Source organism: Silene latifolia, chromosome X, assembly GCF_048544455.1.
Source record: "Silene latifolia isolate original U9 population chromosome X, ASM4854445v1, whole genome shotgun sequence".
Classification (NCBI taxonomy): domain Eukaryota; kingdom Viridiplantae; phylum Streptophyta; class Magnoliopsida; order Caryophyllales; family Caryophyllaceae; genus Silene; species Silene latifolia.
This window is the reverse complement of record NC_133537.1, coordinates 41,749,765-41,893,943: the sequence shown is the minus strand read 5'-3', so window position 1 is coordinate 41,893,943 and position 144,179 is coordinate 41,749,765. Positions and strand designations below refer to the sequence as shown.

General features: G+C 38.6%; 3 protein-coding genes and 2 non-coding genes across 5 annotated transcripts; 4 read left to right on the top strand and 1 right to left on the bottom strand.

The window, feature by feature from the left end:
* The first annotated feature begins 38,137 nt into the window (after window positions 1-38,137).
* Window positions 38,138-45,998, top strand: LOC141623260 (uncharacterized). Its single transcript, XM_074439348.1, has 7 exons — window positions 38,138-38,448; window positions 39,307-39,392; window positions 39,635-39,781; window positions 39,874-39,982; window positions 40,627-40,750; window positions 41,497-41,824; window positions 45,621-45,998. The coding sequence occupies exons 1-7, from the start codon at window positions 38,325-38,327 to the stop codon at window positions 45,726-45,728; spliced, it is 1,026 nt and encodes a 341-aa protein (XP_074295449.1). The 5' UTR covers window positions 38,138-38,324; the 3' UTR covers window positions 45,729-45,998.
* A 1,242-nt stretch (window positions 45,999-47,240) lies between these two features.
* LOC141623261 (short-chain dehydrogenase RED1-like) lies at window positions 47,241-68,476 on the top strand. Its single transcript, XM_074439349.1, has 3 exons — window positions 47,241-47,807; window positions 48,744-48,903; window positions 67,920-68,476. The coding sequence occupies exons 1-3, from the start codon at window positions 47,459-47,461 to the stop codon at window positions 68,257-68,259; spliced, it is 849 nt and encodes a 282-aa protein (XP_074295450.1). The 5' UTR covers window positions 47,241-47,458; the 3' UTR covers window positions 68,260-68,476.
* Window positions 68,477-90,043: 21,567 nt separating this feature from the next.
* On the bottom strand, window positions 90,044-91,270 carry LOC141621361 (transcription factor bHLH126-like). The gene is made up of 3 exons (XM_074437927.1): window positions 91,165-91,270; window positions 90,596-90,955; window positions 90,044-90,236 (listed from the first exon to the last, which is right to left on the bottom strand). Exons 1-3 carry the CDS (start codon window positions 91,216-91,218, stop codon window positions 90,159-90,161), a joined length of 492 nt encoding a protein of 163 aa, XP_074294028.1. The 5' UTR covers window positions 91,219-91,270; the 3' UTR covers window positions 90,044-90,158.
* Window positions 91,271-110,422: 19,152 nt separating this feature from the next.
* On the top strand, window positions 110,423-110,529 carry LOC141624904 (small nucleolar RNA R71). The gene has a single exon (XR_012534706.1). It is a non-coding gene; the product is annotated as a small nucleolar RNA R71 (small nucleolar RNA).
* Window positions 110,530-133,118: 22,589 nt separating this feature from the next.
* LOC141625939 (small nucleolar RNA R71) lies at window positions 133,119-133,225 on the top strand. Its single transcript, XR_012535680.1, has one exon. It is a non-coding gene; the product is annotated as a small nucleolar RNA R71 (small nucleolar RNA).
* Window positions 133,226-144,179: the final 10,954 nt, after the last annotated feature.

Here is a 144,179-nt window from a genome sequence, read left to right as displayed (position 1 = left end):
CACCACTAAAACCCGATCCCGATGAGTAAGCCCTCGCCTGGTTATGGTTACCCCTCTTGTAGCTAGACTGACCACCTCCCTCACTCTCAACCTTTCTCTTTTCAGGACCTCTCTCCTTATTCTCTTTAGCCATCTCGACCAACCTCTCAGCTCTCCCTGCTCGCTCATAAACTTCCTTAACATCTGTAAGAACCCCAACTGTTAACTTCCCCATTATCTGGTAAGTCAAGCCCTTCTCAAACCCCAGTGCCAAGTTCTCCTGATTCAGCCCCACGTCCTCTGCATACCTCGATTTCTCATTAAACCTGTGGTAGTACTCAGCCACAGTCATATCCGGAGTCATCTTGAAAGCATCAAACTCCCCCCTCAACTTACTACGAACATGTTCAGGTACAAACTCCCGGCGCATAGCTCTCTTAAACTCACTCCATGGTATTGCTGACTTCCCCTGCTACAGATACATATCTAGGGCACTCTACCTTACCTTGTCCCCACCACTCTCCCACAGCATCTCTCAAGTAGAACGCAGCTTGTTCGACTTTGAAGTCCTCGGGACAATGAACCACATTCAAGATGTTCTCCATCTCCCTATGCCAATTGTCGAGCAAAATTAGTGCACCAGTACCCATATACTCTTTTGGGTTGAAGCGGGCTATCGTAGTGCTGATCTTGGAAAAGTCTACCCCGGCATCTTTGTCTTTCCCAAATCTCTTTAGGGCCTTGGTAAGCGCATCTTGATGCTCAAGCATCTTGGCAACCTCATCGACACTCATCTCTTGCGCCCTAGCGTACATAGCAGATCTCTTTGGCGGCATATCTTTGAGCTATAAGAGGAGAGACAAACGTAAGCACATATCCTACGGCTCGAAGCATGTACGACCTGTACATCACATACTTGATCGAGTAACTACACCCACTCGATCGAGTAGAGGTCACTCGATCGAGTTGCCCACTTACTCGATCGAGTACCTCAACTCCAGAACCTGATCAGAACGTACAACAAAACGTACTCGATCAAGTCACTAACGTACTCGATCGAGTATCCCCCACTCGATCGAGTACTCCTCTTACTCGTTTGAGTTCCCCAAAACAGTAGCTACTGCCCAACGTTGTCATATACCCACTCGATTGAGCTCAGCCCACTCGATCGAGTCCACCTTACTCGATCGAGTATCCCCCACTCGATCGAGTCATGCCGACTTCTCTAGCTACTCGCATGCTTTAACTTAATAACTTTTTGCAACAAAAATATATATACTTATACATCAAAGGCAACATCCTATTCACATGTTACTATTAAGCCACATTATAAATCATGCATCATGCAACATTATCATCCACAACATATTATCATATGATCTACTTCACCCTTTTCTACCACATCCTCCACTCCTCCACAATCATTCATCCAACATTTCCATACAACATATCATCCAACATATGCAATAGAATATTAGTAAACAAATAGCGATTCCATGACACCCCATAGTGACCGGTTCAAAGTTGTAGGGCAAGTTCGCGACTTTAGGACGTCTTCCAAGTCTTTGCGCTAGCTCCTAACAACTCCTACCCGGGTTCATTTTAATTTGACTCCCTAGTATCATTAGGTTCATTAGTTACAGGTTCCAAAATCGTCGCTCTGATACCACTTTATAACACCCCCATACACCAAGGTGCTTTACCAAGACCATCTAATGCATGGAAGTGCTACCATCTCGATTACCCGAGTCAATGTATATCAAATTGACCATAAAAGAACACACTTTAGATAAATAAGTTTAAGCGATTACATAACAAAACCAAAATTGTCTAACGAAATACAAATATTCCAAAACCAAAACCAACTAAATGAAATATAAAGTTCAACGACACAGCGGAAGACTCTGATACGTGGTGACTCGATCCCAGCTATCTCTTGCGCAATCCATCTCATACCTGCTCAATAATTGCTCACCATCCCCGAATGGATCACCATAGTTTTTAAAATAATTAAACGGGGTCAGTTACTGATTACACAATATAAGATAAGCAATATCAACAATACATATAATCACCCAACTCCGTCACATCACCAATCACCTGACTAGCCTGAAGGTCTAGTCCTGCCAGATTACGGTTGCAATCAGTAATCCTCATAGCCAGTGGGGGACCGCAACCGTTCCCACCAAAGCCCCGCTCATCAATACCGAGCGAAAACCCAAGTTTCTTAATGTGCACATCCCCTTTGTGGCGGGTTCCACAAAGGGCGAATCAAGGGCGCGAAGCCACTCCCACAAGTGACTCCACTCAGCTGAGAACGTACCTCGCAAACCACAGACAATCACAACCAACCAACTATACAACAACAATCACCAATTACCAATTCTAATACGATAAAGATCAACAACAGTAAACAACCAACAACAATCAACCAAACATCTAATACAATGTAACCAATAACTGAGTAGGGAAACCCTACCTGGAAAAGCAATCACCAAGATCATCACAATCAGCTAATCAGAAACGTTTCTCTACAAAATCACCTCCTATCAATCACACAATCGTACAGTTACCATCTAACAATCACAATACTCCCAAAACCCCCAAAATACCCAATTAGGGTTTCAACTAAAATCAATGAAACGCTATAAAAATCATACTAGAAGCTTACCCACAACGTGACGGTCTCAACGGCGTAAAGAACTTAGAAATCAGACGACTCTAGCCCTTAGGATTTGATAGCAATGAGAGAAGGGAATGCTACATAACTTTTCTCTTGTGTAAAATATTTAGAATGAGTGAAAAAGTAAAAAGAACTGGTAAAAAATAACTTTATATAACATTCTCACGTTGCTATCAAAACCCATCGAATAACCCATATAAACCGACTTACTCGATCGAGTAACTCACTTACTCGATCGAGTGCCCCCTACTCGATCGAGTGACACCTACTCGATCGAGTACCCATCAGACAGTACACTGTTTCGTAACCAAAACTCACTTACTCGACAGAGTAAGTCTTACTCGATAGAGTACCCAACAGTACAGAAAACCGTAGTATTACAATTCTTCCTTTTTTGAAATCTTACCACAACATGGATCATTTCACAACATGTGTCAACCATTTTACATTTTATCCTAAAATCTTTTATTTATAGTTGAAAAAACAATTGGTCTCCATTTTCCTTCCCCTTCATTAAATTTTTGTATCAGAACAAAGTTTTAAGGAAGCGTCTTGATAAAACCCGTGCATTGCACGGGTCACAAAACTAGTTATTGACTCAAAAGTGGTCATTATTTTTGTTCGTGGCACCTACGAAGTTGTACAAATTTGTGTATCTATATATATTTATAAAAGAGGTTTTTTTTCGAGCGATTCTAAGCTGTCCTTATCATCAAAAATCAATTTAGGAAAATTTTATAAAAAATAATTTTTGATGTAAAGAATAAAGTGGATAATCTTTTAGTTATTATAATAAACTCCTAGTATATAGTATATATTTCCTAATTTATATTCAAGTCATATTTCTATTTTTTACATGAAAACTTTTTGCATTTCATTTGACAAAAAAACATTATTTAAAAATTATGAAAATCATATAATTAGATTCGTGGTAAAAAAAATGTTATCATTAGAGTATAAATTTCATATAATTTACACATGTTAAAAATTGTGTATTTCATAGTATGCTATATGTCTAACATTGAAAAATAATGTTGGTGAAGTAAATATACTATGTATAAATAATAGAATTGTCCCACATCGAAAGATTAGCATAAAATGGGGCGATCCTATGATTATAAATAAGAGGCATCCTTGGAACTTAGGTATCAACCCAAAATCTTTTGAGTCTCTTAAATATTGTCTTAGAGAGCTTTTAAGAGTTTGTATCGTTATCTCCAAAATATGATATATATTTTCTATATTATATTTAAGTGAAGCTTATAATTTTTATATAAAAACCTATATCATTTGACAAAAAAACATTGTAAAAAAAAGTATGAAAATTATATAATTAGATTCGTGGTAAAAAAAAATGTTATCATTAGAGTATTGGTTTCATATCATTTCAACATATTTTAATTATGATAAAAAAAATAGAAAAAAAAAAACGTACGAATATTTATAGATAGTATAGTATTTGCTTATTATTAAACCGGGTTGGATGTCAAAGTTGGCTCGAAAATTATGATGTATTTCTAAGTATATTATTCATTCCACATTGAAAAATAATTGCGGTGTTATGAATATACTACATACAAATACTTGAATTGTCCCACATAAGAAAATTATCATAAGGTGGGGTGATCTCATGATTATAAATAGGATTCATCCTTGAAATTTATTTATCAACCCAAAATATTTTGATTCTTTCAAGTATTGTCTTAGAGAGCTCTTATATATTTTAAGTCTCTCAAGCTTAGATAGCTCTTATAAGAGTTTGTATTAATAGCACGCCTCAATTACAACAATAACATACAAATATTAATCACGTAAATAATTATAAAGGCGATTACTTATTAGTGATATTATAATATGATTATTTTAAGACAATCGATAGTATAAATAACTTCATTTATGTCAAAATCACAACTTAAAATAGAATGGTGCTAAATATACGTAAATTGGTTATTAATTTGTCATAAAAAATGATAATCTCTACACTAAGATAGAAAATTTATAAAATATAATAAAATCAGGTGTTATATAAAAAGATCGTGAATACACAAACAAATCAATAATTAGCTTTTTACTTTGATAAATAGTAAAACTAAATCTTTTTAACTTTCAAATATAGGTAATCATTATGCCTCATAACTTTTGAGTAAGACTAAAACACAACGTTATTTTTAACCATTTATCGAAATCGCACCAGAAAAAAAAAAGCATTTTACATTTATTTATACATTTTATTGATTCCTCCATTTCATATTAAAATTCGTGTTAGGAAAAAAAAAATATAGGTATCAACCCAAAATATTTTGGGTTGATACCTATCTTAGCCATTAGATCATAATAAAATTAATAGCCAAGATTAAATCTGAAAAAGAAAAGGTCTATATAAAACCCTAAGAGCCCTAATTCTATTCATTTTACTACCTTCCACTTCTCTCTCTTCCTCCCTTTCTTTCTCCGTCCATCTCTCTCTACCTCCCACAACCACCACCGCTCTGCCGCGTCACCCCTGCCACGCCCATCTTGCCACCTCTGCTCCTGCCTCGCCGCCTCCATGTTAACACTGCCGCCACCATCAACCTTCCCTCGCCGCCACCAACAACTCACCTCCTTTCTTCTTGAAAGATCATAGATTCATATTAGACTCTCTAATAAAATAAATTTATCTCATAAATTGTTATTTAGGTGATCTATGTAACATGCATGCTAATATGAAAGCATAAAAATAAAGTATAAGGAAAACAATTTCCTTACATTGTATTTGTGGTAAAAAGGGCACAAACTAGTTCTCCTTACTAGTTTGTTCTTGAGCTAAAATGATATGGATGATCCTCCTTGAAAAACCTTCAACTAGAAAGTCTCCTTCAAGTTGCACCCAAGAACTAACCCAAAAATATTAATAAGTATAGAACTAGAACTTATTAATATTGTACCCTTGATTATTATTAGAAATATTACTAACTAATCTTAGTAATATTATTTTGTATACTAACAACTTAGTAGAGATGATTATTATTTTAGAGAGATGGAGGAGAATAGTTCACATGCAAAATGGTAGTGTAAAGAAGTGAGGTAGTGTAAAAATGTGAACAAATGATGGAGTATATGGGGCAAAAGTGGCGGGTGGGTGGAGTGCTCAAGTGGACAATTTTTGTCTTATAATTTTATCTTACATCACATGCAAAATCTAGTATAAGATATATATTATGGTAGTATACAAAATAAGGTAAAATGATTATGTGAGTAATCATCCACTACACTTATTTTACACGGTCCACTTGACCATATACGGGTCCATGTTGGTTTTTATATTTGTCACACAAATCCGTGTAATTTTCATTTTAAACATCGTATCATGTTTAAATACTTCCATAATCAATTCGTCCAATTCACTCCGTAAATATACGTGTACCACTACACATATTATTTACGTACAAATATTAATCACATTAATCAATTAATACAATTTTAGTAAATTAACAGTTAATTAACTAAAGCCCGTTTCCCAAAACTTATTATTTAATTATCGCATAATTAAATAATAACTGCCGCTCCTCGAGTTCGCAACTCGAAATCTCTCTAAAAATAATCGACTAACCTCTTAGTCTATAAATCAAGGGACTAAACAAATTGTATCTCATACAATTAATTAGTTATCAATTGGGATTCGTTCCTTTAGGTGTGACCGAAAGGGGTCAGTTGATCACCGCCGTCTCACGACAATAACGTCAAACTCTAGTCATCCAACCGTTATCGATTTACGTTAATCAACTGACGAGGATCAAATAATTAAATATCTGATGATATTCCATTAATGAGATTTATTATGTTAACGCACTATTGTGGAGGACACTAACTCCAACAATCTCCCACTTGTCCGACGCAAGGCGTGCGCTACCAATTCTCTTGTTCGTTTTAATCTCCCACTCAATGCAAGGTGTCTTCCAGGTCGCACTTACACATGAACACATCGTGAGTGGTTTTCTCGATCGGCAGTGTGACTACCTGACCGGAAAAATCTCTCACAGATTACTTCCGAGCGTGGCCACGCATTTGTAGTCATTAACTCCTCGAGTGGCCTTGAGATATAGTTACCCAACGTGGGTGGACAATTCCTGTATGCCCTATCTATCCTATTGCACAATCTGACTCACCATGACCTAGTAAATGCCCTTTTGGCCTCCTTTCACGGCACGACCTAGGACAAAAACCAAAGTCACTCAAAACGCACCGCTCATATAATAGTCTCCAGTCAAAAGAATCGACTCATTAGAACATCTTAGAGATCCCCGCCACGACCAGGCGTCTATAATAGAACTTAAGGACTCTCTAAATGGTCACTGTCCGGCAAAGTGTCACACACTCTGCCTATGTAATCGAACAGTCATCACATATGACCTTATGGTGTTGAACAATCATCAATCGACTTACAATGTAGTCACTCCGAGACGTCACCTCATTAAGTGACTAGGGACAAAATACAATGTTCATCTTATTCACTTGAATAGTGTTCAACATTGTCTCCACAACTTATTCAGATAAACAAGGTATTAAAATTTAGTCACACTAAATAAAAATTCATAAAAGAATGAATACGAAAACAATGAATGTGATTATCATATATATAATAAAAGATACACTGTCCAATTATTACATATCCATAATCTAAAGAAAATCTGGTACTCGTCTCAATCCCATAGCGACGACATGACCATCATGATTAGCCTTTGATAAAGGCTTGGTTAAAGGATCAGCAATATTGTCATCTGTCCTAACCTTACAAATGTCAATTTCCTTCCTTTCCACATAATCTCTAATTACATGGTATTTCCTTTCAATGTGTCTAGATTTGTTACTAGACTTAGGCTCTTTGGCTTGAAAAATAGCTCCACTGTTATCACAATATAGAGTGATAGGATCTTTGGCGGAATGGACTACTCCTAGCCCCTCCATGAATTGCCTAATCCAAACAGCTTCCTTCGCAGCCTCAGACGCTGCAAGGTACTCAACCTCTGTTGTAGAATCCGCAGTAACATTTTGCTTGAAGCTCTTCCAGCAAAAAGCTCCTCCATTTAGCATAAACACATAGCCGGATTGGGATTTCATGTCATCCCGATCGGTTTGGAAACTTGCGTCCGTGTAACCTCTTACACACAACTCAGTTTCTCCTCCAAACACTAAGAACGAATCTTTAGTCCTTCTCAAGTACTTAAGGATGTTCTTTACAGCTATCCAGTGACTCTCACCAGGCTTGGCTTGATACCGACTTGTCATGCTCAAGGCATACGCAACATCGGGGCGAGTGCAAATCATAGCATACATGATAGACCCAACATCGGAAACATAAGGGACGGTCTTCATGTGTTCAATTTCCTTAGGGGTAGAGGGAGATTGTGACTTGCTCAAAGTAATCCCTTGGCCCATAGGCAAAAATCCTCCCTTGGAGTCTTTCATATTGAACCGGTCAAGAACTTTGTCAATATAAGCTTCTTTACTCAATGCTAGTATCCTTTTGGACCTATCCCTAAAGATCCGGATACCTAAGATTCGTTGTGCCTCTCCCAAGTCCTTCATTTGGAAGTGTTTCCCTAGCCACTCCTTAACGGAAGTGAGCGATGGAATGTCATTCCCAATGAGCAATATGTCATCCACATATAGGACAAGGAATGCAACCTTACTCCCACTAAACTTCATGTATAAACACGGTTCTTCCACACTTCTAGTGAAACCGTATTGTTTAATAACATGATCAAAGCGATGATTCCAACTCCTAGATGCTTGCTTAAGACCATAAATGGACTTCTTGAGCTTACACACCTTCTTAGGGTTAGATGTATCCATAAAACCTTCGGGTTGTATCATGTACACCTCTTCTTCTAGAATCCCATTCAAGAAGGCGGTTTTGACATCCATTTGCCAAATCTCATAATCATGAAATGCGGCAACTGCTAAGATTATCCTAATGGACCTAAGCATAGCGACTGGAGCGAAGGTTTCGTCATAGTGTAAACCATGAACTTGGGTGAAACCTTTGGCCACCAATCTAGCTTTATAAACATCCACATGTTTATCCACGCCGAGTTTAATTTTATATATCCATTTACACTGAAGAGGTCGCACTCCCTCAGGTAAATCCACCAAGTCCCATACTTGGTTCTCGTACATGGAATCCATTTCGGACAGCATGGCTTCTAGCCAAAGCGAGGAGTCGGGACTAGACATGGCCGATGTGTAGGTAGTGGGTTCATCACTTTCAAAAAATAACAAAACATCATCCTCTTCGATGTTACCAAGGTAACGGTCAGGTGGATTAGAAATCCTACTTGACTTTCTAGGAACAATTACCGTTTCAGAGGAAGAGGGAATGCTTTCCTCCACGTTCTCCTCTACCTCATTCTCGGTTTGTGACTCTCGAACTTCTTCAAGTTCAAATTTTCTCCCACTCTGTCTCCTAGAAATAAACTCCTTTTCTAGAAAGACAGCATCACGAGCCACAAACACTTTGTTCTCGTTTTTATTGTAGAAGTAATAGCCACGTGTTTCCCTTGTATATCCTACAAAAAGACATTTGTCAGACCTGGGTGCAAGCTTATTGTCAGACTTGATCTTAACGCACGCTTCGCAACCCCAAATACGCATGAATGACAAATGAGGGACTTTCCCTGTCCATATCTCATATGGAGTCTTATCGGCCGCTTTAGTCGGGCTTCGATTTAGTGAAAATACTGCAGACAAGAGGGCAAAACCCCAAAATGAACTAGGAAGCTCAGTTAGACTCATCATGGACCGAACCATATCATGTAAAGTTCGGTTTCTCCTTTCGGCCACACCATTTAATTGCGGTGTGCCAGGAGGAGTCCATTGTGATACTATACCACAATCTTTTAGGTGTGAATCAAATTCAATATTTAGATACTCACCACCACGGTCGGACCGTAGAGTCTTTATCTTTTTATCCAATTGGTTCTCTACTTCTTTTTAAAACTCTTCGAACTTGTCAAAGGCTTCACTCTTGTTCTTCATTAAGTAGACATACCCATATGTACTTACGTCATTAGTAAAAGTAATGAAGTAGTGAAAACCTCCTCTAGCGGCGATGGTTAATGGTCCACACACATCCGTGTGTATGAGAGCCAAAACCTCACTAGCTCATGTCCCCTTTCCCGCAAAAGGTGCACGAGTCATCTTGCCAAGAAGGCAAGACTCGCATGTACCATAAGATTCGAAACCAAATGGTTTGAGCATTTTTGATGAAGCAAGTCTCTTAATGCGTCTTTCGTTTATGTGGCCTAAACGACAATGTCAAAGGTAGGATTCGTTTGGATCACCCTTTTTGAGCTTTTTCGTTTCCATATGATAAACGTCATTAACATCATTTAAAACATAAATGCCTCCAATTGAAATGGCATTGCCATAAACCACATCATTAAAAGAAAAAGTACAACACTTGTCCTTAATCATAAAACAAATGCCTTCCGCGTCTAACGCGGAAATGGAGATGATGTTCTTAGTTAAAGTTGGTACAAAATAACACTTATTTAAATACAACTCTAAACCACTAGCTAAAGTGAGCACATAGGTCCCTACGGCAACGGCGGCTACTCTAGCTCCATTGCCCATGCGGAGATCCACATCACCTTTTGCTAGTGCTTGCACGTCCCTTATACCCTGCAAATGGTTACAAAGGTGAGAGCCACATCCGGTATCAAGTACCCAAGTGGAAGTACAAGCATAATTAACGTCTATCACATAGAGAGAGGAAATCAAACCAATAGGCGTCACACGCCCTTCCTTGAGATCCTCCAAGTATTTGGGACAACTCCTCCTATAATGCCCCTTCCCATTACAATGGAAACATTCGGCCTAGGAGAGCTTGACACTTTTTGCCTTGGGATTGCCATTCTCAACGGCCTTCCCCTTTCCCTTGTCATTTTTCTTTGACGATTTCTTGAATTGGGACTTTTCTTTCCCTTTTCCTTTCTTGACTCCAAGAGACATGTTCTTTAACTTCATGGTTAAAACATCTCTCTTTTCACTCCCACTAGCCTCCATATCCCTCTCCGCTTGGGAGAGGAATGCATGAATTTCATGGTAAATCTTATCCATGTCATTCATGTTGTAGTTTACCCTAAAGTGGGCAAACTTGGTGGGGAGTGAGTGAAGGATTCGATCCACCACAAGAGTTTTAGGAATCTTACACCCTAGACGCTCTAGGATGTCAACATATTCGACCATTTTAAGTACATGGGGACCAACCTTTTGGCCCCTCTCAAGCTTAGCTTCAAAGAAGCGTGCCGCCGCATCGTATTGACGGACTTTTGGTGTTTGTGAAAACATAGTGATCATACGAGTGAATATCTCGTAAGTATTTAAAGAAATGCATGATAGCTTGAGCTTTGGCGATATTGACCATATCAACACATTCTTGATATCATTCAACATCCTCACATAATCATCATAGGAGGTCCGCACCGTCGATGAAGCTCTTGCACCGGGCTCGATTGGAGGAGCATCGGTCAAGTAAGTGAGCACATTGTCGGACAACGCGGCACTTTTGATGTTGGATTCCCATTCAAGAAAGTTACTACCGTCATCTTTTAAAATACATTTGTCCATTACGGACCTTAGCCATGAATCTTTGCCTAGTGAAGTAGTCGATGGAGTTGATGAAGTTGTCATTGCGAATTAAAAATGCTACAACAAAAAGGGAAAATTAACATTCATTGTTTTAAAAATTACTTGTAAAAACATGTTTAGCAAGTTTTAGCATTTATATAATGACCTCCCACTAAATTATATAAATGATTCCAAGACCCAAATATTAAACAAAAATGAGCATCGCTTGGGCGAAACATCCCATAATTGCGTAAATTCGGTAAGTCACGTTGACTAATTCTACCTCTAGAACTCTTGGTCGACGAATTTCCTCAAATTCATCTACTAGCCCCGGAACACAAGACCGTCTTATATCCCGTTGAGTCCAACCAATTTTGGCGTGTGATAACCGCTTACCACCCTACTTACCCAAGGTAAAAAGAGAACACCCCGCTTGGGCGAGCGTGGCTCTAATGAACAAGAGATTCATAGGTGTTAATAATTGGTAAGGCTAATCTCAATTTTAGTTATGTGAGAGATCTTGTCAATTTAGTCATAAATTCCTTATAAGTGAATTAATTCGGTGAATGTAAATGACGTGAATTGACAACCGCGAAAATAAAATGCATGTGAATGGCGATTTTGGCATGCGCGAAAATAAAACAAGCAAACATGTAAGCATATGAATAAATCCTAGTATGGCCACCTAGTTAATAAAAACTAGTCTATTACATTTCGGAAACCAACTCCTTGGTCTCTTGCCTCTTCATTCCATAAGTGGCTCTTCCTTGTGGGATTTGGAACACCTTCCAAAAATAGACTCCGTCTCGTTGTAATCCATCTTTTGGAAACGCCGGTAAAAATAACTATTACAAATGAATTACATAGCTATTCCTATTATACATTAATTAATAAAATAAATAAAACTATTAATTAATTACAAACCGACGATACGAGATCGTATTTAATTACAAACAAATCGATATTCCCATTCATTTCGGGTAATAACGATTAAAATTAACTAGGCCATACTAGGTACAAAAAGATAAATACTTTAAATAAATGACAATCATTCATTAAACTTAAATAAATATGCTTAAAATACTGTAAATATGAGGCCAAAATCGCCCTATCTATCAATCGTTGGTATCCATCTCGGTTTTTGTGGATTTAATCGATTTTTAGCATGTAAAAATCAATAATTAACTCTTAAATCTCATTTAAGTCCAAACTAATTGTCCAAACTTTTTTGAACCTCAAAATTAGTCCTCACTAATTTTATGATAAATAATTAGTTTGATTTGGTGATATTTTGCTAATTTAATCGGTAAAATCATAATATTTAAGTAAAAATCCAAAATAATTGAAAAATTACCCAAAAAATTGAAACAAAAATTTTTAGTATTCTGGAACACTCCCAAGAACACTAAAAAGTCAGAAAAATGCCCAAAAAATTCCGGATAAATTTTGTGAAGAAAAAGATCGATATTTATCGGTTTTTAACCACAAAAACCAATAAACATCAAAACAAAGTGAAAATACACATGCAAAATCACTTTTGACATTTAAATAATATTATTAAATGTACACAAATTTATCAAGAGCAGAATCAAAAATTTCAAAATTATGATTAATTAATTTGACTTTTATCGACTTTTTACTCAAAAAATCAATAAACATGCAAAAATCCGAACCAACCTTAAACTTTTTGCATACAAACAGTAGAAAACATGCATGAACTACCATAAAAAATCCATGCACCGAATCAACATTTAACAAATTTTAGTCAATTCTTCACTAAAATGCGACATTTTGACTCGGTTTTCTACCAAAAATCATTAAAAATAGCAAAATAACTTCAAAAATCACCAAAAAATTCCAAAAACCTTTTGAGATCAGTAGGTATGCATGTCCCAAAAATTTCGTGCTAAAACCTCTTCTAACACAATTTTTGAGTTTTTACTAATTATCTCATAATTCATTAAAATGCTTAAAATCAACATGCAAATTACAAGCCTAAGCTCTGATACCACTTGAAAGATCATAGATCCATATTAGACTCTCTAATAAAATAAATTTATCTCATAAATTGTTATTTAGGTGATCTATGTAACATGCATGCTAATATGAAAGCATAAAAATAAAGTATAAGGAAAACAATTTCCTTACATTGTATTTGTGGTAAAAAGGGCACAAACTAGTTCTCCTTACTAGTTTGTTCTTGAGATAAAACCTCTTCTAACACAATTTTTGAGTTTTTACTAATTATCTCATAATTCATTAAAATGCTTAAAATCAACATGCAAATTACAAGCCTAAGCTCTGATACCACTTGAAAGATCATAGATCCATATTAGACTCTCTAATAAAATAAATTTATCGCATAAATTGTTATTTAGGTGATCTATGTAACATGCATGCTAATATGAAAGTATAAAAATAAAGTATAAGGAAAACAATTTCCTTACATTGTATTTGTGGTAAAAAGGGCACAAACTAGTTCTCCTTACTAGTTTGTTCTTGAGCTAAAATGATATGGATGATCCTCCTTGAAACTAGAAAGTCTCCTTCAAGTTGCACCCAAGAACTAACCCAAAAATATTAATAAGTATAGAACTAGAACTTATTAATATTGTACCCTTGATTATTATTAGAAATATTACTAACTAATCTTAGTAATATTATTTTGTATACTAACAACTTAGTAGAGATGATTATTATTTTAGAGAGATGGAGGAGAATAGTTCACATGCAAAATGGTAGTGTAAAGAAGTGAGGTAGTGTAAAAATGTGAACAAATGATGGAGTATATGGGGCAAAAGTGGCGGGTGGGTGGAGTGCTCAAGTGGACAATTTTTGTCTTATAATTTTATCTTACATCACATGCAAAATCTAGTATAAGATATATATTATGGTAGTATACAAAATAAGGTAAAATGATTATGAGAGTAATCATCCACTACACTTATTTTACACGGTCCACTTGACCATATACGGGTCCATGTTGGTTTTTATATTTGTCGCACAAATCCGTGTAATTTTCATTTTAAACATCGTATCATGTTTAAATAATTCCATAATTAATTCGTCCAATTCACTCCGTAAATATACGTGTACCACTACACATATTATTTACGTACTAATATTAATCACATTAATCAATTAGTACAATTTTTGTAAATTAACAGTTAATTAACTAAAGCCCGTTTCCCAAAACTTATTATTTAATTATCGCATAATTAAATAATAACTGCTGCTCCTCGAGTTCGCAACTCGAAATCTCTCTAAAAATAATCGACTAACCTTTTAGTCTATAAATCAAGAGACTAAACAAATTGTATCTCATACAATTAATTAGTTATCAATTGGGGTTCGTTCCTTTAGGTGTGACCGAAAGGGGTCAGTTGATCACCGCCGTCTCACGACAATAACGTCAAACTCTGATCAACCAACCGTTATCGATTTACGTTAATCAACTGACGAGGATCAAATAATTAAATATCTGATGATATTCCATTAATGAGATTTATTATGTTAACGCACTATTGTGGAGGACACTAACTCCAACACTTCTTTCCCTCACCTTCGGCCACCACCTCCTAAAAACCACGAACCGCCACCCTCTCTCCCTTCTCTTTTTTTTTCCAGATCTGAGTGGTGGTGAGTTTTTTTTTTTTTTTTTTCGGCGGTGGTGGTTGTGTTACAGCGTGGTGGTGAGTTACATTTTTTTTTTCGGTTGTGATGGTGGTTACGACGGGTAGTGAAGGGAGATCGAGGGTCAAAGGTTTTTTTGGTTAGACTTTAGGGTTTAGGGTGGTGGTTGACGGTCGTGGGGGCGGGGTTGTTCTTGGTTTTGGTGTCGTAGGGGAGGTGGCGGGTCTGTTTTTAATTTTTTTTTAATTTTATGGTTAGTGGTGGTGGTTGTTGTTGTGGTTGTCGTCGACCTCTCCTTCTCCTCAGCTGCCCCTCCTTCCCCTTTCTCTTTTTTTTTCCTGTTTTTTCCAGATCTAGTGGGTGCGTGGTGATTATCGGTTCGATGACGGTGGATTGATTAAAGTTACACATATCGTCTATTAAAGTGACATAGTTGGAAGACTTACAGTTTCGCCTTCAAGTGACATCGTTAAAGACTTACCGTTTTGCTTTAAAATTATACTAATAGATTAAAGTTACACTCATGTACCATTAAAGTTTTACTCTTGGACCATTAAAGTTACAATCGTGTATTAGAGAATTACATAAATTGTAGTCACGAATAATTACCTTTAAAAACATAAAGTTTCGCTCCTTATCATTAAAGCTTCATTCCTTTAACATTTACAGTTTTATTGGTAAACTAGTGAAATTTTAATTTTTTTATTAAAGTTGACCTAATAAAATTAAAGTTACACTTCTAAGCATTAAAGTTACAGTCGTAAACTATTAAAGTTTTACTCCTAAATCAGCCAAATTAAATAAATTTTAGTAACAATTATATTAATAGATAAATAATTTTTTTTATTATAAATGGACTAAAAAGATTAAAGTTTTAATTTTTAGTATTAAAGTTTCACTCGTAAATCATTAACGTTACATTTATAAATCAGTAAAATTAAATAAATTCAAATTTTTATATTAGAAATTGTTTAAAAAAAATTAAAGTTTAAATTTTTAGCATTAAAATTTCACTCGTAAAACACTAAAGTTACACTCAAAAATCAATTTTATATATTTAAAATAAAATTTTATAACCTAAATTTAAATTTTTAATTATAAAATGACTTTAAATATTAAAGTTATTATTGTAAAGAATTAAAGTTACATTCATAAATTAAAGTTTCATTTTTAAAACATTAAAGTTTTCACCTTAAAATTTTTAAATCTCAACCATCAATCTTAGAAGATCAATGGCTAGGATTAGGACTTAGTGGACTCACCATTTTAGGTAGATTCATTTGAACTTCACTATATATATATAGGGTCGGGATCCAGTGAGAACCACTAGTATAATGAGAACTGTGAGAACCTCTCACAACCATCAGATCTGAAGGAAATAAAAGAAAATAAAGGGGCGAGATTAACTAAACTAACTCCGACGCCCTCAAAATCTCCAATTCCCCGTCGTTTACAATTTTCATTCCAGTCTTCTTCTTTTTTTCTCCTTAATTGAAATACACAGCACAATTTTTTATCCTCTGATCGATGATCAATCATCAATCTCGCGCGTCCTCGTTGCTAGTAATCTTACTTTCTCTCACTTCGATCGCATTCGAGACTATATGAATTCATCCTCGTTTTGCCTCCTTCATCAATGGACGATATGGATTCGAGGAGGTAAAGACCCGAAATTGATTTTTATTTTTGTGAAATTAGGGTTTATATTTTTATGTATTTTCGAATTTTCAATTCATCAATTAAATTAATTGAGTTAGTTGAAATTAGGGTGTATATTCATCAATTTAATCTGTATTTTTGTTTCATTGAAGATAATTAGGGTTTATATTCATCAGTTTAGATGATGATAATTCGATGTAGTCACTTATTGTTATTGATTCTGGTGTTATGACTGAATCATTTTAATGTTTAATGGAAACATCTCAATCGAAGTACAATTGGGGAAAAAAGACCTTAGCCTGTCATTCATTGGGAGGTGGGGCAGGTTTTGGGATGGGAACACTCATGATATCGAAGATAAGGGAGGAGTACCCGGGCAGGATGATGCTGACTTTCTCTGTTTCCGTTACTGAAAGTGTCTGATACTGTTGTTGAGTCGTATAATGCAGCCTTGCCTGTGCATCAGCTTGTGGAAAATGCTGATGAGGGTATGGTTCTTGATAATGAAGCCTCGTACAACATTTGCTTTAGGACATTCAAGCTTACAATTCCTAGCTGTAAGTCTTATCTTCCTATTTAATCTCAATTATTTTGGTTTTATGTGTATTTGGAGTTATGTATTCAGAGTATTTAGGTAATAATTTATGTTTGCTTTGGTTATAACAAGTCAATTTTCTTTTAAGTTAACAGTTTCTAATTTTGTTTCATTAATCTTTTGGATCATTCGTGTTATTAATAGCAAATAGCAAATGCCAAATGTTTTTCTCCATTACATTGGAGTATCCAATTTATTAATAGCAAATGGCAAATGCCAAAAAAATTAGCATTGATAAGTCTATTATTGCACCCCAAACCTTGCCATTATTAAGAAAGCTTGGAGCAAGGATTTTTTTTCGGTGTCCATAATATTATACACTATAAGGAAATCTTTGTCAGGCGGTCTCCACCTTTGAGTGGCTGGCTGGGTTGCTATTAACATTGAAAAGGAAACAGTCCAAGTCGATAATTCAGTGGCTAAACCTACTCCTTTGTCTCCATACACAGCGTAAGCAGATTTATCTGTAGTTAGCATGAAATCAAACCCAGTCTGAGTTCCTTGATGATTCCGTCAAATATGACACTAAACGTTGTTATGCTTCAGCTACGATGATTTGAAGCCACCTACATCACCAACACCAATCTAGCCTCCTCTTGGTCGATTAAGGAAATTAGTTCTACTGATAAACAGTCTGATACACCAGATATTCCTACTCCTACCAGAGTTCCTGAAACCGAGGTGTTACCTCACACCACTGAGTTGAATGAAGTTATATCACAGAAACCGCAGCCTCTCTCCCCTTATACCGCGTAAGTTATTTCCACCCTATTTTATGTGGCTTACATATGTCCAACAACTCTGATGACGTCTGTTTTCCTTTTATCTTTGTATAGCTATGAAGATCTGAAGCCTCCGAGTTGAAAGACTGTTGTTTTTCTCATCTTGTCAACTCATTTGAAATTCTTTGGAATAACTTATGTTGCTGTTATTTACATTTTATTTATTTTTGAAAGTCAATTAGCTCAAATGGGAGAGCATTGTGCAATGCACAAGATGTGGGTTCAACTCCCATATTGGCTATGAAATATAAAATCTTTCTTTTACTCTAAGAATGAAAAAAAGTGTAATTGATAATCTCAGTTAATTCAAGTATGGCATGTATGGTATTAGTTTTGGTATATATGCTAGTCTTTGAAATGCTTGTGTTGAATTTCAGATAAATGAAAAACTATTACACGGGCTCATTGCCGTTGTTGCTGCTCGCTTAAGACCGATCGAGGTCTGCGCGCCATTGCCCAAATGTGATTATAGCCTCCTAAATAATTGTATTATATTGCTTGCATCATAACACGTTCCTATCATTGGATTTGCGATCTAATAGGCTATATGGGACTCGAACCCATACCTTTGTGCAAAATCTGCACATTGCTCTACCATTGAGCTAATAACCTTTAAAATACGCTAAACAAGTATGAGTATGTAATAACGGGCGTATTATATGATTATGGCCCCCTAAATAACTGACATAAGTACACTGAAATGTTTCTCACATATTAGTAAAATATGTAATAAATACACTAAAATGCCTTAAAAGGCCGGTAAATACATTAAATTTCCTTCAGAGTCATTTCATTTATTTCATGCACATATAACCTTATTTCATGCACATAGAACCTTATTTCATGTATATAGAATTAAAATTAATGTCGTCAACCAAAATTAATTAGTATCATAATATAACCAACAGATGCAACTGAAGAAATTTTTAATGCACATAGAACCTTATTTCATGCACATAGAATTAAATTTAATATCCATAACCAATAGTAATTAGTATCATAATATAACCAACTAATACAACTAAAGAACTTTTTAATGCACGTAGAACCTTATTTCATGCACATAGAATTAAAATTAATGTCTTTAACCAACAGTAATTAGTATCATAATATAACCAACTAATACATCTGAAGAACTTTTTAATGCACATAGAACCTTATTTCATGCACATCGAACCTTATTTCATGCACATAGAATTAAAATTAGGACGCTTTCCCTTATTGTCATTCGAAAATACCCTAGAGGGCAAGAGTGAACACTTTTTTAGGGGAAAAGGGTTGGGGTAGGATTATCCAACTCCGAGGTACCATTTTCCGGAAGAGTCATTCAAAAGGGGATTAAAGAGAAAAAAAAGACGAAACGGCGCACATTTTTACATATTTCATGCATTTACAAAGTTGTTTAATGCACATATATCGCTTTTTCATGCATTTAGAAGGCTACTTCATGCACAGGTAGGGCCATTTGCACCCGAAACTCTTACATTATTACTCCATTGCACCCTAAACTCTTACATTATTACTCGGTAAGGAATCAAAAACAAAAATACAAGTAGTCGTCATTCAAACAGGTATCAAATACAAAAAAACAAAAAGACAAAATGATGCATGTACAAGGTTGTTTAATGCACATATAACGCTTTTCATGCATTTATAAGGCTATTCTATGCAATGATAAGGCTATTTAAGCCTAAATCCTTGTTGATCTTTAGAGTAAAAGTTTCATAACTTTATATCTAATATCTCTTCTTAGTAAACAAGATTTAAGGAACATAGCATGAAAACATTTATGTCCAGTCTGAATAAACTCGGCTTTAGTAAGTCATAAATTGTTAGATTCCAAAAAGTAAAAGCGAGTCCGTATTAAATTCTCACCTTGAAATGAAAGCAAGCCCCAAAGTCATGAGGCGCAACAAAAAAGTGATCAACTCCTTGAGTCCTATTCCAATAAGGCCGATTTGTTGAAATATATTGAATGACACTTCTCATGATACGTGCAGACTTAGCAAGCAAAGGAAGGCCTCTAGGGTTCAAATCACCGGTAGTATACACAGGAGTATAAAACCAATCTGCTTCTTCGGGATCCAGGATTCGAACACAGTTAGTTTCGAGTATTTGGTGCATCATTATCTCTGCTGCAAACATGCGTGTCAGACATCTTTCATCTTTTTCTATCATCTTTTTGTTGTACTTGCTCGGAAGGTCATACACATATACCCTGAGTTTTCTTACTAGGTCGTCTTCTAACTCGTCGCAATCATCACCTAAAGCGAAATCAAGAAGACTTGTAAGGAAGATTAATTTTCGAGTTATAATAATATATATTTGTGTTAAACCTGACACGGCATGACAGTATGACACTCGAAAATATGTGAATGTAATCGCGACAAATATGTCTTACACATGATATACATGAAAACTAGAAATTCGAGAATTGAGAGTACATAATAGAAATTCAATATCTTCAGCATCAAAACTCATGAAAAATCTAAAATTTGCAAAACCGCGATAATCTAGTCCAACTACTGAACTAGCCTAATGAGAATTCTGTATATCCTAATTCCTAAGATGAAACAACATCATAATTAGACTTCGAATCTCGCTGCTACAAGGTATAAAGACCTTCATTTGAGAGTCCAAATGCTTAATTAGCTGCTCCATAGTCCATACTCACAATTTGATCAATTAACTTCATCAAACAATAATTCACATCAATAGGTTCAAACATTAATCAATTTTCCCTAACAATGTTCTATCTACTCCGTTCGACCTCCGTCCCAATAACTTTGAATTAATTTTATTAAAATGCTTTTTTAGGATTCAAAATAGGAAATCAAAATTAGCAAAGAAACACAATTATAACCTAAATTGAATACATTAATAGATAATCAGCGAAAAATGCAAGAAAATTGAAAGCAAACGACATTTGAAAGCAGAAACCAAGAGAATGCGCAACAAATCTGGAATGAAACCCAAATCAATTTATTTGAAGCATAAAAATCGTAAAATTTGAGGAATAAGAAAGAAATAAAGGAAATTTAGAAATTACCTAAATTTAAGGAATAAAGCAAGAGAACCGTAAATCAAACCAGAGCAAACGAAGAAGGATGCAACAGAGAGAACGCCGGTTGATCATTGTAGAAGAAGTCCCAGTAATGGCGGTTGAGAGTACAACTCGAGATGAATGTTAAAGTGTGATGAATACGGAAGTGAGGAGAACGAAGTGAGAGAGAAAGAGGAGCGAGAAAGCAAACTTGTAAAATGACGGTGTTTTAGAGTTTGTGGGTTAGCCAGGAGAATGAGCGAATTAAACTCAGTCGTCAATATTTACTTAGATCTAATGGTTGTGAATGGTTCTCATAGTTCTCATTATGTCATTGATTCTCATTATATATATATATATATATATATATATATATATATATATATATATAGAGGCAAGATCCGGTGAGTTTGCCACTTTTTGTGAGTTTCCCCCGCATATATAAGCAAATGAGTTGACAAAACCCAATTATCAAAAATTTAGCCGTCATAATCTGCCGCTTTCTCTCTCTCTTTCTCCCCTTTCTCTCTCTCTTGATAAACACTCTGTTTCATCAAAAAATCAAGCGAATTTTTTCATCGAGTTCTTCAAATTTTGATCAACAAATTTGATCAAGAAAATTCATCGATTCTTCAAATTTGATCAACAATTCGTTCATTATTTTGATTCTTTCAATTAAAACTATCAATTTGTTCATCAATTTTTGAAATTTGATCCACAATTCTCCGAAAACCTAATTCTTCAAATTCGATCAAGGTATTGATATTTCTTCCCTATTTCGATTTAATAATCGAATAATTTCATAATTGAATCAAATAACAAATTACGCCTTAATTTACGTGTTTTTCTAATAAAATTTAGCTTCAACGATCTTTGAATTCGACGATCAAACGCTTACTATGATTGATAATAATGCTTTGATAATCAAACAACGATGAATTCGGTATAAATTTGTGACATAATGTTGATATAAAAATCGTTGTTATTACGTTGATAAGTTTTTTGTTCAAATTACGATTGCATGTAAGTTGTTTTCATATTGTTTTCATAACTTGATAATTGCATGTAAAGTTTAATAGTAATTGCATGTAGGTTTTCATTCATGATATCATTCAATATCTAGTATTTGAATAATTGGATTACAATAATACAATAACTGCCTTACAGTATTAAAATAACTTTGTTATTACATTAAAATAACTTTGTTATTACATTAAAATAACTGTGTGTGCATTGTGGTGGACTAGGCTACCAATTTCACTAAAACCCTTCCCCCCTCTGATAGAATAATTGCATTTGTATAATACAATAATTGCATTATAACGTTAAAATAATTAACATTGCCTGATTGTGTTTTTCATAATAAATACTATTTTATAGGATCTGACAAAAAAATCCTTACAATAACTATTCTTTAATAATGAAATAACTTTAATACTACATTAAAATAACTGTGTGTGCGTTGTGGTGGACTAGGCTACCAATTTCACTAAAACCCTCCCCTCTCGATAGAATAATTGCATTTGTATAATACAATAAGCGCATTATAACGTTAAAATAATTTTCAGAATGATTGTTTTTCCTAATAAATACTACTTTATAGGAACTGACAAAAAAATCCTTACAATAACTACTCTTTAATAATGAAATAACTTTGATATTACATTAAAATAATTGTGTGTGCATTGTGGTGGACTAGGCTACCAATTTCACTAAAACCCTTCCCCCTCGATAGAATAATTGCATTTGTATAATACAATAACTGCATTATAACGTTAAAATAATTCTTTGTTGCCTGATTGTGTTTTTCATAATAAATACTATTTTATAGGATCTGACAAAAAAATCCTTACAATAACTAATCTTTAATAATGAAATAACTTTGATATTACATTAAAATAACCGTGTGTGCATTGTGGTGGACTAGGCTACCAATTTCACTAAAACCCTCCCCTCTCGATAGAATAATTGCATTTGTATAATACAATAATCGCATTATAACGTTAAAATAATTCTTTATGTGAGAGATTATTTTTTTCATAATAAATACTACTTTATAGGATCTGACCAAAAAATCCTTACAATAACTACTCTTTAATAATGAAATAACTTTAATACTACATTAAAATAACTGTGTGTGTATTGTAGTGGACTAGGCTACCAATTTCATTAAAACACTCCCTCTCTCTCGATAGAATAATTGTATTTGTATAATACAATAACTGAAATATAACGTTAAAATAACTGCTGCTGCAGAGGTTGTATTGTTTTGTTTTGTATAGAATCTAAGATATTGAAATTAATAATACCATAACAGTTCTCCTGTTTTAATGTTTCCAGGCATTGAAATTAATACTACCAATGCAACAACTTTTTCTACACCTCTTGTTAAATCAAACAGGAGAAAATACTATCCATAATCTGGGATTGAGATATACTCCGGTGGCGGTGAGGAGTGGAATAGGATGGTAGAAAATGGTTTCAAACACTCTGGGGTTAATGTTTGTAAAGTCGAGGAGGCAATAGAGTTTTACAATTTATATCTTTGTGGCTTGTGGTTTCATACCAAGAAGTACACACAAACAAGATTCCGTGATGGTTTGATAGACAAAAAATCAATGGTCCAGCAATGGACATGGATTCAAAGAGGATCGCAAAAACTCAAACTGTTGTTGAATTTGAAAACACGAAGAGAAAAAAAAAGAGGAAAAGATCTCAGTAGAGCCAAAGAAAACAAAAATAACAAGATTTGGTTGCAAGGCAAAAATACGGTTTTGTCTTTGTATTCAATGACCTTAAGGAGCTAATAGGGTATGCTATTGATACGTTTTATGAAGGTCATAATCACAAGCTCTGCTCACTCAAAGAACGGGAATTCCAGAAAAACGTAAGAACACTTAACCTTTACATGAAGCAGACAATTATTAACAATTGTAAACTCAACATCGGGGCTACCAGGACTTTTAGAATTACTCGGAACAATCAAATGGGTATGCAAACATTGGTGCATCTCTCAATGATTTCAAGAACTTCAAAAGAAATATTAAATGTTATATAGGTGAGAATGATGCTGACATGATTCTCGATTATTTAAAGGCGCTTTCTCAATCGCAAGATGGCTTTTACTATGCTTACCAAGTTGATGAGGATAATTGTTTGGCTAAACTCTTTTGGGCAGATGCACAAGCAAGAATGAATTATTCCTTGTTTGGGGACACCATCACCTTTGATCCTACTTACGGTACTAACAAGTACCGCATGGCCTTCACCCCATTCACTGGTGTTGACAACCACAAAAAATCGGTGACTTTTCTTGCTTTGCACTTGTCGATCATGAGAACGATGGGTCATTCATTTGGGTGTTTAAGAAGTTCCTTGATTGTATGGGCAACAAGGAACCTCGATGCATTCTTACGATCAAGATCCGGCAATTAAACTCGGGTGCGTTACGTATTCAAGCAAGCAAGACATCGCTACTGCATGTGGCATATAATGAAAAAACTTACCGATAAAGTTGAGTCACAGATTTGTAAGGAGACTGACTTTGTTGAGCGGATATGCGGAGTTGTTTGGGATACTGACTTGGAACCCATTGAGTTTGAAGAAAAATGGACTCAAGTGATTAATGACTTTGAGTTGAATGATAATACTTGGTTGACATACATGTATGGCAAAAGGCACAAATGGATACCTGCTTACTTTAGGGATTTGCCTTTAGGCTGCCTTTTGAAGACTACACAAAGATCAGAGAGTCAAAACAGTTATTTCAAAAGATTTGAGAGCATAGACGGCACACTTGTAGAATTTTGGTTGCGTTTTTTCGAGTGCAATGGAACAACAACGCTATAATCACAGATTTCTTGATCTGCAAGTGACATGACACATTGCCACAGGTTTCTTCTAAGACAATGATTGAAAAACATGCCTCTAAAATCTACATACATACTGTTTTCTATGAGTTCCAAGAGCAAGTGCAAATGGCTCCCTGTTCGTGTGCCGTTGTTGGATTTTCTGAGCAAGGAAACATGCACATTATAAATGTTGAAGATGCCTACAGGAAGCATAGAGTATTTCAGGTTATTCAATTTTATAAACATAACAGTCTTTTTACTTTAACATACAATAACTGTGATAAAAGAATACAATAACCGTCTTTTACCATTACAATAATCATGTGAAAACTATACAATAATCACAATTATGCTTTACAATAATTGATATAGAGTTTATTTGCAATTGTTCTGATTTTTTTCCATAAATATATTAATTTGATAATGCTTTACAGTAATTGATAATGCTTTACACTTGCCAATTTGTTACAATAATCAAGGATATGCTTTAAAATAATTGGGGAAGAGCTTTACAATAATCAGATACATGAGAGCTTTAAAATAATCAGAGGAGGTATGCTTTACAATAATTGGGCAAACGCTTTACAATAATCAGCTACATGAAGGGCCGATAGAATAATTGCATTTGATCATTTGAATAATCTGTCTAGAGATATTACAATAACACTTAAAGGCATTACAAAAACACTAACTTGTTCGATCAATCAATGACAAATACATCAAATTTGTTCAAACAATCAATAACACTATCTAAACATTAGATTAAAATAATCGAGTATGCTTTACAATAATTGGCAAGTACATGTTGAACATAAAAAAAAAAAGGACTTCTACCTTGGTGTTAATTGCTAGTCTGCATAAAATAATTCATGTTGAACTATATAATAACTATGACTGCCTTTTAAAATAACTACACCGTGTGCATGCGGTTGCTCACAATAACGAATCAAAGGAAACAACATGTACGTGCAAGATGTTTGAGAGGAAAGGAATCCTTTGTAAACACATTATATGGATTATATCAGAAAAGGATCGCAAAGCATACCGGAGCAAGTACACATCGAAAGTAGATGGACGAAGAAATCATATAGAAAGCCTTTGTATGGACTGGATGGAAAGTTATTGCAAGACTACGATCCCACTGATTTGAGAAAATTGGAATTATCAAGGGTATGGTCCGAGTTTTATGCAACAATAAGTGTTCTTAACTCGATGCCTGATAATCGAATCAAGGAGCTAAGTTTGATGCTTTTACAATTCCGAGAGAAAATAAATCCAACCAAAGAGAGATTGACAAAGGATCAAGAACTGAAATGCTCTTAGGTTGTTCAAAAAAATCAAATATTCTACCGTTCTTCCACCCAAGATTGCAAAAAACAAAGGAAGCGGCATGAGAATGAAATCAAACAAGGATAAGGCAATTGAGAAGGCGAGCAAACCGAAGAGGTTATGTAATAACTGCAAACAAATGGGACACCATGACAAGAGAAACTGTCCAAATCCGTTTGTTGAGCATGCTTTGGAGGAAGAAGATGAAGAGGAAAATGAAATGGAGGATGAAGATGAAGAAGAAGAATGAAAAATGAAAAATGCATTACGCTTTAAAATAATCAAGATTACGTTTTAAAATAATCCATATTATGCTTTACAAATAACCGCAAGATTGCAAAATAATTGTGTTAGACTTTTTTACAAATAATCAGGGTATACTTTACAATAAGTGTGTTAGACTTTTACAATAATCAAAGTTATGCTTTACATTAATTGATGTTGAATTTTTTTGCAATTGTTCTGATTTTGTTCATTTAATAATACCTTGCGCTATTACAATAATCATGTGAAAACTATACAATAATCACAATTATGCTTTATAATAATTGATCTTGAGTTTATTCGCAATCGTTCGATTTTTTCCATAACTATATTAATTTGATAATGCTTTACTGTAATTGATAATGCTTTGCACTTGCCAATTTGTTACAATAATCAAGGATATGCTTTAAAATAATTGGGAAAGAGCTTTACAATAATCAGATACATGAGAGCTTTAAAATAATCAGAGGTATGCTTTAAAATAATTGGGCAAACGCTTTACAATAATCAGCTACATGAAGGCTGATAGAATAATTGCATTTGATCATTTGAATAACTGTCAGAGATATTACAATAACGACTTAAAGGCATTACAAAAACACTAACTTGTTCAGTCAATCAATGACAGCTACATCAAATTTGTTCAAACAATCAATAACAGCTATCTAAACATTAGATTATCGAACAAATCCATCTAGAATTGTTTGCTAAATCCATCTATAATCAATCAATTGTTCTTTTATTTGTTTCACGAGAAGGACCCGATGAACGGTTGTTGTTTTAACCCTTTTCTTCCCCGATCTTCCAATTTTAAAACTTCTTTCTTTACTTCCGATATACTCCGCTTTGAAAGTTCCCACTTGTTCCAAAAGAGATGCTCTTGACTCGTTGACATCTGACATCAACAAAATAGCAACCATCTCAAGCCATATAGGAATCCTCTCACATTTCTTGTTAACCGCATACAATCCTTGCTCGTGCTTCCCTTCATATGTGAGCATGTGAAACATTGTGTAAAATCCCGATTCCTTATCACCCTTGATAGTCGCTTTCCATTCAAAATCAACATTCACGAATGTAAATGTGTTAATGACAACTCCTTCTTTTCTTTGTTTTCCTTGTCTCCAAAAAGTCGAAAAACAATTAACCTACGCATGTACAAAAAAAAAAGAAAGAATTAGAAAGCACGACTATACAATAACAAGATTAAAACAATACAATAACTTTGTTACTGACAATACAATAATTCATTTGAAAATAGCATTTGTATATGATCGGGAGTTAGAAAAACGTCTTTGCAATCTTTGCAAGTCTGTAGAAATCGGATTTTTCCCAATCTTTATGCGACGTATGGTCCAGCACATCAACCGTCTTGTTCATAAAGTTCACACAAACACAAAAGTAGTACTTCTCTAAAGACAACGGGATGAAGACAAGGTCCACATCGATCTCAGAGTTTACAACATTTTCACCTAAAAAATGGGACCAAGACTGCACAACCTTGTCTTTCTGGCTGTCAGTTACATCATCACTATCCGCTGCTTGCTCTAGCATCTCTTCAAAGATTTCCTATAAATACCATAAAACTGTTAATAAAATTGAAGATAAATGATTAAACATTCTACAGTAACTGAACAATGAAAAACAGATCATACCATATGTTGTGTCCCAAGGAACATCATCACTGGCGCTTCTTTCTCCTTAACCTCCATGAAATTCAAGACAACTGACCAGGCAGCTATTACGCGCAACTCAGTGTAATCTTCGGGCTTCGTAGAAAGAATATCAGACCTATCCAAGATAGCATTGCCCGAGAAAATGCAAGTTCACCGCAAAGGAGTTAAAAAAAAAGCTTAGTAAATTTTAAAAACAATATTTAAAAATAACTACCAAGAATAATAAACGAGTTTTTCATAAAACAATAACTATGTTAATGTAATACAATAATCGATTATTGTACTACATTAACATAGTTATTGTTTTATGAAAACTCAGTTATTGTAATTGTAAAAAAACATAGAATAATTGAACTTGTAGAATACAATTATTAGAATAATCACACAAACTTGTTTCTCATTGAGTTTGGAGAAAAATGAACATACTCATCTGCAAGATTGTAATCATCCAAGAAACAATAATCAACAACTTGTTTCTTCTTGCTTGGCATAGCGCGTGTATATCTGCTGTTAGCCCTCATAACTTTTGAAACAACAAGAAGATTTGTATCTGCCTTGCCACAGTTTATTGAGCAGCCAAGACCATCAGAGTTCGGTCTACTACCTCGGCCTGATCTAATCATCCCAGCGCTCATAGGTGTACCAGGCATACTCTTTTTCCTAGGCCCCGGAGTACCTACACCATCATCAGGTTCCTCTGCCATAACCCTAAGAGCTTCCAAAGCATCAGCTTGACCCTTGCCGCTTCCAACTCGGCTAGCCTACGCTTCTCAAGCAAAACAGTGACAAAGGTGCCTTTGTCTTTGTAAAATCATCAACCAAATCCAACAATTTTTTCCTAATTTTGTTGATATTGGCTAAAACCAAGATGGCGACTATCTCACTCTATATATGATCCTTTTCAATGCGTCATGCAACTCGATTTGAACAACTTCCCAAAGATAAAACATCATATGAATCATGACAAAAACACCACAATCCAAATTCTAGGACCCTTCCGATTTCCACCCAAAAGCCACATTTACAAATTTGAAATTGCGGACCTCACTTTGCCTCTCTTTCAAAACCTTTCTCGACAAGATAACTACCAAATATTTCAACCTGGTTACATTTTTAAATCAAAAATCATCACTAAAGAACAAGAAAAATAACTAAAAGAAGTAGATGAAAACAAAAACTTATAATAAGGTACATACAATAGAGTTGGTAGCCAACACCCAGATACTATCTTCAAAATCATCATATACACGATTGTCAAGATAGTCCACGAGTCTTCCCCACAAAGTTAACAACAACACGTAAAAAATGATCTCCAAAATGAACAGGAATAAAAACCTGGCATGATAAAAACAGACGTACATAAACCTTTGCTTGTTCTCAACAATAAAATAATCAACAAAGAAAAAGAAAGAACAGAAAGAATTGGAAAAATTACCAAATCGGCACCAATGTCAAGAGAACCTTCATGTTTCTCAATGACAGTGTCCCAAACATTAGAAATTTCCTTTACGTATAAATCTTTCTCATCATCAGCAACTTTGATAAGCTTAAACAAAGAAGCCTATGAAAAATATTACCACACGATAAGAGAAAATGAAATATCACAATGAAAAAACTTGGTTAATCAATACAATAACTACTATTCTGCTTTACAATAACTATCACAACAATAACAGCTTTCATAATACAATAAATGAGTTTTCATAATACAATAACATTGTTATTGTAATACAATAATCGATTATTGTATTACAATAACAATGTTATTGTATTATGAAAACTCGATTATTGTAACTTGTAAAAAAGAGAATAATTGAACTTGTATAATACAATAATCAAATACAGTATTAGAATAATCACAGAAACAATAAACAAAATTGAAGAATAGGAAAATTGAAGAATAGGAAAAAGCTGTTTTTAGTGAATAAAATAACAACTAATATACTTTACAATAATCAAGTAACTACAATAGAATAATCATCATAACCATTGTAAATTTCTCAAAACAAAATATATAAAAAAATTTCACATACCGAATGACTTGTACAAAAAAAACTTCTTGTGGGGATAACCCTTTCCCAACCTTGACCAAAGATGTCATTAAGTAAGAATGACCAACAATCAATCACGTTCGATGTGATCATAGTCTTAGCAGACAATGAAATAATGTCATCTCGAGTTAACATGTGATGAAATGAAAACACAACCAAATCCTCCCTGCCACATGAAAACAAATTATATAGTAGATATATTAGCAAAAAAAGAAAAAAAAAGAGAGGGAACAAAAAAACATATAATGCTTACCCAATTCGTAGGGTCATGATCGTGCGAGAAAACAAATCAATCAAGTCTCTTCCTCCGCATTAAAATAGGAGCAAAAAGCTCCTTGTACTTGCACAAAAAAACAAAAACTACAATCGCATCGAGGATTGGGTGATTCACAATCTAAATCACACCCTATACCACAAATCCCAAAAACGTATGCTCGGGCATAACGTCCGAATGCAGCAGTAAGCACTTATAACAGAATTATCTTGGATTCTATCCCCAACAACACCCTCGTTGACAACTTTGTTAACAACGTCATCCACACTACTCAAGTCCACAACTTCATTCTCAACATCAATATTATCAATGCCGTCATCAGTTGGCACCTCCTCATTCGGTTTCTCAACCGCTACATCAAGGACCTTATTTTTACCTTTCTCCCGAGAATAAACCACCTTATATTTTTCGGGATCAAACGCAAAACCCCCATTCCTTTCATCTTTTCCCTTTTCATGCTCCCCCTTTTCATGCTTCCCCTTTTCATGCTCCTTACAAAAACTTTCATACAACGGCAGTTTACTTCCCTTTGTTTCATTTCCTCTGCTTTTTCACAAATAAAATTGAAATATTTAGTGAACAAAGAATCATCGTCACTAATGAAAGCAGAGTCGAAGAAATCTGAAGTGGTCATCGAAGAATCTTCAACTGTTGAAGAACCACACTCCTTCCCCATCGCTTCCTTCCGTTGCGTGTACAAATGGAGAAATATCTCAACATCCCTCTTCATCATCAAAAGATGTGCTTGGGAAACCTAAGAAAAGAAAAAAAAATGAATAATTATCTTGAGTCTTTACAATAATTATAATAACTCTTTACAATAATTATACTAAGTCTTTACAATAATTGTCCTAAGTCTTTACAATAATTGTCCTAAGTCTTTACAATAATTGTCCTAAGTCTTTACAATAATTGTACTAAGTCTTTACAATAATTGTCCTAAGTCTTTACAATAATTATAATAAGTCTTTACAATAATTATACTAAGTCTTTACAATAATTGTCCTAAGTCTTTACAATAATTGCCCTAAGTCTTTACAATAATTGTCCTAAGTCTTTACAATAATTTACAATAATTGGAAAAATAACTGCTACAAAACTTTAAAATAACTACACTACACCTTTACAAAGAACTACACAAAAAATGATTGAAAGAATGATTGGAACTTACATTAGCGGCCTTTGCTCGAATAACATCATCGATATCAAAACAACAAAGGCGATTCCGGATACTTTTTCCCGTGTTCGGGTTTATCAACGACCACACACCTCGCGTGCTTTTGCTTCTCTTAAGCGTTTGCAGACAGGATACACACCATTGACATATTCCCCATTACCTAGCGAACCCGGACTTGAGCTCAAAATACACCTACTAACAAAATACTTCTCATCCCAGTGCTTGATAAGAGGAGTCTCAGAAGACATTGTTTTTTCCTTAAAAGACAAACGATGGAAGTATGCCACCATAACAACAAGTATGCAACCACGCAAAGTAGAGAACCCGTTCTACACAATCGCTCAACACTGCGACTAATTTATCAAACACATACCCACACCAATCCAAATGGTGGATACGTGAAACATCTTGCACCGCTTTAAGAATTGTAAAGTCAATTCCATAATTTGAAGGGGGAGCAAGGACAATGGACATAGCATAAAGCACAAACACCTCAAAATTCATCTCCCCATCATCCCCCAAATCGGTAATTGCAGATAAACAAAGAGGATAGTAACATAATTTGTCCCTTCTACGTTAAACTTCTTCCTAACTCGGCTTTCAACGTTTCTTGTGAAGACAATACACTATGTCCAGTGTAAACAACCTCAACCTTATCACCACCATTTGGCAATCCAAAAACATCACACACATCATCTTTTGACAGAAGAAATTTGACATCTCTTGCTTTAAAAATATGAGCAGTAGCATTAAAGTGTTTTACAAACAATGGTATAACACCCAATGGTATCTTGGTCACTTTAAAATCAAGCAAACCACCAAATCCGATCTCAATGACAAATTTTTTGATTTGGACCAAGTTGTTTTACCGTTAACCAAACCATTAGGACGACTCACTTTAATGTTTGAAGCAATCGAAAATGGAAAATCAAGCAAAAATTAAAAAGAGTAACACATCAAATAAAGAGAAACTCATAACAAGGGGGCAAGACACATATACTCACATGTTCAATTTTGAAGTTCCGGGAACCTTCGAGCTTCTTTTTGGAAAATTTACTTTTGAGCGTTTCAAATCATCTTTATTACCATCTTCGTGCTCCTGCTACGTTTAGGACCCATTTGTTTGTATCACCGAGCAAAGAATACAAAATTATCGAATAAACACAAAAATATGACAACAACTAATACAATAACTGAATTTTAATAATACAATAATCAAAGATACAAAATAATACAATAACTGGACTTGACTAAAATGATAACTAAATAATACTACGTATAGAATAACTAAATTACTATATTACAATAACTATCACAATACATTACAATAACAACATCAATATATTACAATAACAAACTTTTCATATCAAGATAACTGGACTTGACTAAAAGCTGACTTTTAAACACTAACCAAAGATCAATATCTAAAATAATACTCATTACAATAACAAATTTTCTAAATTACAATAACTAGCACAAATACATTACAATAACAACATCAATATATTACAATAACACAAATAATTCCAAACAAACACACATTATATTCATTAGAATGTACAGGAATTCAAGACAAAAAAAAGTAAAACCTGAAGAAAAGATACAAAAAATGAAAAAATGAATTACGAAACCCTAAATTATGCGGAAAAATTGAAAAAATTAATTTAACAACAAAAACAAAACAAAATTAAACTATATACTAAACAAAATGAAGAATAAACACAGAAAACAAAAGAAAATCAAGTAGAAAACAAGAAGAGGAACCGAAAATCGAGTAGAAAATCAGCGGAAATTGAGCACAATAATCAAGTTCAATTGAGTTCATTGACTACCTGTTGAGAGAAACCGAAAATGGAGTAGAAGGACGAACAAATTGAGCACAAAAACTGAAGTTCAATTGACGAGAACCGATGAACCGACGAACGAAATTATGAGAGAGAACACCGGAAAAAAACGACGAGGATTTGCGAAAATCGAACGAAAATATGAGAGAGAAAGAGAGAGAAAGATAGAGAAATAGTGAAACTGAATGAAAAAAGTGGGAAAAAAGAAGTTCAAGTGTCAAAAATTTACTTTATATATGAGATGTAAGATTAAATCTCAAACCACATATCTTATGTTAGATGAATGGTCCAGTTTAGAGGGTAACTCACCAAAAGTACCCTAACTCATTTGATCCTATTTCTATATATATATATATATATATATATATATATATATATATATATATATATATATATATATATATAGAGATTGAATCATGTGAGGCACCCTTCTTAGGGTGAGGCGGCCGACCTATCTCTACCATCCGATCAAAAACAAATGAATGCACAAGATTATGCCACATGTCCCCAACCAACACCCCATTTAACAGACCTTGAAATCGTGTTACTCTATCATTTACTCACTTCACTTTCTCTCTCTTCAACCCATCTTCACTCGTTCTTCAACTCGTTCTTTATCTCGTCTTCATCTTCACTCAAATACTCGTCTTCATCTTCACACTTCGCTCGCCATCTTCTCATTCAGCTTATTACCGCCATTATCATCGAGCTTCGTTCACCATTATCATCCAAAATTAGGTTATTTCTATCAATTAATTTTTCTTTCGATTTACACCGATTCAATTTAATTTAATACATTTTCGATCAACTATTATTATTGAATTGTTAATGGAGAATATTCAATATTATTATCTTGGTAATCTGGTATTACATTAATCCTTGTTGAAATTTTGGATAAATTAATTTTGATGTGAAATGTAGCTGTGGTGTGCTGCTATGTGTTTCGGATTTGTTCGTTTTGAGTATACTGTTTGCTTGAAATTCATGTCAGTTTCATTCTAATTTCGATCATCCTAATTGTTTGCAATCTGACTTTGAATCCTCACTCTGCAACTGTAGCCCTAGAAATCTTCAATAGTTTGGTGGTTGGCCAGTTTGAATACCATAGTGTTAACCGATTTTATTGGGCGATTGATGGTGTTATCATGTTTATGTCAACTGTTTTTGGTAAAAAAAAAGTTTGGAGTTTTACCCCTTATAGTGCTACGCCTTTTTGTAATCAAAGGTAAACAAATGATTGAGACAGAGTAAGTACTTGGTAAATAGTGTTACGCCTTTTTTTCCGGTCATTTGTTTACTTTTCTTTTTTACTTTTGTAAAACAAATGATTGGACGGAGGGAGTACTTGGTAACTAGTGTGATAATGTACTCGTTCTATTCCGATCATTTGTTTACTTTTTAAGGCAATCAAATAATTGGAATGAGGCAGTAGTATTTATTGAGTGATACCTGTAGATTTAGGATTGTTGAATTTTGTTGTCCAGGGTTGAAGGATCAACCTAGGGAATTTGAGAATTTCGAATTTCTTAGTTAAAATTTTCGGAATTTTTGGAGGTTTACTTAATGGCATTACCCGTTCTCCCTCGCTGGAATTTTTCGCCCCCCTTAAAGGAGAATCCTGGCTCCGCCACTGTCTTAAATCATGGTTTCGCCACTGGCTATAGTGACCAGAAAAACTTGATGATTATAATGAAGAAAATCGATTAGGCTTACTGACAAATGTAGAAATTGTAAGAGGAGAATAAGACGGAGTTCTGATGTTTCATTCATGATCCTTTCGTTACCATGATGTTCCCGTTATATGGTGCACTAATGTTTCTCGTGGAGTAATCTATTGACGTAGCTACTAATTCAGTTATATGTATAGGAGCTCAGAAATTAGCTTATTAGCAACGGTAGTGTTTATTGTTTAATTTTTTTGTCTATATATAGTTTATAATGAATCTGCCTTACGCTTGCAGATGATTCTTCCTATTGCGGTGGAAGATGTTAAACGAGAAGTGAAGATATCTTTGAAAGCCCTAATCGGCCATGAGAATGTAGTCCAGTTCTATAACGCATTTGAGGATGACAATTATGTGTACATAGTTATGGAGTAAGCTCTCTAAACTTTAAACTGTTCCCCAAATCGAATAGAGCACATAACCAATACTAGTTGGTACATGAGAGAGTTCGATTGATCTGTTTTCAGCTCCCATTATCTTTGGTCCCTTGAATTTTGATGGTTTACGTATTCTAGTTCAAAGATAAGCATACAATTTTGGTGTTATATTAACTTATTTTTCCTTTGACTAAATATCGGATAATTACTACTTGCTACCAGGTTGTGTGAAGGTGGAGAATTGCTTGATCGGATTACGGCTAAGTAAGAAATTATTCGATTTATAATCTTGTTCAAAGTTTGTTATGGGGTTTATTGCGTATATGGTCGACTAACATAATTTCCTGCACGTCAATCGAAAGGACAAAGATATACGAGAGAAAGATGCGGCGGTGGTTGTACGTCGGATGCTAAAAGTTGCTTGTGAGTGTCATTTACATGGGCTGGTTCATCGTGATATGAAGCCTGAGGTAGATAACTACTTAAGACCTACGAAATTCAAAATTCCGATTGAAAAAGCTTACAATGACCGACTATTTCCGTGTATTTCTTATTTGCGAGAACTTTACTTCAAATCACCTAAAGAGGACTCACCTTTGAAGGCCACCGACTTTGGACTATCAGACTTCATAAAACCTTGTACGTACCCTAATAAATACTCAATCGTTGAATGTGTAAACTTCTTTACGTGCCATCGCCATAGTTTTTAGATGATGATTAGTCGCTTCTTTGATCTTTGACCAATATCGCGTACAACTTGAAGTTCAATTAATCTTATAATCATTTTCTTCTTGTGTGTATCAAGTGATTGACAAGAGGGCAATTTTGATGTGATATGGTATATCTTAAAGGCTATTAGCTCAAATGGGAGAGCAATGTGCAAATCTTGCACAAAGGTATGAGTTCGAATCTCATATAGCCTAGTTAATTTAAGAATCTAGTGTATTAAACTTAAATACATTAACATTGAGGATGAGTTAGCGAAATCCGTACTCAGATGTGCAAAAAAACGTGATTTTAACCACTTATGATGACCAAGTTTCACAAAACAAGCTCTACGATTCACTGAACAAGCTCTGAGATTCACAAAACAAAGTCTCAGATTCACCTAATAAAGAAAAGAGCAAAATAGATGATTTTAACCACTTATGATGATCAAGTTTCACAAAACAAGCCTTAAGATTCATTGAATAAGGTATGAGATTCACAAAATAAGGCTTGAGATTCACCAAATAAGGAAAAGAGCAAGAAACGTGATTTTAACCACTTATGATGACCAAGTTTCACAAAACAAGCTCTAAGATTCATCAACAAGGTCCGAGATTCACAAAACAAAGTCCGAGATTCACCTAATAAAGAAAAGAGCAAAATAGGTGATTTTAACCACTTATGATGATCAAGTTTCACAAAACAAACCTTAAGATTCACTGAATAAAGTATGAGATTCACAAAATAAGGTCTGAGATTCACCAAATAAGGAAAAGAGCAAAAAACGTGATTTTAACCACTTATGATGACCATGTTTCACAAAATAAGCTCTAAGATTCACCGAACAAGGTCTGAGATTCACAAAACAAAGTCTGAGATTCACCTAATAAAGAAAAGGGCAAAATAGGTGATTTTTAACCACTTATGATGATCAAGTTTCACAAAACAAGTCTTGAGATTCACTGACTAAGGTATGAGATTCACAAAATAAGGAAAAGAGGAAAAAACGTGATTTTAACCACTTATGATGACCAAGTTTCACAAAACAAGTTAAGATTCATCAACAAGTTCCGAGATTCACAAAACAAAGTCTGAGATTCACTTAATAAAGAAAAGAGCGAAATAGGTGATTTTAACCAATTATGATGATCAAGTTTCACAAAACAAGCCTTAAAGATTCACTGAATAAGGTATGAGATTCAAAAAAAAAAAAAAAAAAAAAAAAAAAAAAAAATTCGGAAAAAAAATTTTTCGGAAAAAAAAAATTCGAAAAAAAAAAATTTGAAAAAAAAAAATTCGAAAAAAAAAATTGAAAAAAAAGATTCGAAAAAAAAAATTTGAAAAAAAAAAATTTCGAAAAAAAAAATTCGTGATATGGTATTGTATAGTGCGTGATATTGTTTTATGGACTCATGGACTCAAATATATAGGTGGACTCACCGGATCTTGCCTCACCATAATGAGGAATTTGGTGAGACCGGCCGCCTCGCCATAATGAGGTGCCTCACCGGATCCGGCCTCTATATATATATATATATATATATATATATATGGTTAATATATAAAGTATAAAGAGTCGAATTGGGGTGATCCTATATTCCTATGATTATAAATATGAGTCATCTTTGAACTTACGTGTCAGCAACCTAAAATCTATTGAGTCTCTTAAGTATTATCTTAGAGATCTCTTATTAGAGTTTCTATTATTAACTCTACAATAGCGAAAATATTATATATAAACAAATAATTATATGTAAAAATTAAAGGCTTATAATATTTTTTTCCATTATAATCAAGTTAATGGGCTTTCAACCTAGTATGGAGTATTTTGTACGATAGGACGATTTGACATAGGAATGAATGCGTACGGAGTATTATAATTTTGGAAAAGCGTCGCGAATAACAAGTCTCTTAATATCAACCCTCTACATTTCGATCAACACCTTCAACCACCTGCAAGTGAGTGAAAAATGATCTAGTAGTTGCAGATTAATACCAATTAATTCAATCAAGATCATCAATTTGTAAATACAATTCATATACGTAGTAGTAGTAATTTATTTCAATGGCGGACGATGGTGATTCAACGCCTCTTGTTCCGCCATCTCCGATCATCAAACCTAATTCCATCGACATTGAATCCGGTACTTCTGATCAGATTCAATGTCGTATTTGTCTCGAATCCGACGGTATCTCTCAATCTTTCTTTCTTTTTCGAATCCCCCAATTTTCTTAAACTGCATCTCTAGGGTTTCTGGCAATGCTTGCATTTTACTTATATTTTATTCTTTCGTTGTGGATTATGACGGACTAAAGCAAAATAACTCGCTAAATAACTCGCATTTCCTTTTTCATTGATTGGGAAGAGCAGTCGTTTGACATAATAATCGGTGGAATTTTAATTCTGGGCTATCTTGAAACAATTCTTGTATTGTGATAACAAAGGGTGTTAGTTGTTGTACATCGGACCCCCTCACCCGCTGTTAGTTGGCACAAGTTATAGAATAAAACCGATTTACAGTGTCAGATGATCCTTTTACTGGTTAAACAGTCATTTATTATTATCAAGAAATGAGGGCTTTTATATATTAAAATGTCCTCTCACACTCTAAGACGGTCTAAGACATTGATTAGTTGGAGCTTTTGAGGCACTAGGGTAATATTGTGGTTGTTATAGATATGGATTTTCTGAGACCTGGGTGATCTCTCAACTGTAGAGAAAGTATGGTTTAGAAATGAGTTGTTAAGGATGTGATCAGCTATTGAGCTCTTGTGTGATGTTTTAGTCTCATTATAGTCTATGTTACTTAGACTCGGTTCAAAGAGTCCGGGTGCGTATCCAAGTGTCGGAGTCCACTATTTTATGAAAAATTATCAAGTTTTTGGTCTATAATGGAATGTCGGGGTGTCATACCAATGTTCAAATGTTGAGTGTCGGACACTGGTACGCGAGCTCATATAAAGTGTCAAGTAACAGATTATAGTTCATTTGATATAAAAGCCGTAGATTTGTTTTTCATGGAACTGAAAGATGATACTTTTTTCAGGCCGAGACTTCATTGCGCCATGTAGATGCAAAGGTACATCAAAATATGTCCACAGAGAATGTTTAGACCATTGGCGCTCTGTAAAGGTATGCGCCTTATTAGGATATTGTTTGTGATCTCATAACTGCATTAAGCTTCTTAGTAGACTCGTTTTGGGATTTTCCGTGCATTTCTTTCATCTTTTCTTTCCAAGGATGAATATGTAACTTCATCTTTTAGGTTCATCCATCTCTTTTTAAAGTACACCCTGTGTTGAACGGCTGGTGGCATTCTTCCTCTTTTATAATTCTAAAAAACATGTCTTTATCCATTTGTGTGATCTTTGCAGGAAGGTTTTGCATTTTCTCATTGCACGACTTGCAAGGCTCCATATTACTTGAGGGTTCATGCCCTTGCTGATAGAAAATGGCGGACCTTGAAATTTCGGTTTTTCGTGACAAGGGATATCTTGTTTATATTTGTAGCTGTACAGCTGGTACGTAGCTTTTGTACAACCATATCTCTCTCAATTATGTATCTTTTCAGGATTCTTATAATCTTATTTGTTATATTGCTTTCTTTACCTAGGTAATTGCGTCACTGGCATATCTGGTGTATATGATTGATGGCTTTCAAGAGTTTTGGCTACAACATTATTGGGGTTTCGATAATCATCTCAGTTTTTACTACATATGCGGTAAACTCCCTATGGTCTGTAGTAAAAATTCAATTATTGGCTATTTGGTTGGAATTTATGTTAATTGCTTAGGGCCTTAGGGATGTGGTTTAAGTACACCATAGCAGTCTTTAGAGAGGAATCCGACTACATCTGTTTCGTAGTGAGATAGTGGAAGTAATTGTAGACACATTCCTACTGGAGATACTTTATTATTTTATCATGCAGTCATTACAGGGACAGTTGCTTGTTAAAGTTAAACAAGATCTCCAATTTTTTAAATGAGTTTGTCTGAAACAAAATATGAGTTTGTTTTACTCTAAGAGTGCATTTGATCAGTTCTCCTTCTTGGTTTTAGAAAAACACCACTTTATGTCTTTGGCAACTCTTATTGAAAACATCACCTATATGCTTTTAAAGGATAGTGAGTTCCTCCCCCTTTTTTTGGCCTAGGCTAAGCATGCTCTCTGATCTTAGATTTCTTGTTAGTTGTTACTTGCCCTTTAAATTGAGGACAGCGCCACAGGTTCTTTCAATATTTTTCTGACAAATTTAAAAAAAAAACATCTATTTTCTTTGTAGTGGACTGCCTATGTTTTGAATTTTCGGTTCATGAAAGATTTGTAGAATCACCTACTTATGCTGTTCTTCTTGGTGGATTTCAGGTGCCTCTCTGTTTTTCGCTTTGCTCGGGCTATCTGGTTGCCTTATAACTTGTTTTGACAGAAGGTTGCGGAATAATCTGGCACAACCTTGTAATGAACTTTGTCTATGTTGCTGCCACCCGGGGTATTAACCTAACGTTCTTGCATGTTTTTGTTTTCTACCTTCCCAGCTGGTTGATTAACTGAGTTCTGATGTTAGATAAGTTTGTGAACATCACCTAGTGTTTCAAAGGCTCCTACATATGGAGGCGTAAGAGGTTGGATTTACACAACGTTACCCATGTGTTAAAAACTTATGTGGCGGTTTCCTGGTAACCTAGGTAGCACCAAAACGGACACGGACACGGACACGGACATGTGATACGGCACCCCGTGAAATTTAGGACACGGGACATGCTATTTAAATTTAATAAAATATATATTTTATGGTTATAAATAACGTATAATTTTATTTTTGTAGTATTTGATATTAAATTTAAATAAGTGAAGGTAAAATTGGACCTTGACTATAACTAATTCTCATTTCCCACCCAAACCCATCTTCTAATCAATCTCTTTTGACATTTATTCCTCATCTAAATTATAACATGTTTAGGCGTGTCCGACAAGTGTTGGGTGTCCGACACGGCGTCGGACACGGCACGGCTAGTTAGGAGGAGTGTCCGTGCTACCTAGCTGGTAACCCATTAAAAAATATTAAAGAATCGAGAATCGCATTGATTGACCACGACGTCACAATTTAAGGTGTATTCAGAGTAAAGTTTAATGAGAATATTTTGCGGTATTCTATCATAAATGATTACGAGTCCTGTTTATACCGACTTTCTCCGTTAAGGTGCTTTCTGGTAATATTTTGTTATGTTCATGTAGAACGTGCGCAGACAGCCATTTTCCAGGCACCTTCTGTTTATGGGGTGATTGCGGTGCATGCTGTGGAAGTGGTGTCAGTACAGGCGGCGAATGCGGGGGCTGCGTGGGAGGATCCTGTGAAGGTTGTGCCAGTACAGCTGGTGAATGTGGGAGCTGTGTGGGAGGTGCTGGGGAAGCTGGTCTACCTTTATTGTTTATAATGGCTTTAATTGTAATAGGTTTATTTGCAGTCATTGGCATATTCTACAGTGTACTTGTGGCTACTATGGTTGGCCAACGGATTTGGCAACGGCACTACCACATTCTTGCAAAACGAATGCTGACGAAGGTAAGATATATTTATTCCTTTCTTTCTCAATATAGAGATGTTCGCTGACCACTGCTCCCTTAGTTAAGCCATTGAAACAGCTTATTGGCTAATTACTATTTACTATTTAGTTGATGAATATACGAATTAACATTAGCCATGTTGATGTCAATGTTTTATTTTTACGTTTTAACAAAATTGCCCTAGTGCAGAAGTTATTTGAAACTGCTGTTTCCTATGGGCGAAGGAGTACTTTGTAAAGCGTCTCACTCGGTTTTCCAAGAGATACAGTGATAGACTAAGTGGTTGGAGAATTGAATGTTTTCTTTAGTTTTTGGGATAGGACTGTAAATAGGAGTGAGACCCTTTTCGATTACTAAAATATTACACAGTATTAGTTGGAGTTTGGTAGGGTAGTAGGTTACGTTTTGGTACTTGGAATGTTGGCTCATTGACAGGGAGATTAGCTGAGGTAGGGGAGGTTATGAAAAGGAGGAGAGTGCATATAATGTGTCTACAAGAGACAAAGTGGGTCGGAGATAAAGCAAGGGTGATAGCGCCTTGGGGTTATAAGCTTTGGTACACGGGTAAAGACAAAAGTCGTAATGGAGTGGGTATTGTCATTGATAAAGATTACATTGATGATGTGGTAGAAGTATCGAGAAAGAGTGATAGGATTATGAGCATTAAGCTTGTAATCGGGGATGAGGTGGTGACGGTTATAAGTGCTTACGCACCTCAAGTAGGTTTGGATGCTTCTTTTCGACGAGCCTTCTGGGAAGATTTGGAAGAGGTTGTAGAACGAGTCCCTATTGGAGAGAAATTGATCATTGGTGGTGACCTCAATGGGCATGTGGGTACTAGTCGAGTTGGCTTTGAGAACATTCATGGGGGTTTTGGGTTCGGGGAGAGAAATGAAGCAGGAAGTGACATATTGGATTTTGCTTTGGCATATGACTTGGGTGTAATGAACACTTGGTTCGAGAAAAGACATTCTCATTTGGTGACTTATAGAAGTGGAGGTAATGCTAGTCAGATTGACTTTCTTTTGGTAAGGAATGTGTGGAGGAAAGAGTACACCGATTGCAAGGTCATACCCAGGGAAAGTGCCGCAACACAACATAGACTAGTGGTTCTTGATTTTCGGGGTAAGAGAGACTTCAGGAAGAGAAAGATAATCGGTGAGGCACGGATCAAGTGGTGGAAGCTACAAGGGGGAAACCAACAAGCGTTTTTGGATAAGGTTGGAAGGAGCGATATTTGGTCGGATTGCGAGGAGAAAAATATTGATGCAACGTGGGATAAATTGGAGCATGATGTAAAGGATTTGGCGAAGGAGGTGTTAGGGGAATCTAAAGGGAATAGACCATCAAGTAAGGACACATCTTGGTGGAATGATGTGGTGAGACAAGCGATAAAGACTAAACGTGAATGCTATAAGGTTCTGGGGAAATGCATGAGTGATGAGAACTTTGAAAAGTACAAGGAGGCTAGACGAGCCGCTAAAAAGGCCGTACGGGATGCGAGGGCAAAAGTTAACCAAGAAGTGTATGCCAGGTTGGACACGAGAGAAGGAGAGAAGGATATCTATAAACTGGCTCGCATAAGAGACCGAAAGACGAGAGATATTGGGAGAGTTAGGTGTGTGAAAGATATGGACGACAAGGTTCTCGTTCAGGATAACGAAATAAAGGCTAGATGGAGTTCTTACTTTGATAATTTATTCAATGGACATCAGGAACAAGGTTTTGGGGATGTAGAGGTAACACCAAGCATGGTGAATCGGGAATTTGTGCGTAGAATACAAAAGAGTGAAGTTAGAAAGGCGTTAAGGAAGATGGGGTCAAAGAAAGCAGAGGTCCCTAGATGCAGAGGAAGACCGAGACAGACATGGTTGAGAGTGATAGAGCACGATATGAGAGTTCTGGGGCTTGAGGAGAGTATGGTGACGGAGAGGGCACAATGGAGGGAAAGGATACATGTGGATTTTTAGTATTTGATGTTTTTTTTTGACAGATTTAATGTTTTTTATTTAATTTAAAAAATAAATTATGTATTTTTCTCTCCTTTATTACACTTTTTTACCAACCACTTTCTTATAGATTTTTCCTGGTTCATTCCGGAGCCTTAACTCTATTTCGGTTTTTAAAAATCGTTTTAATCTTTTCTCTCGATTTAAATTTTAAGTTTTTATAAAAGAAAGACGGAATTCGATTTTAAAACCCCTGAGTTTACCTTCACTTTCAATTACATTTTCGTTCTTCCTTTTTGTTTTTCATCTTCCCTTTTTTTTATTCGCATTTTGAGGCGTACGTTCACCCGTGGACGGTTCGAAAGGATGATTCATGTCAGCCGACCCCAAATCATTTTGGGATTAAGGCTCTGATGTTGTTGTTGTTGTTGTATTATTTGGAGTTTGGTGGATGATTTTGAGAATTTCATTATTATGGAAGCTGTTTTAATTTGTCATTGGCGTTTTGTTATAATGTCTACCTGGTAATTTAAGTTCCGAGTTCGGTTACTCCCAGGGTCTGAAGGGGACACTTAGTTGGTTCAATAGTTGATAACAGCGTCGGTGCTCTCTGATTCATTGTTGGTCTTTAGGGCTGGTGGATGAAGTGGATTGTGGTTTCCTGAGTTTGAGGAGATGATGGGCATTATTGCCGTGTTACCCTCCCAAACTATCACTGGGAATTAGTGGTTTTTCATGCCGAGGCAAAAATCAGAAATGGTGGCAAATGTATTTTCGCTCATGAAGGATGTGATCTTCTTGATTTTCTGTTAGCCGGTTACTGATTCTTTAATACTGGTAGAATACTGCTGTTTAGCTTGCCGTTGTCTTTGCCAATGAATTGTGGTGTGGCATACATTAGGTTGGTTGATACTCTTGACATTCACCACTGGGTTTAAACTCAAGGAGCTCTCTTTTTTCTGGACTTTACTTGCCATTCTTTGGTAGGACATCGCCATCCGGTGTTTATATCCATGGGAGGTCGTGTCAGGGTTCTATGAGTTAATGCCACTGTTCTTGGTCCCCATTTATGGTTTGTTTCTTTATTTGAAGAATGACTAGTGATGCAAATGACTGCACTTCTTTTAGTTTTGAAGTAGCAATTGTCAATGCAGTTCTCATCAGCTCACTTTTCACTGCAGGAGTGTCTGGAAACAGCCGCTTTGTGTTTCTAAAAAGGGGTAAATCTGAGGACATCTAAGCCCCCTTAGGCCTTATCCTGCCATTTGCAGGTTGTTGCAATGTCTAGTGACGGAGAGGTTTGTGAAGAAAGAAAGATATGTGGAAGTAGTTGGCGATAACAATCCCTAGAAAAGTGGGATTGTTGTGTATTTATGTGCTTCTTTTGTGGTTGTATAGTGTTGAATCCAATAGAAATATTTGGCTTTGGAATGTGATGGAGTAGAGCGTAATCAGTAATCCCCTTGGGGCACCGCTGGTGCAGTTTGCGCATGAGGCATAACAAGCGATGCACAATGCTACACAAATTTCATAATTTTACTGGTTTCCTTTTCCTATTAATTTCATCTTTCAAGTTGGCCCTTATTAAAATCCAAAAAGATACTCTGGTGCAATATTTTTTATTATGTTAAAATTGAAAATACAAATTTGCCTGTAAAAAAATGATGTGTCTTGTGTACACGAGGCTTGCGCCTTCATTTCGTGTTTGACACCTTGTTTAGTAGGGTTGTCATCGCATTAATTCTCCTTGTGCCTTTTAACACCTATTCCGATTACCGAGTTTATATTCACATTTCACAATTACTCTAGCACTAATCTTGAATTTATGGCTAATTTATTTTCCAGGAATATGTGGTCGAGGACGTCGATGATCAGATGAATGGATCTGATTGGGCCCCACCGCCTCTCCCAGCAGAACATATCCAGCAGCTTAATGCTCTAGGCCTCCTGTAGACCTTACCCGGAGTTTCGTCAGGTACGATAGTATGAGGCTATGAATGACTAATATTTGGCGAGCAAGTTGTAGAGTGTGTCTTTGATTCTGTGGCTTCAAGTGACTCAAGCTGACCAATATGGAAGAAGAGATTGGTGTCTGCGTTTCGTTTTCATTTTGATAAATATTGTACAGGTCGTCTCCTAATTCAATGCTATTGCAGACATGTTCAACTAAGCTGTGGACTCATGATTTTACGCCATGAAAAATCATTACATTTGTTGTTAACCAATAACCATTCAACCCCCTCCCTTTTCATTAAACCAGCTCTACCACCCCCTAACTAAATATAAAGATATAAAGTGTGGCTTGACTCCGCCTGAGCTCGCTCATGGTGATCTCGTGCATGAGCTTTGTTTGGCCATTGCCCAAGCCCAAGCTTAGAAAGGTTCGGCTTTGTTTTGGCTCATTCTTTATTTTTGTTTTTTTTTTTATTTTAATTTTTTTCTAAACCTATATTATTTTACTTAAATGTGTGATATATTTATTTTTAATTTAATTAGAATTGATAAGATGAAAAATAATCGACTTCAAGTGTCGAGTTTTATGTTGATTCAAACTTCATGACAATTTTTTAGCTGGTTCCAAGAACTTAAGACACTCAATCTCAAATAACTTAGATTACACGCCACGTAAATGCAACATTATTGGAGAAGACTAATCAGACTTTTTGAGACCGTCATATTCGTTTAATATTAAAATGTGTCATATCACTCTGCTTGGTTAATGAGATACATAAAATTTTAACTAGTCTCTAAGCATTATAGGCCCTGTTTGATAAATAGCATTTTGGCTGAAATTAGTAAATTCTGACCTAAATAATATGTTAAGCAATCATATTCTAATAACATATTGGTCGAAATCTATCGTTTTTGAATATGCTGCTATTAACAGCATATTGCAATAGCATATTCAATCTATACATGAAAATGGTATAATTGCTGATAATCTGCTAATTATCAAAGACCTTTTCTTAAATCTGCTTAATTAATGTACTAATCAAATCTGCCAACCGTATTCTACTAAAGTTATCCGCTGTTATAAATCAGCTTCTGCTATTTGCCAAACAAGGCCTATATGTTTGTTTTTCCTATTTTATTTGGTCCGTTTTAAATTTAAGATAAATATATACGTCTTAAACAAAAATGCGCGGGAAAAGAAATTGCTCTCTCCCTCGGTAGATGGTGGTAGACTCGTAGGTAGTCAAATACCAACAAATTGGATCATTCATGAGCATAATGGCGCTGTATTTGTCAGATAACAGATAAGGAGAGAACATTTTTTTTTTTTTTTAAAGACAGCCTAACAATTATTATGAAAAATTAAAGTTGGTTGGTGTGAGTGATAAGGGTTCTCATTTCTTAAACAAGTGGTCGTTGATTTGATTTCCGACTCTTGCAAAAGTTGGGAGGCGTCTACCCATTAAACCGTCTTCAATACCCCGAAAGAGATTTGTCGGTATAATACTCTTAGTCAACAAAAAAAAAAAAAAATTATTATTGTGAAAAGAAAAGAACGTAATATCAACACCTCAATTCAAGCAGATCTCATTAACGAATACTTTTATCCTTAAACATGCCAAAAAGTTTAAACGCCTCAAAACTCTAGTTTCTATCGAAACTCATATTCAATCTTCTCCCTTCGTCAACAACAATTTACCAAACCCAAAAAAAAAAAAAAACAAATATTAATGGAAGGTTATGGAAGTGATAAGATGTCACCAGTAGTTGTAATAACAGGTTGTTCAAAGGGAGGTATAGGCAACGCGCTGGCACGCGCTTTTGCTGCGGAGAAATGCCGGGTAGTTGCGACTAGTAGAAAACTCGATACCATGAGTGACTTGGAGGGTGTTCCCATGTTGTTTGTTGAAGAAGTAGACGTGAAAAGTGATGAGAGTGTTAACCGTGTGTTGTCTAACGTTGTTGAGCGTTTTGGAAGGATTGATGTTCTTGTTAATAATGCTGGTGTTCAGTGTGTGGGCCCACTTGCTGAGATCCCTCTTTCTGCTTTGCAATCCACTTTTGATACGAATGTTTATGGTAACTACTTGTATTCTTCTTTCTTATCAACTCTGTGATTTTTGATTTGCTTTTTTGTCGAATGAGCCATTAGGGCAGTGCAATACTCGGAATATATATATGTGTGTGTGTGTGAATTTGAACCTGTGAATTAATGTACAGAGTATGTCGGTAACTTGGTTAATTACTAGAGGATCTTCAGTCTGAATTCGTACTGATTGAACTATCATAGTTGCATTTCCAGTAGTAGCTACAGTCTTTATTTATGATCTTGGAATATTGATCAAGAAGGCAAGAACAATATGACAGTATGACTTACTAAACTGTTTGTTCTTCTTAAATTGTGAAATAGCAATGATTAGATAGCCGGATAAAAAACTTGTGACTCATCCGTTAACAGTCCCTGTTTTTTCTTTTTTTTTGATTAGAAGGTTTAAGGCAGGCCCCCCTTAGCTCCGCCACTTTTGTACAAATGTCACATTTGCTGCTGGCACATTATGAAATATGTCCTACACATTTATTCACTGCCAATGAAACTTAACTACTACAGTACCTTTTATTCTAATTTGTGCGTATCCAAAGACTCGTAATAATTTGGCTTTGAAATATGATGGACTAAACCAAAAATGCACACTAAACTGTGTCACTAAATGTCTGCGGCTCTGCGCTTTTTGTATGGTGAAGTAATAGTCGCTCTATGCTTTTATCACTAAACCAAAAATGCACACCAAAGTTGGCTGATGTGAGTGGTAAGGACTCTCATTTCTTAAACAAGTGGTCAGGGGTTCGATTCCTGATTTTTGCGAATGAAAAAGTCAAACTTGGGAGGGGTCAACCCATTAAATTGCCTTCAGTATCAAAAAACAGACTCGAGCATTTATTATTATTAGTAGTAGTAGCACTAGTACTAGTTGTTGTTGTGACCCCTGTCCGGGATTCACTCGTCCTCTTATACAGGAACCATGCGATTGATACAAGCTGTAGTACCACATATGGCATCTAGGAGGAAGGGCAAGATTGTAAATATTGGGAGTGTTAGTGTTTTGGCTCCAGGACCGTGGGCAGGAGCTTACGTATCTTCCAAAGCGGCAATACATGCTCTTACTGATACGCTGAGGTTTGCGTCATCTTGTCATTTATGTGCCTAATTATTGAAGTAAAGATACATCTAGGCCTGTCATGTCAGTTCGATGCTTATATGACTGAATTTTTCGATAGTCTATGACAGTTCGATGCTTATATGACTGAATTTTTCGATAGTCTGCTAAGTAATTGGAAAAGATTGATACTCTCACTAAAGTCTTACTCCTACTTCATCAGTTACCTACATTTGACTTTTTTCTAGAGTCAAATGCGGCTAATTGAGTGAAATGAAGGATTAGTTTTCCCTTTTCAGTAGAATTGATTACATATGTAATTTTTTATACTAAATATTTATCAAGGGTGGTGTAGGAATACTTTGGACCCCTTTATTTCAATGCGCTTTGTTGTACGAATGACGTGTACAACCAATAGACGGAACTGCTGATAGAGGGTAAGGTTTCTTCTAGCGAATCCATAGCTTTAAAAACACCTTGAACAAGCACAAATTATCCATCATCTTCTCAGAAGAATCTTAGTCTATATACTTGGGACTTGGGATTCCTTCCTGAAGAGTTTAGGATTCCAAGTACCTAAGAGGGGGAGGGGGTTGAATTAGGTACTATTTAAAAAAATTTCAACTTAATCTTTATTGTTTTAAAGTAAGTTAATTAACAAGTGGATATATCAAATAAATCGAGTAATTAGAAGTGTATCACGTTGTTGAAGAAGATTGCTGAAATGAAAAACAACGGTTGTTTTGACTGTTGCTTGTTTGTCTTAGCAAATGAGGTAAAGGCTACAGACCAAAAGTAACAGTATTCAGGACCGTTGTTAAAGGAAAACGCAAATGAAATACGAGTAAAATAAATGCAGTGGAATAAAAGTAACGAGAGATCAACACAATGTTTTTGAATTGGTTCGGCCAACGCTCTAAGGGCCTACGTCCAATCTTCCTTTTATTGATTCGTTAAGTGATCTACTCCGACTACGTAAAACCCTTACAATAAAAAGGACCAACAACCTACTCCGGTTGCGACAAGAGTTCAAAGACTATTCCGTCTAAGAACTCGACACTCTAACTTAGAATGTTTACAAGATCAAATTTCCTCAAACTGATTCAAGAAGAATTGATAAGGACAACTTATTGATCAAACGATTCTAGGTAAGAGAACATGATACTTAAAGCAACGGTAGTGAAGACTGTTGTCACTTGAAGACTTACAAAGATTTTGCAAATAAAATAAATGCCTCGAGTTCTTTAAAAAACAATTTTGCAAAACACTTTGAAATTCTCAGAAAAAGTTTTGAGAAATGAATGAGAGGAGTGCTCCGTTTATAGGGAAGCAAACTAGGGTTTTGAAGGTCAAACCATTTGGTAGAGAACAAATATTTTGACCTTTCCAAGTTTGCATAAAAGGGAGCATTCTTCCAAAGGTGAAAGAAGAAAAGAGGCTTTGTTATTATCTTAAAATGTCTTTGTAAATCAGTCACAAAGCAAAGTTGACAACCAAGTGAGGACATTTTAGAAAAACAATTTTGGAAAGAAACAAGTTCTTTCCAAAAGTTATGATAAAATGAATTGCCAATTTGAGAAAAAACCTTTTGAAAGATACCATCGGGATATTCTTTTCTTAATAAAAAAACCTTTCATAAAATTCAAATATCAGAAATGAACATTTCAAAAATAGAAGTTTTCATTTGAAGGTTTGAGTATTTTTGAAACCAAAGACTTTCTTCAAGTGACACGAACTAGAGCAACAGTCTTGCTTACTGTTGCCTTGATAAGCAGACCGTTGTTGAACAACAGTTTACTGTTGCCTCAGTAAGTAGACCGTTGCTTATAAATGTTGCTTAGTACCATACTCTCTTACCCTTACATAAGTGACTATTACAACACAAATCTTGGGCAGCTTCATCAACACTTCTTGACCTTAAGCATTTGATAAATTCTTGATTAGGAGGTTGGACTTAATCCTGAAATGGAACACTTTTTGACACAATTAAAATGGCCATGTCTTCATCAATAATTAGGTTCTAACAAATTCCCCCTTTGATGATGACAAGCCCCATAAAATGAAATGTTCCTAATGAGTCCCCCCCTCAAATGGTTAGTCCAAGATATATCATGAAGGTAGGAGAAAGAGCAAGGTAAACATATGAGTTTAAACAAATCAGAGGGCAATTACTAGCATACTTAAGTCACCACTAATCAAGAGACTAATTAAGGAGCAAGTAATAAGAACATGAATTTTCCCTTTTCCCCCTCTTGACATCATCAAATAGATAAAGTACTATCCCCGGACACAGAATAAAACATGCATGATACGTTACGAAAAAGACAACCAAATTTGCAACAAAATAACAAGGTCAACTTAAACGAGGTTTAAACAAGGTTCAAACGAAGTTCATCAAGACTAAACAAAGTTTAATTAATACACCACCATGTTAATAGGAAGGAAGGGCGGGGGTGAAAACACAAAAGGGAGGGAGGTAGTTTTGATTAGGGAAAGGGAGTTCACTGATTTGAGTCTTGGATACCATTCAAGTCATCACCCATATCGTCATCCGAGGCATCCACGTTATCCTCATGACCATCATCCAGTTTTGCTTGGAGCAAGGTGGACATAATGGCCACGTCTCCTTTGAGGAGATCAAGAGTCCATATCAGCTTTCAAAGAGGAGAGATAAGGCACATCCGCCTTATCCGCGTTACCAACCACATCCTCCTTAAGACTAGCCAAAGCATCAAGGACCTCAGAATTATCCACAACCCCAGCCATGATCCCTCCCTCCTCCCTTGCTTGAGGACCCTCCCTCGGCACCCTTACCCTTTTTGGTGATGCACCACAACCGACCTTTGTTTGTTCTCAGCAACATCTTACCCAAATTTCCAACCGACATATGGTCAAACATTCCTTGAGAGCCCACACTTTCCTTCACAAGCATGCCCTTAGACCGAAGCATCGTAGAGAGCCACATCCCGTATGGTAAACGAATGGGGGTGGTGTAATTGGGGTCTTGGATTTTTGCTTCAATCATAGCAAACCGTTTGAATATTAGGCTAGGGAGGTTGATTTTTCGGTGAGTCATAAGGTGGTAAATCAAGTATTGTTGTGTAACCGATAATTTCGCACGATCGTTTGAGGGATAAATTGTGCGACATAGCAGATTGTACAACAATTTAGGGAAAGCAGGAAGTTTGTTTAGGAAAATGGGTTCACATTTGGGATTCGAGGGGTGGACAGTTTTGGCAATATCAGAGGGGGAAGCACATTCAAGGACGTGGCAGATTTTGCTAGCAAGGGTAAGATCGTACCCTTTATGGGGAAGGCGCCAATTGAATTTGAGAAAGAGAGAGCGACTTACCATTGATTTTGGCATTCAAGGTTTTAAGGCTGGAAACGACATGAACCGTGGCGTAAAATTGGATGACCTCGCTTGAAAACACAGGTTCCTCCATTTGAATGAGATTCTCCCACCCTTCAGCCACAATGGCTTCCGTGTGGCTTCCTCAAAGGCAGAGAAGACTTTATTAGATGTTAGCCAAGAGGATGGATATACTCGAGAGGTATGAATGGTCTCTTTGAAGATCAATCTTTCACAATTGGTCTTGATTTCAGAAGAGAGTGTGTTATTCTCAATCTATTGCTTGACTCTGACCGGATCCCACTTACCCGAGAGAGAAACCGGATCCTTAATAGACAAATACCCTCCTTTCTTATCAACCGGAGCCTTTCCTTTCGATTTCTTTTTGGGTGGTTCAACCTCATCCGGTTTGGTTTCCTTTTCCACAGATTCCGCCTCATTATCGTCCCCGGATTCCGGCGATGGTTTAGCCCCTTTTTCTTTGGACCCCACATCATTATCCTTATCATCTCCCTCCTAAACGATATCGGAAAGAGAACCAGTGGATTTACCCTTTCTTTTTGAAGCGGTTTTCTTAGGACTTTCAGATCTCACATCCTCTGACATTTCTTCTTCATCTGGTGGTTGTTTATCATCAGGATTATCCTTCTCGAGTTCGTCGTCATTGATGAGGACGGGTGAGGTAGTTGAAGTAGGGGACTGATTTCCCCTTTTAACACCGGATCTAGTTCGCTTTCGAATGATTGCTATAGGAATAGCATCTTCAATGATGTTTTTGGATGATGGTGGATCCGGTACTGTTTTGGGTGCTTTGGAGGCTTCGTCGGTGATCGGAAAAGCATGATATCCCCGATGTTTTTCAGAGGGAGCGGATGTTTTGGAAGTGGGGTTGGATGTTGTGTCATGAGAAGAGGAGTGTTGTGACATATCGGTTGATTTTGTGGGTAGTTTGGTGTTGAGTGAGGTTTTTACCATGGTAAAAATGGGAGATGGGAGTATATAGGATAAGAGGGTGACGGTTGGTGAGATGAGGGTGAAATGGCAGGCGAGGGGAGATGGATTGGTTTTAGGGTTTGGGCTTTTGGGTAGGTAGGATTATTAAATGGCTTGGGTAAAATAATTAAACACGAGTTGAGTCATGCGGTTGAGTGATTATTTAGCACAAAGACGATTTATCGATTACGAACATAACATAGAATGAATAGACTAGAATAAAAGATAGCAAGATCCGTTTTAGTCAATCATTTAAGGGATTAGATGAATTCACAAAAGAATTACATGCAATTAATTAACCCAATTTGTAACCTAAGTTTTTCAAATTGTTCTCTTGCAAGTGGTTTAGTAAATATGTCGACAATTTGATCTTCGCTTTGCAAAAAATAAGTTTAACATGCCCTTTTTCTACGTGATCACGAGTAAAATGGTGACGAATTTCAATGTGTTTGGCCTTAGAATGTTAAATAGGATTTTTTGATATATTTATCGCACTCGTATTATCACATAATATGGGAACGGAGTCGTAAATAATACCAAAATCGAGAAGTTGTTGTTTTACCCAAAGAAGTTGTGATCAACAATGTGCGGCACTTACGTACTCACTTTCGGCCGTTGAAAGAGCAACCGTGTTTTGTTTATTTGAGCCCCATGAAATAAGACATGGACCCAAGAACGTTACAATCCCGGAGGTACTCTTTCGATCAACACTACACCCCGCATAGTCCGCGTCGGAATATCCTATAAGATCAAAGGGACAAATGTAAGGGATACCACAAATAAAGATCTTGTGTTCCAATCAAATATCGAAGAATACGTTTAACCGCTTTGAAGTGAGATTCTTTCGGATTTGATTGGAATCTAGCACATAAACAAACGCCAAAAAGAATGTCGGGACGACTTGCGGTCAAATAGAGAAGCGATCCAATCATACCTCGATACACCTTTTAACTAATGCTCTTACATTTCTCATCTTTGTCCAATTTGGACTTGGATACCATAGGTGTGGAGTGAGGGTTGTCATTAGTCATCCCAAATTTCTTAAGCCTCTCTTTAATGTACTTTTGTTGATGAACCATGATTCCATCTTTTGATTGCTTGATTTGGAGCCCAAGGAAAAATCCTCGCGCACCCATCATACTCATTTCGAATTCTGATTTTATTAGTTCCGAAAAATAAGTATAAAGTATCTCATTTGTTGCTCCAAATATAATGTCATCAACATATACTTGGACAACCAACAGTTCACTAGAATGTTGCTTTAAAAACAATGTTTTATCTATGGAACCTCTTGTAAAACCATTTTCAATGAGAAATTTAGACAATCTATCATACCAACACCTAGGTGCTTGTTTTAACCATAAAGAGCTTTGTCTAATTTGAAAACGTGTTTAGGAAAATCATTGCCTAAAAAGCCCGGAGGTTGCTTTACAAAGACATCCTCTTCCAAATATCCATTTAAGAAAGCGGGTTTGACATCCATTTGGAAAAGCTTAATGCCTTTGTGAGCCGCAAAAGCTATCAATAATCGTATGGCCTCAAGCCTAGCTACCGGTGCATAGGTTTCATCGTAATCAATTCCCTCTTGTTGATTGTAACCTTGCACCACTAGTGTAGCTTTATTCCTTACGATTTCACCGGAATCATCAAGCTTATTGCGAAAGACCCATCTACTATCAATGACAATACGATTAGATGGTCTAGGGACTAGGTGCCATACCTCATTTCTCTTGAATTGATTGAGCTCGTCTTGCATAGCTAGCATCCAATCGGCGTCGGTCAAACACTACTACAAATACAGGCTATAACAACGGTCAAAAACCGTTGTTATATAAAAAAGCGGACGTTGTTAAAGCGTCCGTTGTAAAAGGTTTTAACAACGGTTGGTTTTCTTAAGGAAACCGTTGTTAAAAATATTAACAACGGTTTTAAGTATAAAAACCCGTTGTGGAAAGTGTGACTCAATTTTGGGGGGAAAGTTATAACAACGGGTTGTAATATACAAAACCGTTGTTATAACTAAAGACAACGGGTTTTTTGTAAATAACCGTTGTTTGTTCTTAAAAAAAAAAAAAAAAAATTAAATATTACTAGATGCATGCATAATTACGGCCCGTTATAATTCCGATGCATGCATTATTACTGCCATCACTGTGCATATGAACGGACAATATGGAATGAGAAGGGTTAGTAATAAGATTTGAAGCAGCATTGAGAGATATGATGATGATTATGGCACAACTTCCTAACATATATATTAATTAAAAAACAACTCAACCCACACATTGTTTAGTATAAATACATGCATTATCTCAACTAACATTTTCATTATTTCTATATATACATCTCCAAACCCTAACTGCTAAAACAAACTTCAAATAAATTAACCCTACTTAATCTTTCAAAACAAACTCCAAACTCCAACAAAATGAATGATATCATCCTTAAGACTCTTACTATGATCGAGAACAACAGTTTCATCCACCGGTTGCTCCATATTGAGGAAAGTTTCAGGAGCTACCTTGCGGATGCTCGATCCGTACTGAAGGACGCCAAAGAAGATGGCTTGACGGAGCAGCAGCAGTTGCAACTATATGACGATATAGCAACTGCTGAACGGAACCTCCAAATAGCCAAGGAGGAGAGGACGGATATGATAGAGGAGAATAAGATCCTCTATGAAAATATAAGAATTGCATTTTTATTAATGTAATTTTTTTTTTTAATTTATGTATTTATAAATATATATATATTAATTATGTTTATCTTGCTTCTTCATCTTGCTTCTTCTTTGTTTTACTAACTAATTATGCGAACAATACTTAAACAAATAACATAATGGTCGATAAAAACACATACATGCAAATGAAATAATTAGAAAAAGAAAATAATGACGATGAAACTAACAGTGACGGCGAGATTTACCTGATAATTACAGAATGTAAGAGACGATGAAATCAACAGTGACGGCGAGAAGATAAAGCGACGATGAGAAAGAGAGAAAGAGAGAAAGAGAGAAAGAGAGAAAGAGAAAGTGTGTGTTTTGTGTTTGTGTTTGTCTGCTGTGTTTGTGTTTGTGTATTAAGGTTTGTGTTTTGTGGCTGCAGCAGACTTGTGTTTGTGTGGTTTATAGTATGGAAGGTATTGACAACGGTTATTAAACAACAACCGTTGTCAAATATGTTTTAACAACGGTTGTAAATCAACAACCGTTGTCAAATACGTTTTAACAACGGTTGTAAAAAACACCCGTTGTCAAATATGTTTTAACAACGGGTTTCAAAAGTAACCGTTGTGATTACTTTTCACTAACTTTGCGCCAATTTTGCGCCAAATTATTAACAACGGTTCCGCATGTGTTACCCGTTGTTAAAACTAATAACAACGGTTTTTATAACCATACCCGTTGTAATTAATTTTAGTAAAATTCGCGCCATACATTCTACAACGTCTATTGTGATTTTCGTGAATAATCGTTGTTAAAGGGGCGTTGTAGTTGCCTGGATTTGTAGTAGTGAAAGCAGTTGTTATATTGATCGGCTCAATTTGAGAGAAAAAGGCGCTTTGGGCACAAAACTCTTCAAGAGATGCAAAGTTGTTGAGGGAGGCCCTTGTTCTAACTCCGGAGTTCAAGTCACTTGTTAGATTTGAGAGTGGATGAGAGCTATGATGTTTCCATTTTCTTGGAACAATAGTGTTTTGTTCCCCATCAGATGTAACAGTCTTCGTGATTGTTGTTTGTTGGTCAGAAGATGGCTCCACATCAGTGTTTGAGGACTCTCCTGGAGTAACGGTGTCTTGGACTGTTGCTGTTCTGGAAGTAGATGCAACAGTTGTTGGGAGCGTTACTCATTGGGAGGAGGAACCAGCAGTAACAGTGTCACTGTTTGTTTCCCCTGAGTTGTTGCTTGTATCAGTAGGTAACAGTCTCTGTGACTGTTGCAGGGCGTGATTGTTTGGAGCTTCCTCATCCTCAAACACGAAGTCTTTCCTCACAAGACCAATCTCAAATTCGTCATCTTCATCATCTTCATCCTCATTTTGTACCTGTCCAAGAATGCTAGATTCATCAAATATGACATGGGCACTTTCCTCAATTAGCATGGTTCGTTTATTGTAAACTTTATAGGCCTTGCTATGGTCGGAATAACCAATAAAAACCACTTCATCACTACGTGGATCGAATTTTCCCAAATTATCTTTACCATTATTGTGAACAAAACATTTGCTCCCAAAGCATCTAAAATATGAAATATTGGGCTTTCTTCCACGTAGTATTTCATAGGGAGTTTTATTGATTATATTCCTTATCATGTCTCGATTGTGAATGTAGCAAGCGGTGTTTACCGCTTCGGCCCAAAAGTTCCCAGGCAATTTACTACATAACAACATGGTTGTAGCTATACTTTTAAGGGTCCTATTCATTCGTTCAACTACTCCATTTTGTTGTGGAGTTCTAGGAGCCAAAAAGTTATGATCTACACCATTGTCATTACAATAAGCACTAAATGATGAGTTTTCAAATTCGGTTCCATGATCCGTTCTTACGGAAACAAGTTTGAAATCAAGTTTGTTTTGAATCTTTCTCAACCAAATTAAAAACTCATCAAATGCCTCGTCCTTGGAGTTTAAGAAAAATGCCCAGATAAACCTAGAATAATCATCAACAATGACACACACATAACGACTACCACCTCTACTCCTAGTTCTCATTGGTCCACATAGGTCGATATGCAAGAGTTGTAATGGATGAAGAGCACTAACCATTCTTTTGGGTTTAAAGGAGCTTCTAACATGTTTACATCTTGCACATTCATCACATACTTTATCAAAGTCAAATTTCATGTTAGGAAAGCCTTCAACTAAGTCAAGTCTCCTAAGTTTATTAAGAGTTTTAGCACTAACATGTCCAAACCTTTTGTGCCACAACCAAGGATCGTTTTTCATTACACTCATGCATGACATGGTATGACCGGATAACGTATTTAAGTCGGTAAGTACACATCTTTAACACGTCTTCTTTCGAGAATAATTTCATGAGTTGTGGCATCAATTATTCGACACAAATTAGCACTAAATTCCACAATATTACCTTTATCACATAGTTGAGAAATGCTAAGTAGATTATGTTTCAAACCTTTGACAAGGCGCACATGTCGACAGAAAGTAACGATGACTTACCAACCTTCCCCATCCTATTATTTCACCTTTCTTGTCGTCGCCAAACGTTACCTTGCCACCATCGTAAGCTTCTAGTGAGAGGAATTGGCTTCTATCTCCCGTCATGTGACTAGAACATCCACTATCCAAGTACCAATTGCGGCCGCCTCTCACCAAGCCCTACACAAGATTAGACTTTGAGTTTAGGAACCCAAATAAATTTGGGTCCCTTCTTATCCTTTACATTTCTCAACATATCTTTTCTAATCCATATTTGTTTTACAATTTTAATGTTCTTGTTAATGTCATTATGTCTCTTCTTGCAAGCATTGAAGCCATGACAGGTTTTACCACAATAGTTGCAAATGATGTACTCAAGAAGACCAACATATTTCCTTCTTCGAAAATCGGTTTTGGGTGGATCCGGCTTTTGAATGTAACAGTCTGATTGACTGTTCCATTTAAAACCGAGACCGGCAACCCTATCACATCTTTTAGACTGATTTGTGAGGAAATTTTAGACGTTTGGACTTCCTTCCCAATTTTTTGAAACATTCTTAGCCTCAACAAGTTCCTTGTTTAGTTCATGGACTTTAAAGGTTAGATACTTGTTCTTCTCTTTAGAGTTTTCAAACTCTTTCTTCATTATGACATATTCAGATTTTAGCTCCATGAAAGTTTCAGATTTTTGTTGAACATTAAGCTTAAGACTCGAGATGCATCTATCTAGATGAAAAATCTTGGATCTAGAAGAACTACATTCGGGAGATTCATTATGAAATTTGACAAACTTTTCGTGAAAAATTCTAATCTCCCTTTTGTAGGCATATATGTTGACCTTAAGACACTCACTCTCCTTTGATAGGTTAGTGACTAGTTCATTTGAAGTTTCTTTGGTACTATCAGAAGTAAGAGTCTGAGACACTGTTGCTTTAAGTTCTTCTATTTCATCAACTAAGTCATCAATACACCTTTAAACATGGACTGTTCTTTTAGAAGCTCATCACGTTCCTTGGTTATCATGGTCATTTGCATAATTAGAGTAGTGTTGACATTCTCAAGATTAGAAACATCGTTGGGAGTCGACTTAAGACACTCTAGTTCCTTGGACAATTCTTTGTTCAACTTGTTTACTCTTTTTACCTCATCATATGCCTCAAAAGTAATAGTGACACGGTCTGTTGCTTTAAGTTCATTTTTAAGGTGAAAGTTTTCTTGAGCATTTTCTTCTATCTCATCTTGCATGACATCTAACTTTTCAATTTGTGAACGGCATTTATCAAAGAGTTTGTCAAGAAGCTTACATACTTTTTCTTTGGAGTAAGTCCTAACCTTGGCTTTTAGATGTTTTACCTCATTGTCGGAATCCGAGTCGGAATCATCGGGATGAGCCATAAGATATCTAAGATGTTCAATTTTAGAGGGTTTGGAGACTTTGTCGTTGAGATGATGTGTAAGACACATTTTTGCCTCTAGTTCTTCCTCGATGGTTTCATCGTCCTCGGAGTCGGACATTCCCCAAACGGCGGACATGACCTTATGCTTGTAATCATTTTTAGCCTTATCTCGCTTATCCTTAGACTTAATCTCATCCCGCTTTGGACATTCTTTAATTTGATGTGTTTTGTCACCACATTTAAAGCATCCAATGGTGGTAGAAGGGTGTTTCTTAGGAAAGCGTTTTTTCGTGTAATTGTTGTTGAACTTTTTATGTCCTTGGCCATTTACCATTCCTAATAAGTTCCTAGAGAACATAGAAAATTCATCTTCCTCTTCATCCTCATCATCAATTGAAGAGGATGTTAGAGCCAGACTCTTTCCCTTGGAAGATTCACTAGAATGCTTGTCAAGATTAAACTTGTGAGCCATTAGTGATCCCATTAGTTCCTGAAGAGATACGAAGAATTTTTCGAATGATGTCCTCAGACTCGAAATCTCTTCCTAGACTTTTTAGTTCATTGATAGTACACGAAAAACGAGATGAAAAACTATTTATGGACTCATCCTTTGACATAGGAAACATCTCATATTGTTGCATGAGAAGGTCAATACGGTGTTTTTTAACTTGAGAAGTCCCTTCATAGGCAAGAACAAGGGAATCCCAAATTAGTTTAGCCGTAGGACATCCGGAAATTCGACTCACTTCCGCCTCACCTACACATCGTTGAAGAATCGACATCGCTTTCGAGTTTTTCTCGGCCAACTTGACATCATATTCATTGTAATCCTTCTTGGCCTTGACTTTAGAAAAACCCGTCATGATGTCGGTTTCCTCAATAACGATAGGTCCATCCACAATGATTTTCCAACATTGATAATCGATACTTTTGATATAGTGCTCCATTTTGAGCTTCTACCATCCAAAATTCTCACCGGTAAAGACCGGGATCTTGGAGTGTTTTGAGGAATCCATATCCCAAGAATCAAACTCTAAGGCGGTTAGCCTCGATCAAGAGCACAAGGCTCTGATACCAATTAAAGAGCTTAGGATTCCAAGTACCTAAGAGGGGGAGGAGGTGAATTAGATACTATTTAAAAAAAATTGAACTTAATCTTTATTGTTTTAAAGTAAGTTGATTAACAAGTGGATACATCAAATAAATTGAGTAATTAGAAGTGTATCGCGTTGTTGAAGAAGATTGCTGAAATGAAAAACAACGGTTGTTCTGACTGTTGCTTGTTTGTCTTAGCAAATGAGGTAAAGGCTACAGACCAAAAGTAACACTATTCAGGACCGTTGTTAAAGAAAAACGCAAATGAAATACGAGTAACATAAATGCAGCGGAATTAAAAGTAACGAGAGATCAACACAATGTTATTGAATTGGTTCGGCCAACGCTCTAAGGGCCTACGTCCAATGTTCCTTTTATTGATTAGTTAAGCGATCTACTCCGACTACTTAAAACCCTTACAATAAAAAGGACCAACAGCCTACTCCGGTTGCGACAAGAGTTCAAAGACTACTCCGTCTAAGAACTCGACACTCTAACTTAGAATGTTTACGAGATCAAGTTTCCTCAAACTGATTCAAGAAGAATTGATAAGGACAACTTATTACTCAAATGATTCTAGGTAAGAGAACATGATACTTAAATCAACGGTAGTGAAGACTGTTGTCACTTGAAGACTTAAAAAGATTTTGCAAATAAAAGAAATGCCTTGAGTTCTTTAAAAAACAATTTTGCAAAACACTTTGAAATTCTCATAAAAAGTCTTGAGAAATGAATGAGAGGAGTACTCCTTTTATAGGGAAGCAAACTAGAGTTTTGAAGGTCAAACCATTTGGTAGAGAACAAATATTTTGACCTTTCCAAGTTTGCATAAAAAGGAGCATTATTCCAAAGGTGAAAGAAGAAAAGAGGCTTTGTTATTATCTTAAAAGTTCTTTGTAAATCAGTCACAAAGCAAAGTTAAAGTTGACAACCAAGTGAGGACATTTTAGAAAAACAATTTTGGAAAGAAACAAGTTCTTCTTTCCAAAAGCTATGATAAAATGAATTGCCAATTTGAGAAAAAAACCTTTTGAAAGATACCATTGGGATATTCTTTTCTTAATAAAAAATCTTTCATAAAATTCAAATATCAGAAATGAAACATTTCAAAAATAGAAGTTTGCATTTGAAGGTTTGAGTATTTTTTAAACCAATGACTTTCTTCAAGTGACACGAGCTAGAGTTGCCTTAGTAAGTAAACTGTTGCTTACAAATGTTGCTTAGTACTATACTCTCTCACCCTTATATAAATGACTATTACAACACAAATCTTGGGTAGTTTCATCAACACTTCTTGACCTTGACCTTGACCATTTGTTAAATTCTTGATTAGGAGGTTGGACTTAATCCTCAAAAGGAACACTTTGAGACACAATTAAAATGGGCATGTACAACCAATAGATGAAACTGCTGATAGAGGATAAGGTTTCTTCTAGCGAATCCATAGCTTTAAAAATACCTTGAACAAGCACAAATTATCCATCATTTTCTCAGAAGAATCTCATCCTATATACTTGGGACTTGGGAGCCCCTTCCGCTTCTTTCTGTAAAAAAAAAACTCAACCAAAACCTTAAGGTGATGGTTGAGGCCCAACTATTATAAATATTCCTATTACGCTCCCTCACTCAAATGCCCATTGGGCTTGAAGAGTGGTTGGTTGTACACCGCTCCCCGTCACCGTGTCTTTGGTATTCCACTTCCAGAGTTTTTGAGGGGTTTTGAGGTTGCCAGGATTCGAACCCGTGACCTTCGGTCACACTGACTCTGATACCATGATAGATGAACCATCTCAACCAAAACCTTAAGGTGATGGTTTAGGCCCAACTATTATAAATATTCCTATTACTAATCTTCTTCTTCTTCTTCTTCAAAGAACCGATAGTTGTACAAGATATTTATGAAAAGTTACCAGAGATTAAACGAGAAGCTCGCTACAAATGAGAAAGCAGTAAGCTTTTCTGAAGAAATGTTGTAGCATGTTGCATTGTTGCCTATTTTAATTCTCAATGTAGTTGAAGATGTTGGAAGTGTTGCTTCAAAAGAAGCTCTATTTATCCCACATTGGTAGAATAAGTTGGAGTATTATAGTTTATAAGTGATCACTTGTGTTTCACTACTAGATGTGTAGTAGTAAAGATAATCTTTTTGGATCACTTATTCTCTATACTCTTTTGCGCAATTTCCGAGACTGAATGCTCAGTCTTCTATTATTGATTTCGTATTTTACTATACTAATTGTGTGGTCTTCTAAAGATGATTAAGGTTTTTCCAACACTGATTTTATAGTCTTCTAAAAATCTATTTCCAAGGTGCTTTAATGGTGCTTCCGGATCCTTCTTATGTACCTATAAATACTGCCTATTTTGCCATTTCAAAACACACAACAACATCCATTCTCTCTTATATTCTCTCTAAATATTTTATGATATTCTAAGCTGATATTTGGCAACGTTCTGCAAGTAGTCCTCATTCTGAGTCTTTGTCGTACACCTTAGACTCGGACGTCGTGTAACCCTGGGGGTTGGTTGCCAAGAGGCCGTGTGTATCGAGCGGGGTAAATTCAACTTTAGGGCAGTGATGCTCATCACGCCACGACATAATCTCTCCTATATTCCGTGAGATTTACCATTCTTTATTTTCATACTAGTCATACCGCCTACAGTCTAAAGTTGAATTTATAAATTTTCTTGCTCGTTAAATTTTTTATTTAAGACGATATGACTATGTATGTGTCTGCTCACTCGTCACCAAAAGTCAAATTTATTATAGAATCTCTTATTATGGTGATTTTTTTTTTGTTTTTTGTTTTTATACGTATCAAGTATTACTTATTAAAGTATATAATAGGGCTTTTGTTTGATGTGTAAACATTCTGTGTTTCATGCTATATACATGTTGGATCATGAAGTATGTGATGTGACATTGGTAAATGCATATGAACATGAGAATTGTCAGTTTTTCCAACCTGACAACAAACTTTCATTGTGTTTCTAATGACTAAATTAATGATATCATTATCAACGTCTCATACATATATTAATCATTTTGGGATACAAGTTTCATGTAAGGCTACTACTGTATGATTAATATGGATATGCAAAATCAGAGTAATACTCCGTATTACTTGTAAATTCAATTTATTTCATGTGCTAATATGCCGATCTTATATGATGGTTTTATTTTAAAATGAGATTTGTTTGTAACAGTGGCCGCTGCCCGCTGGCCAGGAGACTTGAGTTAATATTGTTATGTCATTTTTAGTGACAGATGTGTTTAATTTGATGAATGATGATGTTAGTAAACAATATTTATTTGGGAGTTTATTAAACAGTTTATAACAATAATTATTCGAGGGGTTGTGTTTTTAACGTCATGTGAAAGGGAGTTAGAACAATTTTTTTTGTTTTGTGTGGTGATTCTCTAATATTATTTTGACACATATTATTGTAAAGTATATTGCAAGTTGCATAATATGGAGTACTAATATCATAACATGATTATTTGTTACTTGGTCGTGCTCTGTTTTTCTTTACATTGGTTAAAAAAAAAAAAAAAAAAAAAAGTTGTCAATATGCTTCATGTTATCTCAATTTTGTTTAACAAGTAATGGTTGGTGTGTATAACACTTGTTATCGTTTGTTGAGATAAAGTATGAAAGAGTGACATATTATTTGATCCAGAGGAAGTTTTATTGATGTAATTACCAAGCTTAGTCGTGAATCGGGTGCATAAGGTACGCCTTTGAAGTGATCATTATTAGTGAGGAATGTTTATCCTAAGCGAAGTTGTTTTCAAAAGTGTTTTCAAACTTTAAATAAAGTGAAATGAATTTGAGGAGAATGTTATATATGATGGACATTAAGTGAATTCTGAGATGATTGTATAATTTTATTAGTAACCTTATCTTTAAGATATTTTTTTTTAGCAACACTTTTGGCTGATTAGTTGTGAGAAAAGTTTTGACGAGTAAAAATCGTTTGAAATCATGAAACATAAGAGATTTAGTTTCATATATTGTCTCTGATATGTGATCGTATAAGAAAGTCTCATAATTATATGTTTGTTGATATTATGTTCGTGATCTTCTAGCTATGAGGATAGTGGGTGGATCATTTTGGCATAAAATGAGTGTTAAACATCAGATAATTTTAGAAGTGTTTTCATTATTTTATAATGTGAAAACATGTGGGGGGAGTAAAGCTAATATTTAATCTATTGTTTGAGTAAATGATGTAAAAGTTTGTTCATCCTCTCTAAGTTGTAAGTTGTGAAGAGTGCATCACTTATGTGACATACTTGGAAATATATTGAGCTTTCTAACGGAAAAACCTGATGTATGGTTTTGTGCAATACAAAATTGGATCTAAAATAACTTGTTAGGAATAGATGGTTATGACAATGAATTATTTGACATCCTCGTTTATGATGTTAATAATTTTCTATATGACAATATTGATCTTTGGTGACATGTTTCAGAAAGGGTAATTTTTTTTCATCATCTTATGCCATCTTGAATGTTAACTTTGAAGCCTAAAATATTGACAATGGTGTCTGCTTAGTCAATGCTTTGAGTAAGTTGTGGTTTGTGGGGGCGTCTCGTGAAGGTATGATTACCTTAACTTTGTCATCGTAAGACAATTGAGTTTTAATGTCAGAAGTTGGTGATAATTGGAACACTAATATGAGCTATTTAAGACGTATACTTGAGTTTATACATAACAAAATGAAATTGGTGGAAAGGGGTTGTTACATTCATATATATGATGTTTGTATGCGTTATAAGATATATGATATAGCTTATATCGTTGTTATAGGTGATGGACACCATGGTTTTTTGTAAGCTAATCCATGAAAACAATTGTAACTTTGGGAATGAGCTTGCAATTTGATTGAACGTCGAATAATTATGATATTTATTTGACAAACGGTGTCTTTCATAATGCTATATCATGCAAGTTATAGATGCATAATTGGATTGTTGTATATGTAATGGAGTATGAATATATTGTGAAGAATTTGCAGGATAAAAAGCTGGATGGCTAAGTGGTTGTATTCCTTTATGGGAATATTTTTGACTCCATTAATTGTCATGCATCAAGCATCAGGTTTTTTGGCAGATTATCAAGAGTGATGGATAATCTGATTGGATAATGGGTTCACAAAGGTTGTGAATTGTAAGTGGATATTGAGATCCCTTACACAATAATGCGATATCATGACAGTACGTACGTAGATTTTGAAGAGGATATTGAGATCCTCCTACCAATGGCCATGGTAGAGTTGGTGTTGGTGGCACCACAAGGAATGGGTTTAAGGCCTATCGGGAGTGAATCGTGACGGGCTCCCCACTGGGTTTACCAAGTTCAATGGGTCAAACGAAGTCACGAGGATCTCATGTTGTAATACTACTACCATTCCTATTTTAAAAGTGATGTAGTATTCTTTCTATATATTGTGCTATTTCTGTCATGTGAGGAAGGCTGAGCTAAGCTCTTAATAAGTCCATAGTCCTTTTTAAGGGTGGTTTGTGACAGTCAAACCTGATGGATTTACCTATGTGAATGTGGGGGAAATGCCCTACCCCATATGAGGTTCTTAGGCCTTAGGACCTCTAGAGCGTTCATGAGATCCCAGGCATGTGAGGGGCATCTTTTATGACATTTCGCGAGGACGAACACAGATTCGAATGCGGGTTTGTGCGCAGTTTTCCGTTACAAACCACCGTGGAGAGTCCAATGCCGAGAGCAACTCGATCACGGTACATAAAGCAGGTAATTGTATGCACTGGGTGACAATTCAATTCCACAGGAACATTGTCATCTTAAGACTTACGTTCCGTTGCCTTATATCAGCTATTCCTTTTCTCTTCTTTTGAATCATGTGGGGGATTGTTGGAAGTGTTGCTTCAAAAGAAGCTCTATTTATCACACATTGGTAGAATAAGTTGGAGTATTATAGTTTATAAGTGATCACTTGTGTTTCACTACTAGATGTGTAGTAGTAAAGATAATTTTTTTGGATCACTTATTCTCTATTATCTTTTGCGCAATTTCCGAGACTGAATGCTCAGTCTTCTATTATTGATTTCGTATTTTACTATACTAATTGTGTGGTCTTCTAAAGATGATTAAGGTTTTTCCAACACTGATTTTATAGTCTTCTAAAAATCTATTTCCAAGGTGCTTTAATGGTGCTTCCGGATCCTTCTTATGTACCTATAAATACTGCCTATTTTGCCATTTCAAAACACACAACAACATCCATTCTCTCTTATATTCTCTCTAAATATTTTATGATATTCTAAGCTGATATTTGGCAACGTTCTGCAAGTAGTCCTCATTCTGAGTCTTTGTCGTACACCTTAGACTCGGACGTCGTGTAACCCTGGGGGTTGGTTGCCAAGAGGCAGTGTGTATCGAGCGGGGTAAATTCAACTTTAGGGCAGTGATGCTCATCACGCCACGACATAATCTCTCCTATATTCCGTGAGATTTACCATTCTTTATTTTCATACTAGTCATACCGCCTACAGAAGACTCTTTGGTTTTGGTCTTTTGGAGGACGATGGAACAAACCAAAATGATTTGCTGAACATCTACATTTCTTATGTTGTGAATTACTTGTTGGTGGACACAATTTTCATTGCAATTTTCATAATCCGAGAAAAAAAAAAACGTGTTTCCATACGACATACCCCTATCTAGCAACAAAGAGGATCATTTAACTTATTGTTGTGATATTGTTTTTGGGTATATACGGACTACCATGTAACTATGTGAGTAAAAGGTTAACAGGATCACAATGTAAACTATAAATCAATCTGGTAAACCTCTTGCTGACAAGTTCTCGAGCCATAAGTTTAGTAATTGTGAAGTACTTGTGTATCAATCTGGTAAACCTCTTGTGTACGAGGAATCTTCATATTTTTTGTGTAGGCAGTAGGCCTGCTCAATTTGACTTTTTGTGTATGAGGTACGTGAAATGTCGCCAAGGACTCGTATCCGTATATTGATTGATATTCGCTTCTTGATTCTGCAGGTTAGAGCTCCGGCCTTTAGGTATAGACGTTATCAATGTTGTGCCTGGTGCCATCAAGTCTAATATCGCAAACTCAGCCACCAATTCTTACACCCAAATGCCAGAGTGGAAACTGTACAAAAAATATGAAGCAGCTATACGTGATAGAATAAACACATCACAGGGCCCTAAGTCGACACCTGCTGAGGAATTTGCAAAGAAGACAGTTGTTGCAGTCCTTAAGAAAAACCCACCTGCTTGGTTCTCATATGGCCATTTATCTGTCATCATGAATATCATGTACTATGTCCCTCTCTTTGTTAGGGACTTTATCTTACGGCGCATTTTTAAATGCCAATAGACAAATTGAGTGAAGAAATGGTTTATTTCACTGGCAAAATAGTTGCATAAAAACAGTTGCAATAATTCCTGCTCTTTGGCCTCTGTAAGACTCTCAATGAGTAGCCATTCCCACATATGCAAGAGAGTGATTCTAGTCTTTGTAAAATTTCTTGTAATAACAATGTAATTCCTGCATTCAAACTTCCGCTGATTAGTGATTACAGAATCGGACGCAATATTATCCTCGTGTTAGTAATACAAATAAGCTATTGCCAGCATGTCCGCAAATGAAACAGATTAGCGAATTGGATTAGTACTCACGGTAGAATCAATTCCCTTGTCGAAAAAGTTTGTCAAAGTAGTTCTATTCTTTTTTCCTTTTTAGTGTAAAGAGAGTTATTAGAGCAATTTTGATACTCACGTGATTCAAAACCAAGTCATAAATGCCTAACTCTGAAGACCAAATGCCAAATGACAAAAGTAGTTGAAGAAACGTGTATCATGCCCAAAAACCATGAATCAAAAGTGGGTAAAGTTTGGTAAATAATAAATGATAGTCAACCCTACGCATCAATGGACCATATATGTCGATATTTCGTACTCATAGATTAAGATAGCAGCATGATACACGTTAAAAGGAGAAATTTTATTATTTTTCTTTATAAAAAGAAAGTTTATCACGGGATAATTAACTAATTAAGTACAAGCTTTGATTATATACAATAACTAATCAGTAATTAGTCTAGAGATTCAATAATTCAAATAAGAGCACAATAAGGTTACGCACTTACGCTACATTGGAGGATAACTTAGAGTAGGTTGTACCTTGTACGGCAACCGCATTTAGTTTCGAGTTTTCTGTATTTTTTTTTTTTACAACGATTAACTGACATAAATAAAATAAGTTGAGATTATATAGTGTTTGACTACATAATAACTAGCTAAAAAAAAACCGAGGGATATCCGAGACCCCATAATTTCCTGATTCCCAACTAATCAGGCTATATTTAGAAATAGACTAAACGGAAGCTCACAGTCGACGTTTCTTGAATGACAGATGATAATGAGCGTCGAAATGGATCAGGTAAGCATTCTTTCTTTTATTCCTCTTAATCACGGCCACCGTCTTCGTGTACCTGCACACAAAAGCTAATGTTCCTATAAACCAAAGAACTGTTCTTCAAATTAATAGTAACAACATTTGCCCTTGGACCGTGACCCTTAAAGCGATCCCTCTTGCGGCTAAGGAGCTTGCTCGAATACTCTGTAACTGTCGCAAATCGAAACTGATTTATGAAAATCTTGCTAATGAGGGATGAGTCCAAAGTTACTCGCTTTTTCTTGTCAATTTAAAATATGACCTCATCTTCAACCAACTCAGCGCTTTCCATAGACACAAAAGGAAATGTCTGATTACGCGTCTCAGGCGAAGGACTAGAAGGGGGACAAGAAGGAGGACTAGAAGGGGGAACTACTGCTTCCCATGAAGTTTCTTCATGGAGAGTTCCCGTCTGGGCTTCCTTACGCGGAAGAAGTTTGTGAACAAGAATTGTCATCGTGGTTACAAGCTTTTGGTGGTGAACTTGAATTTCTTTGCCTTAGAGAAGTTTTTGATAAGAACTTGCATCTATCTTTAGGTGGGAATGAGCTTCACCTTTCTTGTTAAATTTGAGAAACGGATCACCGTGATTTGATTGGAGTAAGGACTAGAGCTGGCTTTCATGTCGGTGTCCGAACAAGTCTCATTACTAACATCGCTTCTACTACCCAAATCCGAGCCAAAGACCGTGTAATAAGGAGTGGTTTTTTAATTTTCCTGCTCTTGCTAAGAGGATCAAATTGATAGAAACATGTGTTGTCTGGTGGACAATTTTCTACCATAGCTACATTATCCAGCCCACTGGCTTCTTGATTTTCTATCGGAGAACTAAGACGTTTCCCTTCTCGACTGTTATTAAACTCAAAAGAATCCTCTACTTGGGTCATAAAATAAGCTTAAATTTACACATGTTCTTCGTGGTTAATGTTTGGGCCAAAATCCACACATTGGCCTAATGGGGAACAAGCCCATCCGTTCTCGTTCAAAGAGTTGGGCCGTGAAAGCTAACTAATTACGAGAAGCCCAAAGAGCAAGAGGAGCCCGCGTATTATGAAGTCGCCAGGGAGAATCCAGGGACATCAGGGAGAATAGGGCGCAGGGTTCGGTTTATGGAAAGAGTTGTGATAGGACTAATATTGTTTACCATAAACAAAGTAGGATACATCTAGGGTTCTTACCCTATAAATAGCCAAGGAAAGAAGACTCATTCAAGAATTATTATACAAGCATTACACATTGTATTAGCTAGGTCTTTAAGCCGTCTCCTATTGTACTCGTCCCCATATTAAAAGTTAGTGCAATCCTTGGAAGGGTACCGTCCCTTCCCGCGGTCGTTTCCCACATTGGGTTTTTCGCGTCACCAAATCTCTTGAGTCAACCTTTATTCACGTACTTAATTCCTTTACTTTGCGTTAAACACGAATATCCATTCAACATACAACGAGTAAGACCGCATTGACCTCGCTTAACCTAATACGGTAAAAATTACCAAAATAATTTGGCGCCCACCGTGGGACATTGTGATCGTCAATCGTTGATTACTCATATATATAATGGACAAACAAACGTCAGCAGCTGTGTCAGGAAGTGGTCAGCCGTCGATACCATCAAACCCAGTTCAAAATCCAGCATCAGCGGCACAAACTCAGGCCCCCGGACACACTCCAAGAACCACGTCCGTGATAAAAGTCACTCTACCTCCCAGAACTCCTGCTGTGGCAGCCCAACCCAGGTCAGACAGGGGCACAACAAGTTCAGGCCTTACTCCACCACCCAGTCCAACACAAACCCTGCTTAGTGGCATGGAAAATCTTCATAAGGTCATGGAGGATATGTGAGAAGACCAGAGAAAGGCAGAAGCTGAGGCAAAGAAGAGGAACAGGGAACTCTGGGCGCATATAGACATTCTGAGGCAGCAGTCCAGCATACCAGCAAGCACGGAGGACGAAAGGCGAGCCCCGGTAGTAGATCTTACCCAGGGGGCGTCAGGCAGCAGGAGTCAACTTCGACAAATACCAGCCGAGTTGGTAACAAGATTAGATATGATAGAAGTACCAACAGGAGAAAGGATAACACCACAAGGGCTTGGATACCTCACACCAGACAGCTGGCAGCCAGCCAGCCGCGTGGAAGTACAACCAGGTAACCTCCCAGTTGGTAACTTCGTAGTAACTAACCAAACACCTGGTGCAGGATCCGCAGGTAGCCCGCAGGTACGCTGACATCAGGGAACGCTCGTGACCTCAACCCCACTAGCTGCCATGCCGCATCAGAACCTTCAAGAGTTCGGGCCTGGAAGCAGCACACCAAGTCAGCATATATAAGACAGACGAATCCAGGACTCATGAAGTCTGACCAACCAGCAGTATCTGGAGCTGAGGGAGATGCTGAGCAGGGTCCCAGGATTGCCACCTCCACTTGAGAAGGCAGCACCCGATAGTTATGCTGACTCGCCATTCGTGGAAGCCATATCAGCTGTTGCAATGCCAAAAGGATTCACAAATACAAACATGCCTCTCTTTGATGGCACGACAGATCCCTTTGACCACATGAGCCAGTACAAGCAGAAAATGATGATGGTGACGGTTGTAGGACAAGTAAAAGAAGCTTGTATATGTAAGAGGTTTGGATCCACACTTTCGGGACCAACACTTCGATGGTTCATAAGCTTGCCTAACAGATCAATATCCACGTTTGCCGACCTGGTAAACGCATTTACTCAGCAATTCGCAAGCAGTCGGAAGCCGCAGAAGCATGCATGTGACTTGTACAGAATTGTTCAAGGAGCAGGCGAGACCATTGGAGAGTACACCACTAGATTTAACAATGAAAAGGTGGCGGTACGAGAATGTGATGTGTCGACAATAGTGGAAGCCTTCAGAAGGGGCCTACACCATGAGTCTGACCTATATAAGCAGTTAATTATGCACCCTTGTCTTAGCTTTGAAGCGGTGCAAGAAAAGGCAGCGGCTGCGATCAGGCTGGAAGATGATACCCTAGCCAGAGCCAGCATGCCAAGTAGGCCAAGCGTATCCAACACATCAGCCATGGAGAAGTCAGGTAGAAAGCAACCCACTAGCAAGAACGATGAAAGATACATGCCATATGGCAGGGGAGTCAACAGAATCGACAACAGAGAAGAAAATCTGCAACTCTCCACACTGGCAGAATACGGATTCATAACTGGCGTCGGAGGAATCCTGAAAGCACTCAGAGAAATGAAGGACGTGGTAAGGTGGCCCAGGCGACCAGTAGAAGGACATACATGGAGAAAATATAGCAAGAAAAAATGTGAGTTCTATCGTGACATCGGGCATAATACAGAAGATTGTTACACACTACGTAGGGAGATTAGGCGCCTGTATGAGCAGGGAGAACTGAGCCACCTGTTACCACTTGGGGGCAAGCAGCAGGATAAGGTAGGCTCCGCAAAGCCTGCAACGCCACCTACATGCACCAAAATAATAAACGTGCATGATAACAGATGGTTCAAACTTAAGTGGATTAACATATTCAGCAGCCAAAAGGCGTGCTACTGAGACTAAGGGAGACATGCCAGAAACTTTCTGCAAAATTTCTCATAGTGACCTACCTGCTGTTGCTTTCGACGAAGGGGATGTACATGACGGACAAGAGCATCATGATGCACTCATCATAACTCTGTCAATGGCCAACTGCACAGTTAGAAAGGTCCTGGTGGATACTGGTAGCTCGGTCAATTTGATCATGCTAAAAACCATAGAAAACATGGGGTTCAGCGAGAAGGATTTGCAGAAGAATACCATCCCGCTGGTAGGGCTCAGTGGAGAGACAACCAACTCATTGGGCGAGATAGTGATCCCAACCTATGTGGGAGGAGTCAACAAACAGGTAAGGTACTTGGTCATAGATGGACCCTCCACCTACAACGTTATTCTTGGAAGACCATGGCTGCACCTGATGAAAGCAGATCCCTCAATATATCACCAATGGATAAAATTCCCCACGCCATGGGGAGTAGAGACGATCCGAGGAGACCAGGAGGAAGATAGAGGCTGCTACAAGAAGGCATTAAAGTGCACTGCCAACCCTCCAGCATAACAATTACAGAAACAGCATATCCAGGACGAATACATTGAGCCTCCAGCTGAGGAACTAGATTAGATCAACCTGGATAAGGTACACCCAGAGAGGACCGTGCTAGTTGGGGCTGGATGCATATGAGATCTTAGGCAGCACCTAATCAAATTCTTACAGGCTAATAAGGATTGTTTCGCATGGTCCCATGACGACATGATAGGAATAGATCTGTCCATTATAACACACAAACTCAACGTGGACCCAGGATGCAATCCCATCCAGCAGAGACGGAGAAAGTTCGCAGCTGAAAGGAATAAGGTGATCAACCAGGAGGTAGACAGCCTGCTAGCAGCAAATAAGATAAGAGAGGTGAAGTACCCAGAGTGGCTGTCAAACGTTGTGGTAGTACCCAAGAAGAACGGGAAGTGGAGAGTATGCGTGGACTTCACCGACCTCAACAAAGCATGTCCCAAGGACCCCTTCCCGCTACCATACATTGATGTAATGGTGGATGCGACAGATGGACATGAAATGTTGACATTCCTAGATGCTTGGAGTGGTTACAATCAAATCAGGATGAATCCAGCAGATCAAGAAAAGACAGCATTCATGTCTGAAAGAGGAATACACTGTTACAACGTCATGCCCTTCGGCCTGAAAAATGCAGGGTCCACATATCAAAGGCTAGTCAACCGGATGTTTAAAGAGCATATAGGAAGAACCATGGAGGTATATATTGACGATATGGTGGTAAAGTCAGAGAAAGCTAATGACCACATGCAGCATCTGGCAGAAACATTCAACACCCTCAGGGAGTACAAAATGAAGCTAAACCCATCCAAATGCACCTTTGGGGTTTCCTCAGGTAAGTTCTTAGGCTACACTGTAACTCAAAGAGGGATAGAGGCTAGCACCGAGCAGATCAAGGCCGTGTTACAGCTGGAGTCAACAGAAAAACCAAAGGATGTGCAAATGCTAGCTGGCAAAGTGGCAGCTTTGAGAAGGTTCATCTCAAGATCCTCAGACAAGTGCAGACTATTCTACGATATATTGAGAAAGAGCCAGAAGTTTGAGTGGACTGCAGACCACGAGCAGGCATTCAAGGAGCTGAAACACTACCTCAGCACCCCGCCGCTACTATCAAAACCGGAACAAGGAGAACCATTGTTCCTCTACCTAGCTGCCACAGAAGTAGCAGTAAGCGCAGTTCTAGTAAGAGAGCAGGACAAGGAGAAAAAGCCAGTCTACTATGTAAGCAAGTCTCTGTTGCCAGCAGAGACCAGATACACATCTCTTGAAAAATTAGTACTAGCACTGGTAATTGCATCTTACAAACTGCGCCCCTACTTTGAATCCCACACCATACATGTTTTAACCAACTATCCATTAAAATCCGTAATGAGGAAGCCTGAGCTGTCAGGAAGAATGTCAAAGTGGTCCGTACATCTTAGCGGATACGACATCAGGTATGAACCAAAAACAGCAATAAAGTCGCAGGCACTGGTAGACCTTGTGTCAGATTTCAGCCCAGCTATCCAGAATCTAGCAGACGAGGAGATACTAACCCTCAAAGGGAACAAAGGAGTAGAAGTCTGGCAGATGCACATCGATGGAGCTTCCAACCAAAGGGGGGCAGGCGTAGGACTAATCCTACGGTCACCGCAGGGAGATCTGATAGCACAAGCAGTAAGATGTGAATTTAAGGCAACTAACAATGAAACAGAATAAGAAGCCCTAATATTAGGAATGCAGCTAGCCCTGGAGTTGGGAGTCAGGAACCTACAGATATCCAATGACTCTTTACTAATAGTTAACCATGTGAAAGATGAATTCATAGCCAGGGACTCGAAGATGATCCCCTACTTAAAAGTGGCAAAGGAGCTGAAACAGAAATTCAAAGAGTGCAAACTTAAGCAGATCCCCAGAGATCAAAACGTGGAAGCAGATGCCCTAGCAACTCCGGGGGCAACCTTCAAGCCAGCCGAACTGTCCAACATCTCCATCGCGCACATGCTGGAACCTTCTATCAAAAAATTAGAAGAAGCGGACATAGGAGAACTGGAAGATCAGCAAGATGGGGCAACAATTCAATCAACTATAGATGGCCAGACAGCTGTCCAGCCAGATAATCAGCCGGATGGCCAGACAGCTGCCCAGCCAGATAATCAGCCTGATGGCCAGACAGCTGCCCAGCCATATGATTAGCCGGCTGACCAGGCTGAAGACTGGGACTGGCGGACTCCATACCTAGACTGGTTGCGATACAGCAAGCTGCCAGATGACAAGAAGGAGATAAGAGGTTTTAAAATGAAAGCCTCCATATTCATACTAATTGACGATGTGCTTTTCAGAAAGTCGCTGGCAGGACCCTACTTACGATGCCTAGATAAGAAAGAAGCACAGACTGTGTTGCATGCCCTCCACAGTGGCGAATGTGGAAACCATGCAGGGACAGAAGTCTGTCAAACAAAGCCCTCAGACAAGGCTACTTCTAGCCCACAATGAGGGCAAACTCGGCAGAATATGCCCGCAAGTGTGACGCCTGCCAGCGCTCAGCGCCAATGATCCATCAGCCAGCTGAGCCCCTACATACCATCATTTCTCCCTGGCCATTCATGACGTGGGGAATGGATATAGTGGGTCCTCTGCCTAGAGCCACAGGAAACAGAATATGGATGCTAGCAATGACGGACTATTTTTCCAAATGGATAGAAGCAGAAGCATTCACAGAGGTGAAAGACAAACATGTCATCTCTTTTATCAAGCGTAATATCATCTGCAGGTTTGGTATCCCGTCAGAAATTATATGTGACAATGGATCAAAATTCATCTCAAACGACGCGGAAGGATACTGTACCAGATGGAACATCACTCTAAAGAAATCAGCACCTAGGACTCCAAAGTCCAACGGGCAAGCTGAGTCCAGCAACAAAATCATCATGGATAACTTAAGAAGGAGGTTATAGGAGTTAGGAGGAAAGTGGGCAGATGAATTGCCACTAGTGATATGGTCAGACAGAACGACACCAAAGACGGCGACATGCCAGACACCCTTCAGCCTGGTTTTTGGCGCAGAAGCAGGGGAACTGAACAATGCAGAGATGATCAGGAGTGATGCGTGTCTTTTATATGATGTTTTACATCCCATTTTACACGCATTTCAGAGCTCATTCGTGTAGTTTATGCTGCATTTCCCCCTATTTCCGTCTACTTCCGTGTTTTGTACATTATTGCAGAAATGTGAAGAATTCAACGGGAAAATCAAGCTAAATCCGTCCCCGAGTACCCTGCATTGCGTTTGACGTGAAGTATTCACCCGAGGAACGAGCTTGGTGCGCAATTCAAGGCCTAAAAGACAAGTCCATGAGTTTTAAGAAGTCAAGTAGCAGCTCATCCGGTCGATCGACCACCTTCTTCAGTCGATCGACCAATGTTCGGGTTCCAGAAGCTACTGTTTGCTGAGGACCAGTCGATCAACCAGTCCCATCAGTCGATCGACCCAACTGCTATTTCAGACGAAAATTAGAAGACTGAGGAAGCGCAAGCCCATGATTCTAGGTTTAGGAAATAAGAAGTTACGTTACTGTCTATATAACGTAACCTAGAACTTTCAGTATTTATTCAGTTTTCATCCAAGTTTTTACCTAAGTTTTATTCAGTAATTTTCATTAAGTTTCCGCATACGGTTCTTGATAGATAGTTAGGGTGTGGGATTGTTGAGCATTGGATTTTCGGTTCTTAATAACTAATCTTTCCTCTGCAATTCGGTATTCTTCTGCCCTAATTTTAGTTCATCTTTATTTTATCAATAGTTTAGAATTGCTAGCTGGATTCCCGCAACCAATTTCATTGTTTAAGTTAATTGCTTTCTTTACCGTTTTAAGCATGAATTCAGTAGTTAGTTTCATCGTCAATGTTATTGCTTTCACCGTTAGTATGAGTAGCTAAATAATTTGTGCTAGGATGTAGGCGAATTGTAGCATAGGCGGCATTAGATTAGACACGGCCTGAACCCGCGTGTTGGTCGATCGACCACCTTATCCGGTCGATCGACTGACCTCGTGAGCTTATTTCATTTTAATTGATTTTAATTGTTGTATTTAACGAATCGAATGCATGCGACCAGTTAGATACCCTTTTATGACTGACCCAATAGATCGAAAGATAGGGTAAGTTGTTAGACCATCAATTGAATCGACTAAACTGTGCTAAGATCGAAAGATAGGTATAGTTTAGACCGTTAGTCACTTTTCGGAACGAAAGTTAGTATTAGTGATATTAGGGACCTATAGCGAGATAGAAAGATACTATTTGTTAAGAGTGGACCGAGAGGACCTCTTTATTTCCCGCCTCACCTGTGTTGACTCAGACCGACTTAGTTTGCTGCCGCCGAAGCTATAATGAACCGATCATCCTAGTACCCCTTCTTTATCTGTTAAACCGTCTTTTTAGTTTATTATCTTTATTTGTTCTTAGCTATAGACCATCTCAACTCAACCCCCACAATTGTTACCTTAGACTGAATATAAATCAACTAGAATTTACATCTGCCTCCTTGTGGTTCGACCCTGTTACCACTAGCCTAGGTTAGTTTTAATAGGAATAAATTTTATCTTTGGTACTCACAACGACGGGTATCAAATTTTGGCGCCGTTGCCGGGGAGGCAATAGTCCTAATTTTAGTTGTTTTTATTTATAGTCTTTCTTAGTTTAAGGGACTTCTGTTCCTTAAACTCTTCTTATATTCTTTTTGTAGTTTCTTCTTATGCGCAGGTCACAGGGTGGTGAACTAGTGCCATTTGACCCTGAGATAGAGAGATCTTTGCGCGATTTGAGACAAGCACGAAGGATACTATCGACAGAGGAAGAGCTGAGTACTCTGTCAAGCTATCACGAGCACGATCTGTTCGAGGAAGACCAATAGTCTTCACCCATTTCCACTGCTTCAGCCGAGACAGTTACTTTCCCTGAAATTCCAGTCATGGCCGAGGAAGCGAGTATAGCTAGTCACTCTGAGCCGACAGCTGAAAACTTATATAAGGGGTTTGAACTACCAGGAGATGCCAGGAAGTTCGAACCAAAGCCTTCATACATTAGCATGGTTGAGAAGAACCAGTTCGGGGGAGTTGCAAATGAAGATGCAGCTAAGCATATGGAGACCTTTATTGACTACTGCTGTTCCATACCCCCACCAGCCGGCGTGACCCAAGACCAAATCAAGGAGACCATGTTCTTCTTCTCTCTTCGTGATGCTGCAAGGGAGTGGTATAGAGATTTGGACCGGACCGTTCAGGGGATCACCGATTAGAATTCATTGGCATTGGCATTCTACAAGAAGTACTTTTCTGCTTCAAGGACGATTGCTATTAGAGCCCAAATCACGGGCTTTAAACAAGGGCCAGACGAGAATTTCCACGAAGCATGGGTCCAATTTAAGAAGTTGGTGCGAACCATACCGCACCATGGGTTCGAAAAGTGGAGCTTGTGCAATCATTTCTACAATGGGTTGTACGACGATCAGAGGGCCATTTTGGATGCTGCAGCCAATGGACGATTTGCTGAGAATTTGGGAGCAACCAAGGGGTGGAAGATCATTGACGATCTAGCTACCCACAAGGCCGAGTATGGGAATTCTAGAGGGAACCAGAGGAGAGCTGCTGAATCTTCCTCTGTTGCTGCACTTGAGGCTCTCACTGCGAGATTTAACAAGTATGAACTAGGAGGAGCCTCTAAAGGTGGGATGTACCAAGTCAATGCTGTGTCAGACGGTCCTTTCGTCTGTGAAAGGTGTGGAGGTGAGGGCCATGTCTCTAAAAACTGCCCTAGTCCCTTTGAATCTTGTGCTGCCTTTCAACACTATAGGCAGACCAACACCTACTACGAGCCAACCCACCCAAACTTGAGTTGGAGAAGCCAAAATGTCCTAAATCCAACTCAAGCTCCGCCGCAAAAAGAACCCTATGTGCCCCCTCATCAAAAGCAACAACAATATCGAAACCTCCTTATGTCTTTGCAGCAAAAGAACAATCGCAGAATTCTGAATTTTCCGAGCTTAAGAATTTGTTGCTGAAGGAGTCCCAAGCAAGAGAGGCCGGGATGAAGTTACTAGAAAGCCAAATAGCTTAATTGGCTAGCAAAAGTAACACTCGAACTCCCGGACACTTACCGACTCAACCTGAACAAAAGGAGACCCTAAATGCCATCACTTTGAGGAGCGGGTCCACCCGTGATGGTCCTGCCATGGTCGAGGACGCTGTTGAAAAAGATGAGCCTGAAACAAGTCAAAAGAAAGCTTCAACGAATAAATCAAAGAAACAGCCGTCTACCAGGTATATCGATCGATCGATCGATATACCTAGTCGATCGATCAAAGCACGGGTTACAGGAGCTTCGAATCAGTACATCTCGGTCCGATCGACCGAGAACATGGTCGATCGACCGAGATCGGCTGCGATCTTGAGGAATTTCGTTCTTTAATGCCAAATAATCATGAGACCACTTGTTTCGGGGTACCACAGTCCCGAAGACTTTAGGACAAGACCCGAGTGCTGATGGGTCGGTCCCGGTCCCGAAGTTCGACCCAATGACGGTTAATGGTTCTCATTTGAGACGGTCTGAAGAGGGGTCTAGCTTCAACAAAGAGAAGGTGACGGACTTTCAGCTTAAGTCTAAGGATGCCGGCGCGCGTGATTTTGAGGAGAGGGCCAAGGTACTTCTTACAACCCCTTACCCGGAGAGGCTAGTGCCGACCAAGGAACAAGTATCTTTCAGCAAATTTAAAAAAGTTATCCGTAGTCTGAATGTACAAGTCCCCTTCCTTGAGTTAGTAAACCAAGTGCCCGCTTATACTAAATTTATGAAACAACTTTTGTCCAAAAAGCGGTCACTTGAAACAGTGCACACTGTCGCACTTACTAAGGAGTCTTGCTCTTATCTGTCTCACACTGCGCCCCATAAGTTAGAGGATCCGGGTAGCTTTTCCGTCCCTTGCAAAATAGGCACCTTCTCAATTGAGAAGGCGTTGTGTGATTTAGGGGCTAGTATAAGCGTCATGCCCTTGAGTTTAGCTAGGAAGCTTAAGTTGACCCGGTTTGCTATCACAGACATGACAGTTCAGATGGCTGACCGATCTGCGGTCGAGCCTATAGGAGTCCTAGAGGACATACCCATCCAAATAGGGAAGTTTTTCTTCCCTGTTGACTTTGTTGTCCTTGACATGCCTGAGGATGCCCATATACCGATCATCCTAGGTAGGCCGTTTACGCACACTTCTTTGGTGCGATTATTGACGTAGGCTCTTGAACTTTGACCTTCAAAGTTGGGAAACATTCTATCATTTTTGCCCAACCTACTAAGAAGAAGGACCCCATGTGGCTGTTACTTGTAATACGGTTTACGAAAAGAAATCGTACTTTGTGCTTCCCGAATTGCCTGTCTCTATTACTACTCTGTGCTAACCCCTCCGCCCCATCGGGAGCGAAAGGAGGAAGAATCATTGTTTTAGACATTGCAGAGAGCTGGTTTGGGGAAGGATGAGTCTGCAGTCACTCTAGTCATGCGACAAAGCCTATCATTCAAAGAGGAGGTCTTGGTTGCACGAGCTATGGAATTGATGAGATAGTTGATGACGAGCGATCAAAGCAAAGGAGTCCGACTTGGATTCCGATGAGCCCAAAGAGACCCTTGATTGGGAGATGACGAAGTTGATCCGTTGAGCTCTCCGATCGTCCAAGCCGAGAAGGGTGCGTAGATAAGATGAGCACCATTGAGGCTACCTCTAGTAGCCAGAAGCCGACGAAGTGGGCCATACCGTGGTCCTTCTTGATCAACTATTAGTTGATCGAGCTCGTTATAAACTTCATTTTATTTGCTTTTGTTAAAACAATTTTTATTGCTTTTTGTGTGCGCAAAAACTTCGCATTTTATTTCGCTTATTTAGGATTTTTAAGTACTTTAGACTTTATTCTGGGTTTTGCGCAATTTTGGGCGCGTATTATTGTGCATTTGCAGGTTTTAGACCTCGGTAGCTCTAGTTATTGAGCTAATACGAAGAATTAAGATGTCGCAGCAGTGTTTTCAGTCGATCGACTGACCTATATGGTCGATCGACTGACTTGCTGGTTTACAGGAGCTACTGTTCACGCCCACTTGATCGATCGACCGATCTTCTTGGTCGATCGACCACTGCTGCTGCTGTATTTGTTCACGACCTCTCCCCTGCTGTGTTTGGTCGATTTGCGGACTTAAGGGAGTTCTCTACTCCCTTTTATCTTCCGTAAAATTTATATATTTCTTCTGTTCTCTCATTTATGCACAATTTTACCGCTTCAAAATTGTTTTCTCGGTCTTATGCGTGGTATTTTTCTGTCTTTTCAGGCACTTATGGTAGCACTGCTAGCTACTGAAACCTCCTAGCTCACGCTGGTTTGGGGAGGTTTCCTTTGTGCTTAAAGTCTTGTGAGTTCCTGATTTCTTTACTTTATATCTTTTTTATTTATTCATTTTACGCAAATTCCCATTTCTTTTGTTTATTTCATCACATGATTTTGCACAATGGGGACATTGTGCGATTTGGTTTGGGGAAGGGTTTTGCGTCGCATATCATTTGCTTGCATTCACGTTTGCATCTTGTCTTGCATTGTTGTTTATTTCTTCATATACATCAAAAAATCAAGAAAATTGAAAAAATTTCAATAAAAATTCCCATAAAATGCACGTTTATTTTAGCATATAGGTCGAGTCAGAACGGTAGTATTTCTATGATGATTTTGCATTTGCACCTGTTTTGCCTGAGCCTTGCTATATTAACATGTTATTAGTAGAATCGTTTATGCATATCTACGAGTTTTCGTTAATATTTGCTGAGCTTGGGACCTGACTTTGAAAATTGGCAAACTACATCATACATTCTGAGATTTAGAGCCTATAACTGGTGACATCTATGACCGGTTTATTTAGGAATATGAGTAGTTCTCCTTATGAGACATGTTTCCTTAATTTGCATAAATATGAACTTGATCTACTTAATACCTGTATGCGTTCGGTTTGTGGTTTGTTGACACATGTGGTAGAGGTTTCCCTTTTCTTATTAGGCCCATAAGCTCCACACTGCCAAAAATATCCTTTTTTGTCCCATTTACTACATCCTACATTTAGCCTGTCCTTTGTCAAGCTAGTAGTTTAGTTTTGGGATTGTTACTCGTTTTTGGTGGCATATGCTCTGTTGAGATGATGATTGGAAAATGAAAAAGGAAAGAAAGAAACAAAAGAAAAGAAAAAAAAGAGAAAAATGATTCGAAAAAAAAGAAAAGAAAAAAGAGTTCTCAGATCTTGTTCAAAGCAAATCGATCGACTGCCCAATTGGGTCGATCGACTGAAGATCCGAGAAAAAAGTCAATTTGCATAATTTAATCCTTATCTTTTGGCGATTTTTGCTCCCATGTTCCATTTATATTTTATGGGGAGTATATTGATTTAATATTTTGGAGACTGTGAGTTTTGTGCTTGCTATAGCACCGTTTCGTTTGATTATGAGCAAGAAGTTGGATGTTGCCACTTGGTTCCGTTTTGGTACTAGCTTGATCACCTGTACCTCCACTTTACCATAAAATGTTTTGCCTCTTTTTACCCATTACCTCACATATCCCAATTATACCTCGGCATGTGTCATTGGTCATCTGTTTGGTTGGAATGCATATGTACGGTCATAGAGATCATTTTCATATTCTATTGCTGGCATGTCTTCATAGGTCGTAGTTAGGTGAGAGTCACTACAAAATTAATTCTTTCTATCTTACATATATTCACCTGTATTTATTGAGTGATTTGAGCGACCCGTGAGAGTCCAATTTGATAAGTCTTTACGGTTGGCAGTTCAGCATAATTTTAACGACTACATAACTCGTTTGCATGATTCACATTACTAATTGATTGTTGATTGTGCATCAAATTGGTTTAGGCTTAACAGTTTGCATTTCGCTCTGAGATTGAACTCGTTCCATTAGGTCATTAAATCGAGTCTAGTTCTTGCTTGGGGACAAGCAAGGATTTGGTTTGGGGAAGTTTGATGCGTGTCTTTTATATGATGTTTTACATCCCATTTTACACGTATTTCAGAGCTCATTCGTGTAGTTTATGCTGCATTTCCCCCTATTTCCGTCTACTTCCGTGTTTTGTACATTATTGCAGAAATGTGAAGAATTCAACGGGAAAATCAAGCTAAATCCGTCCCCGAGTACCCTGCATTGCGTTTGACGTGAAGTATTCACCCGAGGAACGAGCTTGGTGCGCAATTCAAGGCCCAAAAGACAAGTCCACGAGTTTTAAGAAGTCAAGTAGCAGCTCATCCGGTCGATCGACCACCTTCTTCAGTCGATCGACCAATGTTCGGGTTCCAGAAGCTACTATTTGCTGAGGACCAGTCGATCGACCAGTCCCATCAGTCGATCGACCCAACTGCTATTTCAGACGAAAATTAGAAGACTGAGGAAGCGCAAGCCCATGATGCTAGGTTTAGGAAATAAGAAGTTACGTTACTGTCTATATAACGTAACCTAGAACTTTCAGTATTTATTCAGTTTTCATCCAAGTTTTTACCTAAGTTTTATTCAGTAATTTTCATTAAGTTTCCGCATACGGTTCTTGATAGATAGTTGGGGTTTGGGATTGTTGAGCATTGGATTTTCGGTTCTTAATAACTAATCTTTCCTCTGCAATTCGGTATTCTTCTGCCCTAATTTTAGTTCATCTTTATTTTATCAATAGTTTAGAATTGCTAGCTAGATTCCCGCAACCAATTTCATTGTTTATGTTAATTGCTTTCTTTACCGTTTTAAGCATGAATTCAGTAGTTAGTTTCATCGTCAATGTTATTGCTTTCACCGTTAGTATGAGTAGCTAAATAATTTGTGCTAGGATGTAGGCGAATTGTAGCATAGGCGGCATTAGATTAGACACGGCCTGAACCCGCGTGTTGGTCGATCGACCACCTTACCCGGTCGATCGACTGACCTCGTGAGCTTATTTCGTTTTAATTGATTTTAATTGTTGTATTTAACGAATCGAATGCATGCGACCAGTTAGATACCCTTTTATGACTGACGCAATAGATCGAAAGATAGGGTAAGTTGTTAGACCATCAATTGAATCGACTAAACTGTGCTAAGATCGAAAGATAGGTATAGTTTAGACCGTTAGTCACTTTTCGGAACGAAAGTTAGTATTAGTGATATTAGGGACCTATAGCGAGATTGAAAGATGCTATTTGTTAAGAGTGGACCGAGAGGACCTCTTTATTTCCGCCTCACCGTGTTGACTCGGACCGACTTAGTTTGCTTTGCCGCCGGCTATAATGAACCGATCATCCTAGTACCCCTTCTTTATCTGTTAAACCGTCTTTTTAGTTTATTATCTTTATTTGTTCTTAGCTATAGACCATCTCAACTCAACCCCCACAATTGTTACCTTAAACTGAATATAAATCAACTAGAATTTACATCTGCCTCCTTGTGGTTCGACCCTGTTACCACTAGCCTAGGTTAGTTTTAATAGGAATTATAAATTTTATCTTTGGTACTCACAACGACGGGTATCAAGGAGCCTGGACACGATAGACGAGCTGCGAGCAAGCGCAAAAATACGTCTGGCTGCCTACAAGCAGTCAGTCGCTAGAAGTTACAACAAGAACGTAAAAGTCAGGCTCCCGGAGGTAAGAGACCTGGTTGTCCGTGAAGTTTTCCAAAACACAAAGAATCGTAAGGCAGACAAATTCGCCTACAAGTGGGAAGGACCATACAAGGTAGAAAGCGTTGTTGGCCATGGGGCATACAGATTAATGACCATGGATGGGCAAATCATACACAAACCATGGAACATACTTCACTTGAAAAGGTATCACTTTTGATAATAAGTAGAATTTAGTGTACAGAGTAGTGCATTAAGAAAAGCCAAAAAAAAACGGTAGTAGGCATACTGCCAATTTTGTATCGTTTTCTTTTCTTTTGTTTCTTTAAACTTTGAAAACTAATATTGGAGTTGTGTGGTCTGTAAGCTTCCTGGGACCACAATTGCTCTGGCACCCCCATGAGACAGCATTAGGTACTTCACATCGCTCTAATAAGATTTCCTATTTTCAGGCTTCTTTAAATGCATCACTCTGAACTCTAATATCTATGGTACATTAAAAGTGTAGCTAGCAGGACTGTCAACTTAAAACGCGGGGTGACAAGGCACATGACACTCCAACATGCCTAACCTACATTTCTTCATTAGGAGCACCCTCACCAGGCGGCCTGTGGAACATGCGAAAGGGAGCCTGACTGATAGCTGAAACCTCATCCAGCTACCCTGGATACCACCCCCTAGACATAGCTCGCAATCAACGTAATTAATCAGGGCCTCAACATGCATGCACACACATATGGAGCGCAGGGATCTCTGAGCTACCAGAATCCTGCAACGTCCCATTGGTCCTAGAATAACGATAAACTTGCCTAAGATACGCCTCTGTTGGCTTTAAACATGATGAACACACCTTGCGTCATGAACAAGGTTAAGTAGTCAGAATGCGGCATACGCCTAAATCGTCGAGGGTCGACACGACAATGTAGTCGAGTCTAAATCACCTCTTCGTGACACGACTGGTCTAAATCAGCCTTGAAGGTTGACACGACCACCTCACCCAAAATGCGGCATATGCCTAAATCAGTCAGTAGACTGACACGGCAGCTAGCTGAGTCTAAATCAGCCTTTTCAGGCTGACAAGACTAGCCTAAATCAGCCAGCAGGCTGACACGGCAGCTTCCTAAGCTAAGTATGTAAGTAAGAAACAAAACACGCAAGACATGACATGAATAAACTTGTCAAAACAAGGCAAGAGGCATTCAAAATTCGGCCAAAAAGCGGCCCCAAGTTCAGTTAGCCGTCACCACGACGGACAAACACAAAATAAAATGTTTAAAATTTTACAAGTATGCACCACACAGGGTCAGACTGCCATCCAAAGAAGTTTGAAAATAAAAACTTTAAACTTTAGGCCAGATCAATGACCTCCGTTTCTTGCACCTCCTCTGCCCTCTCTTGCTGACCTCCCATTTCAGGTATAGGACCAGGCTGCACGCCCTCGATACCAGTAGCCACGGCAACCTCCTGAGCTCCCTCAGCCACGGCAGCCTCTTGAAGGGAACCAGCCTCCTCAGCAGCTGTCTGCTCCATCAGCGCAGGAGAACTCACCTCGCCAACCTCAGGCATCAACACGCTCAAGTCAGGATAAACAGGATAGAGGATCTCCAGCTGCCTCTCTTCCTCCTCTATAGTCTGCAGGGTTGTAGACTCAGCAAGGGCGGCGCGCATTCCACTGATCTTTCCCCACCAGGTAGCATAAGCAACAATGTTGGTGGCAAGGGAGATCAGCTCACTGATCTTCTCGTCAGAGCGCTTGAGGGAATCAGAGAAGGTACCACACACCTCTTAGGTGCGTGCCAGCTGGTCAGCTCCCTCCTTCAATTTCTTTTTGGCACCAGCAAGTTCAGCTTTCAGCTCTACCACACGTCCTCTCAAGTCAGAGCGTTGCTGCTCCAGATCAGCAATAGTCCCAGTCAGTTCCTGATTCTTGGCATTGGTAGCACGACTGGTGGTCTGTACCACGTTGATCATCTTCCTATTGTAAAGAGCTGACTAGAAGGCCTGAAAGTAGAAAAGGAAGAATTAGCAGGTTTGACATAAATAACTCAGAACAGGTAGCAGAGGAAGAACACTCACCATAAAGACATTATGCACGTCATTCTCAGCCATCTCTTCTGGGGAGAATTTTGAGAAAGCTTCCACCAACGACGGGAAGAGGATCTGGTCGATCTCAGGCCAGTATGACACCTTTTCTACATCCCTGAAGCCATCAGGGAAGTGGGCAATGATGCCACCACTGGCGGCAGCAGCAGCGGGACTAGGAGGTGGAGTAGGAGGATGGCGGGACAATGGGAGAATTTTCAGAGGTTCAGGGCAAACAACGCTGGAGCGGGCAGGAGGAGACTGAAAGGAGGCAGCAGGGGCACTCCTCTTGGACGCAGAAGCCACATCAGGACTCCCAACAACTCTCTTTCTTTTAGCACTCTGAAGAATGGCCTCTAGAGGATCGACTTTGGAACCTACAAGCAGCCAGACCTCAGGTGTCAGAAATACCAAATGAACAGCAAGATATTAGGGAATCAGCAATAGCCAGGATGACAGTGCCAAGTAACATACCAGAAGACATGCTGTGGGCTGATTGTTGTGGATTGGAGGAAGAGGCAGGTGAGAAGGCGGGTAGCAGATCAAGAAACTTCCTGTTAGACAGGGAGATGCAAAACAGTTTGTTGCGGGCAGCTGTCGAGTTGCCTAGGCGAGTCAGTTGGCAGGGGCCTGCACAAAAGCAAAAAGTAAGCCAGTAAGCATTGGAAGAAGTAAATCAGGCGTCAAAATAGTTACTTACTCGAGGTTATGACCCAATCTTCGAAGATATAATCAGCAGGCGGCTGAATGGAGGCCTTCCTCAGGTAGAAGAAATCCTCAAACCATTTCTCATCTCTAGATTTTGACACATGCCTGAAAGGAGTCTCGCCGGAACCCCGAAAAGAAAATTGTCCTCTTCCCAGAGACCGAATCTCGTAAATATGGGTCAGCTCGCTCAGGGAGATGGAGCTGCTGGTGTTTTGACTAGCAGACAGGGAGTAAAGGAGTACCCTCCAGATGGTGGCAGAGATTTGTGCCATGGCGAAGTTGTTGGTCCGGAGAAAGTCTTGCATAAGTTTGGGAAAGGGGAAGCGAAGACCGTACCTAAATGGGTAGAGGTAGAAGCAGACCCATCCTGGCCGAACGGCGTCCGCTTTTGGCCCGGCTCAGGGATAGTAATATCAACCCCGTCGCCGAGACCAAGCAATTCCTTAATCAAAGGAATGTCGGCGGTGGTCAGAGAGGAGTTACAGTCGTGGGGATGGACAAAAAGATTACGGGAAGGACAGGTAGGATCTGGGTTTTGGTCGGCCGGAGCAGAGGACGAAGCGGTGTGACGAGCTTTGCCCTGGTCAAGGAGAAGAAAGAAGAAGAAGATCAAAGAAAGATTGCAAGAAAGAAGTACCTGGTAACGAACGGCGGCAAGAATGACGGAATCCGGCGTGAGAGTAGAAGGGAGAAGAAGGGTTTTGGAAAAGGTGAGGGGTTTAAAATTTTGTAATTAATGGAGTAAGATGGGGGGGGGGGGTGTGAGATTATAAAGGAAGAGAGAGAAGGGAGCACGAGAAATGAGGAGAAGGGGAGGGGGTAATGATGAGTACCTGGGAAGTTGTGCGAAAGACGGCGCAAGGTTTGAAAATGATCTGTAATTCCTTATTCGACGCCTCAAGACGTATCTCACAAGGAATTAGGGGCAAACTGTTTGGGCCAAAATCCACACATTGGCCTAATGGGGAATAAGCCCATCCGTTCTCGTTCAAAGAGTTGGGACGTGAAAGCTAACTAATTACGAGAAGCCCAAAGAGCAAGAGGAGCCCGCGTATTATGAAGTCGCCAGGGAGAATTCAGGGAGATCAGGGAGAATAGGGCGCATGGTTCGGTTTATGGAAAGAGTTGTGATAGGACTAATATTGCTTACCATAAACAAAGTAGGATACATCTAGGGTTCTTACCCTATAAATAGCCAAGGAGACAAGGAAAGAAGCCTCATTCAATAATTATTATACAAGCATTACACATTGTATTAGCTAGGTCGTTAAGCCATCTCCTATTGTACTCGTCCCCATATTAAAAGCTAGTGCAATCCTTGGAAGGGTACCGTCCCTTCCCAAGGTCATTTCCCACATTGGGTTTTCCGCATCACCAAATCTCTTGAGTCAACCTTTATTCACGTACTTGATTCCTTTACTTTGCGTTAAACACGAACATCCATTCAACATACAACGAGTAAGACCGCATTGACCTCACTTAACCTAATTCGGTAAAAATTATCAGAACAGTTAAAATGGATATATTGTAAATAATAAGTCTTAAATTCAAGTCGTTATTCCGATATTGTATCATGAGTCAAATTAGGACCTGCATACGGACTACGGAGTATTATTTATATTATTTTCGCTTTAGCTAATAGACTAAGACATCTTTAATACTTGATTATTATTACTATTAAAATTGTACTCATATTTTTTATCTGTCAACTGTTCCATACAAAACCAATTTTTTTTTGTTAAAAGGCATCCAATAAAGATAATTGTATAAAAATAATAAATAAACTAACAAAGTAAAAGAAACATTTTATATAAGACTATTTGGTTAAATAATAACATGCATGTTTATGTATTAATTCAAGTTTAATTGCCTACCTATTTGTAATAGTAAATGTGTTGTTTGGTGTACAAAACACATGAATTGTCTAAAAACTCGTTTGATTGACATTCGAGAATTAAATTGACACATGAGTTTTTAATTTCCTAGCAGGGCTATGTAATCAAACTCCCCTATTATGAAGGAAAAGACAATTAATGGGAAAAAAATCACATAATTTGGGGTAAACGAACACATTTCTTTTTTCAAATAATGATATTTTTCAATTCACCCATTTTTACACTGGTGAGTCTGGTGACTGGTAACTAAGAATACCAAGTTGGCAAGTTGAACCGAATTAAGTGCAAATAAAGCTTCCATTCATTTTGATCCAATATCTTCTACGAGTAATTAATTTTTACATAATTATAATGAAGAAAGACTTCAAAAGAAATTTCTAAACTGCACTTGTATTAAGCTACAGACGAAGAAATTTCACTGGCCAATCTTTGTTGTAACTCTGAGAAATCTGTGGTTGGTTGATCATTTACCTATAAATGTGCCAAAACGGACCGTCAGCATTACAATCACCATTACAACTCCCTTTGCCAAAAAAAAAAAAAAAATTAAATAATATTAAAAGCACTTTCCCATTTTCTACTAAACTATTGATTAATATAACATATCATTTTTATCGATCGAAATCAAAATATATGATATATCATATATGGGACCAAATGCACACAGTTTTATCTATGTGTACAAAATTCGGTGTTTGCTTATGTGTCACAATGAAATATCGCAATCAGTTTAGTGAACCATTATACACAAAATGAGTTGTGATAATTTTCGAAAAAGAAAACAAGGATTATGGAAATAAATTACTTAAAAAAGATGAAAAAAAAAGTACCAGATCACAATGGATGATGCACTTCCATCTCTCATCACCTTTAGAAGTAAGACAATTAACAACATTAATCCCTTCAACTAATGATACTTGTTTGAGTAATTTAGATAAAGGAAATCCATCTCCTCCTTCATGTTTCACACTAATCTCAATCTCTAAACGTCTAGGAAATGTGTGTATCGTCACATAATTATCATTAATACTAGTTGAAGAAGATCCAATTTCACCAGCATGTTGATTATTATTTGATCTCGACTTGTTTAGTAGGACGTTCCTCTTGTCTTCAAGCTCCTTTATACTTGCCTCTAAGCTTTTTATGTAATTTGTAGCTTCTTCTAAGTCATCACAAGATGTTGTTTGTCCCTGAAAATTTTTGGTTAATAATTGAAAATTCGAAACAAAAAGTAAAACTGCATGAATTAAAATAATGGTCTTGTAGCGCGAATAATTAAAGGCATTGTGATAATGTTGTTGTATGTATAACGTACGTATATTGCTTAAATATAAAGTCGAAACAAAACAATAGTATGTAATAATAATAGATATGAAAGAGGGATGGATGAGATGATTACTCTAACATATTCTTGAGGAAGAAGAGAGCGAAGGGAGGATAAAAGGTCGGACATTTCTTGCCTTGTACTATATGTGTTCTAGTTTGGTGTTCAACTTCCAAACGTCGTCTTATTTATTTAAGTACGACATGGACTTTGCATTATTCCTAGTTTCTTTTTCACCTCTTACTTTAACTACTTTTTTTATTAGACGATGAATTTTTACCGAGTTTATCTAATACTCCCTCCCGTCCTTATTAATCAATAGTTTATCTTTGTTTGAACTGCTTCTTACAAGAAAGTCAAATACGAGATAACAATTAACCATCATGACGAAATGAGTAACTTAGACACTTAGTAACAGACAAGTCTCGATTCCGATTATGTTGTAATACAATCAAAATATTACAAAATGAGATAAAGAGATTTGTTCTTGTAATCTTACCAACTTGATTCTTGACTAAACGTTTGAGGTGTCTCACTAGAACACGGTAAAATATCGTATAATATAACCTGAATATGACTTGATTAGTCCCAACTCCCCAGCTTTATTTCTCTCAAAATAATTCGTGCACTGAAAAATCCAACTGAACCAAAATAAACTAATAGTATCTGTTCTAACTAACATGTTTGCCAATTATAGTGCAAATTTATATAAAAAAATCGTTTTCAAGAGTCAATTTCGAAATCAATATTTGTTGTTCCTACAAATATAGATCGAGAGGCCTCAGATCATGTACTGTTACCTAGGTAACACTAAAACGGACACGAACACGTGACGCGGTATCCCATGAAATTTAGGACACGGGACACGTTATTTAATTTTAATAAAATATATATTTTGTAGTTATATATGTGTGATTTTACTTTTGAAAAATTATTTGATATTAAATTTAAATAAATAAAGGTAAAATTTGACGTTAAATATTCTCATTTTTAAAACCAAAAACCAACTTATAATCAATCTATTTCGACATCTCATTACTTGTCTAAAGAACATCATTTTTCCACCAAATTCAACCATATAACAATTCACGTCATTTACCTTAAATTCAACTTTCCGTTTGAAGGTGTGTCCAAATACCATGGACACGGCTCAAAATACTTTGGACACGCGTCGGACACGTGCCCAAATAAAAGATAAAAGTTAGACACGGCTTTACAGGTGTCCGACACGTTTTGACGTGTGTCCGACGAGTGTCGTGTCCGACACGAGTGTTCGACACAAAAACACCGATTAAGAGGAGTGTCCGTGCAACCTAGACTGTTACTTATTCTCTCAGTCTCGCAAGTTGTTGAATTAGTGCTCAAGACAACAATTCCCTATTAAAATGGACTCCCTCCATTCATTGCATAAGAAGCGTTAGTGATATACGTAGTAACATGGTACTCCTCTCAAAACAAACGCGGCTGTAAAATGATCTTATATTGTGAGACAGTCTAAATATAATTATATAAGAAGATAAATTATTTATTAGTAATAGATGATTTTTTTTAACGAAAATAGACAATTTTATAGCTTAAAACCGTCTTACCCTATAATTATTGGAAAATAAACATGCAATTATTCCTTGTTCAAGGTTAATCAATTAGAATTTCACAATACTGGCAAATAATGACTTGAGTTAATTATGTCCATCCCCCCTACTACTAAGAGAATAAAATTCTCTTAGTAGTTTCCCGCCCAAGTGATTTCCACTATGATTGGGCCTGCCTTCTGGACTGAAAAAACCACATATCACGTTCTAAGTTGGGCCCACTACTTAAACTAATTGATTTTGCAAATATTCTACCGTGATACTTCTTGCAATCTTTGACTTTTCTAATTATATCATCATATGTTGGACCCACTACTTAAACTAACTGATTTTTCAAAAAAGATTTTTTTAAAAAAAATTGATGTAGTTAAAATATTTTCATAAAAAACACAATTTATGGAATTATTCAATTCTTTTAATTAATTTTAATATTAGTTGTTTTTTTATAAAAATTCGCGAGATATAAATCTAAAATCTATAACTAATACACTAAAAATTAAAAGGTCTATATTTACCGCGCATTTGCGCGGGATCTACACTAGTTTAGATATTAGAGGGACAAGATTACTATGGAACTTATCGGAAATGGATCATCTCCATTTCCTTTCTCTCAATTTCCTCTCACAATCTATTTAAATAATAATTATCCCTTTCATTCTCATTTTCTCTTTATTTTTATGCGTAAATTTAGAACCGTTAGATGTTGTCAACATGCGATCCGGACCATTAATAAGTACTTGCCTCTCCATTTCTTTTTAGAAAATGGAGAGAAATTGGGCTCGAACTTATCATACTCGTCCATAAAATCTCAAAAGAGTATATCTATAATATTTGTTCATATAAGCATTAAGAAAAAAGAAATAAACGTCACAATTTGTAGTATAAACGTAAAACACATGTAACAGAATAGATTTTAAAATGTAGGAATAAAATGTGGTCATAAAGTGACTAATAATAAGTGTTAAGAGAGAGAGAGATGCAGATACAAATATAAAGATGTTAAACAATTGGTAAAGTTGTTTGGTTAGAGCAAAAAAAGGGTGAATTCAATAGTATCCTTATTGCGGAAGCTCTCGCTTTAAAAGAAGGTATTTTAACAGCTAAATACTTAGTAATCTCAAAGTTAATTGTAGAGGGTGATAATTTATGTGTTATTAACTCAATTCAAGGTACTTGGCAAATTCTTTTGAGAAATTTCTAGTATTATCAAAGACGTGAAATTAGACCTTCATTTTTTCGATGAAGTGATAATTAAACATTGTTTTCGTGAAGCCAATAAGGTTGCTGACTTCATAGCTTCTATTGGACATTTATGTCCAACTCTTTCGAGGTGGTTTGATAGCCGGTGACTTCAACTTATTTCCCTCATTCGAAAGGATGAGATAGGTTGATCTTACCTAGAGAATCAACCTAATTTTCTTACCTAATAAAAAAAAATTGGTGTTGATCTATAATCTAATTGGAATCTTTAGGATAAAGTTATGAGTAATATTATTAATAAATAGAGGACAAAGTAGCTACGGCGCAAATGGTTGCAAGATAACGTTGTATACATGAAGAGAAGACAAGAATTAGAGTCGGTACACATTTTAAAATACATAAACATCCTTTTATATTCTAACCTACTTGTGTGTGTCTTTCCTTTTTCTATTGTTTTTGGCACCATTGTTCGGAGAAGTGGCAGCTGCGCCAAGGTCCACACATACATCACATACGGAGTACCATTTATTTAGATAACTTAGATTAAAGGCCTGTTCAATTCATTTCAATTCATGTCGGTTCCATTCAGTTCAATTTAGTTTTATTCAGTTTAGTTTAGCTCAACTTCAAGTTTGTCTAAAATTTCACAAAATTTGGTGAACTTAAAGTTCTCCCTAGACTCTATGGCTCCAGAAGGATAGGGAATATTAATGACAAGTTGTGAGTTAAAAGATACCTTTCGAGATGATGGATTGTTTGTTACCTTTGAGGGAGGTTGAACAAGTATTTCTTCACCATCTTCTTTACCCATTTCCTCTTCATAAGGGACGTCTTATACAAGCCCATCAACAACTTTACCCATTGGAGCTCCCTTGGTTGTTGTTACTTCACTTGTTACCCTTCTTTTCTTGGATTCACTCATTCTTGTCGAGGGAGTCATTGGTGGACTCTCTCTTCCATCATTCATCACCATTCTCTTTCTTTTGGGATCAACTTTAACATCTTGATCCTTGTAAGGGCGTGGACATGGGCCCACCTGCCGGTCTGTGAATTTGGGCAACCTACCGATCTGCGGTCACGGGCCACCTGCACGCTAAGCCAATTTGTGGCCATGCAGCGGTCTTTTGAAAGCCATGCTCAGCGGCGTAAAAAAATGCTTTCGACCGGATCGCTTTAGATCGGTCGGTTTCGTCTCGGTAAAGGTCTCGAAACGATGCAGAGATGTTCGGAGTCGCCACCAAGCATTTGTTGGATGCTTGGAACCCGTTCGAATCCACTTTATACCTAGGTCAATTAAGGCAAAAAGCGGTGTTTGACATAGGTACTAAAGATAAGGACTCGACCCCCTTTTAGCATTCTATGCCTAAAATGACTCTCGTACGCCCTGGATAAGGCCATCCACTATCCAAAGGTTCTGAGTAAGGGGTGAGAGTACGTATTGGGAAGCCCTTTAATCGGACACCCAATCCCGCCCGCCTTAGCGGCCTCTACTGATCGATCGTGGTTGTTTAAGTGCAAAAGTTGATAAAACGGTTTAAATGCATGAATGCGCATCCAAAAGTCTTAACCTAACATGTGAATATTTGCTAAGTCGGTTTGTTTATCCACATAGCATGAAATTGATGTCAAAGTTGGATTTAGATTGATTTGCATGTGAAAACGGAAATTAAACATCCATTTACCAAATTCGGGTTATGATGCTTAACACGATCCATTTGTTTGAAAAAGGGTGTCAAATGACAAAGTATAAAACGTAAACTTGTCAATCTGATCCGTCACGTATTTGGGTTAACCGTAATCGGGATCGTCCTAGACAAGTACCAAAACGGGACAGAACAGTGCCAGGCAACACCATTGGGGCGCGAGTCTATTAGCGAGAGAAGGGGCTCTGCCCAGGTTCTTAAAATATGAAAACAGGAGCTGCCTTGGGGCGCGAGCCATGAGCCGACCCAAGGGACGTCTCTTGGTTGTTAAAATGGTTGTTTAAAGCCGTATTTATGATGAAAGATTTGCAAATGTTGTTTGCATGACTCAGAATAATTACTATTGTGTTAGTAACATTCGTTGTCGGATTTGCATGTTTGAAAAGTATAGTTTACAAATAAAAATGTAAAATGTTTGATTTGAACTAAATATGTTAAGTTCATTTCTTTGTAATTAGTCAAGTTAATCATCGTACTCAGATTAAACCGACATGGTATAAAGAACCAATGATGATTATGAATTATGACTAGTATATTTACAAATGTAAACAAATGAGAAAATGGTAAATAAAATAAAAGGGGGTTAAAATACCCTTTAATTTGTAATTAACCAATAATATCATCGAGTCACGGAATAAACCGTCATGGTATATGGAACCAAGGATGATTTTGGCAATGGCCAAAATATGTTTATCATAAAAATGAATTAAAATGGAAAATAAAAGAAAAGGATTTCCTTTAAAATGTAATTAACCAATTAATTTCACCGAGTCACGGATTTAACCGTCATGGTATATGGAACCAAGGGTGATTATAATTTATGAATAAAAAGTTTGTCATAAATAGATTTGAAACATTTGAAATGGTAAAAACCGATTGCAAATAAGAAATGAAATACAAACACGTTTGAGTCTGACCCGAGAACCCACAAGAGGCGCGAGCCTCTTTGCATAGCAAAGGGCTTCTGTCTCGGGCCAAAACTCGGTTTTGGCTCGTCTAACCTATATTTGAATCGTGTTATGCATTGTTCATGCATATAAACTCATAAAAACAGTAGAAACATGAAATATGTGAGTTGTTTATACCCTCAAACTTACGGGTATTGATGTTTGCAAAGTAGACGACTTTAGAGACGGTTTTCTCGTTGTGACTAATCGCGATCAAAGAAGTTTAAAAAGGTGCCTTAAAAAAGGATTTTGTTTTGAAAATGAGTTGAAAATATGTTAATTAAAACATGTTGATTGATGAATTGAGTTGGTCAAATGGGTCGGTCGAATGCACGACGACGGTACCAAACAAAATGTGTAAGGCTTGTGTTTACGATCGGTAGGTCGTAAACACGTGTCGATTTTGTGACTTAGGAAGTCGGGTCTAGAAGTTTAAGGGAGAAGGAGGGGGCGGAATCTCGCGTGAGTTTTTTGGTGTGTGAAGGGTGGTATTTATAGAAAAATGTGGGGAGGTAGGTCAGTTGTGTTTGCTTAGAGGCTAAGCAGACACCCTAAAGAGGCGCGAGCTACCTTGAGATACAAGTGGGTGTATTGTCCCTTTCAATTCGGACGTGGCCTTTGCTCCATCCATTGTTTGGTTTGTGGTATTGAAATGAGATGTCGTGTAACAATATGGGCACCTAATAAGATGATTTTTGGTGTTACTTTAGGTAGGTGTTTTGTCTGCTTGACTCGGGTTTGACCCGTGTGAGTCGGGATTTGAATTTCGAGTTGGTTTTTTGCTCGGTGTCGGTTTCTACTCTAATTAGGGCCATTTTGATGGAAATGACATGATAAAGACATTCATGGCATTATTTTCGACATTTGAGATTTGGATTGACTCGGGTTGACTCAGGTTGACTTGAGTTGCGGGTTTCTGAGTCAGTTTTGGGTCCGAAGACGGTTTTATCTCTAAATAGTGTTATTTTAATGCAAATGAAGTTAGAAAACCATTTTTGAAATCATTTTTCATATTCGAGTAGTTCATTAAACCGTCTCATGTATAGCCAATCCACGCACGCATATGAAAAACACGTTACAGTCCGATCATCATCGGGTGGTTTTTGGAAGGTGCAAATACTGGGTATCTACAGAGCCCCCACTTTGACTGAGGCTTGGACATGGCAAAAGTCAAAGTATGGCCTCCAGGTCAATCGAAGATTACAACCTGAAGACCATTGCGACGTCGAGGCGACTCAAAAGGGTTTGAGCCAAGGACCTGCCATTGGGAAGGGCGACGTCGAGGCGACTCGAGGATTCGAGTCAAGGACCTGCTGTCGGGAACAGTTTAGAGTCTGTCAACTTCCGGTTTAGGTCGTTTAATGTCCATTAGACTACGTACAAAAGGCTCGCCAGCCATAAGAAGGAGTCATACCTGAGGGATCTTCAGGATATGTCCTTGAATCGCTTCTTGTGTGCTTGCGAAGGCTCGCCAGCTATTTTGATAGTGCGTTTTGAGGCTCGCTAGCCAAGTTGAAGGTCGAATGATCGACTGTGGGAAATAGCCTGAAACATCGGGCTTATTTCGAGATTTTGTTTGGTAATGAATTCCAACCAGGTTGACGTTGATAGGTTCGGCTAGGGAGCAACGAACTCTAACTTGATGGGTGCCCTAAACAAGCTCCGTGGGGATGAATCATGTAAGCAAGGCTCTCTGGAAAACCATTTAGGGAGAGCGCTGCGTCGGGATCACGAACAATTTTGCAAGGATCTTTGAAAGAACTGTGGGATTCCCATTTGAAAATCGGCACTTGCTGGGGAGTTAGAAACTTCTCAGGGCTTGCCGGGGATATGAGTTGTTGCTCGTTGGGAGGCAGCGTGTGCCATGTAATCGGCGGGGTTAAAGTTCTTGGACTTGATGGGTCGCCGTTTGTTGGGAAGAACCCAATACCCAGTTGGAGTGAGTTTGTCTTCTCAAGTTTATCTGCATGGTTAGTGACCACACAAATCCGCAGTCTCATAGACAAACACGTTGAATGCAAGCATATAAGCACGTAAGCACATAAGCATGTAATCAATTAGCACGTAATATCACGCATGAGGGGAGAAGAGTTTTGAAAGTTGTGAAGCTCAATATTGAGTCTTATTGCTCGTAAATCCGTGATTTGATCAATTGGAGACACGTGACCATTGTGACATTGACTCACACGGACGCATACTGACAGACTGACAAACAGACGGTCGTGAACGTAATACAGATACGGTATCGACACGATAAGTGGGTGACTCTGACAGACTTTGCACATGTAAGTGCAACTCCTAGCCAAGAAAGGGTGACAACGCGTATCAAATCCCTGAGGTGGAAGGTCCGCTCGGAAGGGGAACGCGAATTGATTAACTTCTCTAGACATCTTTGCCTTCGTTTGCTTGTTGGAGATCCCTTCTCGAGGTATGATGATTCGGAGAGCGGAACCAACTCCTTGTCATCGTCCGAACCGAGCCCTAGGCTATGGGCGGTTTTAATTGGACTGTATTTGAGACTCAAAAGATGTTTGAGGATAGAGGACGGGTGGCGTCTTAAAAGAGGAGCCCCCAGAGTGAGAAGGTGGGAATTTGACAAAACAGGGAATGGGTGACGTCTTAAGGAAGAAGCCTCCCAGTAAAGAGGTATAAGATTAATTTTTGTAGTTGGGTGGGCCGCTTTTGAGGATTTATGGTAATGGTTGAGGAAATAAGTGTGCGGTTGTGTCCCTGTTGGGGACTGCCTACGTATTCGCGTGTGTGCGAAATCAAACCAGATCGTAGTTCTGAGCTGGTTATTGAGGATTGAAAATTGGAAATGTTATGAAAGGAGTATGCGGTTGTGCCTTTATAACAGGACTGCCTACGTATTCGCGTGTTTGCTAAATCAAACCAGATCGTAGTTCTGCGTGTGTGTATAATGGTTTGCAAATTGAAGGTGTGAAAATTGAATGTGTGTGGGGTTGTGGGGTTGTGTGGTTGTGTCCTTGTAATAGGACTGCCTACATATTTGCGTGTTTGCGAAATCAAACCAGATCGTAGGTCTGCATGTGTGTTGATAATTGATTTTGAGGTGTATGGTTGTGTCCTTGAGGGACTGCCTACGTATTCACGTGAAGTGAAATCAAACTAGATCGTAGTTCTGAACGTGTGTGCCTAAGCGAGTTGTTAGGACCTTAAAGTGTGGGGGTCACGATGGTAAAAGCCGTTTGGTGACTCGTCTGAATGTGTGCCTAAGCGAGTTGTTAGGACCTTAAAGTGTGAGGGTCACGACGGTAAACTCCGTTTGGTGACTCGAGAAATTGATTTGAGATAATTCCTCCTTGATCATGAATCGAAGAAGTGTAATTTGTGAAAATGTTCCTTATCATGTGAGCACACTAAAAAGTGGACCCTAAGGGTAGATTGGGTGTGTCCCGTTCTCAGTAGCAAAGCATTCGAGGACTCCGTATCTGGGTCAAGGCGAAAAAGGGCTTCAACATTATGGAATGTGGAGCTTGGTAATAATTGGTTTGTTTGATAGATAAAAATCTGGAGTTGAGGGTAACGACGGTGAATTCTGTTTGGTGACTCGAAAGTTGATTAGAGATAAATACCTCTTGATCATGAATCGAAGAGGCGTAGTTTGTGAAAATGTTTCTTGTTACGTGAGCACACTAAAAAGTGGACTCTAAGAATTAAATGTGCATGTCCTGTTCTGGGGAGCAATGTTTTTTGAAGACTCTGTATCTGAGTCAGGGTGAAAGTGGCTTCGACATTATGGAATGTGGAGCCTGGTAATAAGAGGTTTGTTTGACAGATAAAGATCTGGAGCTGGTATTTTGTGGTGTTTAGGCCGATGGGTTACGGCTTGTAATGTGGTGCGAAATGGGGTCTCCGGCTTGATGTGGCCTGAGCACGAAATGGTTGGTAAATAATGTGGGATCAGATTCCCATGTCTGGACCTTAAAGGTTAAGGTGTGATATTACGAGCTTGAGGGGAATCCTCAGAAGCCTATATAGGTCTCCCTGTAACAGTCTCTAGAAGGACTTAGGGGTAAAGTAGTGTTGATTATGATCTTGAAGGGAATCCCCATGATCCTAGATAGGTTTCCCTGTAGTAGTCTTTAGAAGGACATAGAGGTGAAGCAGTTTTGATTATGATCTTGAGGAGAATCCCCAGGATCCTTGATAGGTCTCCCTGTAACAGTCTCTAGAAGGACTTAAGGGTGAACCAGTGTTGGGTTTGTTGTTAGTTGACGAGTCTTGAGCTCTTATTTTAGCTCTTTGACATTAGGTTTTGGTATTTGTGTTTTGTACTTGTTGATCCGGAAGTTTGGACGGAAGAAACGTCGGTCATGGGCTTTGGACTTGTTGGTCCTGGACTTGGTGTTTTGGACTGACTTGTTTGGTGTTTGGGACTTGTCGGTCTGGGATTTTGTGTGTTGGACTTGTTGGTCCTGGGCTTTGGACTTGTTGGTCCTGGACTTGGTATTTTGGACTCACTTGTCCAGGATTTTGTGTGTTGGATGCTTTCTTTGGATTTTGGCCTTTTTGAGGAAAGGGTTTCAATTTTGTTTTGTTTTGATGTTGGCTTGGGCCTTGGCTTGGGCCTTGGGTGAGTAACTTTGGTTTGGCTTTTGCTTTGAGTGAATTGCTTTTGGCTTTGGTTTTTGCTTTGGCCTTTCGCTTTGGCTTTGGGTGAATGGATATTGGCTTGAACCTTTGATTTTGGCCTTTCGCTTTGACTTTGGGTGAATGGCTATTGGCTTGGGCCTTTGATTTTGGCCTTTCGCTTTGGCTTTTTAGCCTTTCGCTTTGGATTGGGGTGAATGGATATTTTCTTGGGCCTTTGATTTTGGCCTTTCGCTTTGGTTTTGCTTTGGATACATTGGTTTTTTGGCGTCCTTCGTTCGAGGAAGGTGGAGGTGCAGACGGGGATGTACCCGTTGGTGAGCGGTTGATACTTGGTGATGAGATGTTTTTCTGGGGAATGGGCTTGCCTTCCGTCATTGGTCATGAACAAGGAGATGTTCTGGTTTGTTATCTAGGTTCGTGGTAGGATCCCTTTGATAAGAGCTCGCTCTAGATTGGGTGCTATTGAAAGGTTTCTATTGCCAGACATGGAATAGGTAAAGAGAATGGACACGGAGTTTCGAGTCCTCCGCTTACTCGGTACGGAACGTCATTCGAGTGTACTCACATTGAATTGGAACATATTGTTTGTTTTAAATCAATTCTCAAGTCAATTCTCGTTGTCAAAGGGAAATGGTAAAGGGAAGAATATATGATAGTTGGAAATTGTGCTTTTATTTAGATAAATAAGAAGTTATCACAGACTCGACGAATACATGTGACTCATGGGGACATCCCCCAGTTGTCATTTAGGAATAAAAGGACAGACACGAGGATAGATATGAGAAAGCCTAAGACTCGGACTCGGACTCACACTCAGTCGTAGATACAGAGTCCTAATCATCATCTTCCTCCTCGAAGGTCTCTTTCGCAGCATCCAACGGCTTGAATGTCTGGTTTTGAGCATTGACCCACTTGAGCACTTCACTCTCGTTGTTGGGAATAATATGAGGACAATAGTCCAAGAGGCTTTCATCTCCTTGCAGAAAGAGATGTTGATTAGGGTTGTTTTCATCAATTGGTTGGCTCAGGGAAAAAGCTATCAGTTCATGATTGTCGATCATATTTTGAATAACATGTTTCAGTTTGAAGCATATTTCAGTGTCATGGCCTTTTCCTTGATGATATTGGCAATAGGCACTGCCGTCCCAGAAACGGGTCTTTCTCTGTTCAGACGGGTCCGGAGTAGGCCCGATTGGTTGTAGCTTCCCTTCAGTCACAACTTTTGAAGAGTTGCAGCATAGGTTGTGTTGAGGTTGGTGAATGTCCTTTGAGAACGTTCAACCTTGTTGTTTGACTTGAGACATCCAGGAAGATTGTCTGGACAGAGAGGTGCAACTATGATTTTGCCAGCCTCGATCATATCTTTAATGGCATGCTTGAGTTTGAAACAGGTTTCGGTCCCATGGCCCTTGCCTTGATGATATGGCAATAGGCATTTATGTTCAGAAACGAGTTCTTTGGTGTTCAGTTTTGTCCGGAGTCGGACCAATGGGTTGGAGCATTCTTTCTGAAGCAAGTATCTCCAGAGCGGTGCCATATGTTAATCCTAGATCTGTGAAAATCCTTTGATGTTTTCCTATGGTTCCAACATTGGTGTTCTTTGGGATGTTTTTGTGAGTTTTGTTTTCGTTTTTGTCAATCCTGGGCGGAAGCAGGATTTGGTTGTTGTTGATGGGAAGTTTTTGGGATGTTGCTTTGTATTTTGAAAGGGATTTTGGTGAAGCCATTTCATGTTCTTCATTGGTAGGTTCGTGGGTGTGCGAACCGTCGGATGACTCCTCATTTTCAACAGCTGTTGGTTGGTGAACCAAGGGTTGGTTTCCTTGATGGTCAGGTTCATTTTCGGTACTACCAAACCTCTTCTCCAAATTAGCTATCCGAGTGTTCAAATCATCGATAGCCACTTGCAGCTTTGAGAATATGTTGTTGATAGAGACGAAGAGCATTATTATAGCGCTTTGTATGCCATCTTCGTCAATTGCATGAATTTTCTCATCCTCAGGAGAGATGAGATGAGAGCAGTCTAGGGAAGATTCCTGACTGTGTCCAGTAGGGTTTTATGGAGGGTTGTTTTTGTTGTTTGTTAAGGGAGGTAATGGTGATTTTCCCTTTTCTATCATATCAAGGATGACGTCTTTTAGGGGGAGACACTTTTCGGTGTCATGTCCGCGACCTTGGTGATATTGACAAAACAGTTTTCCGTCCCATCTATGTCCTCGCTTGTTTGGTAGAGGGTCTGGAGTTGGACCAATCAGTTTGAGCTTTCCTTTGGAGATTAGCCTTTCCATAGCTGTGGCATAAGGCATACCCAGATCAGGGAAGGACCTATGAGGTCGCCTGGTTTTGGTTGGTGGAGCACCTAAGGAATTGACTTCAGTGGTTTTGATAGCCCTCCAACTAGGGTTGGTTTTGTCGTTGGCAAGTAGTCGGCTATCAAGGAGCTTAACCCTTTGCTCAAAATCGGAAGAGGGAAAATTCCCGGCTATCATTTTGTCCTCAACTTGGGAGAGACGAGTGCTCAAATTTTCCACGGTAGCTAGGAGTCGAAGGACCATGTTGTTGTTTTCAGCAGAAGTCATGGCGGATGCAGATTGATCGACTTCTTGAGTTTCTGGATGACGATTGATGGCACCTAAGGGATTCCTATTTGACATAACGATGGGCGTTATAACTTGTCTTGGCAAGGGATTGCACAAACAAAGGCAAATGCGACACATATGTATAAAAGGTAGTTATGTCGTGAAGACGCGATAGTGTGACCGAGTTCATTAAAGATCGTGAATGACCTCTTGTGTTTGAACTCTTGGTGCATGACTTTGAACTTAGACTCGAGTGTCGACTTTGGCATAGTGATGCCTAGAGAGACGACTTCTGACTTAGTTTGGATGTGTGTTGATGGCGTGACGCCGTTAGACAAGTCATGTACACAAACTTGACCTTTGACCCGTAATGTAGGGGAAAGACGGGTTTAATATCCGACGGACATTGACTCTGCTAATTCCATTGGAGATGCCTCGACAATTAGGCGACACGACCTAGACCAGAAGATAGGTACTAAATTCGGCAGAGACTCGACGTTATCTAGACGACTTGACTTGAAATCGACTAGACTCTAATTGACTCGAGGCTGAATCCGAATGGTGGACTGAAATTTTAGAAAATATAAATTTTCAAAAGATTCATTTGTCGTTTTATGGACGGCTTCCGAAGAGTAGAGATCTTTAGAAGGGCGGTCAGTTGAAAGGGTTGTTTTAGGTTTGTTTTCAAAAGACGGTTGAGTTTGAGTATGCAGCGGCTCTGAAAACAACGTGTTGTTTCCGAAGACGGTTTTTGAAATTCCGAATTACGGATTTGAAAATCGAGAATTGAAGAATTTGGAATTGTCATCACAATGGCCATGAAAACGGTTAAATTTGTTTTCAAAGAATTTGAAATTGGGTTGAAAATTCGAAAACGGTTAAATTTGTTTTCAAAGATTGAGTTTTGATTTGAAATTTGAAAACGGTTAAATTTGCTTCCAAATGGTTTGAAGTTGGATTTGAAATTTGAAAACGGTTAAGTTTGTTTTCAAAATATTTTGAAATTGGATTTGAAATTTGAAAATGGTTAAATTTGTTTTCAAATGGTTTGAAGTTGGATTTGAAATTTGAAAACAGTTAGATTTGTTTTCAAAGATTTAACCTTGAATTGAAATTTGAAAACGGTTAAATTTGTTTTCAAAGATTTAATTTTGGATTGAAATTTGAAAACTTTTAAATTGTTTTCAAAGATTTGAAATTGGAAATTATGAGGATTGAATTCGTCATTACGACGGGTTAGAAAACCGTTTTTGTTTGAAAATTGATTTCGAATTTTAAAAATCCGAGGGTAGAATTCGTCATTACGACGGTGTAAAAGGGCGCTTTGAGAATGCAACGGTCGGCGAGGGACCGAGGTTTGAAACGGCCATTATGACGACGTAAAAGGGTATTTTGAAATGGTTTGTGAAAACCGAGTTTGAAATCGTCATCACAATGATATGAAAAAGGTGCATTTGAAATTGGTTACAAAAACCGGGTTTTGAAATGGCCATTATAACGGCATAAAAAGGTGTATTTGAAAAGGTTGTGAAAACCGGTCTTGAAAATCGTCATTACGACGGCCTAAAAAGGTGTGTTGAAAAGCAACGGTCGGCGAAAGACCGAGGTTTGAATTGGCCATTATAACGGCGCAAAATGTGTTTTTGAAAACGGTTGTAGAAAACCGGTTTTGAAAGTCGTCATTACGACGACCTAAAAAGGTGTGTTGAAAAGCAACGGTCGGCGAAAGACCGAGGTTTGAAACGGCCATTATAACGGCGCAAAAGGGTGTTTTGAAAGTGACACGTAAGGACTTATGATCACATAACACATAAGCACTCACAGTTTCATTATATTATGCATAATGCTGACACGAGTTTTGGCTTAAAAGGGTGGGTTACACACCAAGCAATCAAACCCCGATTTTCGAGAGAGATACCAATCCAAACAAATTGTGTAAGGAGGGTGCCCTAGCCTCGTGCTCGAAAGTGATGAAAGCTCTTTGACGAAACAGAAATGTGTAACGTCAACGGTATGCTTGACTCAATCGGGATTCAAGACGTGGGGATGATAAAACTCACGCCGACGAGATGAGCCAATTGGTCGAAAACGGTTAGGTTGTGGGCCCGGACAAGGAACCCGACTTATGACCGTAATATCAATTAATGCACTTTAACCACGATCTCGTTCGAGTTTCACCTCTAAGGATCACAAAGACAGAAGTGTCTTAGTTTTCAACAGCGGAGTCGCCAATCTGTCGACATGGGCCACAAGACGATCTGTGGATTTGGACCACCTACCGATCTGCGGTCACGGGCCACCTGCACGCTAAGCAAATATGTGGACATGCAGCGGTCTTTTGAAAGCCACGCTCGGCGGCGTAAAAAAATGCTTTCGACCGGATCGCTTTAGATCGGTCGGTTTCGTCTCGGTAAAGGTCTCAAAACGATGCAGAGATGTTCGGAGTCGCCACCAAGCATTTGTGGGATGCTTGGAACCCGTTCGAATCCACTATATACCTAGGTCAATCAAGGCAAAAAGCGGTGTTTGACATAGGTACTAAAGATAAGGACTCGTCCCCCTTTTAGCATTCTATGCCTAAAATGACTCTCGTACGCCCTGGATAAGGCCATCCACTATCCAAAGGTTCTGAGTAAGGGGTGAGGGTACGTATTGAGAAGCCCTTTAATCGGACATCCAATCCCGCCCGGGTTAGCGGCCTCTACTGATCGATCGTGGTTGTTTAAGTGCAAAAGTTGATAAAACGGTTTAAATGCATGAATGCACATCCAAAAGTCTTAACCTAACTTGTGAATATTTGCTAAGTCGGTTTGTTTATCCACATAGCATGAAATTGATGTCAAAGTTGGATTTAGATTGATTTGCATGTGAAAATGGAAATTAAACATCCATTTACCAAATTCGGGTTATGATGCTTAACACGATCCATTTGTTTGAAAAAGGGTGTCAAATGACAAAGTACAAAACGTAAACTTGTCAATATGATCCGTCACGTATTTGGGTTAATCGTAATCGGGATCGTCCTAGACAAGTACCAAAACGGGACAGAACAGTGCCAGGCAGACCCATTGGGGCGCGAGCCTATTGGCGAGAGAAGAGGCTCTGCCCAGGTTCTTAAAATATGAAAACAGGAGCTGCCTTGGGGCGCGAGCCATGAGCCGACCCAAGGGGCGTCTCCTTGTTGTTAAAATGGTTGTTTAAAGCCGTATTTATGATGAAAGATTTGCAAATGTTGTTTGCATGACTCGGAATAATTACTATTGTGTTAGTAACATTCGTTGTCGGATTTGCATGTTTGAAAAGTATAGTTTACAAATAAAAATGTAAAATGTTTGATTTGAACTAAATATGTTAAGTTCATTTCTTTGTAATTAGTCAAGTTAATCATCGTACTCAGATTAAACCGACATGGTATAAAGAACTAAGGATGATTATGAATTATGACTAGTATATTTACAAATGTAAACAAATGAGAAAAATGGTAAATAAAATAAAAGGGGGTTAAAATTAGACCTGGCAAACAGATCGGGTCGTGTCAGGTTCGTGTTCGTGTCACATGTAAACGGGTCATAAACCCTTCAACCCAAACTCGACCCATTTAAATCTCGTGTCGTGTTCGTGTCGACCCATTTACATAAATGGGTCATCAAGGCTCAACCCTAACCCGTTAATTTCGTGTCGGGTTCGTGTTGTGTTTTCGTATCATGTCAATATTTGGAAAGTATAAATACATTTATATAAAAGATGATCAAGAAAAATTAGGATTATTTTAGTAAACAGGTCATTCGTGTCGGGTTCGTGTTTTGAGAGCTCAACCCGAACCCGACCCAATTAAGTATCGTGTCGTGTTCGTGTCGACCCACTTACATAAATGGGTCATTAACTTCAACCCAAACCCGTTAATTTCGTGTTGGGTTCGTGTCGTGTTTTCGTGTCGTGTCAATATTTGCCAGCTCTAGTTAAAATACCCTTTAATTTGTAATTAACCAATAATATCATCGAGTCACGGAATAAACCGTCATGGTATATGGAACCAAGGATTATTTTGGCAATGGCTAAAATATGTTTATCATAAAAATGAATTAAAATGGAAAATAAAAGAAAAGGATTTCCTTTAAAATGTAATTAACCAATTAATATCACTGAGTCACGGATTTAACCGTCATGGTATATGGAACCAAGGGTGATTATAATTTATGAATAAACTGTTTGTCATAAAAATGATTTGAAACATTTGAAATGGGAAAAACCGATTGCAAATAAGAAATGAAATAAAGAGGAAAGACGAGAACAAACATGTTTGTGTATGACCCGAGAACCCACGAGAGGCGTGAGCCTTTTTGCATAGCAAAGGGCTTCTGTCTCGGGCCAAAACTCAGTTTTGGCTCGTCTAACCTATATTTGAATCGTGTTATGCATTGTTCATGCATATAAACTCATAAAAACAGTAGAAACATGAAATAAGTGAGTTGTTTACACCCTAAAACTTACGTGTATTGATGTTTGCAAAGTAGACGACTTTAGAGACGGTTTTCTCGTTGTGACTAATCGCGATCAAAGAAGTTTAAAAAGGTGCCTTAAAAAAGGATTTTGTTTTGAAAATGAGTTGAAAATATGTTAATTAAAACATGCTGATTGATGAATTGAGTTGGTCAAATGGGTCGGTCGAATGCACGGCGACGGTACCAAACAAAATGTGTAAGGCTTGTGTTTACGATCGGTAGGTCGTAAACACGTGTCGATTTTGTGACTGAGGAAGTCGGGTCTAGAAGTTTATGGGAGAAGGAGGGGGCGGAGTCTCGCGTGAGTTTTTTTGGTGTGTGAAGGGTGGTATTTATAGAAAAATTTGGGGAGGTAGGTCGGTATTGTTTGCTTAGAGGCTAAGCAGACACCCTAAAGAGGCACGAGCTACCTTGAGATACAAGTGGGTGTATTGTCCCTTTCAATTTGGACGTGGCCTTTGCTCCATCCATTGTTTGGTTTGTGGTATTGAAATGAGATGTCGTGTAACAATATGGGCACCAAATAAGATGATTTTGGGTGTTACTTGAGGTAGGTGTTTTGTGTGCTTGACTCGGGTTTGACCCGTGTGAGTCGGGATTTGAATTTCGAGTTGGTTTTTGGCTCGGTGTCGTTTTCTACTCTAATTAGGGCCATTTTGATGGAAATGACATGATAAAGACATTCATGGCATTATTTTCGACATTTGAGATTTGGATTGACTCGGGTTGACTCAGGTTGACTTGACTTGCGGGTTTCTGAGTCGGTTTTAGGTCCGAAGACGGTTTTAACTCTAAATAGTGTTATTTTAATGCAAATGAAGTTAGAAAACCATTTTTGAAATTATTTTTCATATTCGAGTAGTGCATTAAACCGTCTCATGTATAGCCAATCCACGCACGCATATAAAAAACACGTTACAGCCCGATCATCATCGGGTGGTTTTTGGAAGGTGCAGATACTGGGTATCTACAAAGGGTTTTCAAGTGTTAACCCACTTTTCAAAAGCACCGCATGTGCTTGAAGACTAAATGAGGCATCTCTAGAATTTCGGCTGTGAGCTAGCAAGCCACCCGGTGGTCTTTGTGGGTTTGTTAGAGCTTGCGTCACCACGTGAGATTCTAGGTTTCTTATCTCTCGTTGTGTAGCACTCATCAAGTTCTTCATGTCTCGGTTATATGTTGTTTGAATGTTCCCCAACACATTCATAATGTTACTAAGTTGAGCATCTATCGTTGAGCTTCCTTGTTGGGGTAGTTCTTGGAAGGGTTGATTTGCTAAGGGAAGAGAAAATCCATAATCATGTCGGTTGTTTGAACCTTGATTGTTGTTATAGTTTTGGTTCCCTTGATTATTCCATCTATACCCTTGATTGTTTAAATTTGATCCTTGGCCTTAGTTAAAGCCTTGGTTGAACCCTTGATTTCCTTGGTTGTTTTTATTGAAACCTTGATCCCTTGATTCCATTGTTGATTCCCATTGGTTGTACCCGGAATCTTGATACCCTTGGTTATTCCCATATTTGTTTCTTGGGTTAAATGACTTAAATCCACCACCCCTTGTTGACCGTACCCCAGGGGATTCATGTTTTGTGGTTGGGGTTGTGGTGGTGGATTTTGGACGTTGGTGCTTCTATAGCTAAGGTTGGGATGATTCTTCAAACCGCGATGATAGTAATGGTAATTCGGGTTGTAGATGTTTTGATTGTTTTTGAATGGGGCCCTTGAAGGTCTAGTGGGGTTGTTGTAGGCTTGAAAGGCATTAACATCTTGAACCTCATCTTCACCACTCATGTTATTGTAAAAATTATTGGCACAAATATCATATGTATGCCCCATTACTCCACAATATTCACAAATGGGAGCTTGCACATTCTTTACCGTGGCCCATGTGAAGAAATTGCTTGATGCACTTGCTTCCTAGCCATCTCCTCAAGCTTCTTGGTCAGTAGATCAATTTTTGCATTTGTCTCCACATTAGAGGGAGAGATGATTTCCGAAGGATACCGACTATTCCTTTTCAACATATTCCCTCTAGACCCATAGTTTAACTCGGATTCCACCATCTTCTTTATGAGAGCCGAACCATTGACATCCCCAAGGTGGTCAAAGCCTCCTCCCGCCGATGCGTTTACCATTACCTTGGTCCGTGTCAACAACGTTTAACAGAATGTTTGAGTCACATACCATGCCGGAATACCATGGTGGGGGGCATCTAGCGATCAAATCTTGAAACGGTCCCATGCCTCCCTAAGAGATTCCTCGTCTTCTTGTTGGAAAGTTGTAATCTCATTTTAGAGCATGACCATTTTTGAAGAAGGGTAATATTTGACAAAAATGCCTTTGCTAAAGCATCCCAAGTAGTGAATGTATTTAGTGCGTGGACATATAACCATCTATCCGCCTTGTCTTTTAAAGTAAACGGGAACAACATGAGTCTTAGAGTGTCTTCGGAGACTTCTTTTCTTTTCATCATGGCAACTTTACTCTTGAATTTGCAAAGATGTGCATAAGCATCCTCGTTCTATAGAAACTATCCCTCTTAATCAATCCGAATTGGGCGGGATGAATCTTGAAATTATTTGGAGCCAAGGTACCAAAATTGATTGGAGAAGAGGAGTCATCCCGGTTGGGTACATTGTAATCTCTTAAAGCTGCCGTTTGGGCCCTATTTCGCATATTAGGCCGGTAGAGGAGATTGGGCCAGTTAGCGCACTACATCAGTTGAATTGATGAAGAGAGGAGAAGCGGGTTATGGGTCACGGGTAGCAGATCAAGGGAAGCAGAGTAAAAGCCCATCAAGAATACCACGACTGTCTTGAAGAGAAAGCAAACAATACCTAACTAGGATTTAGCCCTATATAAGGTGAAAAAAGGAGGAAAAGGGGCAATTATTCATACACACGCAACCCCACGCTCGGTTTACTAGAAATTTAGTCGTCTTCTCCCCTTGTACTCGTGACATACAATTTATATTTGCTAGTGAACATCGTGGAAGGATTCCGTCTCCTTCCAGCGGTTGTTTCCCACATTGGGTTTTCCGCGTCACCAAATATCTCGTGTCAATCTCTTGTTTAAGTATTTACTTATTCGCACCCTAATCATACAAACTCAATCAAAATCGTTCAATTAACACATACGACTACTTTGACCCTAAATTGACGTATTAGGTAAAAAATACCAAAACTGTTTAGCGCCCACCGTGGGGCATAGTGGTCATCATCGTTAGTCGTTTCAAAAGCAAAGAAACACCATGTAGGGAAATGAGCAAAACATCACACCAAGATCTGAGGGAAGCCAATCACCACAGATGCCATCAGGTTCACCACCAGTAACAGGAGTGTAAGCCTCATCATCATGGCCTACGCCAAAAGCTAATGTTCCACCTAAGGCCAGTCATCCAAAAGTGTCCATAGAGATGGAAGTCCGACCAAGAACTGAAAAGGAAACACTGTAATACTACGCGTTTCTGAACCTTGGGTACTCGGCCGAGTGGGCTGTACTCGACCGAGTAGTGGCTAGTGTGTTTCTGTCAGGCTTCTACCTAGGTGTCACTAGACCGAGTTGGTGAGACACTCGGTCGAGTAGAGCGTACTCGGTCGAGTGCCCGGTCCGCGGACGTGTTTTGCGCGGTTTGATTAGAATGATTTGGTAGTTATATAATCACATAATCAGTTTTCGTTAATCATTTCTAACCCTAAAACATTTCTCTAAGCTCTCCCTAATCACTATAATCAATAACTAAGCAAGGATATAATGTTTTGGTCATCGGATTCCGTAGTTCTTGCGTCAATCAGATTGTAAGTACTAGCCTTTATCTTTATTGCAATTTTTTATTAGTCTTAACCCTAGTTTGGGTTAATTGGGGGAAATCAATAATTAGGGTTTCTGTGTTAGTTAATTAGAATAGTTAGTAATGGTATATGCATTTATTACTTGTAGCAGTTGTAGGTGATGGATTTATGGAGAATTGGTTTTGATTGCTTGGTTTCTTTTCTTGGAATTCCTCTATTGTGGTGTACAGCTTTGCGAAAAGGTAGGGTTTCACCCCCTTGTTCGCCCCTTGTGACCTCCATCGCAAGGGGGATGTGCACAATAATGACTCGGGTTCGCTCGTTGCGATGAGAGCCATTGGTTACTATGGAGTATAGGGTGATGGAGTTGGTGGTGGTGGTTGTTTGGACTGTTCCTTGTATTATATATTGTGTTGCTATGTTGTTTTGTACTATTACTGACTTGTGTAGTGTTTGTTTGGTTGTTCTTCTTATTTGTCTGTGTCTGCAGTGATCCATTCGATATTGCCGGCGAATGGTGAGCAGGTAGTCTTATCAAGTGTGATTATTGCTGAGCTTTGGCTGGGATCCTACGAGGGAGTGAGTCACCGTTGAGTTCACTTAGTTAGATGTCAGTTAGTTGGATTAGTTTGTTTCCTTCCGCTATTAGATAGTTGGTTTTGTTTTGAGTTGTAACCAGTATCTTATAAAGAGGTTAATAAAGTTATCTAAGTTGTTCTTTTATTGTCTATTTGATATAAACTATCTCGGGCAACTGAGATGGTAATGCTTCCATTTGCTAAGGTAGACCTTGGTAAGGTTCTTTGGTAAATAAGGGTGTTACAAAGTGGTATCAGAGCGACGATTTTGGAACCTAAAACCAATGAACAAAATGAACATAGGGAGTCTAAATAAAATGAATCCGGGCAGGAGTTGTTTGGAGCTGCCACAAAGGTTTGGGAAACGTCCTAAAACCGCAAAATTTCCCTCACAACCTCGAGCCGGTAACTACGGGGTATGTCAAGGGGATCGTTGTGAATATGTGTGTTTGTATGTAAGTATAGAGTGAATGTGTGTATGCTACAAAAAGGTTAGGTATCATGGTGTGGAGTATATGGAAATGGAGTGAAGGATATAAAGTGGATATAGGGTGGCATGTTGCGCTTAATTAATATGTTCGTATGATAAAGGTTCACCTTGGGTACAAGTTTTAAGAGTGTTGAGTTGCTATTATTTGCATTGTTAATGTTTAAGTTGTTTTGTTAAGGAAATTTTATTTGTATGAAGTCCGATTATGGAAGGGTTGTCTTAAAACTATCTCATTTCGAGTTCTAGGAATGATATTGATGTGATTCTAATTGGAGGTGATAGCTTGTTCTCTTAAGATTCTAACGGTAGGTCACATGCCCAAAATGACCAAGAAACGAGTGAGATATTTCCGTTTTACGAAAACTGGACATTGTTGAGAACTGTGTAGGGCATTCGACCGAGTGGACCTTTTTACTCAACCGAGTACCATGTACATGACCGAGTGGACCTTTGTACTCGACCGAGTACCCCGTACTCGATCGAGTGAACCTTTTTACTCTACAGAGTAACCCTAATACCTGCTTTACGTGCTTCTGATCTCTCATACTCGGTCGAGTAGACTGAGCACTCGACCTAGTAACCCCTGTTATGGTCGTATGTTTATATTTTGACCCCTTCCATGTCATATTTATTTCAAAGATGTTCTTTTGCTTCTTTATGCATTGTTTTACATATGTATTGGTTTTATTGCATTAGATAGCCGGATCTTATAATGTGGGGAGTATCATATTGCGATTATCATGGTTGGTGAGCATTATATGAGTGTAGCGGATAGAAGAGAAGTTGATGAGTTTATTTGGGTCAAGGAGTGTGTTTTGTGAGGTATGGTGTGTGCGAGCTTGAGGAATACAATGATAAGCATATGTGGTCAAGTGGTAATATGAGTTTGAGGAATGTAAGAGTAAAGGATTGATTAGATATATGGGTCGATGCAATTTGGGATTTGCATGAATTGATGGAAGGGAATAAGAGCACTTATGTTGGCTAAGGATAGATGTGATGAGAGATGTTATAGTAGTATGGAAGGGATGATGTCTAGCGAGCTTAGATCGATTTATGCCGCAATGTGGATTGGTATATAGTCGTTGAGTTTGGCAATCTGGATGTGATTCTTTAAGAAGGTAACAATATGAAGTGAATTTTGGTTTTGGGAGATGTTAAGGAAGAGTGTAAGTAACTAAAGAGTAATCATTGAGTGTTTGGACTTATTGGTGGTGACTGAGAGTGAGTAGCATGTTTAGAGACATTATCAATAAGAGTGAATAAGAAGTTATTGATACGAATGAATGGGATTGGAGTTTTGAAGCAATGAGAAGATAACGATAGTACTGAAGAACTAGGTGGTAGAAGTAAAGGCCTGAGTATTTAATCGGAGTTGTCGAGTGTAATGGGAACATAAGGGTGGAAGTAAGTTGAGTGAAGGTTGACAGGAATTATGGGACATGAATATAACGAATCATGATGGCGTAGAGTACTATAATTAGGATGTGAGTTAAATGATATATATATAAGATACGTGAGATGACCTGTTAGTCATGTGTTTTGAAGAACTAAAGGGATGAGAATTGATATAGTAATTGCATTGCGTGAGACTTTGATGGTAAGTTAGGTGGTGGAATGAGTAAGGACAGAATTGGTATGGATAATGAGGTAATTTTGTTGAGGAGTATAATGGATTTCGTTATTTGGGGTGGTAACTTAAAGTAGGAAAAGAGACTGTTATATTTAGGGGTGCTTGTAAGCTAAGAGAGTAGTGACATGAATGATGGTTGCTTCGTGGTTTTGCCACTAGTGGTTAGGGGTAATGTTGTTAAATAGAAAAGTTGGTTGTTCTAAAGAGGTTGATGTTATGGATGCTGGATTGGAATTCATGATTGCGAGAGCACATAAGATGTTGTAATAAAAGGCGTTTGTTAGTAGTTGGGTATTAGTTACATGGTCACTTCTGTCTGTCGGTGGAAATTACGTGAATTACTGAATGTGATATGTAATGAATGTAAGTTTAATCTTGTTATTTGAGTAATTTGAGTGCTCAATTATGTTGTCTGTAAGTGATTATGTGGGACTTCGACCCCGGGGATTGTGATATGAGATCTCATCGTTGTGTGTAATATCAATGTTCTGTATTATGATCTAGTCAGGCAATATTAAGGAAGGACAACGATGGTTGGAATGAGTTGTGAGGTTTTTGTTACTTATTGTCAGGGAAGTTGTACTGAAACAATGTTTATGTGTGTGTATAATTGAAATGATTACTGATGTGGTTGTTGCGTTCCGGGTTATGATCCGGGCACGGTACTCCGTGTTGCAATACGGGTACCTTCACGCTGCGGTGCAGCTGTAGGTGACGGTGTTGTGATGCCATGATCGGTTGTGGTGGAGGAGACAGAATGGTTGAGAAACAAGTTTCGAAAAATTATGTTTATTCTATTATTGGCATACGTATTGGTATCGTGTCTTTAATACCGTATTTTCTCTAGTTTTCGACTTATGAGCGAGAGAACATAGTATATAGAGGATAAAAGTTTCAGCAGTGGTTGTTTTGTTGTCTTCTTTTCATAGACATTTCGTTAATGAGGCGTAGTTGTTAAAGTACTTTAGGGAATTGAGTTAAATGAATCATTTGTTGACATAGTCGTGGCAAATAATTAGCGGTGTATGTGTCTTATTGAGCTAGAGGATGTAAGTAGTTCATAATCTTTTGTTGGCGCAGGATGATGCAGTGTGGGGGTGAGTACAATGTTCATGTATGAACGAGTTTATTAACGATTAAAGGGAACTTTTGAGGATTTCTTTAGTACGTAAGAATTTTTGGTCATGTGATATGTGGTTGAGATAAGTGCGTGAATCATGGAGAGTGTTACTGTGTGGAAGTATTAAAGAGTAAATTAGTGGATGATGTAGAGGATTTGGTAGTAATCCGAGGTGGTGAGCAGGATGATTAGAGGCATGAAAATTGTTAGGGTTTTGGGATATAGGAGTAGATATCAATGTTGATGTTAAGACGATACCGAGTATCAATGTCACAAGATGGCAATAGTGGAAGGGAATTCCTAAGGATCTAGTACTGGTTTAGTTACAAGGATGTAACATTTATCTTAAGAGGAGTAGGATGCTACAATGCGTTGATAGTTCTACATTTTGTGGTATATTTTGAGGTTTTGATGCTCCATTAGAGAATCAAGGATAGACTTGCGGTTTGATATCGTTAAAAGTAATGGTTGTGAAGGTTGTAGGTGTGTATGATTGCGATTGTGTGACAGTTTTGGGTAGTGACAGTTATGAGTGTGAGAAAACTTCGAGGACGAAGTTCATTTTAAGGGTGATAGAATGTAACATTTCATTTTGGTGGTCGTTCTTGATTGGTGGATGATGTTGATATTGGATTTGTTAGTGAGTGGTATGTTAGTAGGACATTGTTAAGGGTGGGAATTCGGTAAGTACTGTGGTTGATGCAATATTGTGGGATATGTGGTTGAAGTAAGTAGGCATTGTTGTTCCAGGTAGGTGTTGTTGTTTGAGTTGGTGTTTGGAGGGGAGGGAGAGCGTTTAGGTTGCGTAGAGGCTGATGCAAACTTCGAGGACGAAGTTCATTTATAAGGAGGGAAGACTATGATACCTTGCTTTTCTGGACCTTGGGTACTCGGTCAAGTGGGCTGCACTCAACCGAGTAGTGGCTAGTGTGTTTCTGTCAGGCTTCTGCCTAGGTGTCACTCGACCAAGTTGGTGAGACACTCGGTCGAGTAGACCGTACTCGATCGAATTCCTCTGGTACTCGGCTGAGTGCCCGGTCCGGGGTCGTGTTTTGCGCAGTTTGATTAGAATGATTTGGGAGTTATATAATCACATAATCAGTTTTTGTTAATCATTTCTAACCCTAAAACATTTCTCTAAGCTCTCCCTAATCACTATAATCATCAACCAAGCAAGGATCTAGCGTTTTGGTCATGAGATTCTGTAGTTCTTGTATCAATCAGATTGGAAGTACTAGCCTTTATCTTTATTGCATTTTTTTATTAGTCTTAACCCTAGTTTGGGTTAATTGGGGAAAATCAATAATTAGGGTTTCTCTGTTAGTTAATTAGAATAGTTAGTAATGGTATATGCATTATTACTTGTAGGTGATGGATTTATGGAGAATTGGTTTTGATTGCTTGGTTTCTTTTCTTGGAATTCCTCTATTATGGTGCAAAGCTTTGCGAAAAGGTAGGGTTTCCCTACTCAGTACAGTTGTTGATTGATTGTGAGATGAATTGTGTCTATGTGATTATTGTGATTGTGGATGTTGGAGGTGATGAGATGGATATTGTGAGCCGTGTGGAGAGATGGTTTCACCCCCTTGTTCGCCCCTTGTGACTTCCGTCGCAAGGGGGATTTTCACATTAATGACGGGTTCGCTTGTTGCGATGAGCGGAGATTTTATGTCCACGCTGCGGTTTGGCCTCGGCTGGGGTGGGTTACCTGTTGCGATGGGAACCCGGCTACTCGTTGCGATGAGAGCCATTGGTTACTATGGAGTATAGGGTGATGGAGTTGGTGGTGGTTGTTTTGAGTGTTCCTTGTATTATATATTGCGTTGCTATGTTGTTGTGTGGTGTTACTGAGCGTTTGTTTGGTTGTTCTTCTTATTATATGTGTCTGCGGTGATCTATTCGATATTGCCGGCGAATGGTGAGCAGGTAGTCTTATCAGGTGCGATGATTGCTGAGCTTTGGCTGGGATCCTGCGAGGGAGCGAGTCATCGTTGAGTTCACTTAGTCAGATGATAGTTAGTCGGATTTGTTTGTTTCGTTCCGCTATTAGATAGTTGGTTTTGTTTTGAGTTGTAATCAATATCTTATAAAGAAGTTAATAAAGTTACCTAAGTTGTTCTTTTATTGTCTATTTGATATAAACTATATCGGGCAACTGAGATGGTAATGCTTCCATTTGCTAAGGTAGGCCTTGGTAATGCTCTTTGGTAAATGAGGGTGTTACAGACAGGGCATGTTCAGCAGAAGGAAGATACTCGCTTGACGAGTCACGTCAGGCACTAGATTCCCCCCCCACCCAGTCAAACCCAAATTATAATCAACAGGATGGATAATCTGCAAAAGACGATTTATAGCATGTGGGAGGAGAGCACAAAGGCGAAGGCACATGCATGAGAGGATAACCGGACACGCTGGGCACAGATAGATGCCATGCGATAGCAAAGAGCTAATCCAAACCCGGTGGCAATCAGGAGCTAGATCCCAGCAGCAAGCCGTCCCGATGAGGCGTCAGGCAGTTGGGAACAAGCACGACCATTCCCCGCAGAGCTGGTTACCAGGCTAGATCTTATAGAGACACCACCGGAAGGAGGAATAATTCTACGCGGTTTAGGGTATCTGTCGCCTGATAGCTTGTCGGCAACAAGCAGTATAGAGCCTAGGGCAGGTATTGTCCCAACTAGTAATTTTGTTGTTACTGACCAGACACTTGGTGTAACAGCCTCACTTACTAAGGAGCCTTAACAAGACTTTCCCCAGTAAGTAAGGGCGTTACCATCTCGGTTGCCCGAGGTAAGTATATCAAATAAACAATAACAGAATATTTATTAAGTGTCCCTTACAGATTAAACCAACGTGACAAGGATTACAACTCTAACAAGTGAAAGACTATTAAACATGAGTGACAGCGGCAACTTACTTAAGAACGTGATGACTCGATTTTCTTCTGTGTCCCGCAAGCAACATATCAATCAACACCTGTTAAACCAACTGCGCACCATCCCCAAAAGGATCACCACAGTTTTATAAAACATAAACGGGGTCAGTCACCTATATAACCAAGTAAGGAAAATAACAAGACAACATCCAAGTCACGCAATACACATTCCTCCAAACTCCACCAGTACTAGTAACCGACTACACACCGAAGTGTGTAGTCCTGCCGGGTTCCCATCGCAATAGGAGACCCACACCGCTAGTGGGGGACCACAACCTTTCCCAACCAAACCCCGCACATCACAATGAGCGAATAAACCATGTCCGTTAATGTGCACAACCCCCCTATGACGGGACCACAAGGGGCGAATCAAGGGAGTGAAGCCATTCCCGATGATGACTCCAATCAGCCGAGGGCGTACCTCGCGAACCATAGACAAACAATAACCAATCCAAACATCCAAGAAAGATGATACCCGTCGTTGTGAGTACCAAAAATAAAATTTATAATTCCTAACTACAACTATAGATAGCGGTAGCAGGGTCGAACCACAGAGAGGCAGATGTAATTATTAGTAGTCTAATTTCAGTCTATGGTAACAGTATGTGGGGTTGATTGATTTGAGTGATCTATAGCTAAGGCAATAAAAGTAAAATAAACTAAACAGTAGATGAAATCAAGAATTAAAAGGGTGCTAAGATGGTCGGTTCACTATAGTTTCGGCGACAGCATACTAGGTAGGTCTAAGTCAAACATGTGAGACGGGAAAATAAGAGGTCCTCTCGGTCCACTCTCACAAGTAGCATCTTTCGATCTCGCTACAGGTCCCTAATATCACTAATACTAACTTTCGTCCTGAAAAGTGACTAAAAGGCTAAACTAACTTATCTTCCGATCTCGTTAATCTAGTCGTCTTAATTAGGTAGGCTATCTCCCTTCCCTATCTTTCGATCTTTACTGGGTCGGTCAAATCCTAAACATTGAACTAGTCGCGTGCACTCGATTCATCAAATATAAAAATTAAATTAATTAAAACGAAGCATATCTCACGAGGCCAGTCGATCGACCAAGGTAGGCGGTCGATCGACCGTGGCGCGATTCAGGGTTCCCTATTCTATTGCCGCCTAATCTACAGTTCCCCTACATCCTAGCACAAGCTATTTAGCTACTCATACTGGGAATAATGACAACAATAAAATTGACTAATAAAACTACAGAATTCATGATTAAAACGGCTAAGTAAACGATTAACATAAGGTGATAATTCGGCTTTGGGAAACTGATCTAGCAATTCTAAATCTATGAATGAAAGCAAAACAATTGAATAAAATCAGGAGAGTACCGTGTGGAATTGCGAAGGAAAAGAACAAAGCCGAACGCGAAAGTGAACTGTATTGAATATGAAACAATATTGAAAACCCTAATTATTTGATATTCTAATACCTCAATAAAACTGAATGAAACCTTGATAAAAGGGGGCTCCTTATGCTGAAACTAAAGCTACGTTATATAGGAATACCACGTAGTTCTTATTTCCTAAAACCTAATACCATGGGCTTCAAACTTCTCGATCTTTAAATTTACGTCTGAAAGAGCGTCTGGGTCGATCGACCAAGCAAAGCGATCGATCGATCGCTCTTCCGAACAAAGTGGCTCTTTGGAACTCAGGGGTTGGTCGATCGACTATGGGCAGCGTCGATCGATCGGGTAGCGATATTTGACTTCTAAATTCTCGTGGATTTGTCTTCCGGGCCTCGAAATGCGCACCAAGCTCGTTCCTTGAGCAAATACTTCATGTCAAATGCAATGCAAGATACTCGGAGACGGATTTGGCTCAATATCTACTCATTTCCGCATAAATCTGCAATATTACATAAAAATACGAAAGTAGACAAAATGGGGCAAATAGTAGCCTTAAACCACATAAATGAGCTCTGAAATGCGTGTAAAATAGGGTGTAAAACATCATATAATTGACACGTATCAAAAGACTATTTCAATAACAATACTAATCATGCCAGTACATTGATCAACATCGTCTTAAATCAATTAAACAGGCAACTGAGTAGGGAAACCCTACCTTTTCGCTATTCCATGAAAGTGCGTCCATCAAACAAGCCAAGCAAGACTCATGATGAATCCTACAAGTAGCAATCATGACCTATCACTAAACTATACAAGATTTACAGAAAGATAACATCAAATCAAAAACTCACCTTGAGACTCAGACCGATGCCGGCGACGGCGACAACTCAACTCGGTGACTCCATGTCTAGGCTATCACCCTTTCCGGATTAAAGTTCAAGACCATATAAGAAGTATAAGATGAGATAACAGGATAGGGACAAAGAGATTAGGTTTAGAAAGAGAAGGAAATCGTCGAAAAATGAATTACGTTTAAGACTCCGTGTTTTATAATAACGCGCTGAATGACGAGGTACTCGGCCGAGTATGCCCTACTCGTCGAGTATGTTAACTACTTGGTCAAGTAACCCTGGCTACGTTGGTCAATTACTCTATCCCGTATCCTTTGCTAAGGCTCTCCTTTGGTCAAAAGGTCGGTTAACGGGTCCCTAACAGGGCGGGTATTACACCTGGTGCAGGATTTGTCGATCGACAGGTAACAGACTGGCACCCAAGATCCTTATTGACGGTGACCCCCGACCACCGAGCATCAAAGCCTCGTTACAACTTCGCCAGGGGAAGTATCTAGAACCATCAACAACCTGCCTACAATCCCCGTGCTGCCTATGAGAACATCAGGGACAAGCATTATCTGGAAATCAAGGACATGCTAAGCAGGATCCCAGGGATGTCAGTCCTTTGAAGAAGGCAACCCCTGATAGTTATGCAGATTCTCCATTCATAGACGCCATATCACTGGTTAACGTGCCAATGGGATTCAGTACCCCCACAATGACACTTTACAACGGTACAGCAGACCCCTTTGACCACGTTAGCTAGTATAAGCAAAAGATGATGGTAATAACAACAACTAGGATGAAAGAAGCCTGCATGTGTAAAGGATTTGGATAACCGTTGTCTAGAGCAGCCCTGCAATGGTTCATTGGTCTGCCAAACACGTGAATAACAACCTTTGATGACTTGGTAAACACATTCCCTCAACAGTTTGCCAGTAGCAGGAAACCTAAGAAGAATACCGGTGACCTGTACAGGGTAGTTTAAGGGTTCGATGAGAAGATCATAGATTTTATCACCAGATTCAACAAAAAAAAAGTGGAGATATAGGGATGTGACATGCCAACAGAAATAGAAGCATTCAGACATAGACTCCATCAGGACTCAGACCTGTACAAGGAGTTGACCAGGCACCCCTGCCGAACCATTGAAGATGTTCAAGCCAAGGCAACAACATCAATGAGGTTGAAAGAAGATGTGTTAGCTAGAAGAAGTCTACCAGGTGTGGAAAGGACAAGCAAGAAATCTGCACCAGAAAAGAAGGAAGAAAGACCCAAGCCCTACAACAGGATAATGAGTAAAGTTGAAGACAGGGAAGAGACTCAATCACTTCCTAAGTTGAGTGAGTATGGATTAACGATAGGGATGGCAGAACTCTTGCGAGGGTTAAGGGAATTAGGAGACAGAGTGAAGTGGCCCAGACCACCAGTACAAGGACATGCATGGAGGAAGGATAACAAGAATAAGTGTGAGTCCCATGATGACATTGGACATACCACAGAAGGCTGCTACACTCTACGAAGAGAAGTCAGACGCCAATATAATCCGGGAAACTTGAGCCACCTAGTACCATATGGGCGCAGACAGCAGGATAAGGTGGGCTCCATGAGTCAGAGTCAACCTTCTGCACCACCTACCTGCATGAAGATAATAAACGTGTAACATGCGGCTCAGACCTGAGTGGTTTGACATATTCAGCTCTAAAGAGATACGTCACTGAAGCCAAGGGTAACGGGCTAAAGTCCTCTTGCAGGGTCACCCATAGCAATCTTCCAGCTGTTACCTTTGACGAGGTGGACATTCATGATAACCAGGAACACCATGACGCGCTGATCATAACACTCTCCATGGCAAACTGCACAGTGAAGAAAGTTCTGGTCGATACTGGAAGTTCAGTCAACATAGTCATGCTGGAAACTATAAGAGGCATGGGATTCAGCGAGAATGACCTTCAGTAGAAGACTATTCTACTGGTGGGATTCAGTGGGGAAATAGCTCATTCACTTGGAGAGATCGTGATCCCAACCAATACAGAAGGAGTCAATAAGCAAGTAAAGTACCTAGTCATTGATTGTGCAATAACATACAACGTCATTCTTGGCAGGCCATGGCTACAGCTAATAAAAGCAGTCCCCTCAACATACCACCATCGCGTGAAGTTCCCCACAACCTGGGGAGTGGAAGAATACGTGGAGACCAAGAGGAAGCCAAAGGATGTAGTAAGAAAGCACTAAAGTGCACAGTCAACCCCCCAGCATAGCAATCACAGAGCCAGTGCATCCAGGCCAACTATATCGAACCGCCAGAAAAAGAATTAGAAACTTGGAGGAGCTGCATCCAGAACGAACAGTGCTAATATGAGCAGAGTGTACAGGTGATCTCACACATCGGCAAGTTAGGTTTCTCAAAACCAACGTGGATTACTTTGCTTGGTCCCACGATGACATGGTAAGGATAGATCCATCTATCATAACACATAAATTAAGTGTGGACCCAAGATGCAGCCTAATACAGCAAAGGCAAAGGAAGTTTGCAGTTGAAAGGAACCAGATTATAAATCAAGAGGTAGACAACCTGCTGGCAGCAAGTAAGATAAGAGAAGTTAACTGCCTAGAGTGGCTGTCAAATGTGGTGGTGGTGCCTAAGAAGAACGGAAAATGGAGAGTATGCGTGGACTTTATAGATTTGAACAAGGCGTGCCCAAAAGATCCTTTCCCACTACCACATATTGATGTCATGGTTGATACTACAACAAGACATGAGATGCTAACATTCCTGGACGTCTGGAGTGGTTACAATCAAATTAAAATGGATCCAGGAGATTAAGAAAAGACAACCTTCATGTCAGAAATAGGGATATACCGCTACAATGTAATACCCTTTGGGTAAAAGAACGCAGGATCAACCTACCAAAGGTTGCTAAATAGAATGTTTAAAGAGCAAATAGGGAAGACGATGGAGGTATACATCGATGATATGGTGGTAAAGTCAGACAAAGCTGATAAGCATATGGAGTATCTGGCAGATACCTTTGGCACCCTAAGGGAATACAAGATGAAGTTAAACCCGTCCAAATGTACCTTTGGGGTGTCACAGGAAAGTTCTTGGGATACATGGTGACGCGAAGGGGGATAAAAGCCAACACAAAACAGATAAAAGATGTACTCCAACTAGATTCATCTCCAGATCTTCAGACAGATGCAAGCTGTTCTATGATAATCTCAGAAAGAGCTAAAAATTCGAATGGACTGAAGAACACGAGAAGGCATTCAGAGAACTGAAAAGCTACCTTAGTTCTCCACCGTTGTTGTCAAAACCAGAGCAGGGAAAACCCCTATTCCTATACCTATCGGCCACGGAAGTAGCAGTCAGTGCAGTACTATTCAGGGAGCAAGATAAGATGCATCAACTGTGATGTGAATACGGTACGATGCTTCAAATGAAAAATTCTACGGGAAAACACCGTATCACGGAATGCAAAAAAAAAAAAATAAAAAAAAAAATAAAAAAACGGAATAAAGCTTGAGGCTCACGGTCAAGCTTGGGAAAAGGAGAAAAGAAGATCAATGCACCATCATTTAATCCTTTTCTAGTTATTTGTATTTGTTTCTAGTTTTTGTTGTAGTTTTGTTTTTCCATAAGAATTTAAATAAACTTGTAGAAAACTAGGATAGATTGATCGAGGCCATTTCGTGTTCACAATTAAGTATATGTGGTCGTTGGTCAATGGTCGATACAAAACACAATTTATACTTCACAAACAACTCTACAATTAGTAAAGAGGCAAGTAAAGGTCGGATCCCAAGGGACGGGTATTGAAATGAGAATTCTATTACAACTAGTAGTGTCTAGGGGTGTCACAAATTGGGTTGATGTAGAAGGTTACTAAACTAGAATAACAATGAAAATAAACAAGCAAGATGAATAAAAAGGGGTGTAAACAATTGATTAAAAGCACTAGGGTGTCATGGGTTCATAGGGGAATCATGGGATATGATCATACAAACATGTTCTCAAATTATAAGCAAGCAATTATTGTTGTGATGGATTGAGTTGGGTTATATCTTACAATCCTAGGAAAGTTTGGGTCCCGGAGCCGAATCGATTAGATTGTACAACACCTACAAGTCGACTTAATCTTTCCTACTCAACACATGCATGGTCTAACAAGACTCGAGTTGGGTTATGTCTTACAAGTCTCATTGAAAAGATAGAAGATGATAGTAAATGCAAGGATTCATAGGCTTAGCATTTCATCAAATATAACATGTGCATGTATTAAGATCAAAACAAGCAAGCAAATAAGATATGAAAGCATATTGATTTAAGCATGAATCATTCCCCATGTTGGTTTCCCTAATCACCCATTAAACCCTAGCTAAGAGACTACTCACTCATTATCATGTTGATCATGCTAGCAAGGTTGTCAATCATACCAACAATATGAAACATGATGAATAAATGAAAGTAATTAACAATAATTAAAAAGGGATTAAGAGATTATACCTACTAATGATTCCAATAATAAAGCAAGAATAATAGAAGTACTTGAATCCTAGATTGAGAGGTTGTCAATCTCCCAATAATAACCCAAATAATCTTCAATTACCCAAAATAAAGGAAGAACAAGAGAGAGATTAAAGAACTAAAACTTGGATTAAAACTTGATTAATACTTGATTACAATATTGAAGAGAGATTTGATTGATATTAACTACACTAATTATTGATAAGAAGAACATGCTCCTCTAATTAGCCTAATGGGGTATTTATAGTGAAAATTAGGGAGGATGCATTAGGGTTAACTAAGGGCTAAACTAGTAATTACACTTTTTAATTTGAGCAAGGAGGACCCGGTATTTTCTGAGAGAAGGGCTTCTCTTTTCGTAGCTTGAAAAATGAAATCCGTCTTTGTGAGAATCTGCGGATTAGAGTCGGGACGGCCGGATTTGGGCGGTGCAATCCGAGCGGATTCGGAGAGGGACGCTCGGATTGTTGAGGGGAATCCGAGCGGATTCCAAGGAGGGACGCCGACGGATTGTCTTTGGGCCGGACGGACGGATTGTCCGCAATCCGTTCGGATTGTTGGTCGGCGTCAATTCTTCTTCTTTTCTTCCCTTTTCTTCATAAATTCCTTGGGGATTTCCTTGGGGACGCAAGGATCCTTTCTCAACATTGTTCTTCTACTATGATATGTACAAAGGCCTTCTAGTCTTGTCTCTTCTTGATGCTTGGTCATTGAATACAATCAATTTAGCCTCGTTTTGCCATGAAAATGCAAGATTCTTACTCCTTTCCTACCAAGGGATCAAAATCTCAAAGAATATGCAAAACAAAGAACTAAAGATAAGAAATGACCCAAATAGGCACTAAAAAGCATGGAAACAATGGTAATTCGGGGGCTAAATATGCGCCAATTATGGTCACATCAAATATCCCCAAACCGAACCTTTGCTCGTCCCGAGTAAAGAGGTGACAAAGACTAGGACCAATACTAACCTATCCTAATAATAATAGCCGATATGAGACAATTAGCGGGTCTCACTCCGCCCCTTCAACTCACAACAAGACAACCATGAGGTAGGATGCCTTCTTGCAAGGCAAGGTGGGGCTTGCCAAAATGGCGATACATCCAAACATTTAAGCACACAAAACAAGTAATGGATGCATCTACAAAAGAATAGCCACTTTCCTCATCTAAGTGGCGGAAATTATCTATAAGGGAAGCAATTCAAGGGTACACACTCCTTCATAGATGCAATTTCTTCAAACTACTAAGCCTAGAAGGATACCAATAAATCACCTCCAAATTGTGTCAAGCTAGGGTACCTTTGTCCTTAATCGTTAAATGCTTTTGTCAAGAGTAGACTCCCTATGGTGTTAGAAACACTGGAGGATCGCGGAATTCCCCCTCTTGCCTAGACAAGAAGAAGGGTCGTCCCCTCTCTACCATGCACAAAAATGGATACGATGGATAAAGGGATCAATAGATATTTGAGTTTCATTTTGGGAGTTTGCTTTTGTTTTTGTTTTTCCCCCCAATTTCATGTGGCATTTGACATTTGAGAACACTTTCTTTGCCATTTCTTTTTGATTTTTGGCATTTCAACACTTGACAACTTTTTTGCATTTCTTTTTGAACATTTTCAAAGTCACCCCAATTAGTAACGAGGGTGCCTTGTTTTTGAAGCTTTAGGAGTCTATTTTTGCTCCTCTTTTCATTTGATGCATTTTTGCAAACTTTCTTTCACTTTTCATTTCTTTGAATTCAAATTGATTTCTTTTTGTGCCCATTCCCTTTGATGACAAAAATGTGGTAGAACATGGATGAATGATGGAAGTATGCATGGTTTCAAGGGTCACCTTGGAATAAACGGTAGCCAAGGAGTTATCACACCACAAGGTACTCTTGACTTGGCCTTAAACCATGGGTCAAAGGATACTAGCATGACACATCCTAGGGTGTTTTACAAGTATTCTAACAAGCAAAGTCTTAAGAACAAAAAGCATCTACTAGGGCCTATATACACTTGTCAAGCTTCCCAAGTAGACGGTTTCGCAAAATTTTTCTAACATGCAAACTACATGCCATGATGCAACTAACATATAAACATCCTAATGCATATGATTCTACCAACTAATATGCCATATAAACTAAATGCAATCCTAATTTCACTTTGTTTTTACCGCATCAATCAAAATAAAGCCACATAGTCATTAACATAAAGAGGAAAAAGGAGATTGGAAAGATCATACCATGCGGTCTTCAATATCCTCATGTCTCGGATGTGGCGTAGTCAATCAAAGTGAACAAGGATAAAACAAACATAATATATACAAGACAATATATACAAAGGAAATGAACTTGTTTTTGGTTTTTCAATTTTCAAATTTTTATGATTTTTGAAATTTTTCAATTTTTATGGGTTTTTGAATAAAAGTTAAGTGTTAGAATTCCCATCCCCACACTAATATGGGCATTGTCCTCAATGGCCAAAATGATGGAAATTATGCAAAGATGATGCATGATTTCTATACTAAATGCAATTCTACACTAAGCTATACTACATGATGCATGGTTTTTGTTATGACGGAGAGGATAATTTAGATTACCTCCCGTTGTGTATGCATTAACTTCCCCAAACCAAATAAGACACTATTGCTAATGTCAAAGCATTGGGGTAGTTCATTCACACACTATGCTATGCATGAAACTAGTTTTGTCATTTTGGATTTTACAAATGGGAACAATAAAGAACACCTCAATGGTACCGAGGTGTGAGTCCTTTGATGTTGCTAGGACTAAACCAACAATGATCAAAATGAAATAAAATGCAAAGAGATATAGACAAACCATGGGAGTGTAGGAGTCTCCAAGGCTTGCTAGTCCTCCATCATGCTATCATCATCACCACTTCCCTCATGAGAAGTGGTCACATTGCCACTTTCCTTGGCACTTTCTTCTTCACTTTCTCCATCATCTTGTTCATCATCATCTTCACCATCTCTTTCTCCATCTCCACTTGCTTCTTCCTCAATATTATCATCAATTTCTTCACCATTTCCAACAACCTCATTGTCTTCCACCACGTCCCTAGATGCACCCGAAAACAAGGCTTCTTTATCCGCCCAACTAGGCAAAGGACAAGATGGATCAAGGAATCCTTGCCTAGCTAAATGTAGGAGGGGAGGATATTGAGCCAAATAAGCATTCTTCCGATCTTCATAAGCTTGCTTGTGCATGGCTTGCATAAGAAGAGTGACATAGTCTTTCCCAATTTCAACTCCTTGCGGTTTAAACTCTTCATACACAAAGGGGTAAGGCGGTATAACAATGGAAGAGGAGGGGGTTTCATGATCACCCTTTTGTTGTTGAATGATGTACTCGGCTTCTTCGGATAGGGGAAGTAGATAGTTGGTCCGGTGGACACTTAGACGACAAATCTTCGCGGGTAAAGTGAATGATCGAGCCTCACTAGTAAGCCATCCATACTTGGTGTCAAAGGGGTTTTGAGCAACCCACTTGAACTTGTTAATCATGATAGGCATATCAATAAGATGGCCACCTTCCTTTGCCTTGTACTTGCTATCCTTATTGAAATTAGGATCAAAGTGCTTGGCTAGGACCGTGACTAGGCCGCCATTAACAATAACGGTTGTACCCTTCTTCCCACTATCAACATGGAGCCATCTATCAACCAATAGCCTCAAAGAATTGAAAGGCTTGGTATGGATTCTTCCGACATTCAAAGCCGATTCAAGGAGAATAAAATCAAGTCTTGTGAAATGATTGGTGTCTTTCCTAGCAATTATGGTATTTCCCACAACTTTGTGCCATACTCTTATTCCCGGATGATGGACCAAAAGAGCACGACAAGCATGAAAATCATCAAATTTCTTCCCGGAGATTGCCTCCCAAAGAGGCTCGGGGTCATACTTTCCATAATGCTTAAGATATCTCGATTCATCGCTAAGACCCAAAATTTCACCTAATTCCTTAAAGGTAATGCGTCTACTAATGTTAGCTAGACGAAACTCAAGATTTTCCCTATCCTCAACTTTGGTGACTTTTAAAGAACTTAAGAATTCCAAGACAAGGGAAGGGTATGTCAATTCCTTTGTTTCAAACAATTTCTTCAAACCCATGGCATTGAAAAAGGCTTTTGTTTGTTCAAGAACACCCAATTTCTCCAAAGCATCTTTACATATGAATTTGGTGGATTGAATTGATTTCATAGCAAACTTGGCAAATGTCTTTCTATGGGTATCGGAAATAAAAGTTACCTCCGGATAATGCAAGAGTTGATCGATTACCGGAGTAGAAGGTGATGCTCCCATAGAAGTTTGTTGTTGTTGTTGTTGCACTTCCAAGTTTGGTGTTGCTACCACCATTGCCAAAGCTTTCTTTGTTTGGAGAGCTTTTTGCCTTTGAGAGAGAGCCTTTGCCTTTGGTGCCTTTGTTGCTCCCTTTGTTGCACCCTTAGTCCTTGCCATTTGATGAACCAACCAAGAAAAGAATCAAAAATCTTCAATTTATAGAATGCCCAAATCGATTTGAAGGTGAAAGGCTTTGCCTTTATGAAAACAAAAATCGACTCAAAGGTTGAAGATTTTGTTCTTGGTTTTGATTTTTATTGAAGATGGAGTGATTGATTTGTTGTTTGAAGGATGGTTTGATTTGATTTTGGTGGATTTTGTTGAGGGTTTTTGTTTTTGTGATGGAGAGGATGAGGGTTTTGATGTTTAGGGTAGTGTTTATGAATTAATGAATGAAGGAATGAAGGTGGAAGGGTATTTAAAGAAGTCGAAATTTTCGAAAACGCAGGGGCAATCCGTGCGGATTAGGCCCAATCCGTGCGGATTCTGCAGCTTCAAAATTTTCAGAAGCTCGCCTAAAGACGGGCGGATTCTGGGGAATCCGCTCGGATTCTTCTGTGATGGGACGGGCGGATTTGCTTTGCAGGACGGACGGATTTGATCCCGAGAAATTTCTTTGTTTTCTTCAAATTGCAAAGACGGGCGTCTTCTTCACAAGACGGACGGATTCTATGAGACGGGCGTCTTTCCAGAAATCCGCTCGGATTCTTCAACAGTCAAGAAATTTTCAATTTCAGCTCAGCTCAGGACGGGCGTCTTCTCAGCAGGACGCTCGGATTCTCGTAGACGGGCGGATTCTGGGGAATCCGCTCGGATTCTTCCCGCCACCCGTGCACAATGCATTACCCTTTACCATTCTTCCATTCTTCTTCATCTCTTGTGTTCTTCATTGTGGGGGTACTACTAAGGCATGAATAGCCTAGGCAATTCCCATCCCCACACTAAGGTAAAGCACTACACATCAATTGAAATCGTTAGTCCCTCCCTCACTTCTTTCTTACATGACAATTATTTTGATCAAAGTAAATAAAAATCCAAAAAAATGACAAAAATGCAATACAAGAATTGAAATGTAAGTTAGGGAGTTAGAAATATTTACAAGTGGTGGTTTAGGGAGGACTCCACCAAACTCTCATTCTTGATGAGATGTCAAGGGGGCATGTTCAAGGTGTTGTTGATGTTGCTCAACACCTTGAAGAAGTAATCAAAAGCTTGTTCATTATTGTGGTAGAGGTCCTCAATAGACCGTGGCTCTTGTTGTTGATCGTGATCGATGGGATGCCCAATGTAGGGATTAAAAATCCCTTCAAACTCGTCGTCCCAAAGACCACAAACTTCATTGAGTTGATCATTGAAAATCTCTTGCTTAGATGGAGACAACTCTCCCAATTTCTTCTCTTGGCCAATGAGGCCATCCTCTTCTTCCTTGGTTGATTTTGATGAGCTTTGCAAGCTCTCCTTGTCACAATTCACTTGCTCTTTGAATGGAGCATCTTCAATTTTCTTCCTCCATTGGAGTTCCGATTTCTTCCTTTCATCTTTCCTATATAATGATCAATCATGAAACATGGCTCATGTAAACGAAGAGCTCTCATGGTCTTGTCAAGATTAAAAGTTATGCTTTCATCTCCCACTTCTAGAGTGAGCTCTCCATGTTTCACATCAATCACCGCACCCACGGTGTGTAGGAAAGGTCTTCCTAAGATGATTGGAATGTTGGAATCTTCCTCCATATCAACAATGACAAAGTCCACCGGGATGAAAAACTTCCCAATTCGCACGGGGACATCTTCCCATATCCCTAATGGTGTCTTCGTCGATCTATCGGCCATTTGAAGTGTGATATTGGTGTATTTAAGCTCTCCCATTCCCAACCTTTTACTCACCGAGTACGGCATGACACTCACACTAGCCCCTAGATCACATAAGGCTTTGTTGATCGTCGTGTCGCCAATGGTACACGGTATTGAGAAGCTTCCCGGATCCTTTAACTTTGGAGGTGAACTCCCTTGAAGTATTGCACTACTCACCTTAGTGAAGGCGATAGTCTCAAGTTTCCGGATCGACTTCTTCTTTGTGAGGATATCTTTCATGTACTTTGCATAGGCCGGTACGTGATTGATTAATTCCGTGAAAGGAATTGAGACTTCTAAGTTCTTCACAATCTCCATGAACTTTCCAAGTTGATCATCAAATTTGGGCTTGGCTTGACGACTTGGAAAAGGAAGTCTAATCACAATGGGCTCCTTTTCCTTGGCTTTGTCTTCATTTTTCTTTAAACTTTCTTCTTTTGATGATTCCCCTTCTTTGGGGCTTTGCACAACAACTTCATTTTCACTAGCTTTCACAACTTCATTCTCAACTTGCTCCTTCGGTGCTTCATATCTTGTACCACTTCTCAAGTGAATGGCACTAACCGTTTCATGTCTAGGGGGATTACTTTGAGGTGGTAATTGCCCCTTTTGTCTTTGTGAGCTTGAAGATGCTAGTTGAGTCAATTGTGTTTTCAACATCTTGGTGTGAGATAGAATGTTGTTGATGGTGGTGTCTTTTGCTTGGCTATCTTTTTGCATTTGGGTGAAAAATTCTTGTTGATTCTTTTGCATTTGGAGGACCGCTTTTTGGACATCAAAACCTTGGTCATTTTGGTGATTGTATGGATTTTGATTTTGGTAACCTTGGTTTTGATTGTAAAAGGGTCTTTGATTTTGGTTTCTCATGGGTGGTGGAGTGTATGTTGTTTGAGGGTTTTGAACATTTTGGCTTTTGTATGAGAGATTTGGATGGAACTTGGTGTTTTCATTGTAAAAATTTGAATAAGGGGTACCACTTTTGTAAGCTTGGAAAGCATTAACTTGTTCGGTTGTTCCCCTACACTCACTTGGGTCATGACCCAAAGTTCCACAATTCTCACATATCCCACTTGGGATTGATGAGGATGCCGTCATGGCATTGACATGATGCTTTGATGATTTCGAGTTTTCCTCAAGTCTAGCCATAGCTTGTTCAAACTTCAAGTTGATTGTGTCAATGTGAGCACTAAGTTGAGCACCCAATTGAGTAACGGAGTCCACTTCATGCTTTCCTCCTCTAATAGCCTTGCGAGGTCTACTATATTGTGAATTATGGACCGCCATTTCCTCAATCTTGTTCCATGTTTGATTGTCATCAACTTCGGTGAACATTCCATTTGATCCCATATTGAGAATGTTCCTTGAATCTTCATATAAACCGTTCCAAAATTGTTGCACTAAAAACCATTCGCTAAGTCCATGGTGAGGACATGAGCGACAAATACCTTTGAACCGCTCCCAAGCTTCATACAAAGATTCTTCATCCCTTTGCTTAAAACCCGTAATTTGAGCTCTTAGCATGTTAGTCTTTTCCGGTGGGTAGAATTTTTTGTAGAAAGCTAGAGCTAACTTCTTCCAAGAATCTATTCCAAGGGTGGCCTTATCAAGGCCCTTCAACCATTGCTTTGCGGTGCCGATTAACGAAAAAGGAAATAAGACCCATCTAATTTGGTCTTGAGTCACGCTCGTTTGAGAGATAGCATCACAATAATCGCAAAAGGTTTCCATATGAGAATGAGGGTCCTCACTAGGCATTCCCCCGAATTGGCTCCTCTCAACTAGTTGGATGAAGGCGGACTTGGCAATAAAATTACCGGTGAGATGTTGCGGTGTAGGAGTACCATTTGGTAGATTCTCCTCGGTGGGTGTAGAGTGTGACGAGAATTTAGGCATTGTAGGTGGATTTTGTGGGATATTGTGTAATGGGTTTTCTTCTCCTTCTATTGCGAAAGGATTGACAAACTCACTAGTGGGTTGAACAACTTCACCAACACCTCTCAAATTCCTCCTAACAAGTCTCCTATTATTCGTCAAGGTTCTTTCGATTTCACGGTCAAAAGGTAACAAATCACTTTGTAACCTTCTAGACATGCAAAATATCAAACAACTCAAAAACAATTAGAACAAACCTTGAGGAGTTTTACTTCCCCAAGGTGAAGAAGACACAACTAAGAACGATAAAAGAAATCTTAAATCAATTAAACACCGTCCCCGGCAACGGCGCCATTTTTGATCGAGGCCATTTCGTGTTCACAATTAAGTATATGTGGTCGTTGGTCAATGGTCGATACAAAACACAATTTATACTTCACAAACAACTCTACAATTAGTAAAGAGGCAAGTAAAGGTCGGATCCCAAGGGACGGGTATTGAAATGAGAATTCTATTGCAACGAGTAGTGTCTAGGGGTGTCACAAATTGGGTTGATGTAGAAGGTTACTAAACTAGAATAACAATGAAAATAAACAAGCAAGATGAATAAAAAGGGGTGTAAACAATTGATTAAAAGCACTAGGGTGTCCATAGGGGAATCATGGGATATGATCATACAAACATGTTCTCAAATTATAAGCAAGCAATTATTGTTGTGATGGATTGAGTTGGGTTATATCTTACAATCCTAGGAAAGTTTGGGTCCCGGAGCCGAATCGATTAGATTGTACAACACCTACAAGTCGACTTAATCTTTCCTACTCAACACATGCATGGTCTAACAAGACTCGAGTTGGGTTATGTCTTACAAGTCTCATTGAAAAGATAGAAGATGATAGTAAATGAAAGGATTCATAGGCTTAGCATTTCATCAAATATAACATGTGCATGTATTAAGATCAAAACAAGCAAGCAAATAAGATATGAAAGCATATTGATTTAAGCATGAATCATTCCCCATGTTGGTTTCCCCTAATCACCCATTAAACCCTAGCTAAGAGACTACTCACTCATTATCATGTTGATCATGCTAGCAAGGTTGTCAATCATACCAACAATATGAAACATGATGAATAAATGAAAGTAATTAACAATAATTAAAAAGGGATTAAGAGATTATACCTACTAATGATTCCAATAATAAAGCAAGAATAATAGAAGTACTTGAATCCTAGATTGAGAGGTTGTCAATCTCCCAATAATAACCCAAATAATCTTCAATTACCCAAAATAAAGGAAGAACAAGAGAGAGATTAAAGAACTAAAACTTGGATTAAAACTTGATTAATACTTGATTACAATATTGAAGAGAGATTTGATTGATATTAACTACACTAATTATTGATAAGAAGAACATGCTCCTCTAATTAGCCTAATGGGGTATTTATAGTGAAAATTAGGGAGGATGCATTAGGGTTAACTAAGGGCTAAACTAGTAATTACACTTTTTAATTTGAGCAAGGAGGACCCGGTATTTTCTGAGAGAAGGGCTTCTCTTTTCGTAGCTTGAAAAATGAAATCCGTCTTTGTCGAGAATCTGCGGATTAGAGTCGGGACGGCCGGATTTGGGCGGTGCAATCCGAGCGGATTCAGGAGAGGGACGCTCGGATTGTTGAGGGGGAATCCGAGCGGATTCCAAGGAGGGACGCTTTCGGATTGTGCTTTGGCTGGACGGACGGATTGTCCGCAATCCGTTCGGATTGTTGGTCGGCGATCAATTCTTCTTCTTTTCTTCCCTTTTCTTCATAAATTCCTTGGGGATTTCCTTGGGGATGCAAGGATCCTTTCTCAACATTGTTCTTCTACTATGATATGTACAAAGGCCTTCTAGTCTTGTCTCTTCTTGATGCTTGGTCATTGAATACAATCAATTTAGCCTCGTTTTGCCATGAAAATGCAAGATTCTTACTCCTTTCCTACCAAGGGATCAAAATCTCAAAGAATATGCAAAACAAAGAACTAAAGATAAGAAATGACCCAAATAGGCACTAAAAAGCATGGAAACAATGGTAATTCGGGGGCTAAATATGCGCCAATTATGGTCACATCATAGATTAATTAGCATTGGAATTAAGGGTCAAAGAAAACATTAAGGCCCTCTTGAATGAGCCGTGTAATAGGCTATATAAGGCCTATTTGGTGTATTTTATTTTTCATATGTTGTTTGATAAAAATTGAGTTAATTCTCTAAAATCTTGTCTTGGTTATTTGTGTCGTTACACAAGTGCTTTGGCTTAAGAGGTCGAAACGCGTATTTCGAACCTTGCTTTAACGAAGGACGTGCTCCTTAGTTTGAGTCGAGTTATTCGACGAGTATCGGATAATTCAACCATTGGCGTAGTTATAGGTCTAGCCGCGACAAATATCCTTTCTTTTTCCCTTATTTTCAAAAAAAGCTAAAAAAATACAAAATTCAAAATGTCGAGTCAAAATCACGAGTCTTCCGCTTCCGCGAAATTCACATTAAAAGTGGTATCAGAGCTTCGGCTCTCGAATATCTTGAGCATAGAAGATCCTGTGGAATGCGATTCTTTCTTCAACCAACCATCTCTCGACCTTTCACTACCACCTATCTTCGACATATACAACGACGAGGACGGACTTCGTTGGTCGGAGCTCCAACACGAGCTAATAGACCAATATGATGCTTGGTGCGAACTAGGGCCCAACAACCACGACAAGGTTGGTTTAATTGACCCAACCAATGATGAATTCATGCCCGCCACACGCATCGAACAAGGCTGCCAAAGAGGTTGGCTAACCCCTAATATCGATTTTGGTGGCAAGCAATCCTTGCCGGATCAACCCGCGGCACAACCAGGCCGTGACCCCGAGACACCGGCAGGCCACGCACCACCCAACCAGCCCACCATCGACGTGGCCGTTCAAAAGGACGGATTCCCTTTGCCATCCCGTAATGAGACTTGCCATGGTGGATGGCTCACGACGCAAATGGAGGAGCCAACCGAGATTGCAAGCATGTATTGATTTGAAGCAAAGGGACAAGGAGGCCTTAAGTTCAACCTTAGGCGAGTTCGGGCTAATGATCCACCAACGATGGGCGGGACTCTAAGGACCTTGGAAAGAAAAATCGAGGAGACCGATTGGATAGGCTTGAACCCTTATGCTAGGAGGAGCGGGGGTAAAACCATAGCAACTCAAGGGACCTTGGAAAGACAAGTCGAGGAGACCGATTGGATTGGTTTAAATCCTTTTGCTAGGAGGGGCAGAGGCAAGGCAATAGCGGCGTGGATAAGGGAGTCAATTGGAAGCAACAAAATTGAATCAAGCGATGAGGGCAGCACGGCCGCCTCAAGGGTCGTAGCTAAGGCATTACAACCACGACTTCCTAGACGTTTTAAAAATGTAAATCGCAAAAGGAAGCGACGAAGAATTGGGAGCCATGAAGAATCGGGACGATTCTTCTAAAAGAAGGAGGAATTGATGTGAATACGGTACGATGCTTCAAATGAAAAATTCTACGGGAAAATACCGTATCACGGAATGCAAAAAAAAAAAAAAAAAAAACGGAATAAAGCTTGAGGCTCACGGTCAAGCTTGGGAAAAGGAGAAAAGAAGATCAATGCACCATCATTTAATCCTTTTCTAGTTATTTGTATTTGTTTCTAGTTTTTGTTGTAGTTTTGTTTTTCCAAAAGAATTTAAATAAACTTGTAGAGAACTAGGATAGATTAATTAGCATTGGAATTAAGGGTCAAAGAAAACATTAAGGCCCTCTTGAATGAGCCGTGTAATAGGCTATATAAGGCCTATTTGGTGTATTTTATTTTTCATATGTTGTTTGATAAAAATTGAGTTAATTCTCTAAAATCTTGTCTTGGTTATTTGTGTCGTTACACAAGTGCTTTGGCTTAAGAGGTCGAAACGCGTATTTCGAACCTTGCTTTAACGAGGGACGTGCTCCTTAGTTTGAGTCGAGTTATTCGACGAGTATCGGATAATTCAACCATTGGCGTGGTTATAGGTCTAACCGCGACAAATATCCTTTCTTTTTCCCTTATTTTCAAAAAAGCTAAAAAAATACAAAATTCAAAATGTCGAGTCAAAATCACGAGTCTTCCGCTTCCGCGAAATTCACATCAAAAGGGGTATCAGAGCTTCGGCTCTCGAATATCTTGAGCATAGAAGATCCTGTGGAATGCGATTCTTTCTTCAACCAACCATCTCTCGACCTTTCACTACCACCTATCTTCGACATATAGAACGACGAGGACGGACTTCGTTGGTCGGAGCTCCAACACGAGCTAATAGACCAATATGATGCTTGGTGCGAACTAGGGCCCAACAACCAAGACAAGGTTGGTTTAATCGACCCAACCAATGATGAATTCATGCCCGCCAAACGCATCGAACAAGGCTGCCAAGGAGGTTGGCTAACCCTTAATATCGATTTTGGTGGCAAGCAATCCTTGCCGGATCAACCCGCGACACAACCAGGCCGTGACCCCGAGACACCGGCAGGCCACACACCACCCAACCAGCCCACCATTGACGTGGCCGTTCAAAAGGACGGATTCCCTTTGCCATCCCGTAATGAGACTTGCCATGGTGGATGGCTCACGACGCAAATGGAGGAGCCAACCGAGATTGCAAGCATGTATCGATTTGAAGCAAAGGGACAAGGAGGCCTTAAGTTCATCCTTAGGCGAGTTCGGGCTAATGATCCACCGACGATGGGCGGGACTCCAAGGACCTTGGAAAGAAAAATCGAGGAGACCGATTGGATAGGCTTGAACCCTTATGCTAGGAGGAGCGGGGGTAAAACCATAGCAACTCAAGGGACCTTGGAAAGACAAGTCGAAGAGACCGATTGGATTGGTTTAAATCCTTATGCTAGGAGGGGCAGAGGCAAGGCAATAGCGCCGTGGATAAGGGAGTCAATTGGAAGCAACAAAATTGAATCAAGCGATGAGGGCAGCACGGCCGCCTCAAGGGTTGTAGCTAAGGCATTACAACCACGACTTCCTAGACGTTTTAAAAATGTAAATCGCAAAAGGAAGCGACGAAGAATTGGGAGCCATGAAGAATCGGGACGATTCTTCTAAAAGAAGGAGGAATTGATGTGAATACGGTACGATGCTTCAAATGAAAAATTCTACGGGAAAATACCGTATCACGGAATGCAAAAAAAAAAAAAAAAAAAAAAAAAAAAAAAACGGAATAAAGCTTGAGGCTCACGGTCAAGCTTGGGAAAAGGAGAAAAGAAGATCAATGCACCATCATTTAATCCTTTTCTAGTTATTTGTATTTGTTTCTAGTTTTTGTTGTAGTTTTGTTTTTCCAAAAGAATTTAAATAAACTTGTAGAGAACTAGGATAGATTAATTAGCATTGGAATTAAGGGTCAAAGAAAACATTAAGGCCCTCTTGAATGAGCCGTGTAATAGGCTATATAAGGCCTATTTGGTGTATTTTATTTTTCATATGTTGTTTGATAAAAATTGAGTTAATTCTCTAAAATCTTGTCTTGGTTATTTGTGTCGTTACACAAGTGCTTTGGCTTAAGAGGTCGAAACGCGTATTTCGAACCTTGCTTTAACGAAGGACGTGCTCCTTAGTTTGAGTCGAGTTATTCGACGAGTATCGGATAATTCAACCATTGGCGTGGTTATAGGTCTAACCGCGACAAATATCCTTTCTTTTTCCCTTATTTTCAAAAAAGCTAAAAAAATACAAAATTCAAAATGTCGAGTCAAAATCACGAGTCTTCCGCTTCCGCGAAATTCACATCAAAAGGGGTATCAGAGCTTCGGCTCTCGAATATCTTGAGCATAGAAGATCCTGTGGAATGCGATTCTTTCTTCAACCAACCATCTCTCGACCTTTCACTACCACCTATCTTCGACATATAGAACGACGAGGACGGACTTCGTTGGTCGGAGCTCCAACACGAGCTAATAGACCAATATGATGCTTGGTGCGAACTAGGGCCCAACAACCAAGACAAGGTTGGTTTAATCGACCCAACCAATGATGAATTCATGCCCGCCAAACGCATCGAACAAGGCTGCCAAGGAGGTTGGCTAACCCTTAATATCGATTTTGGTGGCAAGCAATCCTTTCCGGATCAACCCGCGACACAACCAGGCCGTGACCCCGAGACACCGGCAGGCCACACACCACCCAACCAGCCCACCATTGACGTGGCCGTTCAAAAGGACGGATTCCCTTTGCCATCCCGTAATGAGACTTGCCATGGTGGATGGCTCACGACGCAAATGGAGGAGCCAACCGAGATTGCAAGCATGTATCGATTTGAAGCAAAGGGACAAGGAGGCCTTAAGTTCATCCTTAGGCGAGTTCGGGCTAATGATCCACCGACGATGGGCGGGACTCCAAGGACCTTGGAAAGAAAAATCGAGGAGACCGATTGGATAGGCTTGAACCCTTATGCTAGGAGGAGCGGGGGTAAAACCATAGCAACTCAAGGGACCTTGGAAAGACAAGTCGAAGAGACCGATTGGATTGGTTTAAATCCTTATGCTAGGAGGGGCAGAGGCAAGGCAATAGCGCCGTGGATAAGGGAGTCAATTGGAAGCAATAAAATTGAATCAAGCGATGGGGGCAGCACGGCCGCCTCAAGGGTCGTAGCTAAGGCATTACAACCACGACTTCCTAGACGTTTTAAAAATCTAAATCGCAAAAGGAAGCGACGAAGAATTGGGAGCCATGAAGAATCGGGACGATTCTTCTAAAAGAAGGAGGAATTGATGTGAATACGGTACGTGCTTCAAATGAAAAATTCTACGGGAAAATACCGTATCACGGAATGCAAAAAAAAAAAAAAAAAAAAAACGGAATAAAGCTTGAGGCTCACGGTCAAGCTTGGGAAAAGGAGAAAAGAAGATCAATGCACCATCATTTAATTCTTTTCTAGTTATTTGTATTTGTTTCTAGTTTTTGTTGTAGTTTTATTTTTCCATAAGAATTTAAATAAACTTGTAGAAAACTAGGATAGATTAATTAGCATTGGAATTAAGGGTTAAAGAAAACATTAAGGCCCTCTTGAATGAGCCGTGTAATAGGCTATATAAGGCTTATTTGGTGTATTTTATTTTTCATATGTTGTTTGATAAAAATTGAGTTAATTCTCTAAAATCTTGTCTTGGTTATTTGTGTCGTTACACAAGTGCTTTGACTTAAGAGGTCGAAACGCGTATTTCGAACCTTGCTTTAACGAGGGACGTGCTCCTTAGTTTGAGTCGAATTATTCGACGAGTATCGGATAATTCAACCATTGGCGTGGTTATAGGTCTAACCGCGACAAATATCCTTTCTTTTTCCCTTATATTCAAAAAAGCTAAAAAAATACAAAATTCAAAATGTCGAGTCAAAATCACGAGTCTTCCGCTTCCGCGAAATTCACATCAAACTGAAAGATCATAGATCCTAATTAGACTCTCTAATTAAAAACAAATTATCTCATAATATGTTCATTTAGTGATCTATGTAACATGCATGCAAATATAAAAGCATAAAATTAAAGATTAAGGAAAAACAATTTCCTTACATTGATATTTATGGTAATATGGGCACATTCAAGATCTCCTATCTTGATTGTTCTTGAGCTTAAAACAAAAGGATGATCCTCCTAGAAAAACTTTTAAAAAGAAAGTCTCCTTCAAGTTGCACCCAAGAACAAATCACCCAAATAATCTTACAAATATTAACTAGAAATTTGTAAAACTTAACCTTGATAATATTTGTAATATTACTAACACTCTTAGTAATAATATTTTGATTACTAACTTCTTAGTAAATGATGTATAATAATTTTAGAGAGAAATACCAACAAGTTTTTATTCACATGCAAAATAGTGTACAAGTGAAGTAGTGTAAAAATTAACAAAACTTGGAGTATATAGGAGGAAGTGGCGGGTGGAGTGTGTAGTAGTGGAGTGTAGGATTCATTTTCCTTATTTTATTGTCCAACACATTATGACACACATAATGATCACATGGCAATCATGGAAGAAAAATAAGCAAAGTGTAATGATCAAGATCATCCATTACACTCCATTTACACTGTCCAATGTCCCATTTACGGGTCCATTTTGATTCTTATATTTATCGCACAAATACGTGTAAATTTTATTTAAACATCGTTTCATATTTAAATGTGTGGACAAGGCCCTCGGGAACTGCGTCCGCGGGATCCACACTAGGCATAATCGACTCGAGGTTCCTTCGAATCGAATTAAGACAAATTAGAGTCGCCACCAAGTTTTTTGGGGACTTGGAACCGTTCAAGTCAACTTTACACCTTTCGTCGAAAAGCATAAAGCCAATCGACTACGAGTGATTAAAGATAAAGACTTGTACCCTATATCACTCGATTTGAATGACTCTCGTAATCCAATGGTATTTAGACGGATCCACAAACCATAGATCTGAGTAAGGGGTGAGGGTACGTGTTAGGAAGCCCATAAGGACACCTAACCCCGCCCGTCAATAACGGCCTCTACTAAGTCAAGTGTCGGATTTCAAACAAGGTCATAGCTACTACGATATATGATATGCAAACATCGTTTTAAAACCCTAACATGTGAAGTTTCTATGTCGATTTAGATGCAACTAAACTAACTTTGTCAAAGTTGTAATTTAGCATGTGGGTTGATTGATCTAACAACATACAAAGCAAGCAAGACTTAAGGGGAATGGGGGAGCCGTTGGGATCTATCCTATTACAACCCAGGCATTTCATGCCGACACAGCGAGAAATTAAAGATACAACTCGATCTAAAATACAACGCTATACACAAAACCATACACGACATATTACACGGCCAATTCAACCTAGGGAAACGTGCACGAGGGGGGGCCTAGGGAAACGTGCACGAGGGGGGGTGGCCCACGGCTTACATGACTCACGGCCTTGGGTAACTCCTCGTAATGCGTGCTTTCGCTTAATCTTATCGAATTAGACATTGGGTCACACACCAAAGCATGCATTAGCATAAATCGGGCCATGTTGCTTTAAACAACATGCGATTTACTACGCTCTTACATGCATTGGGGCACAACCATCTAACCAAACAAGACCAAGGTTTTTGAAGAAGTTTTGACTCGATAAAAGTAAAACAAACTTGAAAATTACAACTCGATGAACAAACTATAAATTACAAACTACGAAACGACAAAGAACAAATGATATAAAACAAACGAAACAAGAAGAGGCACGGCGACCCTCACGGCCTAAAGCCACGTCCACCCTAGTTCCTAGGTTAGATTCATTAGTTAGATAGATTTGCGAAGCGATGCGGGATGTACATTAGAAAACGATGATAAAAGAGGTCAGAAAGCTTTGCTTAAAACCGGGTGCTCTACACGGCCTAAAGGGTCGAATTAGGTCAAGTTCGCTAATTAATTTAACTTATCGAGTGTTAATAAGAAGGTGCTAATCACGCACTCTTATACTAGCGAGAAACCACGTGAAAAGAGAGATGCATTCAATTAGATTAGAGAATTGTTGATCGATTTTAATGCTTATGTCGAAGCCACCTAACATGTCTAATTAGGTTATTAAATTGATCTAATGTCATCTAAATGAGTCATATGTTAACAATCAGAGGTCGAACTAACATACAACGGGTCCTAGGGTAGGTCGAATTGGTCGAAACAAACGAAGGGTCAAAAACGAGGAACGAAGTTACAATTCGTTTTATTAATGCCCTACCTTGAACACGAGGATATGTAAATGAGACGGGGTGTACGACCGACCGATGTGGCGGATTTCTTTCCCATCTCAAGTCAACGCGGGTGTTCGTGGTGGTACTTTAACTCATACTCGGACTAAACTAGTTTCATAGTTAACGAAAACAAACGATAAACAAAGTAAAACGAACTATAAAAAAAACAAACATAAAAAAAGAACGAAATAAAAGGGAGAAAAGGAGGATTTGATGCACCCTCAACCTACATGTATCGTTGACACCGTCTTGGGTCGTAATCGATGGTAGATTTTATCTCGAGAGGCCGTCGTCGACGAAGGAACAAACCAACAAACACGTTTTTTGCAAATCTGGACAGCAACTTTCAAACTGCGATTTCTCACTCGTTTCACGGTGAAAATTAGATTTAAAAGATGTTTTGGAAACTAGAAAGAGAGGAGAACAGAGATATTAAAACAATCCCTGCTCGTTTTGAGTTATTGGGCACGAAAAACGAGCACAAACAGAACTGGACAGACAGGAAAAGCCGCGAAAACAGAGTGTATAACACTCTGTTTTTCGAGGGGATTCGTGTACTCTTAAGGGCAATTTGGCTCGTAAATCTTTGTCTAAGATGCAGGTGGATGTTGTATGGTTAATTTGGAACAAGAAACTCGAATTTTAATGGAGGTTTGATGGTTGAACGAACGGTTTCAAAGAGGACACACAAACTGATTCTCAGTTTGTAAGTCGGTTTTGTCGAGGGTTTTTGAGAGGGAATTAGGGTTTGTTCCTGGAGTTTAAAGCTTGTGAATGATGGTAGTATGTATGGAGAACTTAGAGGAATGAATGTATGGTGAAGGGGGGGTATTT

Excerpts from the sequence above, each read along its gene's own strand:
- LOC141623260 (XM_074439348.1), top strand. The coding sequence starts at position 38,325 with ATGGCGGACGATGGTGATTCAACGCCTCTTGTTCCGCCATCTCCGATC. Across the intron at positions 39,782-39,873 it reads TATTTGTAGCTGTACAGCTG|GTAATTGCGTCACTGGCATA; the intron begins GTACGTAGCTTT and ends TTCTTTACCTAG. Across the intron at positions 41,825-45,620 it reads CAAAACGAATGCTGACGAAG|GAATATGTGGTCGAGGACGT; the intron begins GTAAGATATATT and ends TTTATTTTCCAG.
- LOC141623261 (XM_074439349.1), top strand. The coding sequence starts at position 47,459 with ATGGAAGGTTATGGAAGTGATAAGATGTCACCAGTAGTTGTAATAACA. Across the intron at positions 47,808-48,743 it reads TTTTGATACGAATGTTTATG|GAACCATGCGATTGATACAA; the intron begins GTAACTACTTGT and ends CCTCTTATACAG. Across the intron at positions 48,904-67,919 it reads GCTCTTACTGATACGCTGAG|GTTAGAGCTCCGGCCTTTAG; the intron begins GTTTGCGTCATC and ends TTGATTCTGCAG.
- LOC141621361 (XM_074437927.1), bottom strand. The coding sequence starts at position 91,218 with ATGTCCGACCTTTTATCCTCCCTTCGCTCTCTTCTTCCTCAAGAATAT. Across the intron at positions 90,956-91,164 it reads TTCCTCAAGAATATGTTAGA|GGACAAACAACATCTTGTGA; the intron begins GTAATCATCTCA and ends AAAAATTTTCAG. Across the intron at positions 90,237-90,595 it reads GCATCATCCATTGTGATCTG|GTAAATGATCAACCAACCAC; the intron begins GTACTTTTTTTT and ends GCACATTTATAG.